Source organism: Cherax quadricarinatus, chromosome 41 (genome assembly GCF_038502225.1).
Source record: "Cherax quadricarinatus isolate ZL_2023a chromosome 41, ASM3850222v1, whole genome shotgun sequence".
NCBI classification, from domain to species: Eukaryota; Metazoa; Arthropoda; class Malacostraca; order Decapoda; family Parastacidae; genus Cherax; species Cherax quadricarinatus.
The window spans coordinates 1,990,906-2,116,644 of NC_091332.1; the positions used below are offsets into that span (position 1 = coordinate 1,990,906).

The following is a 125,739-nucleotide window of genomic DNA, read 5'->3' on the forward strand; positions in this document are numbered from 1 at the left end:
TGACGCAGCGCAATACTGGTGACGCAGCGCAATATTGGTGACGCAGCGCAATAATGGTGACGCAGCGCAATAATGGTGACGCAGCGCAATAATGGTGACGCAGCGCAATACTGGTGACGCAGCGCAATACTGGTGACGCAGCGCAATACTGGTGACGCAGCGCAATACTGGTGACGCAGCGCAATAATGGTGACGCAGCGCAATAATGGTGACGCAGCGCAATACTGGTGACGCAGCGCAATACTGGTGACGCAGCGCAATACTGGTGACACAGCGCAATAATGGTGACGCAGCACAATAATGGTGACGCAGCGCAATAATGGTGACGCAGTGCAATAATGGTGACGCAGCGCAATACTGTTGACGCAGCGCAATAATGGTGACGCAGCGCAATAATGGTGACGCAGCGCAATACTGGTGACGCAGCGCAATAATGGTGACGCAGCGCAATACTGTTGACGCAGCGCAATAATGGTGACGCAGCGCAATAATGGTGACGCAGCGCAATAATGGTGACGCAATACAAGTAATTATGAGGCAGAATTTATGAACAGTCTTCAAGGAAAATTATCAACTATTGCTATTTTTCTCTGTGTGTACATGAAGTAAATATTAAAATAATTAGTTTCTTATATTTATAACTTGTTCGTCTTGAGACACGCTCACCATTAATGAAATATTTAATTTCTAAATATTAATGAATGATATATATATATATATATTATATATATATATGTCGTGCCGAATATGTAAAACTGGTCAATTAGCAAGAACTCATTTAAAATTAAGTCCTTTCTAAAATTTTCTCTTATACGTTTAAAGATATATTTTTTTCATTAATGTTGATGTAAAAAATTTTAATTTTGCACCAAAAGAATCTTAGAAAACTTACCTAACCTTATTATAACAAGAACAATTTATTTTAGCCTAACCCAACTAAATATATTTTAGATTTGTTTACAATAATTTAATACTAAACAAACACAGTGAAATATATTTTTTTCGTTAGGTTCAGAATGATTTTGGCGAAATTATTGCATACACAAATTTTCCCTTGTCCTATATGGCAAGATGAACGTTGCTATTTAAGCTAAGATCGCAAGTTCTGCCTATTCGGCACGACATATATATTAGGGAAGTACCACCTCTATAGCTGGAATGGGGACCTTCATCCTCAGAGAAGACAATTAGCGTACCTCAGGAAGACAAATGAATGATAAATTAGACACATGTGCAACTCTTGGGTATCTTTTTTGAGGAAACGTTTCGCCACACAGTGGCTTCATCAGTCCATACAAAGGAGAATCTTGAAGAATAGGAGGAGAATGAGGTAATCAGTCCCTCAACCTTGAGTCGATGTGGTCAGTCCATCAATCTTGAATAGAATACGGCATACGTGCTGAGAAGGAGCTTATAAACCGTTGGCAGGAGAGGTTCAGAAGTCATAGGTCGTGTAACATTTGGGATCTTAATACTTGGGAATTCTTCGCTTGCCTAATTCTTGGGCACGACCTACTTCAACATTGAACAAATGTTACACGACCTATGACTTCTGAACCTCTCCTGCCAACGGTTTATAAGCTCCTTCTCAGCACGTATGCCGTATTCTATTCAAGATTGATGGACTGACCACATCGACTCAAGGTTGAGGGACTGATTACCTCATTCTCCTCCTATTCTTCAAGATTCTCCTTTGTATGGACTGATGAAGCCACTGTGTGGCGAAACGTTTCCTCAAAAAAGATACCCAAGAGTTGCACATGTGTCTAATTTATCAACATGTCGGTTCTCTGAACCATTCATCTACAAACCTGTCAGACACTGCAACTTCTTGGGATCTTAATACTTGGGAATTCTTCGCTTGCCTAATTCTTGGGCACGACCTACTTCAACATTGAACAAATGTTACACGACCTATGACTTCTGAACCTCTCCTGCCAACGGTTTATAAGCTCCTTCTCAGCACGTATGCCGTATTCTATTCAAGATTGATGGACTGACCACATCGACTCAAGGTTGAGGGACTGATTACCTCATTCTCCTCCTATTCTTCAAGATTCTCCTTTGTATGGACTGATGAAGCCACTGTGTGGCGAAACGTTTCCTCAAAAAAGATACCCAAGAGTTGCACATGTGTCTAATTTATCAACATGTCGGTTCTCTGAACCATTCATCTACAAAGACAAATGAAGACAAAGACAGACTTTGACTGGACTAAGCTTTGTTGTGTAAGGGCTTTATCATGTCTTGACAACACGACACAGAGTATCGGATTCCCAATAAAAACTTTGCTCTGGAACCTGTGTCTTTGTCTTTATGTTGTTACACTTCCGGGCCAAACATCTTCCACAGGTCGCTCACTTGCCCTCTAATCTGCACCTTTCGTTTACCAATGCAGTTATATTGTTTGTGGCCAAGATGTGTGTGTGTGTGTGTGTGTGTGTGTGTGTGTGTGTGTGTGTGTGTGTGTGTGTGTGTGTGTGTGTGTGTGTGTGTGTGAGAGAGAGAGAGAGAGAGAGAGAGAGAGAGAGAGAGAGAGAGAGAGAGAGAGAGAGAGAGAGAGAGAGAAGGGAGGGAGAGGCCCACCTGCGGAAGATGTGTGTCCCGGAAGTGTGCAAGCAAGAACACCTGGGAAGTGGTTTATCAGTCACTGGTGCCGGGGTGGATGAGATGGGTGAGGCAGCGGGTGAAGGCTGCAGGATGATAACGTTTAAGTGATGGAAGTATGAGGGAATATGTAAGAGTTGATGATGGAGGATGAGTGAACAGGAGGGATTAAGAGGAATAAGAGTTAGGAGGGGGATTGGGTAGGGATGTGTTTAGAGGTGTTAAAGAGAGGGAGAGGGAGAGAGAGAGAGAGAGAGAGGTAGGGTGGGTATCCCGGGGTAGGATAAGCAAGGCCAACTGCCGCACCTGGGCAGGCTGACACCTGCATCATACCTCCCTCGTTGCCTCACCCACAACTGTTTACTTAACCTATATACCCCTGCCCCCACCACAACCTCCCCTGCCCCCAACCACTACCTTCTCTGCCCCAACCACTATCCTCCTCCCTCACCTCCTGCAGTCTACCACTCTGCCAACATCACACAGTAAAGATTAACATAAAGACTATTTATTTCCAATGTTTACAATGTGTGATTATAATTTTGATTTGTTGAGTACAAAGAAAGTCACTATCATACCGGGACATTTCAGCAACACGACGAAAGTCACTCTCCAAACTTTCTTTCTCACCACCACCACTATCACCAAAACCATTTTCACCATCTCTCCTCTCCCTCTTCAATCATACCGATAGTTCAGCACAATGTATCCCCTCCTGTGATGAAATATGACAAGGAAATATATACCAATGGAAATAAGTCACTCTTGACTTTTTTGGGTTATCACAGGTTCTCTTTACATATGCTGCCATGTATGATAATATGTGCAACTATCTGTGTATACTTGAATTAACTTACTTGCTATGTATATATATATCTTTCATTCCCACTTATCATATAGAACAAGGTAGCAGCAAATTGCGCATGTATTAAATTTAGCTGAAAAAAAACCGTCCACTATGATAATTTGCACACCTCTAGCCACCTGGAAGTTGAGTACACATACCACCTGTCCTTCAACACTGTGAAGACACTTTAGTGATTCTTTGCCAAACACTCTGACCTTAGTTGTTTACAGAGGCAGATCTCAGCATAAGCCACTTAAGATCGTAATAACACGATTGTAAACAACCCAGGAACCAAACCCAGAGCAAGCCAGTTTTAAAACTAGCGGGTCAGTGCTCTCACTATTGTTTCAGGCTGGCGTAACAAGATGGACCCAACTAGGTGCACAGGGGTGAGATTGGTACATAAAAACTTGTATTTGTGGTCACCGTGGGTCCTCCTGCTGACCTTTCAGACCCACGCTAACTAACCCTTGCGTGGGCAAAATATATCATTAGTAAAAATAATCGCCGTAACTAAGAATCATTTATCTGCGAGAAAGAAGCTGATATTGTCCATGAAGGTTATTAGGAAGCAGACCACAGTTCTCTCAACAGGATATTATTATAATCATGGGGGGGGGCGCTAAACCCGTAGAATTATACAGCGCCTGTGGGGGGATGGAAGGTATTCAGGCTTAATTCAAGGAACCGGAGCACAGATCCAATTCCCTAGATCAAGAGCCCGTCACCAGCATCAAGGAACCTCCCTTGTGGGGTAAAGCAAATATTGCGAATATTGATGGAAAATCCTAACAATGTCAAAATCAAATTTTCTTGATAATGGAGAGGTAAAAATGAGAATTTTGCATTTTAGTCAGTGAATTCTAATTTACAGTATACAATACATAACTTTTTTCCTAAGAATTTATAACTTCTTGAAACATCAGAATTTATGTTCGTTATCATCTATGGGTATAATAACGGCGTAAACTAAAGACATTACTAAATAAACATATGATCTGTTCTCAGAATTATGACTTCTTTTAGTGTGCAGACACTTCAAGAAACTGACCAGGACATTTCTTGGAGAGTAATATTTTGTTCTAAGGGTGAAACATTGTCACCTCCCAAAAGTGCAGAGTTTCACTCTGGAGGGAGGAGAGGAGAGGAGAGGAGAGGAGAGGAGAGGAGAGAGAGAGAGAGAGAGTTCCCTGGTCGATACATTTTGGTTTGCAATCTGACTTTTAATCCGTTGTGTGTGTTCGAACTCCCACAACATTAATAATAAAATTGTTGCAGTGAGAGCACAGGAAAGTTTGTGTACCAACGATGAAAAGTCCTGAAAATAAACAAGAAACAAGAGACAGAAGGATAGATAAAGAGGCCGCTGCCATATCCGTCTTCACTGATTTCTAAGATCATCACGAGAACAATAATGGTATATCCATCCCTTCCTTGGACGCAGAAGTGATAATGATAGTAATAAATGGAACATGGTAATTACTTGATAACTGATCACAAATTGTAGCTGCTGCCTCAACAACGAGCTCAGGATATTGGTTGATTTCAGGAGCTGTCAGTTTGCAGATAGAATTATTTTGGGCTTTTGTTGTGAGGAGATGAAAGGGAAAAAGAAATGAAAACATTAAATATTTCGTAAAATATTTTTATTCTCAAAAGAAAATGCGGGAGGGGAAAAAAAAGTAATCTGGATTTGTTTTTAAAACTCCTATTTTAACTTGTTAAAAAAGAGTCCAAAATTACATCTATCTTGAATTTAACAAATCTTCATCCTTGCAGACGACTAACTAGGCAGGTGTACAATATTCCAGGTTTGTATTATCAAAGATTCCTGGAGACTGATAAAAAGTGATCTAATCGTTATAATCATAACTATTTTTTATAAAGGGGTGGACCGGTAAGCCAGTGGAAGGCCTCGGTCAGAAGACCAGAACCTCCAGCTGCGGGTTGTCATAGACCAGCGTCAGGAAACACTTGTCCTGATTCCTAACAAACCTCGCCCAGTCTAACCAGGAGACAACCGTCACTATCTCTCAGAATATAATTATTCCTTCTTGCTTAAGAGGCTTCAGAGACGAGGTTAGTAACTCTCGCAATACACCGAGTCTCTTACAGTTTGTGGGTCAACGCGTCACCTTTGGAAGGACGGGGACTGAGTGAGGTTAGGCCAAAGGCGCCGTGTAACTTTCAATAGAACACGTATTGTTAATAATCATTTAAACAAACTCGAAATACGTCTCTATTGTTTGCTTTAAAAGAAGACTTCAATATTATGTAAAAGAAAATGGTAAACTGCACATTTTTAATTTATAGGAAGTCCCTGACCGAGTTACTTACTAATTTGTGCGCGGGAATGAGTTGAAGAATAACCCAGATCTATCTTATACTACACGCAACACCAACTACCATCAGCACAAATGTCATCACTTCCTCAGTCAACCGAGAAATCACCGCCACCACAATCACAAATCAAGACCACCAGCTACAATCACCATGGCAACTACCATCGACCACCAATACCATTAACCACAACCATCCACCAACACCATCACTTTCCCTGGCTGCCTACATACACTATCATCTGCATTATCCCGAACACACACACACACTCACACAGTACATGGTGATAAACAAGACACTTGCGTCTTGTTTATCATCATTTATCTCATTTATCAACTCGTCGGTTTTCTAATTATTATTATTATAATCAAAAAGAAGCGCTAAGCCACAAGGGCTATACAGCGTCGGTTTTCTAAACCATTTATTAAAACACAGTGTATGGTAATCGCATATTTCATTACCCTATGTGGTGGAGTATAACTGAGACGCAGTTGACTGTTTCCCCACCGTGTAACTTATACTCGTAGACTATAAAACCTAACTCTTATATGAATTATAGGTACTGGAAAAGTATAGTTAAATATGTAGAGCTGGTTTACCATAGTTGCCTTTAAGTTATTACTTAAAGAATGGAAGTAAATGGTATAAAATGCCGACACAATGGAAAAATGAACATGTAAGCAGTATGATGTGATCCTTTTTTGACAACGTTCCGCCCACAGTGGGCTTTATCAAGTCACAAACATATCAGATCTGTTTGTGACTTGATAATGTCCACTGTGTGGGGTAATGTTGTCAATAAAGGATCACATTATACTGTTTACGTGTTTATTTTTCCATTACTCAAAGTATGGCCCTTTGTAAATGTTATTAAACCTCTACAGGGAGCTTTATCAGGTCGTAATATTTGATTAAGCAATGCAAGGAGAGATACTTCTCCCTGTTCTGTTGTCTCTCTTTTCACTCTGTGTACGAGTATCGAGCTTCAACCAAATGTAAAGAAATAACTGACTTTAATTCTTCTCCTCCAGGCTCCGGCAGGACACGGTGTGTTGGTGGAGATAGTCAGACTAAGTCTGCCCAGGTCCCGTCGCTGCATCGGTAGCAGACTGCAGATTCTGCCAGGGCTGTCAGCAGACCAGGGCTATACCAGGCCGCTTGCCAAGTGGGTCTAAGAGCTTCGTGTGTGTGTGTGTGTGTGTGTGTGTGTGTGTGTGTGTGTGTGTGTATTAAAGCAAGGTAATAAGTCTGAACTGCATGACGATACCCTCATTCCCCAACTGAAGTCACCTAACTCAGGCTGAGAAATTTCATTCTATGTGATGTCGTATGACACGGTAAAACATGGTGCGTGACGGGTGTTCAAGTTGAACAAAACTGAACATGCTTACCTCTTGCTCTAACTTTCTGAAACGTCTTATAAATTAAGAAGTGTCTCAATGGGTTATGAGCCTGGCCCATCGCCGGGTTCGTAACCCATGGAGCTGGAAAAACTCTCGGAACTTATCAAAGACAAGGTGTTGCTCCCAACGTTGCATCAACGATTGCATGTGCTTTGATCCCCTGTGTTGCTTGCTTTGTTGACACTAAATCACACCGAGAAAAATTCTGGCTGTACAAGCTGAATTGTACTTATTCTGGGACATCAAGGCGATTACTGAGAGACGTGAGTCAGGAAAATTGAATCCTCAGCACCGCTGGCCTAAATTCTAATATCCCTGTCCATTGTACAAACACTTGTGTTAAATACCAGACACTTTTGTTAAATTTAACTTCCATGCGCTGAATTCTGGTTACACGTGTTAAGATTACTAACGGTCGACGTGTTTCTTACACTGTGTAACCAATTCGTATATAATTCACTCGTATTTTAGAGAGTTTGCTACTGTCTAAGACTATTATGTTCTCAGAGAAGTCACAGTACTCAACTCTCCCGCAGTGTCCTGAGAGAATCCACACGGAAGTCATATTTTCAGTTTTCGTACACTAGAGGTGTACTGCATGACACAAGGGCAGTGAGAGTGTTCTTTCATGGCTAATATTAATGTTTCATGGCAACACGTATACCAGTGTTGCTCTCAGACGTGGAGGTATTCAGGTCACCAAGCGAAACAAGAAAGACTCTGATAGTGAATATTATTATTATAATCAAGGGGGAAGCGCTAAACCCGGAGGATTATACAGCTGATAGTGAATAATAAAGAGGCAAAACCTTGCAAAAACAAGCATATAATAGGACAATGTTTCGCTCTATGTAGATTCAAACCCCAGCAAAATCTTTTAGTACAACTTAAATTTGTTTACATAGTTATCGATAATACGTTATTTCATCCGGGTAAAAATCTTCGCTGTTCATTAAAAAGAATAAATGATACCAGAAATTATTTTTTTAATCTTCGTGAGAATAAATAATAGAAAACATTGTGGAAGCGGGAAATGAACACGGTTCTGAAGGTGACGCCATTACTGAAGCAGGAAACAAATGAAGGACAGTTGGAAGATGCAACTTGAAATATTTGCTAATAAACAGAAGAGGAATCCACCCAGTCAAAAAAAAAAAAAACTCGAGGGCAGACAAAGATTTTTATATTCATAGGGAATCGCTAAATAGATAGGAGTCGAAGGGGAGGTAATCAGGTTTGAACCTAGGAAAGGATGCAAAACTTTAAGTGACTCTCGAGAACCCTTCACCAGCATCAAGGAACCTCTCTCGTGGAAACCAGCATCAAGGAACCCCTCTCGTGGACACCAGCATCAAGGAACCCCTCTCGTGGAAACCAGCATCAAGGAACCCCTCTCGTGGACACCAGCTTCAAGGAACCACTCTCTTGGACACCAGCTTCAAGGAACCTCTCTCGTGGACACCAGCATCAAGGAACCCCTCTCGTGGACACCAGCATCAAGGAACCCCTCTCGTGGAAACCAGCATCAAGGAAACACAGCATCAAGGAACCCCTCTCGTGGACACCAGCATCAAGGAACCTCTCTCGTGGAAACCAGCATCAAGGAACCTCTCTCGTGGAAACCAGCATCAAGGAACCCCTCTCGTGGACACCAGCATCAAGGAACCTCTCTCGTGGACACCAGCATCAAGGAACCTCTCTCGTGGAAACCAGCATCAAGGAACCTCTCTCGTGGAAACCAGCATCAAGGAACCTCTCGTGGAAACCAGCATCAAGGAACCTCTCTCGTGGAAACCAGCATCAAGGAACCTCTCTCGTGGAAACCAGCATCAAGGAACCTCTCTCGTGGAAACCAGCATCAAGGAACCCCTCTCGTGGAAACCAGCATCAAGGAACCTCTCGTGGAAACCAGCATCAAGGAACCTCTCTCGTGGAAACCAGCATCAAGGAACCTCTCTCGTGGAAACCGGCATCAAGGAACCCCTCTCGTGGACACCAGCATCAAGGAACCTGGTTCGAGAAACGTGCGCAAACACTAGGACGTACTGGCAAGCATTTCGATCCTGGGACCTTCATATCATCTAACATACGAAAGCTGACACTTAAAAAAAATTTAAAACAAAGACGTACGCAAAAATACTGATTAAAAAAAAGTATACAGGACTGTGAATTGAAAATTAATGAGCATTTTAAGTTCGTGCGTTGAAGGTGAACAGCGAAGGTTGGGTACTGCCCAGTTGCTCAAGGCTGGTAGTTTGCTGGTAGGTAGTGGCACGATGGTGGTAGATGGTGGTAGGTTGCTATTAGGAAGTATGAAGGGTGGAGGAAAGTTGTTGATGTGGTACTGGTAGAATGGTGGCTGGGTGTTTGTAGGATGGTGATTGGAGGGCTGATTTAGTAGGATGGTTGTAGTGAGCTTGTGAGGTGGTAGAAGGGAAGAATTGTGGTAGGGGGGGGGTAGTTAGCGCTGGCAGAGGTGTATAAAATGACAAAGAAAATAAGGTGAAGCAACAAATAAAAGATTTGATTGTCACATAAAATAGCCACGAAAAGGGTAATAAACACGTCATAAAGAACGCCAGGAGGGAGGTAACAGTACCTTTGTATAAGAGTAACGGCTGTTTGATAGATACCTTTGTACCACTGTTACAGCATGCACGTAACTGGGAAAATGGTAGGACGGATAACGAGAACCTTCCAAACTAGGGACGCCAAGCCCATGATGGTTCTCTTCAAATCGCTTGTGCTCTCTAGGCTGGAATACTGCTGTACACTAACGGCCCCCTTCAAGGCTGGCGACATTGCAGACCTGGAGAGTGTACAAAGAACTTTCACGGCACACATAAGTGCGATAAGGCACCTAAATTACTGGTAACGGTTGAAGGTCCTTGATCTGTATTCCCTGGAACGCAGGCGAGAGACATGATAATATACACTTAGAAGGTCCTAGAAGGATTGGTACCAAACCTGCACACGAAAATCACTCCCTATGAAAGCAAAAGACTCGGCAGGAGATGCAACATTCCCCCAATGAAAAACAGGGGCGCCACGAGTACATTGAGAGAGAACACTAAGTGTCCGGGGTCCAAGACTGCTCAACTGCCTCTCAGCCTACATAGGGGTCTACTGGTAATCCCCCTTGACTGTCTTTAAGAAAACACTGGACAGGCACCTGAAGTCTGTACCTGACCAAACGGGTTGTGGTTCGTACGTCAGCTTGCGTGCGGCCAGTAGTAACAGCCTGGTTGATCAGACCCTGATCCACCGTGAGGCCTGATCTCAGACCGGGCCGCGGGGGCGTTGACCCCCGAAACCCTCTAATATAACAAATATCCTTTGTCATGTCCATATAATTTATCTCTTATATTACTATAACGTATCTTAAGTTTATACACTTTATGCTTTTTGATACATTGGAAATTTCCTGTCAAGGGTAAAGGAAACACATTTATTATCACTCATTCCATAGCTGTTTTTCCAAAATTTCATGGACATCACAATTCGAATGACCAACCAAACTGTAACAGCCCTACTTATGCTTCAGCGAGCGCGCTGTAATTCCTACCTGCTCGAGCCCGGCTAATGAGATTATCTGAAGCCTTATATAAACGCTACCTTGCTTACACTCCAACAGCATGTTAAATCCCAAAAAGATTTTGTTTCCACCTCCTCAGATCTTAGCTCCTCTGCCAGATGCTCGAGCCACTACCGCATTAAACTCCCTCATATCCATCTTTACATATAACCCATCAGTGACTTGTTATTGTGCTTAAAGTTGGTCACTGAGGCTGCATGTAACCTGTACACCAGTCAATTATACTTTAATTCATAGAACAAGATTTGAGAAATCTCAGAGGATATATACACAAGAGACATTACAGCTATTGGAATATATATAACCTCGTAATGTCAGGAAATGTACATACCAACTTTCAAAAAGAGTTTATATAATAAAGTATAAAGCTTCTGTAAAATGATATGTAACAGTCACTATGTGACAAAAACGACTCTCTTGAAGCTCACCCAAAGTGGTCAGGTCACTTAACCTTTCTTACCTCTCTTCCTGTCTACCAACAACCTTTTGCACTGATCTATCCTACCCCAACCCTGCACCTCAACATTCTAATCACAGCTTAAACCATACCCCCGGCCGGGATTGAACCCGCGGTCGTAGAGTCTCAAAACTCCAGCCCGTCGCGTTAGCCACTAGACCAGCTAGCCACAGTTTTGAGACTCCATGACCGCGGGTTCAATCCCGGCCGGGGGTATGGTTTGTTTGCAATCGTGTCATTACGATTTCTTGAGTCATGTTCACAGCTTAAACACCGAGGCAATACATTGGATGTATATTCTGATTAGAATATTTCTTGATGTGTATGCCTTGAGAGCCTCAATGTATATACACTAGCAAGGGTACATAGCTCAGCATGTATATTATAAACACTGTATTAGTGATGAAATTATCCTTTTCTGGCGTTTACCTGGTGTATACGTGGAGAGGGTTTCGGGGGGTCGACGCCCCCACTTTGAATCATTTCGAAAACCTTGAGTTTTTAGGCATGATTTGAGATGGCCCCCCATGTGATGGTAAGTATATTATTATAATAAAAAGAAGCGCTAAACCAGGTGGTAGGTATATTTGTCAGGAAACAGGACAAGTATTTCCCGACGTGGGTCTTAGTCATATGATGACCCACAGCTGGAGCTTTTAGTCATCTGACCGAGGCCTTCAACTGGCTTACCCCTCCACTCCTTTAAAAACCATGGTTACCATTATAACCATTATTGCAGTAGTTTCCCCATGTGATGCGCTGCTATATATGATAATGTAACTGTATTTGTGTATTCCTGAATGACATATTATGCAGACGGCCTGTACTTTTGAGGTGGAAAAAATGCAGCATCCACACAGTAAGAAACACTCAGAAGAAAATAAATTTGTGTAATGAGTAGCGAAGATTGTGACCTAGTAAAAAAAGCAACTTATTTGATATTGTAACAGGTCAGAGGTCAATATAACAAACTGGTAAAACAGCGTTAATAACTCATTCTATCATTCTACCTTATTCCTAGTATATTTCCTATATAGTATGATAATAAGGTATTAAAATGACCCCAATGGAGATACGTCACTGACTTTTTTTGGGTTATCCCAGGTTTACATATATTCTGTTATATATAATAATCTATGTAACAACTGTGTTTGTGTATACCTGAACGAACTTAATAAGCATTCACTAAATTTAAAATAGATCACCCTAAGTTCGTTTTCTTTGGAAGAAAAAGAAAACTTCTCTCTCTGGGGTAACTTACCCTTGTAACCATTGAGACCCTGGGTCAATCTACACACAATTTATTAAGTACCCATTATCTAGGGAAATATATTGCAAGTGTAGTATTCCATTTATGACCTACTTGACTTTCCTGATGTGATGTATATAGAAATCTAGCAACTGTAGATGACAGTTCAGGAGATACTACAAGGACCACAATGGAAGTCACTTTGGTTGACTTTCTTGGGTTATCCGGGTGGGTAATTTAGTTATGTGTAGCTGTACCTAAACTTATGTAGACTCCAACCCAAGACAGTTTCAACTAATGCCCCTTTCCAGGGAGGAGCAATGATGCCGGGGAGAGGTTCTTGATCCAAAGATCTGGACCTGCTCTCACCTTCCGCGGATCGGACCTAAATGCTTCTTACTCCCTCCCAGGCGCTACACGATTTCTACGGGTTTAACGCTTCCATATGATTAATGATAATATTACTATTATTATTATTATTTTGTTTCCTGTCCATAGGTAGTAAAGATTTGGAACTAAAATATATCGCTAAGAGATTCTCAAACATTTCACCATTGATTTATATTAAAATTTGTGCGCGCGCGCTCACCTATTTGTGGTTGCAGGGGTCGATTCACAGCTCCTGGCCCCGCCTCTGCGCTGGTCGCTACTAGGCTCACTCTCTCCCTGCTCCATGAGCTTTATCGTATCTCTTCTTAAAGCTATGTATGCATTTTGCCTCCATTATATCACTCCAGATTGTTCCACTTCCTGACAACTATGTCTGAAGAAATGCTTCCTAACATCCCTGTGACTCATCTGAGTTTTTAACTTCCAGTTGTGACCCTTTGTTGTTGTGACCCATCTCAAACATCCTGTCCCTATCCCCCCCTTCCCCTGTCAATTCCTCTCAATATTTTATATGTCGTTATCCTATCCCCCCTATCTCTCCTGTCCATCTGTGTATGTGTAACATAGATTTTGACACATGAACGTCATCTATTTCTAGGTTCTGTGGACGGACACCCAGAACAAAGTTATGGAAAACAACGTTCTCTGAGGTGGATATTGAATACAGGAACAGCAAAACCGGCGGTCTAAAAGTGAAGACCGGAGGGAAAGACCCCAGAAGCAATGCATTTCAAAATCTTAACTCTAACAACAGAAACAGAACACATCCATCGTCACGTCCTTACCCCAGAAGACCTTTGGCATCCACTAGAGCCGAGAAACTAGAGCGGATCAAGGCCCTACAACGATTATATCAACTCAAAAGACAGGGAAATAATCAGTCCCAGACAGAGAGGAGCCGCAAGCAGCCCACGCAGAGCAGAAGGCGTTATTATCAATACCAACAGTCCAATAGTCGACGTTTCTACAGACATCTAAATGCGTCTACAGATAGCTTCTCAGATCTCCCTGTCAGCCACAACCTGCTAGTGGATGGTGATCGTTATGTGTACGATCTAGAGAGCAAGACATATGGGGCCGTATCAGACCATCCCAAAGCAAAGACTGTCAGACTTCTCAGTGTTGGTGAACCCTCCTGGATTAACTCCAATTTCATCAGCCACGACGGGATAAACAATACTGATATTATCCACTACATGGAAGAGCCGATAACGGTGCAGGAAACTCTTCAACGTCATAAGAAGAAAAATTCGAAAAAGCCCAAGAAATCAAAGCGAATTAAATTCCTCAGCGAGTTGATTAATGCTTCTCCAGGAGAGTCGACTGAGAGACACCCGAGGTCCCCTCAGGCGGAGTCAGAAACTGACCGCCGGAGCAATGGCCGCCAAAAGAACCATCGCGCGCGATACCATATCACCCGCGGTCGTAATAATTCACGTAGACAGCAATACAGAGTCACTATCACTAACCATAAGCGTCCCAGCTCTGGCAGAAAAGTCCCCGCACTACCACGCAAGGCGCTGGATACCATCCCTTATCACTCTCGAGGACGTAATGAAATTATTCCTCAAAAGCCCACCAAACCCAATATTCATGGCGGCGGGAAGCATCCGTATACCCCCATGAAGAACTTTGGATATAAACATCCCATAGACGAGCAGAGGCCAGCGGTGCCAAGTCAACCTGTGGAAGGAAGCAGTGCAAAGAGACCAAAGGAATATTTTGTAATTAAGGTAAAGAATTAATTTCGAGTTTCAAGTTTTCCTTTGCTAATTATGTGTTATAATTCATACTTGAGTTCACTGAGGCTTATTTTAATGGGATGTGCTAAAGGTTTTGACATCAATGTGTTCAACAATCTTGCCATTTGGATACAGAAGTAGAACTAGGGATAAATTTGGGAAAAAATCCCAGTAACAAAAATAAAATTGATGTGTAACTGCACTGCCCTACCATCTGCAATAGGGTATTATTGGCAGTTAAAATACATTAGACCAAACATGTATCTACCGCTAGACATATTTAGTGGACATCAGGCATAGGACAAATATACTTAGTTAGAAATTGTTGTATGGACATAAAACACACTTTTATAGACTGTATGATGGTGGAGACGTTTCTGTGAAAAGATACCGACCAAGCTCTCCTGACCCTGACGAAAGAATCTCTTGAATTAAGTTAACCACGGTTACAGGTTTCTGCCTTCCGGAGCGGGTGTGGAGGTAAGGTGAGGGAGGAGAAAGGAAGATTCTCCAGCCCTGGATACCCGCGTAAGACAGGTGGCAAGACTTCCTGCTTCTGGAGGTTCAAGGTAGGAACCCATTATTATTCGCAGGACTGAGAATGGATTCCTTCATCTTTGTCTAAGGAGAATCCTCCTCCTCCTTACCCCCCTTCCCCAGAATAAGCGCCTCACCCATTAATACTTGATCCAACTCTTACATACACCCACTGTTTTTTGAAGCCAGTCATCTATGGACTTCATTACCCCAGACTACTTTTGTCGTCTCTAATCACCAATATCTTATGAATCTCTTCTTTCCTCGCAGTCACTTCAGATCACCCATTAGATGCCTTCCCATCCACTGAAAAATTAAAACGCTTACAGCATTGGGGAATGTTGCAAAAGTTGTCCAATTTTTCAGTTTCCCATCAATTACTCCTCTATGAAATGTCATCTCAGCCTAATTCATGTTTGCCTCAGACTCCTGCTGGGAGTCACTGGAAGCTGGAGTGCAAGGATTTCCGTATCCGCAAGTCTGAACAGTGTCTACGCGATCACCTAGCCATCAGAATCAACGATGCTGGCTGGTCAAGGTGGGTTTGAAAACTATTTAAATCAATTACTTTTCTGAGTTTGTTGATATGTTTAGGGTGCAGAGTGTTTACGTCTAATTATTTATGCCTATTTGTGTTTTCCCTGTTTATGTCCGGCCGTGTTTGCATCCACGTACTTGTTCTTATCTGATTATAATAATAATCAAAAAGAAGCGCTAAGCCACAATGGCTATACAGCTGTTCTTATCTGTTACAATTTTATACATAGCCGTCTTCGTCAGCCATGTTTGTCTAGCCATCTTTATACCTCCTCTTCTTTATGTTTGCTCTTGTTAACATCATACCATATTTACACTGAATAACGTTTGTCTCAACGCATTTAATATACTGTGGTTAGGTTCGTTCCATTTTATTGGCTCGTGTTCATATTAAAATCATGTCGTGCTGCAGGTACTGCGGGCGGGAGGGACCCAGTTTAGCCCTCACCTCCTCCCACCAGGCTTCCGTCGACGTTGTTCTCAACACCTTCAGGAACAACTCTGCCAGAATCTACTGCTCCTGGGATACCACGCGAATAGGTAGGTGTAGATTATATTTAACGTTAATTACTAAGCCAATGTGTTTGTCTACTTCCTGGTGGTGACACACGCACCTTCTCCTGTCTGACATCCTGGAGTTAACCCATGGAAGGGGTTCGAATCTCTACACATTAAATCCATGTGGGTTATTTATCCAGCGCAAGGCCTAGTGAAGGCTCGATCCTCTGTCCGTTAATCGCGAGACATACTACCAGACTGAACTTATGTAGATGTGGATAAGAGGTGTTGTAGATGTACAGTGTGGTAATACTATTACCACACTGTACACCTGTCTTCGGTGGTTTGGTTGATAACGTCCTCAGCTCACATACTGAGGAGTCCAGAATCGATCCCCGGCACGGGTACAAACATTGAGCACATTTCCTTCCACTTGTCGTTCCTGTTCACCTAGCAGTAAGTAGGTACTTGGGTGTTAGTCTACTGTAGCTGTGGTCTGTATTAGTTGTTTCATGTACTTATAGAAATAAAAAATAATTATTCTTATTACTAATTCTTAACTGTTCTCAGTGTTGCTACGCAAAAATTTCCCTCATTAAATATTAAGTTGATTCGCAGATGAAGCGGAACAGCAGCAGCATCACAACTACGGTAGATATTGGAGCTACAACCTCACCCGTGCCACCACAACTACCACCACCACCACTACAACCACAACCACAACCACCACTCCGCCACCTGTAGCATCGCCAGCTAGGTCAGAGCACGAATTTTGCATAAGTTAAATCAGGGGGGATGTACTGTGGTCCTGGTGAAAAGCTTTTAATTCATGAAACAGGAACCACTTGTTTCGGATCAAATTTGATTGCTTCTCAATTTCCCCAGGTGTTTAATTCATATGGGCATAGCACTTCGCAGTGTTACTGCTGTTATTCAAAAAAATTATACCACTACTACCTGTCCTTGCTTTCAACTTCATTGTCTTCCATCCACATAGGTGTTGTATAACCCCCTACGGTTTTATCTCAAGTAATGTACCCGCTTTCGGGCCAGCAGGTGGAGCTGCCAAGACTACACCCGCTTGACGGCAGAACACACCATGTGCAAGTCTACACCCTCCACCTGCTCCATCTACCACGAGGGTGTCACTAGACACGACATGGCGGCCATCGTAGAGACGCACAACAAGTACCGGGCCAAGGTGGCCCGCGGGGAAGAGGGCGAGGGACTGCCCGGGCCACAGTACTCGGCTTCAGACATGCAGGAACTGGCTTGGAACGACGAGCTGGCTCAGGTGGCTCAAGCCTGGGCCTCGGCATGTCCAGATTACCACGACTGCCATGACTGCCGCAGAGTTCTCTCCAGTAAGATACTGTTCCTCTCTAGTACCACTCACTGCCATACATTATTTACCAGTGAACTTAAAATCCCGGTTTTAACCCTCTTTGCCCACCTTCATAGAAGGTCATATTAACCTGGGTGGCACATTTTCTTGAAACTGTAGACGTTTCGGTCAATTCTATATTATCAAGCCACGACAAGCGTCCATAACGAACCGAAAATCGCCTAAACTTTCCAAATTATGGTTTAGCTGTGATTTGTGTAACATTATTTCTCTCTCAAAATAACCTATAAAATGTAAATTAATTCCTTGCTCCTAGCAAGGCCTGGTCACAGACCGGGCCGCGGGGGCGTTGACCCCCGGAACTCTCTCCAGGTAAACTCCAGGTAGCACACAATTACCACTGCGTGACCCAGTTGGGATTATCTGTTCCCTGTAAATATGATGCATGTACTCAGTAATAACCCACATGGGGACAGAAACCCAGAAGACGAGCCCAGGAGGGGGTCGAAATATACAGATCAATTAATCTCCCGAGTTTTTGTCTCCATATGGGTTATCATCGAGGACTGACAAGTGTTCATTACATCTTATTCATGATTCCTATCTTTATTCATTACCTCTCATCCACTCATACAGCTTTCGTGTCGTCAGTTCCACGTAAGTATATTCCAAAACATTGCTAAGTATATTCCAAAATATTGCTTAGTATTTCAAAATTTTGCTAAGTATATTTCAGAATTTTGCTAAGTATATTTCAGAATATGGCTAGACAGAAAATATTTCAGGAAATTTTATTTGTTGATTAGCATTCTTCTTACCCATTTGTGGTTGCAGGGGTCGAGTCACAGCTCCTGGCCCCTGCTTCTGTTTAACTAGGTTTGCTGGCTGGTCTTGTACAGTATCAAGCGACATACTTTAGTGATATTTATCAGTTAAATTGTTTGAACGCCAATGTGTGTGTGATATATATATATATATGCCTGATCTAGGATATATTTAATATAATTTGGCTAAAATAATACATTAAGCTAGGTTAAGTTAGCTAGACTTCTAACTTACATCATTGTCAGTTAAAAATATGTCAATCTATTTTTTTTTTTTTAAAGTCCAATTTTTATGGACTTGGGCCTATTCGGCAACTTCTCAATTTTAGTTTTGATCCTGCAATAATTTCACACAGCTGGACAATATCTATCTTTATAAACCATCTGTAAATATCTATTATTTAAACATCTAAAAATATTTGCACATAATCTATAAACATCTATTAACGATCTAAAAACTATACTCAATTATCAGAAATCTATAAATATTTTTACACAGCAGAGTTAGACAGCCGTAATAAATGAAGTTGTTCCATCAGTTAAAAAGCCATAATAAATTAAGTTGTTCCATCAGTTATCCATAATAAATAAAATTGTCCCACCAGGAGACTACTACGTGGGCCAGAATATCTTCTACGAGTGGAGTAGCAGCAACCCCGGCTCTGTCTGGGACACAGCCGTCAGGCTCTGGTACGAGGAGGTCAAGTATGTCCCTAACTACCTTACTACAAACTTCAGGTAAGTCACAGCACCTTTGATCATACTTCTGTCTTCATCTCCCCTCAAGGAAGGTTCCTTGATGTTGGTGAGGGGCTCTTGATTATAATAATAATCTGTCTTCATCTCCCGTATCTTAAATCTATTTTTGTTAAGGTATATTTTATGTTTGGAGAAAGCGTAGTAATAAACAGATAAATTTATAACTAACTTGCCCTGGAGATTAGCTCATTCTGTGAGTATAAAGTCATATGATTGTGTGTTCATTTAACTATTCAAACGTAGATCTACGTTCACGTGCGTAACACTCCGAACGTAGATCTACGTTCACGTGCGTAGCACTCCGAACGTAGATCTACGTTCACGTGCGTAGCACTCCGAACGTAGATCTACGTTCACGTGCGTAGCACTCCGAACGTAGATCTACGTTCACGTGCGTAGCACTCCGAACGTAGATCTACGTTCACGTGCGTAGCACTCCGAACGTAGATCTACGTTCACGTGCGTAGCACTCCGAACGTAGATCTACGTTCACGTGCGTAGCACTCCGAACGTAGATCTACGTTCACGTGCGTAGCACTCCGAACGTAGATCTACGTTCACGTGCGTAGCACTCCGAACGTAGATCTACGTTCACGTGCGTAGCACTCCGAACGTAGATCTACGTTCACGTGCGTAGCACTCCGAACGTAGATCTACGTTCACGTGCGTAGCACTCCGAACGTAGATCTACGTTCACGTGCGTAGCCCTCCGAACGTGGATCTGCGTTCACGTGCGTAGCACTCCGAACGTAGATCTACGTTCACGTGCGTAGCACTCCGAACGTAGATCTACGTTCACGTGCGTAGCACTCCGAACGTAGATCTACGTTCACGTGCGTAGCACTCCGAACGTAGATCTACGTTCACGTGCGTAGCACTCCGAACGTAGATCTACGGTCACGTGCGTAGCACTCCGAACGTAGATCTACCTTCACCTGCGTAGCACTCCGAACGTAGATCTACGTTCACGTGCGTAGCACTCCGAACGTAGATCTACGTTCACGTGCGTAGCACTCCGAACGTAGCACGTTCACGAACGTAGATCTACGTTCACGTGCGTAGCACTCTGAACGTAGATCTACGTTCACGTGCGTAGCACTCCGAACGTAGATCTACGTTCACGTGCGTAGCACTCTGAACGTAGATCTACGTTCACGTGCGTAGCACTCTGAACGTAGATTTACGTTCACGTGCATAGCACTCCGAACGTAGATCTACGTTCACGTGTGTAGCACTCCGAACGTAGATCTACGTTTCTTTTTACATGCTTTCAAATGGAGAAAATTAAGGTTGGAGTACTACACGCGTGAACATAGATATACCTTTACACAGTTTAAGGGTTTTTCAACATATTACGGTTGATAATAAAAAAAATGAGGATATAGTTATTGAGTCTCATTCTCGAGCACCAGAAACAAAAATCTTCCTCAAACAATATAAGAACAATTCGTTCTTTGCTAATATTTTGACTTTTTAGCAAAATTTCAGAATATTAACTACCCCAGCCCTTAAATCTTGCATCAGAGTAATGGTCAGAACACTTGTGAGAATATCAATAATATAATGATAATAATTTAGTCATAAATATATGTTAGAAAACTGTTCAGAGAGGACGACAAAGATGCACCGCTAATATTATGACACTCAGGATAGTTTAGGCAAGTTTGCCTTCAAACAACAGAAGTGTTTCCTAATGCTGGTCTTGTGATGACCCCGCAGCTGGAACTTTGGGTCATCTGACCGAGGCCTTCCACTGGCTTACCGATCCATCTCTTTAAAAATTATGGTTATGCTTATAACCATTAGATTATTTAAAGTATGACGCTAGTGGGCGAAACGTCTTCGAAATAAAGATACCCAGGTATTCATGCAAGTCTAACACAGCAACATCATATTTGTAGCAGGCCAGTGATTACTACGAGGAACTCAGTCAAGAAGTTTGTCTGGCCCAAAGTTAAAAAACAAGATAAAGTTATGAATTAATTGCAGTCTGGGCAGATAACAAGTATATGGGTAGTAACAGTGGGTCAGTATTATTTTTATACACTGGAGAAAAGCTAATCGAGTGAGATATATCCAATTACTTCGATCAAAAGCCTTCGCCGTCATCAGGGTGCCCCTGGAGAGAGCCGGCCAGTAAGACTGCTGTTGTCTGTATCTATTTGTAAGAGTTTGCAGAGGTGTGAGCTGTACCTCTTGGTCCCTGCTCTTAGCTCTCGGCTGACACCAGTCAAAACTATTTTTGAAGTGAATGTTGTGAATGTTCCCCTCATAAAAATTCTTGTGAAATGTGTGTACGCACGCCAGTCAGTATCAATTGTACACCATTCAATATCAGGTGTGAAATACAACAGAGTTAAGTAAACCAGTTTTGAATTATAATTGTTCTTGTCACAGGTCGATGGATCACGCAGTTATCGGACACTACACACAGTTGGTATGGGCTAACACTAGGGAGATAGGCTGTGGTGCAGCCTACCATGACTGCACAAAGGAATTTAAAGGTCGCTTGTGGAAGCTTAAATGCAAGATCTACGTGTGTAACTACGGCCCCACGTTAGTACTATTGTGTTTTAAAGATTCTTTGGTGGTTTCTTCAGCTTACCCTAAGTGCTTCGAAGTTTGTAATTTTGCATATATACACGAGCCATTGACTGTAGTTAACTATATAGTCACTATTTGTTTATTTCAGTGGTAACTACCTCAAAAAGCCTATGTATAGCATTGGACCAGCCGCCTCCGCCTGCCCAAACAACTCTCGCCCATCACTGGAGTTCCCTGGACTCTGTACTTCCCACTGACAAGTTTTTCGGCCTATGTAACTTCCTCGGTTGTCTACGTATTCCACTAGCAAATGTCTCACTCTAGTGTCCACCAGCTTCTGAACCACTGCTGAGTCCACCACTCAAAAGTGTCTATCGCTATAAATGTTAACATCAAAGCTGGGTTTTAAAAGTCGTATTTGTACAGTCATTAATGTGCCTTTGCGATACAGAGACTAAAAAGGCACAATACCGTGAGTGGAACAATACACAAAACGCACATAGGAGAATGAGACTTGTGACGATGTTTCGGTCTCACTTGCACCATTAATTAGTCACGAACTAGTTAATGGTCCAAGTGACTAATTAATGGACCAATTCGGACCGAAACGACGACACAAGTTTCATTCTTCTTTGTGCTGGTTCTATGTATTTCGCGATACAAGTTCGTCAGAGAACAGTGTTGGTGCTGTACCTGTGAGGCGACCACTTCGAGTGGTCACGCTAGTTAACAATTAAGAAAAAAATCAATACTTTTAATTGGAATAGACCGAATACAATCGTGATGTTGGAGACACAATAACATTACTAATGTGGCAAAGAAATTTTTGAAATTGAAGTGTATTGTGTTTAATGTTGGAATGAAGTGCATTTTATTTTACAAGAAGGTTGTAGCTATGGTGCTCACTCCTCCGCGAGGCTCCAGCTCTTGTCCTCCAATGGCAATATTCAGAAATTTCTTAATGGCCATTAAGACTAATTGACGAGACAAAAGGGAACAATTACTGGTGGAATATTAGCTGCGAGTGAAATTCACTACATGTGTAAAGAGTGAAAAATCTAGTGGCAATATTTTAGACTAGTGGAGAGTCAGCCAGACGTATTTCCTGGATGAACTACTTGTTAAAGGAAATATTTTAACCTTGTAGTGATGAACAGTTCCTAGTTTTGGATCGTTAATTCAGCTAGGACACTGTTTTTATTTGTGCTATCTGTACCTGTTCAGTCACAGGAAACTGAGTAATTTCTTTTGACCGTTCAGGATTCCGATTCACTGAATGCATTCAACAATTTCTCTCGGAGTCTATAAGTGTCCCCGTCTTTATCTTCTCTTCTAGAAAAAAATATATGGGAGAAATGCACACACTCCCATGACGACCAAGTGCTTTAGTGAAGCCGATTTTCAGATGTAAACTGAGACTTAGTGAACACAAGGCACCTGATACCATGTTGCGTATTTTTCTTGACAGATGTGATAATTATCTTGTGTAACTCATGGAGCTTTTACACTGGTGTGAATATAGCGTTTCTTGACAAACTGTATCCAAGTTGCATAGACAGCAGTGAACAAAAGAAACACGTTACCAAAAAAAAGAAAATTAAGTGGGACAACGTTTCGCTCTGTATAGAGATTTACAAAGCTCTATACAAAATCATGACTCGACAGCTCTTCACAGAGCGAAATATTGTGCCAGTGAGAGAATTCTGTATAGTCTCTACACTTCTGGCAAAATTTCACTGTTTACACGAGTGGAATGGAACTGGGTAATGGAGTGTTAGAGTGACGATGGTTATGATAATCATGGTGGTGTGTATGGTGTTGCTGCAACCTCATTATGTTCGCTATGGAAATGATTTTATTACTCGCACTTACCCACTAAGTCTTAGCCTGTTTATGTATAGGTAGAACCCAAATTCAACGGTACAGGATTATTTTTAGATCACATTAAAGACCGTCATCTGGTTATGTGGAGAGTAATCAGACGGAAAATATCCATGTAGGTTATTGGTGTATGTTACCCATACAGTGTATGGTTCACTCAGCGTGTATATGTATATATGCGTGTGTTTGTACGTGTTCGTGTACACAGATGTGTGTATATACAGTACATATTTTATAAAGAATTAAACACATCAATGTACTTCTATTTATGCTAGAAATGTGTAACTTCTTCGGCAGAATAAGAATGTCTCTAACTTATATTCTTTAGCATCTAGAGCTTAAGGACGACTGTGCTGGTGCAGTTCATGCTTCTATTATATGTATTAGAACACGTCAGATTTATCATATTAAGATCTTTATATTCCAACACTGCGCAGCTGCTTTTCAAATAAGAGTATTTTCCTTGAAGAGGTGCTAAAACAAATTAAAATTCTTTTAAGTGGTGTTGGAGATATGGATTGATCCCTTAAGGTGGTGTTTTAAGGGACCTGATCCCCTATAGGCAGGGGTGGGTAAATATTTTGACCAGTAAAGCCTGCTTAAACAAGCTTTCGTGGGCCACACACCCTTGTCAGTATAAAACTATAAATGTTTATTAAGGCAGACCACACCGTTTACATAGAGTTTACATGGAGCTCCGGGGGTCAACGCCCCCGCGGCCCAGTCTGTGACCGTAGTCAAAGTTAAAGCATTACAAGCTCACAGAGGTCACCCGAAGCACATAACTCAGCATTTGGAGAATTAAGAAAAATAATCCTCACTTTATGGTCAAAGTGAAGTCACTGCTGGTACACAATATGGAAATATAACCCACATAACTAGGTAACAACGTATGATAAGCTCACAGATGTGATACCTACATTCGCCTGGTGGTAGACGGTAGGTGATGTGGCCCATACCTTACTCCTGAGTCAGAAGGAAACCAAATGAAAGGAGAGAAGAGAAAAATGGAGAATTCTTGGGAAATGAGGTGGGAATCTGTAGGTATGAACACTAGAGTACAGGTGGCGCTGACATGCACTCACCCTGAGGTTACCAGAGATGAAACCAAAGGAAAGTAGCCGTCCTGAAATCAGCCTTAAGTGGTTTATATTGTGTGGCGTGTTGTCAAGCCGCTGCTTTGGCTACCCAACACACATGAATATAACATAAACAAATCGAAATGCATTCTTTCTTATATTGGAGATTAAAAAATTTCATAATTTGCTAGACAGCGGTGGGCCAGATAGATTTCCTTGGCCCTGGGGCCGTATATTGCCCATCCCTGCTTTAAGGGTTGTTGTAACAACGGGACTCATCTCTCAATTGCCAGAAGTTGTCCACCCTCATATTTTTCTTCTGGTTCTGCTGAGTTCTTGAGAAGCTGCACACTCTAAAGAGACAAATTTACTAGAACCCTAATGGAAATAAGTCACTTTGTCCGATTTTTTAGAGGATTATCCTAGGTAATTTACACTATGTATGATAATTGTACTTATGTGTACCTGTGCCTAAATAAACTTACTAAAGTGGCCCTAGAAAACATCCTTCAAACAATATTCTCGTTGTTCAAGTCAGTAGAATATAACCGGAGAAAGATTATGTGTGTAGGGGCGAGGAGAGGTCGAATACTGTGTTGATCGTTCAATTTGATGGTTGATCTCGACGATAGGTTAGATTTCAGCAACTGTATTGCTAGTGAACTGATTATTTGTAGCAGTCTGCTGAGTAAATAATTTGAAGGTGTTCAGTCCCTTAACTTCAGTTATAAATAAATAATTTTGAAGGTGTTCAGTCCCTTAGCTTTAGTTATAAATAAATAATTATTAATAAAACATTGTACAAAAACATTTCATTCCTTTAGCTATGATTAATGAAGTATTGTACAGAAGTTGTTTATAAATATATAGAAAATTAACATGTAATAGGTGTAGCAAGAATCTTCTGCAGTGATTCTTTTAATTCTTTCCCGACGAGGGATTAGGTTAGGTTAGATACGTCAGGAAACAAGACAAGTGTTTTCTGACGAGAGTCTTGTTCACATGACTCGCCACTGGAGCTTTTGGTCATCTGACCGAGGCCTTCCACTGGCTTACCCGTCCACCTCTTTAAAAATTAGTTATAATAGCTTCCCCTGACGGGTGTCTACTATACCAAGAAGGTGAGTTACGGGAAAGTGATGACTGAAAGGATGAACTTTAAGACAGTGTTCTTCCCACTAGACTGAGAAAGTTACTAGAACTCGACTTTTTTTTTTTTTAGTGGGGATATTCAGTGAAATAAAATGATTTATACATGTGTTTCCTTCAGCAAGGTCAGATGAGTGTGAACTCGTGTATACCACAAGGTCAGATTAGTGGCTCAGTTGGCAGCACACTCGACTCTCATGCTGACTGTCCGTGGTTCGATTCCCGGCATGTGTAGACAGTAGGTCTACCCACCTGTTTCACATGCCACTAAAGGGAGTTACTGACCTAGGCCTGGTTTCTAAACTTCCCACTAGATGTCAGGCACCGAGGTGGACCCACACTGCCTGGCATCTACCTCACTCTGCCTGCACCGGACCTACAGACAAGACCTCTTAGACCCTTAGAGTTCGTCTCCTGGCGTCCCCATACACGTCCTGCCTATGTACCCATTAGAAAAATAAATCCACGCTGGTCTGCGACCTTTTAGTAATCTTCTGTATTGCCTATTCTACCAGAAGATATGACATATAGTGGTTTTACACATGGAAACACTGGGCAGGTTTCATTACACCTGGTGCCCCTGTTCACCTAGCAGGATGTAGGTACCTGGGTGTTAGTCGACTGTTGTGGGTGGCATACCAGGGGGTGGCAGTTCTTAGGGCCAGGCTTCGGCGTAACCTGTGGTAGGAGAACAGCTTGTAACCTGTAAAATTTATTTTTGTTAAAAAGTATTTCCTCCAGAGGTGTCAGTCGATAAGGTACCAGTCGAGTGTGTGGTGTATTAATCACTGCCAGAACCACCAGCATCACCACTCAGATCCCTTCACCTACCCGTTGGATAGTTCCAAACAGCTTACTGTTGACAACAGTGAAACAGATGATGAAGTTACTATAACAGAACAAATTTACTATCTCAGTGAAAGCTTGTGCTCGTACTGACGAGGGTGACAACACGTCCCTCTCTACGTCTTAATATTTCCAGTCCCTACGTGCTAATAAACAGCGAATATTTAATGATGATCTTGCTTGGCAACGTATTACGTTGACAAAATGCCTTTCCAAGGAGTATGTTTTGGCTATGCTAAAGGAAACTAGTAACTACAGAGAAAATGGAATTAAATCCATTTACCTCAAAAAAAAAAAAAAGTTCCCTCTTAAATTATAGTAAATAAAAACAACACGTCCTCTTTGGAGGACGGGTTGGTGACTGAGTGAAGATGACCTGCGACTCGTGCTGGAGTTTTTACATGCACGAATGTAGATGAATGGTTCAGAGAACCGACAAGTTGATAAATTAAACGCATATGCAACACTTGGATATCTTTGGATATCTCATTATAGATACCCAAGTGTTGCACATGTTTCTAATTTATCACACGCAGGAATACACGCATATCTGTTCTGAATCCTGGAGTTCCAGAGTCATCTTGCTTAATTCTAAGTATTGTAAATATATTAATAAACTATTTTGTACTGCCCCTCTAGCATGGAGGTTAATGGTTGGTGGCCCTATTCTTAAGACACTCTGGAAAAACATCATTGATGTGAATCCAGCAGCACTTAAAGTTATAGATTAAGTAGTGTCTGAATATGAGAGTTGGTAAGTTGAGGCCACCGGTTACTAGTCAATACATGTCTTAGATTTTAATAATAAAGGTCTGGATAATGATACATCTACTCTTATTATCCTCGTACTCCTGACTTCATCCTCGTATTGTTGATGCATACACACAATATCAGTCTCATGTCCGAGGAATAAGGTTTACTGATTTAACACTGAATCGCCAAGCAATATGGTAATTGTATCTACTCACCGACCCAGTTCTGCGACCGCTTCTTACATCTGGGTAGAAGTAGCCACTGGGTAGACGTTTCGCCCTCCAATGGCTTTATCAGTACAGTACACGGACATAATTTGAAGACTGTATATATATATATATATATATATATATATATATATATATATATATATATATATATATATATATATATATATATATATTTTTTTTTATATATTTTTTTTATTATTATCACACTGGCCGATTCCCACCAAGGCAGGGTGGCCCGAAAAAGAAAAACTTTCACCATCATTCACTCCATCACTGTCTTGCCAGAAGGGTGCTTTACACTACAGTTTTTAAACTGCAACATTAACACCCCTCCTTCAGAGTGCAGGCACTGTACTTCCCATCTCCAGGACTCAAGTCCGGCCTGCCGGTTTCCCTGAATCCCTTCATAAATGTTACTTTGCTCACACTCCAACAGCACGTCAAGTATTAAAAACCATTTGTCTCCATTCACTCCTATCAAACACGCTCACGCATGCCTGCTGGAAGTCCAAGCCCCTCGCACACAAAACCTCCTTTACCCCCTCCCTCCAACCCTTCCTAGGCCGACCCCTACCCCGCCTTCCTTCCACTACAGACTGATACACTCTTGAAGTTATTCTGTTTCGCTCCATTCTCTCTACATGTCCGAACCACCTCAACAACCCTTCCTCAGCCCTCTGGACAACAGTTTTGGTAATCCCGCACCTCCTCCTAACTTCCAAACTACGAATTGTAAAGTAAAAGGACACAAGTGCAACTAATGTGACATTTATTGTGGCAACGTTTCGCTCTCCAGGAGCTTTATCAAGCCATTACAAACAATACATGGACACAGAGGGTATATAAAGGCTCAGAGTGAGGTGAATACTAGTGAGGTACCATTTCGATGTTCACTAGTGGTAGTAGTAGTAGTAGTAGTAATAGTAGTAGTAGTGGTAGTGACAAAAGTAATACAATATGGTAGAGCAATTAATTCGTACATGAGTAAAAGGATATAAAAGCTATTACTTGGGTAACATAAAAATAGGTTGGACAAATATAAACTGGAATGAGGCAGCTTGTTTCAGTGTTCACTCTCTGTGCTTTGTGTAGTATAACAGGAGAGACTATGTGATGGCAGGGTTTACTGTTTTCAGGAGGATTCTTGCTAAGACTTCGGAGATGGTGAAGCTGCCGTTGTTTTGTTTAATTGTATTCGAAACAGCGATCAGTGCTGATTCAAGGCACTTGCGTGTGCGGAAATTATTTTCTTTTATCACTAATTGGGCGTCTCTGAATTTCATAAGATGATTGGTGGAATTTCGGTGTTGTACACAGGCGTTGTTTAAGTTGTCGTTCCTACATGCGTATATGTGTTCATTGAGGCGGGTGTCGAGGTTTCTTGCTGTTTCACCTACGTAGATCTTGTCACAGCCTCCACAGGGTATAGTGTAAACTCCTGCATTGACTGGTTCGTGGTGCTTGGGTTTTGTCCTGGTTAGATCCTTTATTGAAGTGGTAGAAGCGATGGCGACTCTGGTGTTAGCTTGTGAAAGTACTTTTGAGACGTTTAGTGCAACCTGGCTGTTGGGAAGAATTATAACTTTGTTGGGAGCGGTGTTGATGCGTGGAGAATTGATGATCTGAAGAGCTCTTTTCTTGCAGTCTTTGATGAAAAAAGAAGGAAATTGTAACTCAGTGAATGTTTGGTGAATGTAAGTACATTCCTCGTCAAGAAACTCAGGACTACAAATTCGGTATGCTCTTAGGAAAAACCCGATGATGATGCCTCTTTTGGTCTTGGTATCTTGACTGGAATAGAAGTGTGTGAGATCATTTTTATTGGTGGGTTTCCGATAAACTTGAAATCTTAGGTTGTTGTCTACTTTGTGAATGAGGACGTCGAGGAAAGGTAGCTTGTCATTGGACTCTTCTTCTAGTGTAAACTGGATCGCTGGTTCAACTGCGTTGAGCCTTGCCTGAAGATCCCGTACATCAAAACGTTTTGGAGTTATTACGAGGACATCGTCCACGTAACGTAACCAAGTGACGCTTGAAGGGATGATGTTGGCGAAGTGTTCGGACTCTAGGTGTTCCATGTATAAGTTGGCTAGGACGGCACTTATTGGGGACCCCATTCCCATGCCGTAGGTTTGTTTGTAGAGCTTGTTATTGAAGGAAAAACAGTTGAAGTTAACACAGAGTTCAATCAAGTCAACAAAATCTCCGGGAGGTAAAGGAAGATTAAGGTCCTGGTTGACTTTACGTCGTAGAACCTCGATGGCTTTTTTGGTAGGTACTTTTGTGAAGAGGGAAGTCACATCCAAACTGCTTAGTTTCTTGTTACGGATGGAGAGGTTACGGATGCGGTTGAGAAGGTCGCCTAAGTGTTTAAGATGAGCGGGGCTGATGGTCCCCAGAAGGCAGGAAAGATGTTTGGCAAGAACTCCGGCTAGTTTGTGTGGAGCACTGCCTATTCCTGACGTGATTGGTCTGAGAGGAATATTGTGTTTATGGGTCTTGGGTAAACCATACATGTGTGCTGGTTTAGGGTTGCTTGGTAACAAGTACAGAAGTTTCTTCCCTTCTCTAGTGCGTTTGAGTATTTGTCTGGTTTTGTATAGAAAGTCTTTGGTGAGCGTCTCCCACTGTTGAGTGCTGATGGGTTCGTATGTAGATTGATCATTCAAAAGTCAACGTAAAGTCAACCAGGACCTTAATCTTCCTTTACCTCCCGGAGATTTTGTTGACTTGATTGAACTCTGTGTTAACTTCAACTGTTTTTCCTTCAATAACAAGCTCTACAAACAAACCTACGGCATGGGAATGGGGTCCCCAATAAGTGCCGTCCTAGCCAACTTATACATGGAACACCTAGAGTCCGAACACTTCGCCAACATCATCCCTTCAAGCGTCACTTGGTTACGTTACGTGGACGATGTCCTCGTAATAACTCCAAAACGTTTTGATGTACGGGATCTTCAGGCAAGGCTCAACGCAGTTGAACCAGCGATCCAGTTTACACTAGAAGAAGAGTCCAATGACAAGCTACCTTTCCTCGACGTCCTCATTCACAAAGTAGACAACAACCTAAGATTTCAAGTTTATCGGAAACCCACCAATAAAAATGATCTCACACACTTCTATTCCAGTCAAGATACCAAGACCAAAAGAGGCATCATCATCGGGTTTTTCCTAAGAGCATACCGAATTTGTAGTCCTGAGTTTCTTGACGAGGAATGTACTTACATTCACCAAACATTCACTGAGTTACAATTTCCTTCTTTTTTCATCAAAGACTGCAAGAAAAGAGCTCTTCAGATCATCAATTCTCCACGCATCAACACCGCTCCCAACAAAGTTATAATTCTTCCCAACAGCCAGGTTGCACTAAACGTCTCAAAAGTACTTTCACAAGCTAACACCAGAGTCGCCATCGCTTCTACCACTTCAATAAAGGATCTAACCAGGACAAAACCCAAGCACCACGAACCAGTCAATGCAGGAGTTTACACTATACCCTGTGGAGGCTGTGACAAGATCTACGTAGGTGAAACAGCAAGAAACCTCGACACCCGCCTCAATGAACACATATACGCATGTAGGAACGACAACTTAAACAACGCCTGTGTACAACACCGAAATTCCACCAATCATCTTATGAAATTCAGAGACGCCCAATTAGTGATAAAAGAAAATAATTTCCGCACACGCAAGTGCCTTGAATCAGCACTGATCGCTGTTTCGAATACAATTAAACAAAACAACGGCAGCTTCACCATCTCCGAAGTCTTAGCAAGAATCCTCCTGAAAACAGTAAACCCTGCCATCACATAGTCTCTCCTGTTATACTACACAAAGCACAGAGAGTGAACACTGAAACAAGCTGCCTCATTCCAGTTTATATTTGTCCAACCTATTTTTATGTTACCCAAGTAATAGCTTTTATATCCTTTTACTCATGTACGAATTAATTGCTCTACCATATTGTATTACTTTTGTCACTACCACTACTACTACTATTACTACTACTACTACTACTACCACTAGTGAACATCGAAATGGTACCTCACTAGTATTCACCTCACTCTGAGCCTTTATATACCCTCTGTGTCCATGTATTGTTTGTAATGGCTTGATAAAGCTCCTGGAGAGCGAAACGTTGCCACAATAAATGTCACATTAGTTGCACTTGTGTCCTTTTACTTTACATATTGTCGGTAATTCTACCAACTTTATTACAAGGACAAAGTTCTTTGTCTCCACAGACTCCTAAGTGCACCACTCACTCTTTTCCCCTCATCAATTCTATGATTCACCTCATCTTTCATAGACCCATCCGCTGACACGTCCACTCCCAAATATCTGAATACATTCACCTCCTCCATACTCTCTCCCTCCAATCTGATATCCAATCTTTCATCACCTAATCTTTTTGTTATCCTCATAACCTTACTCTTTCCTGTATTCACCTTTAATTTTCTTCTTTTGCACACCCTACCAAATTCATCCACCAATCTCTGCAACTTCTCTTCAGAATCTCCCAAGAGCACAGTGTCATCAGCAAAGAGCAGCTGTGACAACTCCCACTTTGTGTGTGATTCTTTATCTTTTAACTCCACGCCTCTTGCCAAGACCCTCGCATTTACTTCTCTTACAACCCCATCTATAAATATATTAAACAACCACGGTGACATCACACATCCTTGTCTAAGGCCTACTTTTACTGGGAAAAAATTTCCCTCTTTCCTACATACTCTAACTTGAGCCTCACTATCCGCGTAAAAACTCTTCACTGCTTTCAGTAACCTACCTCCTACACCATACACTTGCAACATCTGCCACATTGCCCCCCTATCCACCCTGTCATACGCCTTTTCCAAATCCATAAATGTCACAAAGACCTCTTTAGCCTTATCTAAATACTGTTCACTTATATGTTTCACTGTAAACACCTGGTCCACACACCCCCTACCTTTCCTAAAACCTCCTTGTTCATCTGCTATCCTATTCTCCGTCTTACTCTTAATTCTTTCAATAATAACTCTACCATACACTTTACCAGGTATACTCAGCAGACTTATCCCCCTATAATTTTTGCACTCTCTTTTATCCCCTTTGCCTTTATACAAAGGAACTATGCATGCTCTCTGCCAATCCCTAGGTACCTTACCCTCTTCCATACATTTATTAAATAATTGCACCAACCACTCCAAAACTATATCCCCACCTGCTTTTAACATTTCTATCTTTATCCCATCAATCCCGGCTGCCTTACCCCCTTTCATTTTATCTACTGCCTCACGAACTTCCCCCACACTCACAACTGGCTCTTCCTCACTCTTACAAGATGTTATTCCTCCTTGTCCTATACACGAAATCACAGCTTCCCTATCTTCATCAACATTTAACAATTCCTCAAAATATTCCCTCCATCTTCCCAATACCTCTAATTCTCCATTTAATAACTCTCCTCTCCTATTTTTAACTGACAAATCCATTTGTTCTCTAGGCTTTCATAACTTGTTAATCTCACTCCTAAACTTTTTCTTATTTTCAACAAAATTTGTTAATAACATCTCACCCACTCTCTCATTTGCTCTCTTTTTACATTGCTTCACCACTCTCTTAACCTCTCTCTTTTTCTCCATATACTCTTCCCTCCTTGCATCACTTCTACTTTGTAAAAACTTCTCATATGCTAACTTTTTCTCCCTTACTACTCTCTTTACATTATCATTCCACCAATCGCTCCTCTTCCCTCCCGCACCCACTTTCCTATATCCACAAACTTCTGCTGAACACTCTAACACTACATTTTTAAACCTACCCCATACCTCTTCGACCCCGTTGCCTGTGCTCTCATTTGCCCATCTATCCTCCAATAGCTGTTTATATCTTACCCTATATATATATATATATATATATATATATATATATATATATATATATATATATATATATATATATATATATATAGAGAGAGAGAGAGAGAGAGAGAGAGAGATAGGACAGTGGAAGCAATAAGCACTTACCGATATTGTATACCACTGATATGCAAAAGCTGATATGATTGAATCTACTGAGAACCTAGAACAAAGTGTTCCCAAGCGAACCTCTTCTCATTCCCTGGGTTGCCCTGCCGAACACACACACACACCGGAGATAATCGTACTGGTGCTTAGCATGAGTTAGAAATCTGTAAACCCACTGTGTGACACCTTGCTAATTTAGTGCTTAATTTGATTAATAATAATAATAATAATAATAATAATAATAATAATAATAATAATAATAATAATAATAATAATAATAATAATAATAATAATAATAATGTGCGACCGGTCTTCCATTAGTGAAAGAGGAAAGGATATCATGAACCATCCTGCGTAGCTTTGACAGCGAGGAAAATTCAGACAAGAACGAGGAACGAATGCCGATGTGGAACGCATACAAATGTGAATACTGCTACGAATGTAGTGAGAATAGCTACAACTCGCCGAAAGATTCCTCAGCAGCACTCGTGCGTTCCCTGCTACGGGGTAAAGGTCAGGACAGGACCTCTACCATGTCCTCTGGCGAGTACAAGGACTACGACTTTGAATACGATGGTACCACCGAAGTATCAACAAAAATTTTCGTAACCTCGGTCGAAATTTATCACGATTTCGCAGTGACACGAAAGTTGCTTTCCTAAGGTGGTGTAGGATAGACCATGTAAACCTCGACTTCATCAGGTTGGTTACAGTGGTCTTGATAAAGGAGTTTGTTTGATAAAAGGAATTTGCTGACAGCACAGCATAACCGACGATAAGATAAGAATCTAACTCACTCGAGATGAGTAAATTGGCTGATAACTGAGATTCATAGCAATATTCAGAGTCGATCAATTGTTCAGCAATTGCAGGAACATCTCAGCTGGGCTACTACTGCATGGAGGCCTGAGCCGGCACTAGTAGCTAAAGTGCCAAGTTATCAGAAACTCGTTCAGTCTGACAGGCCCGGTACGGTACAAGCAGATCTCTCACTTTTAAGGTAATTAATTTAATTAAGACATTTAAGTTTAAGATTTTATGTTTCTAGAAAAATGCAATGTTCACAGAAATTATAGCCACAGTTCAAAACCCTCAAAGAAGTCCCTTTGATGTCCCCTGTGTTCGTATCGACGTCCTTAAAAAACAATGCGTATTAAAGGCCATAAAATCCGAAACTCTCTGCCTGAAATTTTCCAAGGTTCTTTATATGCCAACAAACAAATAAATCCTAAAACATACTATTAGTTAGTTGTGTCGCCCGAGCGACTAGTTTGTTGTGCACCGCAGCTCATACTGTGAGCGCAAAAAAAAAAAAAAAAAAAAGGATTACATATGTATAAATGGGTCTTTTGTCAGACCCACTGAGCATAGTAGCATCACTAGAAAGAATTATTAGTCATTTCACATTATATTATTACTTGATATAGTTGATGTACACGTCACAAAGATGCGTTATATCACCATGGTTGTTTAATATATTTGTAAGTGAGGTTGTAAGAGAAGTGAATGATGGGGTGTTGGGGAGAAGTTTGGGTCTGGAAGACAGAAACTTTAACACGAAGTAGAAGTTATCACAGTTGCTTTTTGCTGATGACACTGTGCTTTTGGGAGATTCTGAAGAGAAGTTGCGAAGGTTGGTGGACGAATTTGGGAAGGTATTTAAACAAAAAAAAAAAAAAGAAAGAAAATTAAAAGTGAGCATAAGAAAGAGCACCTTGTTGGTGAAAACAAAATTTTTAGATAATGAAAGACTGAATATCAGATTGGTGGGAAGGAATATGGAGGAAGCGAATGTGTTCAGATATTGACCCCCGGAACTCTCTCCAGGTAATCTCCAGGTAGTGAACTTGTCAGAGGATGGGTCTATGAAACACGAGGTGAACCACAGAAGTGACGAGGGGAAAAAGATGAGTGGTATACTGAGGTATCAGTGGAAATAAAGAACGTTATCAACGGAGGAAAAAACTGGAATGTATGGGAGCGAGAAATGGGTTGTGAGTGTTGCAGCAAGGAGGAGGTTGGAGGCGGTGATGTCGTGTCTGAGGGCAATCCGTGGAGTGCATATTATGCAGAGAATTCGTAGCTTGGAGATTAGGAGATATGGAGTTACTAAAAGTGTTATCCAGAAATGGATCGGACTAGAGATGTATCGGATATCCACATCCACATCCGCGGAATATCCGCACAATTTCTTACATCTGCATCCACATCTGCATCCACAAAATAAGTAAGACATCCTCATACACATCCGCATCCATGGATATCTAATTTTTTACATCCGATACATCTCTAGCTCGGACATTTGAAGAGGATGCAACAAAATAGGTTGACTTAAAGAGCGTATGAATCTGTAGTGGAGGGATTTGGGATATTTGCTGCTTAGATTGACATCTAAACTATCGTATCTGCCTGCCTCTGGCAAAGCAGTAATAGTGTGAATGATGGTGAAAGTGTTTCTTTTTTGCATCACCCTGTATATATATAGTACCACCTCTACGGCTGGACTGGGGACCCTCATCCGCAGAGAAGACAATAAACGTACCTCAGGGAAAACTCAAGGTTCTCCCTGGAGCTGTTTGAATATTTTCTTCTACCACCCTCTATATTTTATATTCTATGGGGACATTTATTAATAGACAGAATACATTCACAGAAAACACAAACATGAATACAAGTATGCAGCAAGTATTTCTCCTCTGGATGGCCATGCTGAGTCCCTGGTGGTGTCGATGAGTCTGGAACCCAATTCTTTAAGGGAACATATGGAATTTTTTCCCCATGATCCCAAGGTCTCTGATCCCACTGGGACAAATTGATACTGTTGGCTTATGTCCCTGTACTTGCTGATCTTGTACTCCTCCCTGTGGTTAGCAGCTCCTCCCTGTCGCCCCACACTGTAATGGATATAGGTGTCAGCCAGTGTGGACACACAGGTATAGTCCCATGCTAAGAGCTTGCCATTCTTCCAGGGATAGATGGTGATCCCGTCGGGGCAGTTTGCGGGGTTGCAGGTATTGTTGGCTGCTAGTGATCGGGGCTCACTCTCGGCTGGGCATCCAGCTGTAGCAAGGGTTCTCTTTATGATGTTGTTGACCTCATTGTGTCTTGCATGCCACCCCTTGGTTTTGGAACAGTTAAGACCATGTAGTCCGTATTGGTCTGCTTGCGCTTCGCCGCAAATACACATATATTCTGTGTGAATTGGAGCAGCAAGGCGCAGAGCCACTGCAATACGGAGGGTTAAAGGGTCGAGTCGCGTTCCCATTTCCGATATGGGAACTGTTTGGAGGAAGTCCCTGAAGAGATGTGCGCTCACAGCCTGGAGACGGGCAGTCTCCCTATCTGATGTTGCAGCCCTGAGCATGTTGGCAAGCACCTTTTCAGCGATCGGGCCATCCCAGCTTGACTGTTTGTGAGCCAGTGCTGCACTAGGGTTCGGTGCTGGAGCGGCAAGAGTCTCCCATTCAGTGATAGCACTGGCATAGCTAGGGTCCTGTATTCCTGGTGAGTCACTGAGGTTATCAGGAAGAATTTGTCTTATCAACTCGTTTGATGCTATGGAAGAGGATAGGAAAGCTGGTAGAGCAATCTGCGAGGATCTGCGTACTCCCAGCCCCCCCTCCCAAGCCTGACCGGAAGTGAGGCTTGCAACCACTGTCCATCTTCAAGAGAAAGATTCAATACACTCTCTAGCATGGTCTTAAGGAGAGTCATATTCCTTAAGTTTTGGACTGCTGAAGGCTGGGAAGCATCTCAGAAAGTAGGTAAGTTTTGGGACTGACAAGCACCTGGTGAGTAGGTAGAAGGCATCGTGTGTATCAATGTCTTTCATCCTGCTTTCCATCGTCCGGAGGTCTGAGACTATTTTTTCTAGGATCAGATCGATGGCATTGTACCCAAGAGGGCACCAAGGAGAGTGCTATTGGCTGGATCAATGGCTCGTGCTCCTGGTAAAACAGCACTAATATTCTGGATCATCTGTTGATTGGTAGAAACTATTTCACATTTGGTGGGGTTTAAAGAAAGGTCCAAACTTTCTCCCATGTCTTTAATTTTACTGATGTCCTCTAGGAGAGATTCTGTTGTGCCAGCTAGGGTACCATATATATATATATATATATATATATATATATATATATATATATATATATATATATATATATATATATATATATATATATATATATATATATATATATATATATTATTTATATATATATATATGTATATATATATATATGTATATATATATATATGTATTTTTTTTTCAACAAGTCGGCCGTCTCCCACCGAGGCAGGGTGACCCAAAAAAAGAAAGAAAATCCCCAAAAAGAAAATACTTTCATCATTCAACACTTTCACCACACTGCTTTTGCAGATGTGCTCAGAATACAACAGTTTAGAAGCATATACATATAAAGATACACAACATATCCCTCCAAACTGCCAATATCCCAAACCCCTCCTTTAAAGTGCATATATATATATATATATATATATATATATATATATATATATATATATATATATATATATATATATATATATATATATATATATATATATATATATATGTATATATATATGTATATATATATATATATATATATATATATATATATATATATATATATATATATATATATATATATATATATATATATATATAGTCGTATGAGGCGACTAAAATGCCGGGAGCAATGGGCTAGTAACCCCTTCTCCTGTATACAATTACTAAAAAAGAGAAGAAGAAAAACTTTATAAAACTGGGTTGCTTAAATGTGCGTGGATGTAGTGCGGATGACAAGAAACAGATGATTGCTGATGTTATGAATGAAAAGAAGTTGGATGTCCTGGCCCTAAGCGAAACAAAGCTGAAGGGGGTAGGAGAGTTTCAGTGGGGGGAAATAAATGGGATTAAATCTGGAGTATCTGAGAGAGTTAGAGCAAAGGAAGGGGTAGCAGTAATGTTAAATGATCAGTTATGGAAGGAGAAAAGAGAATATGAATGTGTAAATTCAAGAATTATGTGGATTAAAGTAAAGGTTGGATGCGAGAAGTGGGTCATAATAAGCGTGTATGCACCTGGAGAAGAGAGGAATGCAGAGGAGAGAGAGAGATTTTGGGAGATGTTAAGTGAATGTATAGGAGCATTTGAACCAAGTGAGAGAGTAATTGTGGTAGGGGACTTGAATGCTAAAGTAGGAGAAACTTTTAGAGAGGGTGTGGTAGGTAAGTTTGGGGTGCCAGGTGTAAATGATAATGGGAGCCCTTTGATTGAACTTTGTATAGAAAGGGGTTTAGTTATAGGTAATACATATTTTAAGAAAAAGAGGATAAATAAGTATACACGATATGATGTAGGGCGAAATGACAGTAGTTTGTTGGATTATGTATTGGTAGATAAAAGACTGTTGAGTAGACTTCAGGATGTACATGTTTATAGAGGGGCCACAGATATATCAGATCACTTTCTAGTTGTAGCTACACTGAGAGTAAAAGGTAGATGGGATACAAGGAGAATAGAAGCATCAGGGAAGAGAGAGGTGAAGGTTTATAAACTAAAAGAGGAGGCAGTTAGGGTAAGATATAAACAGCTATTGGAGGATAGATGGGCTAATGAGAGCATAGGCAATGGGGTCGAAGAGGTATGGGGTAGGTTTAAAAATGTAGTGTTAGAGTGCTCAGCAGAAGTTTGTGGTTACAGGAAAGTGGGTGCAGGAGGGAAGAGGAGCGATTGGTGGAATGATGATGTAAAGAGAGTAGTAAGGGAGAAAAAGTTAGCATATGAGAAGTTTTTACAAAGTAGAAGTGATGCAAGGAGGGAAGAGTATATGGAGAAAAAGAGAGAAGTTAAGAGAGTGGTGAAGCAATGTAAAAAGAGAGCAAATGAGAGAGTGGGTGAGATGTTATCAACAAATTTTGTTGAAAATAAGAAAAAGTTTTGGAGTGAGATTAACAAGTTAAGAAAGCCTAGAGAACAAATGGATTTGTCAGTTAAAAATAGGAGAGGAGAGTTATTAAATGGAGAGTTAGAGGTATTGGGAAGATGGAAGGAATATTTTGAGGAATTGTTAAATGTTGATGAAGATAGGGAAGCTGTGATTTCGTGTATAGGGCAAGGAGGAATAACATCTTGTAGGAGTGAGGAAGAGCCAGTTGTGAGTGTGGGGGAAGTTCGTGAGGCAGTAGGTAAAATGAAAGGGGGTAAGGCAGCCGGGATTGATGGGATAAAGATAGAAATGTTAAAAGCAGGTGGGGATATAGTTTTGGAGTGGTTGGTGCAATTATTTAATAAATGTATGGAAGAGGGTAAGGTACCTAGGGATTGGCAGAGAGCATGCATAGTTCCTTTGTATAAAGGCAAAGGGGATAAAAGAGAGTGCAAAAATTATAGGGGGATAAGTCTGTTGAGTGTACCTGGTAAAGTGTATGGTAGAGTTATAATTGAAAGAATTAAGAGTAAGACGGAGAATAGGATAGCAGATGAACAAGGAGGCTTTAGGAAAGGTAGGGGGTGTGTGGACCAGGTGTTTACAGTGAAACATATAAGTGAACAGTATTTGGATAAGGCTAAAGAGGTGTTTGTGGCATTTATGGATTTGGAAAAGGCGTATGACAGGGTGGATAGGGGGGCAATGTGGCAGATGTTGCAAGTGTATGGTGTAGGAGGTAGGTTACTGAAAGCAGTGAAGAGTTTTTACGAGGATAGTGAGGCTCAAGTTAGAGTATGTAGGAAAGAGGGAAATTTTTTCCCAGTAAAAGTAGGCCTTAGACAAGGATGTGTGATGTCACCGTGGTTGTTTAATATATTTATAGATGGGGTTGTAAGAGAAGTAAATGCGAGGGTCTTGGCAAGAGGCGTGGAGTTAAAAGATAAAGAATCACACACAAAGTGGGAGTTGTCACAGCTGCTCTTTGCTGATGACACTGTGCTCTTGGGAGATTCTGAAGAGAAGTTGCAGAGATTGGTGGATGAATTTGGTAGGGTGTGCAAAAGAAGGAAATTAAAGGTGAATACAGGAAAGAGTAAGGTTATGAGGATAACAAAAAGATTAGGTGATGAAAGATTGAATATCAGATTGGAGGGAGAGAGTATGGAGGAGGTGAACGTATTCAGATATTTGGGAGTGGACGTGTCAGCGGATGGGTCTATGAAAGATGAGGTGAATCATAGAATTGATGAGGGAAAAAGAGTGAGTGGTGCACTTAGGAGTCTGTGGAGACAAAGAACTTTGTCCTTGGAGGCAAAGAGGGGAATGTATGAGAGTATAGTTTTACCAACGCTCTTATATGGGTGTGAAGCGTGGGTGATGAATGTTGCAGCGAGGAGAAGGCTGGAGGCAGTGGAGATGTCATGTCTGAGGGCAATGTGTGGTGTGAATATAATGCAGAGAATTCGTAGTTTGGAAGTTAGGAGGAGGTGCGGGATTACCAAAACTGTTGTCCAGAGGGCTGAGGAAGGGTTGTTGAGGTGGTTCGGACATGTAGAGAGAATGGAGCGAAACAGAATGACTTCAAGAGTGTATCAGTCTGTAGTGGAAGGAAGGCGGGGTAGGGGTCGGCCTAGGAAGGGTTGGAGGGAGGGGGTAAAGGAGGTTTTGTGTGCGAGGGGCTTGGACTTCCAGCAGGCATGCGTGAGCGTGTTTGATAGGAGTGAATGGAGACAAATGGTTTTTAATACTTGACGTGCTGTTGGAGTGTGAGCAAAGTAACATTTATGAAGGGATTCAGGGAAACCGGCAGGCCGGACTTGAGTCCTGGAGATGGGAAGTACAGTGCCTGCACTCTGAAGGAGGGGTGTTAATGTTGCAGTTTAAAAACTGTAGTGTAAAGCACCCTTCTGGCAAGACAGTGATGGAGTGAATGATGGTGAAAGTTTTTCTTTTTCGGGCCACCCTGCCTTGGTGGGAATCGGCCGGTGTGATAATATAAAATAATATTATATATATATATTATATTATATATATATATATATATATATATATATATATATATATATATATATATATATATATATATATATGGAGTGGAAGAGATACAATAAAGCTCATGGAAAAGGTAGAGAGTGGACCTAGTAGCGACCAGTGAAGAGTTGGGGCCAGGAGCTATAACTCGACCCCTCCAATCACATACAGGCGAGTACAAATGTAAACAGAACCATCCCATAGTTCATAGGTGCAGATATGTTGTGTCAATACTATATAATGGCTTAACAGTATTAATGTGGCTTATAACTAGGAATTTGTAATAAAATTCTCTTCGTAAGTTCAACATATTTTTCTGTGTTAGTAGATTATTCAGTAATAACACTGAAATGCAAAAGTGTGCATTATAAAACGCTTGTTTTGTATGAAGATGAAGACAATGGAGGATGATTCAGACACAGCTTCGCTGACGAATCACAGATGGCCATCTACTGAGAGTTTCAAGACGCCGATATTATCACAAAATTCTGTTTTTGTTGACTTAGCTGTTGTGGGGGGGATGTATCAGGCTATGCCGTGGTTTAAGGGGGGGGCTAATATAACCTAATTAGGAACCCATTTTTCCCGTTTCTCTTTCCCTATGAAACCATGTTTCTTTAACATTTCCCATCCATATTTTGGCAACATTTATCCCGGGCAGTAAGGCTCAATAAGCCTCGAGCTTTAGCGCACCTTAACAACCTCCTTTCCCCCACACAACAACACAGACGTCAACATCGAGCAGCTGAAAACATCACAGCAGATGCGATGTTTCTCCCTAGATTGTGCATAATGGTGTGTCTGGTGTACATGTGTGGCGGAGTGATGGGCGGTGCAGCAGAAGAACAGTGCCACACCTTCGCTGGAGGAGCTGTCTACCCTAATACAGAGGGACGGGCATCTGGACACAACCTCCAGTGGACTAAGGCCATGAGTGCGTTTTTTTTTTTTTTAAAGCTACCTTTCGTCGATTTCTTTGTGTCTTGATGCTGGTGGAGGCTCTGGATCCACGGAAGTGGAGCTGCTTCTGCTCGCTTCCTGGGGGGTCGTAACCTCGTTACCTTTCCCATGGGGCTGTATGGTTCCTTGCTCGTACGAGTTTAGCGCTTCTCTGTGGATAAACTAAACTTTGTGGATAGACTAAACGCTAAACCCACAAAGGTCATACATCGCTATTATTTACTATTATTTTTACTATAGTAAATAATAGCGATGTATGACCTTTGTGGGTTTAGCGTTTAGTTTTGATTGTAATAATAGCAATATGATCTTACAGACAGTACTACTCTTGCAATAACTGTAAATTAAGAAACTGTTATAGGCATATGCTGGTGGAAAATTATGCAGATTTAATCTGAAAGTGGAAAATAGTGACACGGCTGAAATTAAATTGCCGGTTGAGAATATCGTTCCTCAACACCTTGAGGGAGATTCCTTGACGCAGGTGAGGGACTCTTGATCCAAGGAATTGGACTTATCCTTTCCTTAGATTAAGCCTCCCATTCCCCAAATGCTGTAAAACCCCTGTAGGTTTAGCATTTTAGCCCTGTGATAATAAAAACACTAATAATGTTGGTAGAGTTACTGACTATGTTAGGTAAAAATGACTCGCGTGCAACTAATGTGACATTTTTATTGTTACAGTTGTTGCACTTGTGTCCTTTTACCTAACAATAAAATTGCTGTATAACCCTTGTGGGTTTGGCACTTAGTTCTGATTGTAATAATAATACAATAAAAATATCATTCCTCAAATTATTGTACTGGGTAGGAAAAGTGTAAGTGGTCAGGTATCAAAGACTTCTTATGTAATGATAAAAAAAAAAGGGTTGCCTGAGCGGTGATAGTATAAATCAGTTTGGTAAGGCTAAAGCCTAAGAGAACCTCATGATTCAGGTGCAGAACATGACAAAAAGTTTTTTGTGTTGGTTTCATGTGGCAATAGTAGCATTGTATTATGTCTGGTAAATGAAAAAAACAACACTGTGAATCTCTGAATTATCTTTGAGAAATTTGAAATGATTATATAATTTTGTTTTAAATTTTCCCTTTGGAGTCACAGTGCCTTGGGGGTTAAATGGCTAATTTGATAAAATAATAAAATTAATGCTTTTAATAATTCCACAACTCACGGCTGATAAGGATCTAATCCTGAATTATGTACTGATTGTTAAAAAGTTTTTGCTATTTGCAGCTGCAAGCTTACTATTTCTATGATTTTTCTGCATACTGTATTAGTAATCATTATCCTCATATTTCAGTAAGCAGACCTGCTCCAGAATGGGAAGGTACAGCTGTAATTGACGGCCAGTTTCAAGAGTTGAAACTCTTGGATTACCGTGGCAGATATCTCGTCTTCTTCTTCTACCCATTAGATTTGTGAGTTCTTGACATCATTAGCTTTTGCATACCAGGTTTTTGCTTGTGAATTACTTACCTAGTTTTTTATTATGTCTGTCATTTACACAAGGTTTCTGTTGATAGTTTTTTTTTTTTTTTGGTGCATGTTAAAAGCCAGCAAGTAGTTCCATGCATTAATAAGATTTATTTGAGAAATAATTCATAATCGCAGTTAACAAGGAAACAGCTTTTATTTGAGTCTGCTTTCAAAATTGTATAATGATACAGTATTAAAACTGAATGCTTGTCTACTCTGGTGTTTAATTAAGATATACAGCTGTGTTGTGTTTCATCCACCTCATTTTTACATGAAATTTAAATACATTAAGTACAATAGTATAGTATATATTTTGAGTGTTGAGTGAATGTGAAACTAAAGGATGAAATAGAAAGAATTTATTTTCAACTTTTTAATAGATGTATACTGAGTAAGATTACTTGATGTTATTTAGTTGAAAGGAGCTTTTCATTGATTTATTAAAGATAAATGAATGCACATGTTACTGGCATTATTGTAAACATTAGTTTTAATTAGGGAAATTCTGAGACTGAATTAGACTGCAGTATGTAAGTTATCAGTTTCTCAATAAGTTTTTTTTGTAACTGTCCATTTGGCTTTTCAGTACCTTTGTGTGTCCGACAGAGATTTTAGCGTTTAATGACAGAGTGGAAGAGTTTCGGAAGTTAAACACTGAAGTAGTAGCTTGTTCGATTGACTCTCACTTTACCCATCTTGCGTGGACTAACACGGCACGTAAGGTATGTTTAACTATGTACGAAGTTGTCTGCACTGAGAATATATATTAATGCTGTAGTATTTTAAATTTGCCAGTATTATAAATTAATTTTAAGAAAATTTTAAGGTAAAAAGATGAGAACTGTATGGAAATAGAGTACTGTAATAAAAAAAAAATATATATATGTATATATATTTTTTAGCAAATTGCCTGTCATCCATTCAGACAGGGTGACCTGAAAAAGAAACACTTTCAGAAAGTTTTCTTTTAACATTGAGTAATTTATTCTTGACGTGCTGTTGGAGTGTGAGCAAAGTAACATTTATGAAGGGGTTCAGGGAAACCGGCAGGCCGGACTTGAGTCCTAGAGATGGGAAGTACAGCGCCTGCACTCTGAAGGAGGGGTGTTAATGTTGCAGTTTAAAAACTGTAGTGTAAAGCACCCTTCTGGCAAGACAGTGATGGAGTGAATGATGGTGAAAGTTTTTCTTTTTCGGGCCACCCTGCCTTGGTGGGAATCGGCCAGTTTGTTAATAATAAAAAATAATAATAATTTATACAAGAGATGGGGTTACTAGACCCTTGCTCCTGGCATTTTAGTTGTCTCTTTCTACATGCTTGATTTAATTAAGGATTATTCTCCACTTCCCGACTGAGGTGTTAATAAGTTTAGAATTTTGAATTTATATTTTGTGTTTGATTAGTTCTGTCAGACACTTCAACTGATATGGGCAATATAGTCCTTAATTAAGTTTTTGCCTATATTTGCTACCTTTTTCTCTGTACAGAGGACCCACATGTGTCAATCCTTGAGCATCTTCTCTTCTTTCAAAAGCATTAAATAAATGCAGCAGCCATGCCAACACTTTATCCATGTCTGCTTTCAACATTGCCTTAATATGTACTTAATTCTTTTGCGAACTGACTTTCTTGGTGCTTCACTAACTTTATTCCAACTCCTGGCTTTTTTTCATGGAAAGTTGCTGAAAATGTCACATAATATTTGTAAATATTCCACATAGTGATAGTTTAGGCAGCTTCTAAAGCATGTTAAGGCATGACTGTTTTTTCCAAGTACATATACTGGATGTCCATGGGATAGTGGAGAAGAAGCCTTCCTCTGTAAGCCATTCATGTCATAGGAGGCAACTGAAATGCCAGAAGCAAGGGGGTTAGTAACCCCTTTCTGTATAAATTACTAAATGAAACATACAGGAGAAACTTTACGTTTTTTTTGGGGGGTCACCCTTCCTCGGTGGGAGACGGCCTTAACTTATAGCTGTTTTCAAGAACAGAAGGCAAATGTTCCTTAATACCTTTCGGGAGCTATACAGGTTACACTTAAATTTTGTACCCCAAAAAAAGAAAAAAAATTGACTTTTTCCCTATGATATCCTAAACATGATTCACTATGACTTTTGATAAGCAGTTAAAGGCACCTGAAATCTTTGGAAAGATATACAGTGGACCCTCGACCAACGATGGCATCGATTAACAATAAATCCGACTAGCGATACATTTTAACGCAAAATTTTTCCCTCGACTAGCGCTAAAATACTCGACCAACACTATTAGTTCCGTCTGAGACGCGTCCACTTCTGGCCAGTGTTTACAAGCCAGCCAGCCACCGCAGTCACTTCCAAGCATACAATCGGAACATTTCATATTATCACAGCCTTTTTAGCGATTGCACCTGCAAAATAAGTCACCATGGGCCCCAAGAAAACTTCTAGTGCCAACCCTACAGCAAAAAGGGTGAGAATTACTATGGATATGAAGAAAGAGATCATTGCTAAGTATGAAAGTGGAGTGCGTGTCTCCGAGCTGGCCAGGTTGTACACAAAACCCCAATCAACCATCGCTACTATTGTGGAAGCTGTTCTTGCCAAAGGTGCAACTATGTTTTCGAAACTGAGATCGCAAGTACTCGAAGATGTTGAGAGACTGTTATTGGTGTGGGTAAACGAAAAACAGATAGCAGGAGATAGCATCTCTCAAGCGATCATATGTGAAAAGGCTAGGAAGTTGCATGACGATTTAATTAAAAAAATGCCAGCAACTAGTGGTGATGTGAGTGAATTTAAGGCCAGCAAAGGTTGGTTTGAGAGATTTAAAGGGAAGAGAAGTAACCCCGGAAAAGGACTTGCCACCTCAAGTCCTAATGGAAGGGGATTCCCCTTCTAAACACTAAGACCATCAACACTCTCCCCTCCTCCCACCCCATCAATCATCACCAGATCTTCAACAAAGGTAAGTGTCATGTAACTGTGCATGTCTTCTTCAGTTTGTGTGTATTAAAATTAATATTTCATGTGGTAAAAACAATTTTTTTTCATACTTTGGGGTGTCCTACACGGATTAATTTGACTTCCATTATTTCTTATGGGGAAAATTAACTTGACTAACGATAATTTTGACTAACGATGAGCTCTCAGGAACGGATTAATAGCGTTAGTCGAGGGTCCACTGTACTGTATAAGGGCCATTCCTGTCAAAGGAAGTGAGATTCTTTAGAGAAGAGTGAAGCTTGTTATTTAAGATAATATTTTGTATTTGCTAATTGCATTTATATTTTTTCTAATTTAGTTAAACATAAAATTAATTTTGAATCATTACAGGATGGTGGATTGGGCAAGTTGAAGATACCTTTGCTTTCTGATATCACACACAAGATTTCAAAAGATTACGGTGTTTACCTAGAAGATCAAGGAATAGCTCTCAGGTATGTCTGTATAACATACATTTTAAATTACAATTTCTGTTGGCTGAATATCTTTTGTAAATTTATATTTATGACAATGGTACACAATACTGATAAGTTTTAAAGTTATTTCCCGTTAGTTATTTTTGGTTTTCCTTATTCTGTCACTGAGGCTAATATGGATGAATTCTTCATAGTGTGGTATTACAATTTAGAGGAAAGTAAAAACCAAGAAAATTTTATGTTAGTTTTGGGATACATTATCTGTATTTATAGAGATATTTTATGGTTTTCATTAAGTGTTTACTAATTTTTTTATATGGTCTGTACTTAATTTATTTTTTTTTATTATCACACCGGCCGATTCCCACCAAGGCAGGGTGGCCCGAAAAAGAAAAACTTTCACCATCATTCACTCCATCACTGTCTTGCCAGAAGGGTGCTTTACACTACAGTTTTTAAACTGCAACATTAACACCCCTCCTTCAGAGTGCAGGCACTGTACTTCCCATCTCCAGGACTCAAGTCCGGCCTGCCGGTTTCCCTGAATCCCTTCATAAATGTTACTTTGCTCACACTCCAACAGCACGTCAAGTATTAAAAACCATTTGTCTCCATTCACTCCTATCAAACACGCTCAAGCATGCCTGCTGGAAGTCCAAGCCCCTCGCACACAAAACCTCCTTTACCCCCTCCCTCCAACCCTTCCTAGGCCGACCCCTACCCCGCCTTCCTTCCACTACAGACTGATACACTCTTGAAGTCATTCTGTTTCGCTCCATTCTCTCTACATGTCCGAACCACCTCAACAACCCTTCCTCAGCCCTCTGGACAACAGTTTTGGTAATCCCGCACCTCCTCCTAACTTCCAAACTACGAATTCTCTGCATTATATTCACACCACACATTGCCCTCAGACATGACATCTCCACTGCCTCCAGCCTTCTCCTCGCTGCAACATTCATCACCCACGCTTCACACCCATATAAGAGCGTTGGTAAAACTATACTCTCATACATTCCCCTCTTTGCCTCCAAGGACAAAGTTCTTTGTCTCCACAGACTCCTAAGTGCACCACTCACTCTTTTTCCCTCATCAATTCTATGATTCACCTCATCTTTCATAGACCCATCCGCTGACACGTCCACTCCCAAATATCTGAATACGTTCACCTCCTCCATACTCTCTCCCTCCAATCTGATATTCAATCTTTCATCACCTAATCTTTTTGTTATCCTCATAACCTTACTCTTTCCTGTATTCACCTTTAATTTTCTTCTTTTGCACACCCTACCAAATTCATCCACCAATCTCTGCAACTTCTCTTCAGAATCTCCCAAGAGCACAGTGTCATCAGCAAAGAGCAGCTGTGACAACTCCCACTTTGTGTGTGATTCTTTATCTTTTAACTCCACGCCTCTTGCCAAGACCCTCGCATTTACTTCTCTTACAACCCCATCTATAAATATATTAAACAACCACGGTGACATCACACATCCTTGTCTAAGGCCTACTTTTACTGGGAAAAAATTTCCCTCTTTCCTACATACTCTAACTTGAGCCTCACTATCCTCGTAAAAACTCTTCACTGCTTTCAGTAACCTACCTCCTACACCATACACTTGCAACATCTGCCACATTGCCCCCCTATCCACCCTGTCATACGCCTTTTCCAAATCCATAAATGCCACAAAGACCTCTTTAGCCTTATCTAAATACTGTTCACTTATATGTTTCACTGTAAACACCTGGTCCACACACCCCCTACCTTTCCTAAAGCCTCCTTGTTCATCTGCTATCCTATTCTCCGTCTTACTCTTAATTCTTTCAATTATAACTCTACCATACACTTTACCAGGTACACTCAACAGACTTATCCCCCTATAATTTTTGCACTCTCTTTTATCCCCTTTGCCTTTATACAAAGGAACTATGCATGCTCTCTGCCAATCCCTAGGTACCTTACCCTCTTCCATACATTTATTAAACAATTGCACCAACCACTCCAAAACTATATCCCCACCTGCTTTTAACATTTCTATCTTTATCCCATCAATCCCGGCTGCCTTACCCCCTTTCATTTTACCTACTGCCTCACGAACTTCCCCCACACTCACAACTGGCTCTTCCTCACTCCTACAAGATGTTATTCCTCCTTGCCCTATACACGAAATCACAGCTTCCCTATCTTCATCAACATTTAACAATTCCTCAAAATATTCCTTCCATCTTCCCAATACCTCTAACTCTCCATTTAATAACTCTCCTCTCCTATTTTTAACTGACAAATCCATTTGTTCTCTAGGCTTTCTTAACTTGTTAATCTCACTCCAAAACTTTTTCTTATTTTCAACAAAATTTGTTGATAACATCTCACCCACTCTCTCATTTGCTCTCTTTTTACATTGCTTCACCACTCTCTTAACCTCTCTCTTTTTCTCCATATACTCTTCCCTCCTTGCATCACTTCTACTTTGTAAAAACTTCTCATATGCTAACTTTTTCTCCCTTACTACTCTCTTTACATCATCATTCCACCAATCGCTCCTCTTCCCTCCTGCACCCACTTTCCTGTAACCACAAACTTCTGCTGAACACTCTAACACTACATTTTTAAACCTACCCCATACCTCTTCGACCCCATTGCCTATGCTCTCATTAGCCCATCTATCCTCCAATAGCTGTTTATATCTTACCCTAACTGCCTCCTCTTTTAGTTTATAAACCTTCACCTCTCTCTTCCCTGATGCTTCTATTCTCCTTGTATCCCATCTACCTTTTACTCTCAGTGTAGCTACAACTAGAAAGTGATCTGATATATCTGTGGCCCCTCTATAAACATGTACATCCTGAAGTCTACTCAACAGTCTTTTATCTACCAATACATAATCCAACAAACTACTGTCATTTCGCCCTACATCATATCGTGTATACTTATTTATCCTCTTTTTCTTAAAATATGTATTACCTATAACTAAACCCCTTTCTATACAAAGTTCAATCAAAGGGCTCCCATTATCATTTACACCTGGCACCCCAAACTTACCTACCACACCCTCTCTAAAAGTTTCTCCTACTTTAGCATTCAAGTCCCCTACCACAATTACTCTCTCACTTGGTTCAAAGGCTCCTATACATTCACTTAACATCTCCCAAAATCTCTCTCTCTCCTCTGCATTCCTCTCTTCTCCAGGTGCATACACGCTTATTATGACCCACTTCTCGCATCCAACCTTTACTTTAATCCACATAATTCTTGACTTTACACATTCATATTCTCTTTTCTCCTTCCATAACTGATCATTTAACATTACTGCTACCCCTTCCTTTGCTCTAACTCTCTCAGATACTCCAGATTTAATCCCATTTATTTCCCCCCACTGAAACTCTCCTACCCCCTTCAGCTTTGTTTCGCTTAGGGCCAGGACATCCAACTTCTTTTCATTCATAACATCAGCAATCATCTGTTTCTTGTCATCCACACTACATCCACGCACATTTAAGCAACCCAGTTTTATAAAGTTTTTCTTCTTCTCTTTTTTAGTAATTGTATACAGGAGAAGGGGTTACTAGCCCATTGCTCCCGGCATTTTAGTCGCCTCATACGACACGCATGGCTTACGGAGGAAAGATTCTTTTCCACTTCCCCATGGACAATAGAAGAAATAAAAAAGAACAAGAGCTATTTAGAAAAAGGAGAAAAACCTAGATGTATGTATATATATATATGCATGTGCGTGTCTGTGAAGTGTGACCAAAGTGTTAGTAGGAGTAGCAAGATATCCCTGTTATCTTAGCGTGTTTATGAGACAGAAAAAGAAACCAGCAATCCTACCATCATGCAAAACAATTACAGGTTTTTGTTTCACAGTCATCTGGCAGGACGGTAGTACTTCCCTGGGTGGTTGCTGTCTACCAACCTACTACCATTAATAAATATAGAATAATAAATATAGAATATTAAAGGAGCATCTGAACCTTTCCTTTCAGGGACTAGGGTTAAAAATGTTTTGTCTGTCAACTTTATACTCAAAACTGCCAGTAGCCATAGCTCGATTGCTGATGCACTCATCTCGCACACTGAGGTGCATGGTTCGATCCCCAGTACTGGTGGAAACACTAGGATGTGTTTCCTTAAGGCACCTGCTGTCCCTGTTCACCTAGCAGTAAAATAGGCACTTGAGTGTTAGCCAATTGATGTGGGTCACATCCTGGGGACAAAATTGACCTAATTTGCTCGAAATGTTCTGTATAACAATTGGCTTTCTATATACTGTAGTAGAATGTCATTGATGTCTGCTAGACCTGTATATGTTGTACATGTATTTGTTGAAATATAAATTATTATTATTTTATTTTTCAACGAACTGGAGGTATCCCACCAAGGCAGGGTGACCTGAATTAAAAATGAAAGTTTTTCTTTTTAAATTTAGTAACGTATACAGGAGAATGGGTTACTAGCCCCCCTTGGTCCTGGCATTTTAGTCGCCTCTTACAACACGCATGGCTTATGGAGGAAGAATTCTTTTCCACTTCCCCATGGAGGTAGGAGGAAATAAAGAACAAAAACTATTAAGAAAATAATAGAAAACCTAGATGGGTGTGTACTATATATATATGTATGTACATGCATGTGTAGTGTGAGATAAGTGTAAGTACATTAATTATATGACTCATGACCTCTTACAATCAATACTAAATACTAGACTATAAAATGTCAGTTGTTTATTTTTGTAATCTCAGTTTTTATTTTTCACAGCCAGCACTGTATGACCTTTATGGGTTTAGCACTGAGAATAATTATATTAAAATTATTATTTTCTAATGTTGTGCCTAAAACATGAGTTTTAATGTTAATCTTTGCTTTTTTAGCATTATTTATTAAGTCACTTTTTATTTGCAGGGGTCTGTTCATTATTGATGACAAAGGTGTATTACGTCAGATAACCATGAATGATCTGCCTGTTGGACGATCTGTGGATGAAACTCTCCGTCTAGTGCAGGCTTTCCAGTTTACCGATGAACATGGGGAAGTTTGTCCTGCTGGCTGGAAACCTGGTGATGATACAGTAAGTTTTCATGAATTTGCTTTCACTGTATGTATGTATTATATATTTTATATATGTTGTATCTGAGCACCTCTGCAAAGACAATGATTATGTATAAGTGATGAATGATGATGAAATTTTTTTTCTTTCTTTTTGGATTTTTCTTTCTTTTTGGGCTTTTCTTTATTTTTGGGTCACCCTGCCTCGGTGGGAAATGGGCAACATGTTTAAAAAAAAAAGGTGTGCCAAATGTTTTCATCCTGAGGGTAAAGGGACACAGATATTTGTTTTGGGTTAGGTTGAGTGTGTGTGTGTGACCTGGCAGGTTTACATTTCATTCAATATAAACTGTCATATCTGTCATATCTGAGCTCCTCTGCAAAGACATTGATTATGTGAGAATGATGATGATGAAAGTGTTTCTTTTTTGGGTCATCCTGCATTGGTGGGAGACAGCTGATGTGTTGAAAAAGAAAAAAAAAGAACAAAAGTTTGGTGATGTCCATATCAAGTCATAACGTAATTGATATCTCAGCTTTTCACAAAACTAAACTGTGGCTAGTAAGGTATTTGAGGGGTGACTTACAAAACAGATGGATTTAAATCCATAGTAAGCTAGTTTTACAACTGGTAGGTCAGTACACTAACCTAATAAGCTACGTGGTATAGTGAGTAGTGTATTTTATTTATTTTATTTTTATTATCACACTGGCCAATTCCCACCAAGGCAGGGTGGCCCGAAAAAGAAAAACTTTCACCATCATTCACTCCATCACTGTCTTGCCAGAAGGGTGCTTTACACTACAGTTTTTAAACTGCAACATTAACACCCTTCCTTCAGAGTGCAGGCACTGTACTTCCCATCTCCAGGACTCAAGTCCGGCCTGCCGGTTTCCCTGAACCCCTTCATAAATGTTACTTTGCTCACACTCCAACAGCACGTCAAGTATTAAAAACCATTCGTCTCCATTCACTCCTATCAAACACGCTCACGCACGCCTGCTGGAAGTCCAAGCCCCTCGCACACAAAACCTCCTTTACCCCCTCCCTCCAACCTTTCCTAGGCCGACCCCTACCCCGCCTTCCTTCCACTACAGACTGATACACTCTTGAAGTCATTCTGTTTCGCTCCATTCTCTCTACATGTCCGAACCACCTCAACAACCCTTCCTCAGCCCTCTGGACAACAGTTTTGGTAATCCCGCACCTCCTCCTAACTTCCAAACTACGAATTCTCTGCATTATATTCACACCACACATTGCCCTCAGACGTGACATCTCCACTGCCTCCAGCCTTCTCCTCGCTGCAACATTCATCACCCATGCTTCACACCCATATAAGAGTGTTGGTAAAACTATACTCTCATACATTCCCCTCTTTGCCTCCAAGGACCAAGTTCTTTGTCTCCACAGACTCCTAAGTGCACCACTCACCCTTTTCCCCTCATCAATTCTATGATTCACCTCATCCTTCATAGACCCATCCGCTGATACGTCCACTCCCAAATATCTGAATATATTCACCTCCTCCTGGAGATGGGAAGTACAGTGCCTGCACTCTGAAGGAGGGGTGTTAATGTTGCAGTTTAAAAACTGTAGTGTAAAGCACCCTTCTGGCAAGACAGTGATGGAGTGAATGATGGTGAAAGTTTTTCTTTTTCGGGCCACCCTGCCTTGGTGGGAATCGGCCGGTGTGATAATAAAAATAAAAAATTCACCTCCTCCATACTCTCTCCCTCCAATCTGATATCCAATCTTTCATCACCTAATATTTTTGTTATCCTCATAGCCTTACTCTTTCCTGTATTCACTTTTAATTTTCTTCTTTTGCACACCCTTCCAAATTCATCCACCAATCTCTGCAACTTCTCTAGTGTAATGGCCTGCAAATTTTAATACTTGCTTACCATTAGTTCAAATCCCATTTGTCTGGTCTTGCTGCCTTTAATTTATTAAGCTCCTTTGTGAATTTTGTTTCATTGTTCATATTAATATTGGTTCGTTTCATTACGTTTGTCCTCCTTCATACTCTGATTTAACTGTTTAAATGTTTTGAATCATATTAATTTGATAACCTGTATATTAATGCCCTTTTTTTTTTCAGATCATTCCTAATCCTCATGAGAAATTGAAGTATTTTAAGAAGGCAAACCAGTAGTGATGAATCTTCAAGGCTGCAGTAGCATGCGATGATTGTTTCCTGAGAAGAAAAAAGATGTTTTGTCTTTTCCTTCCTAATAGGACAAAGTTGACTACAGAGAGATGTTACAAATAAGATAATTATGAATGGAGGCACACATTAGTTGAGCTCTAATTAAGCCAACATGACAAACTAGATACCTTACTGTATTATTGTAGTACATAGTAGTGAAATACCTCGGAGTATTGAAGTATGGGGTAGTGATTTGTACTTTCCAGTACAGTGTCAGGTCAGGATAAATTGTGTTACTGGAAAAATATGGACTGTGAAGGTTTATGGTGCTTTATTAGGATTTAATGAAGGTGACAGTAATAGCCATGAATGATCCCATACTAGTTAAGTGTTAAATTTATGAATATTATAATATTGATATTAATATTTTGCATTTTAATGGGATGTATGGATGGACAACAAATTACCAGTCACAGGTTGGAACGATGAAGATACAAACCTTAGCTTCTCAAGGACTATCTTAACCCTTAAACTGTCCAAACGTAGATCTATGTTTATGCACATAGCGCTCTGACCTTGATTTTTCCCATTTGTAAGCATGTAAAAAATGTAGGTCTACGTTAGGAGCGCTACGCGAGCGAACGTAGATCTACATCTGGACAGTTTAGGGGTTAATAAGTTAAAGTCCTAGGTAAAAAATTAATTGAATGGTAAGAAATCTTATGCTATTAATATATTATATCCCAGAATAATGTTGTAAGAAAAATTCCACTTTTGCTGTTTTATTATGCAGAACCCAATTTTTTTATTAGTGGGATATCATTATTAATAACAATTGCTAATAGCAAAAAATCTGAAATTTTCCCCACTGCTTGTTAGCAGTACTGTAACAGTATAGTACAAAATGTATAGGAAATGTACTTTTTGGATGTTACAAATTCAAGATTGTCTAATTCATCTCACATTACTGTTCTCAAAAGTTATACTGTATGTCTAATGCCTTTATGGAAGACTTGGTTTACCATTTTATATTTTTGTTCTAATGATATTTGTCTTCCATTATGTTTAGCAATTTTATATTGCCAAATGTAAATGAAAATATTGAATGGTTTGTGTGTATAGCTTGCTGTTAAAAGGTGAAGGTCAACTACAAGTTTGGTGTGTTATTGAAATGAGAATAAAATTCTCCTATATCCATATTTACAATATTTTAACGTATGATGCTTGATGTGGTAATAATTTGAATTTTCAGTCAGACTTATTACAATAATACAATAAACATGCACTGTTCAGGATGGTAACAATGCTGGGTAACACTTTTACTCTGTATAGTGTATTGCTTATTGATAATTTCTCATGGATCAAGCAGAAGTTTGTATGAAGTTTAATACTCAAATCGGAAATTTACTTTTTGTTGTAAAATGAAGTTTGAGTATGTGCTGATTATACAAAAAAGTGGATGAAATCAGATAGTATTATGAATATTAGGAGTGCAGTAATAAATTTTAATTATTTTATAATATGGTTTAGGTCTGAATTTTGCATTATTATACTTGATTCTAGCACTGAAATAAAAGTTTAGTTTAAGTTTATTTTTTTTCTTTCCCATGCATGAAATGGATTACTAGTTTTAACATGATCACCTTATTTAGTTTCATTAGAAGAATAAACTAAAAAAAAATAAATGATTAGAACCTTGTGGTATTTTTTTTTTTTTTTTTTTTTTTTTCCAACAAACCGGCCCCTCAAGGAAGGTTCCTTGATGTTGGTGAGGGGCTCTTGATTTAGGGAATTGGATCTGTGCTCCAGTTCCCCAAATTAAGCCTGAATGCCTTCCATATCCCCCCAGGCGCTGTATAATCCTCCGGGTTTAGCGCTTCCCCTTTGATTATAATAATAATAATAATCAACAAACCGGCCATATCCCACCAAGGCAGGGTGGCCCAAAAAGAAAAATGAAAGTTTCTCTTCTTAAATTTAGTAATACATGTATATACAGGAGAAGGGGTTACTAGCCCCTTGCTCCCGGCATTTTAGTCGCCTCTTACAACACGCATGGCTTACAGAGGAAGAATTCTGTTCCACTTTCCCATGGAGGTAAGAGGAAATAAACAAGAACAAGAACTAGAAAGAAAATAGAAGAAAACCCAGAGGGGTGTGTATATATATGTTTGCACATGTCATGTCTGAGGGCAATGTGTGGTGTGAATATAATGCAGAGAATTCGTAGTTTGGAAGTTAGGAGGAGGTGCGGGATTACCAAAACTGTTGTCCAGAGGGCTGAGGAAGGGTTGTTGAGGTGGTTCGGACATGTAGAGAGAATGGAGCGAAACAGAATGACTTCAAGAGTGTATCAGTCTGTAGTGGAAGGAAGGCGGGGTAGGGGTCGGCCTAGGAAGGGTTGGAGGGAGGGGGTAAAGGAGGTTTTGTGTGCGAGGGGCTTGGACTTCCAGCAGGCATGCGTGAGCGTGTTTGATAGGAGTGAATGGAGACAAATGGTTTTTAATACTTGACGTGCTGTTGGAGTGTGAGCAAAGTAACATTTATGAAGGGATTCAGGGAAACCGGCAGGCCGGACTTGAGTCCTGGAGATGGGAAGTACAGTGCCTGCACTCTGAAGGAGGGGTGTTAATGTTGCAGTTTAAAAACTGTAGTGTAAAGCACCCTTCTGGCAAGACAGTGATGGAGTGAATGATGGTGAAAGTTTTTCTTTTTCGGGCCACCCTGCCTTGGTGGGAATCGGCCGGTGTGATAATAAAAAATAAAAAAAAAAAACATGTATGTGTAGTGTGACCCAAGTGTAAGTAGAAGTAGCAAGCCGTACCTGAAATCTTGCATGTGTATGAGACAGAAAAAAGACACCAGCAATCCTACCATCGTGTAAAACAATTACAGGCTTCCGTTTTGCACTCACTTGGCAGAACGGTAGTACCTCCCTGGGCGGTTGCTGTCTACCAACCTACTACCTAGGACTTGTAGTATTATTATTGTTATTTCTGTTGGGTCACACAGTGTGTGAGCACTATATATGTATGTATAGAGTTTTACACACAAATTATTTTTTTTTTATTAACACATCGGCCGTTTCCCACCAAGGCAGGATGGCCTGAAAAAGAAAAACTCATCATTCACTCCATTACTGTGTTGCCAGAGGCATACTTACACTACAGTTATAAAACTGCAACAGTAACACCCCTCCTTCAGAGTTCCGGCACTGTACTTCCCATCTTCAGGAATCAAGTCCGGCCTGCCGGCTTTCTTGAAACCCTTCATAAATGTTACCTTGCTTATACTCCAACAGCACATCAAGTGCTAAAAACTATTTGTCTCTATTTGCTCCTATCTAACATACACTTGCTGGGAGTCCAAGCCCCTTGCACACAAAACGTCCTTTACCCCCTCCCTCCAACCTTTCCTATTCCGACCCCTACCCCGCCTTCTCTCCGCTGCAGATTTATACATTCTTGAAGTCATTCTATTTCGTTTCAACCTCTCTACATGTCCAAACCATCTCAATAACCCTTCCTTAGCCCTCTGGATAATAATTTTGGTAATCTCCCACCTCCTCCTAATCTCCTAACTACGGATTCTCTGCATTATATTCACACCATACATTGCCCCAAGACATGACATCTCCACTGCCTTCAGCCTTCTCCTTGTTGCAACATTCACCATCCATGCCTCACACCCATACAAGAGTGCTGGTATAACTATACTCTCATACATTCCCCTCTTTGCTTTCATGGATAAAGTTCTTTGTCTCCACTGACTCCTCAGTGCACCACTCACCTTTTTTCCCCTCTTCAGCTCTATGATTCACCTCATCTTTCACAGACCCATCTGCTGACACATCCACTCTCAAATATCTGAATACATTCACCTCCATACTCTCTCCCTCCAATCTAATATCCAATCTTCCCTTACCTAATTTTTTTGTTATCCTCATCACCTTACTCTTTCCTATATTCACTTTTAATTTCCTTCTTTTACATACCCTACCAAACTCATCAGCCAACCTCTGCAACTTCTCTTCAGAATGTCCCAAAAGCACAGTGTCATCAGCAAAGAGCAACTGTGACAACTCCCATTTAGTGTTAGAGTCTTTATCTATTAGCCTCACACCTCTTGCCAACACTCGATTAAATTATGCCATTTAATTGACATGCCTTCAGAGATATTCTTTCAAATTTTTCTCCTTTCTGTGAGACTTGTGGTGTGCCAGCGATGGCAAAATCTTTAAGATTTTAACCAGGATGTGAGATGGAATGATTGCAAGTGAAGATATGATCTTTATTTCAAGGGCTTGATCTCTTCATGGTGGAGGGGGAACTGGATGCTGGTAAAGGGCTATTGATCCAAGGAATTGAAGCTGCTCTCCAATTGGATTAAACCTAATTGCCTCAATTCACCAGACGTTGTTTAACCTCTATAGGTTTAGTGCTTCCCCATATATATAATAATGTATAATCCCTACAACTAAGGGCTTTCCCATGAATATAATGTAATCGTTGAGGGCTTGATTGATCAGTCATTGTTTTCAGCACATATTAACTCGCCTTTGCTATGGCTAGTGAAACACACAGGATAGTTTTCTAATTAATCTTGCAGAAACTAGCCTTCAAGGGAGCTCCTTGTTGTGATGGGCGTTTCATACAAGGATTCTAGAGGGTGTTTATCTTTCCTCATATTGATCCTGAATACCACATCTCTTTTGGCATGAAAAGTAGCATTGTTTCTTTTCCTGAAAAATCTGATATGACTTGCAGCTTTTGACCTTTCAGGGAAATTGTCTTGTTGCTAGTGAGAGGATGCTGATGCAAAGCCTTTGAACTACCCTTCATTTCTATGGACTGATTCTGAATGTCTCTCATTTCCTTACTTCATGATTCCTATGGATTTAATGCCTGTTTTGAATACAGTAATAAGAATTATCCTGGGTTATGTTGTTTTTCCCCAGATTTCAGTGATAATATAAGACCCCTATGGGTTTAATACTTTCCCCAGATTAAAATAAAGTTATAGCCTCTGACTTGGCTCGGGCTATGGCAAGTGGATTTCTACTTGGGCTAATGGTGCCATTGTAGCTAATAGTACATTTACTGATGTTGCTACTGATATTGCAGTTACTGCTGATGTTGCTACTGATGGTGCAGTTACTTCAGGACATTTATTATAGGAACCGTTTCGTCACGAGTGGTTTCTTCAGTCCTAATACAGAGATAACTAAGAAATGTTTCCTATAATAAATGTCCTGAACTGTACATGAGTGTCTTTTTTCCACATCTTGTAGGTTTCACCATACCATTTCTCAGTCACTGTTGATGTTGCTACTAATAATGCTGTTACTGCTGATGTTTCTACCACTGCAGTTACTGTTGACATCGCTGCTGATACTGCAGTTATTGCGGCTCTTGTAATGCTATACCACGCAGAGTTCTTTCTAATGGGCCCGTCCTTAAAAGCAGACTCTGCTTCTGATTTACAATATCTCCTGTAACCATATCCCTTCCCTCGTTTTCTCTCTGCTGATGTCCGTTCAACACCCAGCCCGTCAAGGGACCAAACTTTGTGCCCTAACTCGTGCAATAACTTAAGTGACTTTTACCAAGGCCAGGGTTTCCCAACACCAGATAAAAAACACTTAAAATAGTAGTGGGGCAAATGCTATCTGTGACTCACTTTTTATCCACTGTTGTCTGAAACATCAAATTTGGATACAGTAAATAATTTTTTACGCTATTATGTAATTCTTGTTGCACCTTTATAATTGTTGCTCTCTTGCTTTATGCATCATTTATTATTATTATTATTATTATTATTATTATTATTATTATTATTATTATTATTATTATTATTATTATTATTATTATTATTATTGTTTTTAAACACACTGACTGTTTTCCACCAAGGCAGCGTGGCCCAATAAAGAAGAAACACTTTTACCATCACTCACTCCAAGCCTGTCTTGTCCAATAAAGAGACAAGCTTCACTGATCTAGAGAGTGATTTGAGTAAGGATACCAAGTGTGGTAGAGGTCAGGAGAGATTCATCTTGGGATTTTATACTGAGAAACCAAATGATTGTCCAGATCTGCCAGCTGTTGTGGGTGGCATCAAGGTAGAAATTGCTGATGTCAGAATCTCTATTCCGGCTGGAAGTCACAGTTCAGACAAAATAACATTGTGGAAAATGACTTCACATCTGGGGAAATAATGAAGTGAGGGGTTTAAAAGTCTTTGCAAACTATGGTATATGTAAAGATATTTATTAAAATATAGGAGATAATAAAAAAGCACAAATTTGAAACTTATGACTGAAATTTATGACGATGTTTCTGTCCAACTTAGACATTAACTAGTATTTTAATTAAAATTTATACTGATTTGCCAAGACATCGATAGGGACCAGAGGAGTGTACAGTTCTAGTGTACTGGTCGCAAGATCTGTGGCGTACTGGCAAGTGTAACAACTCAGTCCATGATGTACTGGTGTACTCTTACGAAGAACGATTCTGTAGTAATTTATATCTGTAAAAAATGTCATACTTGAACACAATATAATATGACTGCAGTTCGAAGTAGTGAGACAACTGCAATATGAGGTGGCAGGGAGTACAATTTTGGTTCGCAGTTCCTAGGGAAAGTTACTGAAAGTTATTGTGAGGCCAGACTAAGCTGAGAGTAAAGTCCGTGAGTCAGCTTGAGTAGCAACCTTGAGAAGGGCACACCTGGAGTGGAGAAGAACTATCAGCCTCATTGCGATAGCTTGTCCAGTATCTCTAGTCTTATCTCCACTTCTGAAGACATGCTTAAAGAAAACCATCGACCATTGCCAGAGTGCAGTGCAGTTAGTCTATGCTGAGACTGAAAGGGAAGGATATGGGATAAAGGAGGAATTAGGATTATTGCTTTAGCAGAGAAAAGAACAAAAAGAGGATGAATGAAGAATGAAGAAAGGAGTAGGTGAAATCAAGAATGAGTAAAAGAAGAGAGATGGCAAGTTGTGTAGAAAAAAGATCTATAAGATAACAAGTAAAGAAGAAAGAGAAGAAGCAGTGGGAGGAAACACTGATGAACGAATGTGAGAGACAGAGCACAGAATACATCAGTAAGAAGGGAAGTAAGAAGGAAGAAAAATGGAAAGAGGCAGATTCCCGTCATTATTATCCAAGCGCAGTCTTCTAGTTTGATGTTTTCATATATTCTGAGTCAAATAACACACATTTCTCTGACCCCTGACCTTCCTAGCTCAATTATTTTCTGGTCTTGGTTTCCTTCAAACTCATTATGTCCTTTCTTTAATTAGACGAATATTAATTGAAGATTAAACTCACTTCGAAATTAGGAACCGGATAATAAAAACTAGGGGCTGTATAATCCCTACGGGTTTAGCGCTCCCCATGATGATAATAATAATAATAATAATAATAATAATAATAATAATAATAATAATAATAATAATAATAATAATAATAATAATAATAATTCAATCTGCCGTAAACTGCTATAGCAAGTTGTCAATGAGCAGGGGCAAGGTGTAAGTTAATATGAGAACAGCACACACACACACACACACAAGTGCAAAGGTTTGCAACAAGACTAGTCCCAGAGCTACGGGGATTGTCCTACGAAGAAAGGTTGAGGGAAATCGGCCTGACGACACTGGAGGACAGGAGGGTCAGGGGAGACATGATAACGACATATAAAATACTGCGCAGAATAGACAAGGTGGACAAAGACAGGATGTTCCAGAGATGGGACACAGACACAAGAGGTCACAATTGGAAGTTGAAGACTCAGATGAATCAAAGGGATGTTAGGAAGTATTTCTTCAGTCATAGAGTAGTCAGGCCGTGGAATAGCCTGGAGGGTGACGTAGTGGAGGCGGGAACTATACATAGTTTTAAGGCGAGGTATGATAAAGCTCATGGGGCAGGGAGAGAGAGGATCTAGTAGCAATCAGTGAAGAGGCGGGGCCAGGAGCTATGAATCGACCCCTGCAACCACAAATAGGTGAGTACAAACAGATGAGTACACAGGAGCTGTGAATCGACCCCTGCAACCACAACTAGGTGAGTGCACATATGTGTTTGTGTGTGTGTGGATAATACAACCAATTTATTTGAAATAAATTTCTGCAATACTCTTATAATAACACTGTATCTGAGGGCTGAAGACGAGTTAGTGAACAACAGTACCTGATGTAAACTGACGTATCAGCTGAATTTTTTACATTTGTGACCTCAGCTGTGTAAGCTGGAGATAAGATACTGTAATGTATGTCTCTGGAGAAGTTTACGTAAGTTTGACTCTAGGTGTAGAGGAAGCTATACACACCCTTATCTCTCCTCACCTCTGCTGCGTCTTGTGAGATGCTGATGTATCTTGTAAGATGTTGACGCATCTCGTAAGATGTTGCTGCTTCTTGGGAGATGTTGATTATTAATATTATTATAATTATGGAGGAGCGCTAAACCCGTAGGGTTATACAGCGCATGTGGGGGGGGGGGATGGAAGGTATTCGGGCTCAATTCAGGGAACTGGAGCACAGATCCAATTCCTTAAATTAAGAGCCCCTCACCAGCGTCAAAGAACCTCCCTTGAGGGGGTGAGATGTTGATGCATCTTGTAAGATGTTTCTGCACCTTGTGAGATGTTTAACTCTACTGTGCTGTTTCTACTGCTTTCAAGTGGAAACAGAGACACAAATGCCATCTAATGACTCGGAAAAAAGCCCACTGTTTGGGGGTAACGTTGTCAATAATGGATCTCATTCCAGAGCACATGTCTGTTTTCATCGTCACGAGATTTTGCAATGTTTCTCACCACTAATTAAACACCTGAGTGCTTGGATGTACAGGTGTTCATAGTGATGTTTTGATGAAACGATGAGCAATGCTGTTGACTAATTAATTTAAAAACTCCTCTACATCAAATTAATGTGCTCTTCACTGCACTTCAGGAGAAGAGTTTGGAGAAGAATTCTCTCTGCTGCCGAGTAATAATAATAATAATAATAATAATAATAATAATAATAATAATAATAATAATAATAATAATAATAATAATAATAATAATAATAATAATAATAATAATAATAATATGTAGAGAGAATGGAGCGAAACAGAATGGCTTCAAGAGTGTATAATCTGTAGTGGAAGGAAGGCGGGGTAGGGGTCGGCCTAGGAAAGGTTGGAGAGAGGGGGTAAAGGAGGTTTTGTGTGCGAGGGGCTTGGACTTCCAGCGGGCATGCGTGAGCGTGTTTGATAGGAGCGAATGGAGACAAATGGTTTTTAATACTTGACGTGCTGTTGGAGTGTGAGCAAAGTAACATTTATGAAGGGGTTCAGGGAAACCGGCAGGCCGGACTTGAGTCCTGGAGATGGGAAGTACAGTGCCTGCACTCTGAAGGAGGGGTGTTAATGTTGCAGTTTAAAAACTGTAGTGTAAAGCACCCTTCTGGCAAGACAGTGATGGAGTGAATGATGGTGAGTGTTTTTCTTTTTCGGGCCACCCTGCCTTGGTGGGAATCGGCCAGTGTGATAATAAAAAAATAATATAAAAATATCAAAGTATACAGACCTAGCAAGCTAACATCAGTGACATACTATATAAAATGTCCCTGGTTAAGCAGAGCATTTCGGGTAATTTAGGTTAATTTTGTCCCCAAGATGCAGCCCACACCAGTCGACTAACACCCAGGTAACACCGGGGACAGCAGGTGTCTTAAGGAAACACCCGTATGAGTTCTTTCCGTTGACCTTCACTTGAAAAGTTCTCCAGCTCTATTTATTGGGGTAAGGTTTTCATCACCCATTAAGTGGGGGTGTGGGGAAGGGGGACGTTATCAGGGGGCTTCAAGTGGTTGTTGAAACAAGAGGAGTAACACGGGGGGACTCTACAGTGGTGTGTGGAACATGAACAAGATGGGTGGTAGAGCGAGGGTGGCTCTCTGGATCCTGTTGGGGGTTGTTCTTGTGGCCCCACCAGGCCTCAGAGCTCTCATTGATGACGAAACTCAAGCTGAGGAATTTATGAAGGAACTCGACTATAGGTAAGTGAGAGCTGTAAATGGTATAGATGACATTGCTAAACTTTTGCAGTGTTTGTGTGTAGTGATGGAGGACTGGCACAGGCATCCAGTTGTGCTCATAATGTGGCTGAATATAAAGTAACGTCTTTTACGACCTTAAACTTGAAACTTGCACAGATAACATCTCTTAGGACTGTACTCACCTAGTTATACTCACTTAGTTGTGGTTGCAGGGGTCGATTCATAGCTCCTGGCCCCGCCTCTTCACTGGCCGCTACTAAATAATGATAACAAGAAAGGCACTCCAATAGGTCAAGGAATACCTAATGGGAAGGAAACAGAGTGAGGATCCGTTAATAAGTACTGGGATAGACTAGTGTAAACAAATGGAGTTCCACATTTATGAGAGCTACAAGGGTTTGGATACACTACAAGAGAATTTTTTTTTCGATCTGCACGTTTCATCCTCTGAATATCTACTGTTTTGTAACGATGTCTTCTTTGATATTTTTAATCTTCTTTACGGAAGGTTGTTAGGTTATGCACAATGTTTTCAGCTCTTGTAGTAGACTCCTTTTAAAACCACTGGATCTCTTAGTTTCTAAACGTGCTTGCCAAGGAAGTGGCTCTATGTAAGCTCTGCATACTCTACAATAGGCCTGATATATTAAATTTCGCCAGCTTCGCAGAAGCTGCAACTTGTACGTGCTTTGAATGCATCTCTGGTGATATATTCGGCGTGATGTTCACTTTCAGATCTTTCATATTGTGCCACATTTCTTCTTCCTAACTTTCCAGGCAGCAATCGTTCGTTTCTCTCTCCCCTTTCTGGAATTTTAGGATCGTACACATTGTTTCGGCTGAACTCTCGTGGCTACCTGTGTGGTCATCCACATAGTCTGTTAATGTCTTACAGCATCCACTCCTCTGAGGTGGGTTATTGACAGGAATAAGAGGAACTGTCCTAATACTTACTCTTGGGAGCCATATTTGTTGAGCTTTCCTATCCTGGTATAACTTTCCTATTCTGGTATATTTTTTCTATCCTGGTATATCTTTCTTTAACACTGTCTTGGGCTCAGATATTCGCTGATCAACTTGTACTTCTGCCTCGGCTAAACAACAAGAAGAAAAGATGACATAAGTGATGAAATCCCTCTAAAAAACTGTAAACAAAATTCAATACTAGATTGGCTTATTATAACTGTTTGCGTCAGTTATTATCTTGTGTCTGCTGTTTCATATAATTGTTATCAGACAATCATCCTGCTAACTACTGGGAGCGACTCTTAACAATTTATAACAAAATACTAATTTTCTCGATGGTAACTGTGTGCTTCCACTAAATCTTCGCAGGTTAATTTTAAGTGGCAATGGCGAAGAATCTAATTTTTTCGACCTTTCAATGGGTGTGATTTGGTGCTGGTGAAGGGTTTTTGATCCAAGGAATATTGGCTACCCGTACCTTCCTTAGATCAGGCCTGATTGCCACCCATATCAGAGGTTCTGTCTGACCACTACGGTCAAACAGTATTTAGGATTTTTAGAAATACATGAGATCAGTGGTAATGACAAGAAAGGTCGTGATAAAGCTATACCAGCCAGTTGAACATTATGAAATTGTTTAGTGTATGTGTGTGTACTCACCTGTTTGTGGTTGGAGGGGTCGATTCACAGCTCCTGGCCCAGCCTCTTCCCTGGTCGCTACTAGGTCCATTCACTCCCTGCCCCACGAGGTTTATTATGTGTGTGTGTGTGTGTGTGTGTGTTGTTGTGTGTGTGTGTGTGTGTGTGTGTGTGTGTGTGTGTGTGTGTGTGTGTGTGTGTGTGTGTGTGTGTGTGTGTGTGTGTGTGTGTGTGTGTGTGTGTGTGTGTGTGTGTGTGTGTGTGTGTGTGTGTGTGTGTGTGTGTCTGTGTCTGTGTGTGTTTAAAATTCCTGTGTTCAAAATAACTTAATTATATATAAAATTATTCACTGCTTAAAATCAGGGCACAGAAACAAGCGCAGTTAGGTTAGGGTTCAGTGCGATGTGTTTGTCACTGATAAGCGTAGTATTAATAACAGTAACTCAACCTCTGTCCCAATCACATTTCCAAACGTCAAAAAAAAAAAATGCCCTTGAAAGAAAAATTCCATCGAAGATTCCTTATCAAGAGAGATAAGGCGAGAGATGTGCTAAGAGAGAGACTTGGAGATAGCAGCAACCACCCCTCCCCCCATCATTTCCAGGGTCGTCCTGAGGAGGTCCTTGGTGAGTCAAGGAATATATAATATATATATATATATATATATATATATATATATATATATATATATATATATAAATATATATATGCATATATCTATATATATATATATATATATATATAAATATAAATGCATATATCTATATATATCTATATATATATATATATATATATATATATATATATATATATATATATATATATATATATATATATATTATATATATATTTGAAAAGTTCGGAGACGGATTCTCAACTTTTCTCCAGCATGATATCCGGCAGTCACCCACAGCCTGACTGATCCAAGACTTGAATCTTCTTACCTCGTGTGACTGAATGACACTCACATGTTTGTGTCATTATATGCAAATACAATCCTGTATTAGTTATTATTATTTTATCATTATTATTACGATATAAACAGAACATCGGACATTCACCCCACGGAATTTTGTAAGCCTAATCCTATGCCGGTTAATCGATTTCTTGTCTCTTCTAAGTGAGGTTCTTGGATGTTAATAAGTAAGTTTATTCCGGTATACATAAATACAGTTACACAGATTATCATACATAGCAGCATATGTGTAGAGAACCTAGGATAACCCAAAAATGTCCATTATTTGCATTATTCAGTGAGGTAACACTGACGACTCATAGTGGAGTAAGGAACCATAATGGTGTCAACATTGTGCCCAGTTACTTGACATATATGTGTGAGTGTAGAGGCAACATAGTGATGTACGAGTGTGTGGTAACAACATTGTATCCACAGATACAGCCAAGAGTGTAACCTGGAGATGCTGGCTCGATGGGACTATATCACTGACGTTACTAACAAACTCAAGGAGGAAGCAGCGGTGAGTATCCACTCTTTATATTATTACGTTTTTGTGGGTAATAAAGGTTTGATCCCAATATCCCTGTTAAGCTCAGGTGGTTGAAGTTGATATTGCAGCGCCGAGCGTGTGACCCTGATGTAGCCAGCTGACATTAATAATGTACATTGCCTCACCATTCTGAACACATATTTGTTGTTAAATATTTATATTGGTAACTGTAATGGTAGGTTTCTGTGAACTTTCAGCCAGAATGAGTCACATGACTTTTTTTTTATCATAGATGAACTCGTGAGTGATTTTTAATGATAAGTAATCTGATTACATATTTCGGTGTTTATGCTCCAGTACCATTAGCACAGTATCTTGTCGTGAAATAGATTCGCTGTGGCTAATAACAACAAGTTTTTTTTATCAGGGGAGACGCCAGAAACCTTATAAATGCGGGGTTTAGGGGTCGTCATCTGGTTGTGGTAAGAGGAGGGGGCTGGGTGGGGACTTGGCTTATAACATTGTTCTTATTATTTTTGAGTTTTTTTTTTTTTGAGAGGCTGGTGGAATTATTAGGGGGCTTCAGCCCCCCTTGCCTTTTCCTTGATGCCGCCATTGCCTTTCGGAACACAAACAGAGGTTCCAAGCTTGTAAAACTCTGAAATCCTTCATTACTTTTACCATCATTACATTCCTACGCAGTTCTTCCCTTCTACTTCGATCTATCACATTCACATATAGCTGCTTCATGTCCAATTTCTACCTATTTCACGCCCCCCTATGCACCCTACACCCGGGATTTATACACCATCTTTATACACTATATTTTGCTCTATCTACATTATCAAAGCCTCTCAACATTTGTATTGTTCTGTTCTACGGTACCAAACTGGTTAGTTACTTTTTAGGCCTTAGGCCTATCGTCTACACGATTTCCATTAAAGATGCATGTCACCTGTACATCACTATTAAAGGATACTTCAATCCCTAAAATAAGGATAGTATAACCTCTCATCATATAAACATTTGAGAAATATAAACCTTTTGTTATATATAAACTTTTACCGTTGTTATTATATATTAATTTTCCCTAATTAGCATTTGTTCGAAGGTATTGTAAACTAGGCTCGTTTAGGCTTATCCTTCATAATCTCTTTCGAATTTGGCGCTAGATTATTATTTTTTCCTCACATTTCTCCGAGCCTCGTTTGGTTTCAAAGGTACTTGTGATAACACACCTCGAAGAAGCTCAGTCATTATTTATCTGTCCCGTAAGACTAGAGAACTGCTATGTCACTCGACACTTCATTCGACGGGACCCCAGCAGCGACCCTCTGGAATACCAGTCCTGGTGACCCTGAGATGAACGATACACCCCTGACTTACGTTGTGTAGCGTAACTTGTAATGCTGGCCGTGACGTGTGATGGGTGTGTGTATAAATGTCTTTAAACAAAATAGTTACACTCATAGTTTGAATGCAGACCTAGCTGGTTTATGACATAGATAACCATGTAAAACAAAAATATGAAAAGGTCTTGTAGTATCAAGAGCACTGTACAGTTGTGGTTACAAATGCTTGGGTTTGAGAAAGATCTGCCTAGTATTGGTCAATAGGCCTACTGCAGTATTCCTCATTTCTTATGTTTACAGAACGAGGCAGCAGTGATCTACATGACTTTCCAAGGTGAGGCGGCCGACGGCTGCGCAGAGTACGACTATAGCGGCTTTGTCAGCATGGAACTGTACCGTCGCTTCAGGTTCCTCTCCAAGAAGGGACCAGGAGCGCTACAACCAGACGAACTGTCAGAGGTAAGAAGTTGTAATATGCAAGAAATTCATTTTTTAATTCCTCTACTGCTTTATATTTTATCAAAGGGCGTATATGGAGATATTACGGCTATTAATGGCGTATTGGTCAGTAAAGACAAAAATGAGTTTAATATCTTTGTTTAGGTTTAAACTTCTGTTAACTGAAGCATAATTATTATATAATCTATAAGCGAATATTTATTAAGAAAAAGTAATAAAAATAAATCTTGCCACAAATTCTCTTAAATTATACAGTTAAAGTCAATTATAATTCATAGATTTATCTTCAACTCAATGAAACTAAATAAATTTCCCTTCACTTGGAGTTTTTTTTTTTGGGGGGGGAGAGAGTAACAGAACGTTGTTCTTCCCACAGTACAAAACCTTACAAGCGAATATGGAGACGATCTACAGTACAGCAACCATCTGTGACTACCATAACCAGACCAAGTGTGACCTGATCCTCGAGCCAGGTAAGTGTATTGATCAGGCAGGTATGGAGGTTAGCCGGGGATGAGCAGCAAGAAGGAGTTATCATATCCTCGTCAAATAGTTGCCTCATCCTACATAAGACATGCGTCGAGGAGTAGTTGATCCGTCCTAGTTCAGGCCTGTGTCAAGTAGTTGATCCATCCTAGTTCAAGCCTGTGTCAAGTAGTTGATCCATCCTAGTTCAAGCCTGTGTCAAGTAGTTGATCCATCCTAGTTCAGGCCTGTGTCAAGTAGTTGATCCATCCTAGTTCAAGCCTGTGTCAAGTAGTTGATCCATCCTAGTTCAAGCCTGTGTCAAGTAGTTGATCCATCCTAGTTCAAGCCTGTGTCAAGTAGTTGATCCATCCTAGTTCAAGCCTGTGTCAAGTAGTTGATCCATCCTAGTTCAGGCCTGTGTCAAGTAGTTGATCCATCCTAGTTCAAGCCTGTGTCAAGTAGTTGATCCATCCTAGTTCAAGCCTGTGTCAAGTAGTTGATCCATCCTAGTTCAAGCCTGTGTCAAGTAGTTGATCCATCCTAGTTCAAGCCTGTGTCAAGTAGTTGATCCATCCTAGTTCAGGCCTGTGTCAAGTAGTTGATCCGTCCTAGTTCAAGCCTGTGTCAAGTAGTTGATCCATCCTAGTTCAAGCCTGTGTCAAGTAGTTGATCCATCCTAGTTCAAGCCTGTGTCAAGTAGTTGATCCATCCTAGTTCAAGCCTGTGTCAAGTAGTTGATCCATCCTAGTTCAAGCCTGTGTCAAGTAGTTGATCCATCCTAGTTCAGGCCTGTGTCAAGTAGTTGATCCATCCTAGTTCAAGCCTGTGTCAAGTAGTTGATCCATCCTAGTTCAAGCCTGCGTCAAGTAGTTGATCCATCCTAGTTCAGGCCTGTGTCAAGTAGTTGATCCATCCTAGTTCAGGCCTGTGTCAAGTAGTTGATCCATCCTAGTTCAAGCCTGCGTCAAGTAGTTGATCCATCCTAGTTCAGGCCTGTGTCAAGTAGTTGATCCGTCCTAGTTCAAGCCTGTGTCAAGTAGTTGATCCATCCTAGTTCAAGCCTGCGTCAAGTAGTTGATCCATCCTAGTTCAGGCCTGTGTCAAGTAGTTGATCCATCCTAGTTCAGGCCTGTGTCAAGTAGTTGATCCATCCTAGTTCAAGCCTGTGTCAAGTAGTTGATCCATCCTAGTTCAGGCCTGTGTCAAGTAGTTGATCCGTCCTAGTTCAAGCCTGTGTCAAGTAGTTGATCCATCCTAGTTCAAGCCTGCGTCAAGTAGTTGATCCATCCTAGTTCAGGCCTGTGTCAAGTAGTTGATCCATCCTAGTTCAGGCCTGTGTCAAGTAGTTGATCCATCCTAGTTCAAGCCTGCGTCAAGTAGTTGATCCATCCTAGTTCAGGCCTGTGTCAAGTAGTTGATCCATCCTAGTTCAGGCCTGTGTCAAGTAGTTGATCCATCCTAGTTCAAGCCTGCGTCAAGTAGTTGATCCATCCTAGTTCAAGCCTGTGTCAAGGAATAGTTGACCCATCATAGTTAAGGCCCTTTGACAAGGGCCTTAATTATAGGACCTTTAGAAGAGATATTGTATACTCGTGAAAACTAATCATTATCTTTCTGTATGCTGGTAATGTGATTAATGACTCGTGTAATTTGTTAATTAATATTTTTATAGACTAAGAAAATATGACATGTTAAATAATTAGTGAATAACTAACGGTATTTCGCATAGGTTTCTGACAGTGGATAATTAGAAGTACACATCTGCATATATCGATCCAAGTCTTGTAATCCATTTCTCTATAACGTATGTTTTACCGAAAGATACTGCTTGCTTATAAGGAACATATTGTACAGACATCAAAGGGGAATTACATAATTTTTGTGGCGTGCATTGGTACACACTCGATACACATGTCCCTGATTATGTCTCTCTCGTCTCCCACAGACATCGTCACGGTGATGGCATCATCAGAGGACTGGGATGAACTTCTCTACACCTGGGAGCAGTGGAGAGAGAATACAGGCAAGAAGATGAGGGAAGACTTCGTTAGGTTCGTCGAGCTTTCCAACGAGGCTGCTACTCTCGATGGTCAGTCCATGAATCAACAACCTTATTTTTTAAAAAAGGCACATTAACAATGTGCTGGTATTCTACATAAAAATGACATAATGGGAATAAAAACGAGCCGGGGTATTCTACATAAAAATGACATAATGGGAATAAAAACGAGCCGTATTTTTCTTTCGTATTCCATCACATAGGGTTACGCAAAAGTGTCCAGTGCGTTAACCTGAGCTGGAACACCTCGGTACAGCAATGAGGATATCATCTAGCATTCCACTATGAGTTTATTAGGTATAGGAGCTTCAAGAGCTTCTTTCTAGTAGACCTGGAGTTACTGTTACTTAGGCATTACCATCTCAGAATAGCCTATCCAACACACATGAAAAAATGCAGTTAAGACATGGTCACAGAGCTCTCTGTCCGGAAGGAAATGGGATAAGGAAAACTATTAGCTTTTAGCGACCAAATCAGGTTTAGACACGTGAGAAAATACTAGACTATATTTATTTAGAAAACGTTTCGGCCCTGAGAACTTGAACACCTCTAACACGTTACAGATGATCAGGGTACCAGGAGAAACGTTTTCTTAATATGTCTTCATCAATCCGTACTTGTCTTCTGTCTGTAGGTTTGATTTTATTACTTGGGCCAAGAGCCATTCCCAAAAATCATTTCCCCTTGAAGCGCCAATTGGTTTATCACTGCCAGGGTTCAGCGACACTGGGTCGTACTGGCTAAACGCCTACACCGTGGACGAGAGGGAGGCTGAAGAATGGACCGATGGGGCGACGCTAGACCAACAGCACTTCAGGATGATGGTCGATGCTGTATGGCAGGATGTAAGTTATTGAGGCCACTTACCTTTATAATCCCACCTAACCTCCTCTTTTCCTATACTTCCATCCTTCTTCCTTCCCCATCTTAACAAAGGTCTGGTCGTACAATGCCAAAATGTAAGTTATTGCGAGTACTTGACTACATGTGTTGTGGGTGTGTGTGTGGTTTGAAGGGTGAGGGACAATAAGCTGTGATGGTGAAGATGTGGTGGTAAGAAGTGAGGGACAGTAAGCTTTGATGGTGAGGGTGCAGGTGAGTGTGATTGTGGGTGGCGTTGGTGATTACGGTGGTGAGAAATAGAAGATCCTCTATTCCACTCACGTATATTGCGGAGAACTCGACTTAACGTGCCTTTCCCAACAGGTATCCGAACGACTCTACAAGAAACTCCACGCCTACGTCAGAATGCGCCTGCAAGAGGTTTACCCGGGTAAAATCGACCCCACCGGACCCATCCCGTCCCACATTCTAGGTTGGTGTGATGTGTCTTGGTGATCTGCAAGTTTTGGCAGCACATCTGACGAAAAACACTTCCCCTCGGAGACACATGTGCAGAACCACATAAAATCAACAAAACTAACACACCTCGCTCGTAAATTTATGATTACGTTTTGCAAATGACTCTCACTTAATTTCCTAAGTTACTTGCTACTTGTTCCAGCCGCAGCAGTGTGACTTTTTATAGTTTATATAACCAGTACCTATGTAGGTGACACTTGCACCTACACATCATAGCGATAAGTAAGTCCTAGAGAGTTTCTTCTTCTTTTTTTTGAGGAGTTGAGTGCAGTTACAAACAAGCAATACAGCCTAGTGGACAGATGGACGAACCTGAAATTTTATGGTGCATTAATTGTTCTTAGCTGAGGTTAAACCTCCAAAATTAACAATTATCCAGCGGATGGTGTTTTGTCACTGTAGAAAACTGAGTTTATTTAGTTTTAAGCTGAGCTGAAATGATTGTATTTCAGTCCTCAGCAAAATCGAACCGGCTGTATTTTAGAGCTCGGTGAAATAAATTCAAATATCTCTTAGTCATCTCTTTACTTCTTCAGGTGGCAAAATATATATGTAATGAAGTCTTTATTGGCACAATGTTTCACCCATGAGTGAGCTTTATTATCACTATTTATTGAGTTATTTCCTCAGATGAGGTAACCGCTGACTCCTGTTTTTTTTTCTATTACTGCAGGAGACATGTGGGCGCAGGACTGGTCGAACATCGCACGTCACGTTATGCCCTTCCCAGAGATGCCAACTTTCGACGTCACAGACAGCATGGTGGAGAATGTAAGGAGGTTTCAGACGTCTGATTATAAACGTTGAAGCATTTGAACTTCTTAAGCAATTTATTTTGTCTTGAGAGACTGTTTGCTTTCGAATTTCATAAATAATTCCAATAATTTTTATTTCTCTTGGTAGTTATTTCGTTGTATATAATTAAAATAATCAGTATCAGTTAAAGATTTCATACGCCATCTTGGTACACGATGATTATATTTGCATTCTTCGTTTTATTTTGTGTTACTTTAATAGGTCTAATCTAGAATGGCAGGATTAGATCTTCCACTGTTTGAAGTCTTCTCCCAACAATTATAATCCTTCAACTTGAAATCATACTGAGATAATTCCCACGAAGCACAGGAATGGAACAGAAATGTGTTACACAGTGTTAAGGGAACCCAGACACAAATGCAAGAAGGTATATCTCTTCTTTTGGCCAGGGTTGGGACATAGATCGGATGTTTCATGCAGCAGAGGACTTCTTCAGGAGCATCGGCCTCTTCGACATGACGCAGACTTTCTGGGACAAGAGTGTAGTGAATCAGACCGCCTGGGGCAAGACTATGGTATGCCATGCCTCAGCGGAGGACTTCTGCCTGGGTCCAGAGGGCGAGGATTACAGGTACAGCAGAAAGGGTTATAATTTCAGGTACAGCAGGAGATGTTGTTATCTCAGGTGTAGTAGGAAGAGAAATGATTATAGGAAAGTGTGATTATTACAGGAATAAATGTAATAAATGATTACACGAACAACAAAAGAGGGAGAGAGAGTAACGATTGAATATAGCCCAAGAAGGGTGGTGAATAAGGAGGGAAGGCAGGGCATGGAAGAGAGAAAATAGTTTTTGCTGGAAATATGCTGACGAATGCACTGCATCCATGGACACTATCTTTCATCATTGATGATTTGCTATGTATAATTATTTCAATCTGAAGGCTGATATCTCAGAGCTTTAAAGATTAATCTGAAATATATCCTTCTCTGTAATTTTCTTTGTGATTATTTTACTACAGTAACTGAGGTTAAAATTTATTCTCTTCCGACTAAAAGGTTGTGTACACTAAATAGAACAAAAGATTCGGTAATTCTCTAGAGAACGTTATATCGTCTCCTGTAGGATTAAGATGTGTACAGAGGTAAACATGGTCGACCTGATCACCGTGCATCATGAGATGGGTCACATCGAGTACTTTATGGCTTACAAGAACCAGCCACTCGTCTTCAGGGACTCGGCCAATCCCGGTAGGTGAAATATATTTTTTTCGTTAGGTTCTGAATGATTTTGGCGAAATTATTGCATACACAAATTTTCACTTGTCCTATATGGCAAGATGAGCGTTGCTATTTAAGCCAAGATTGCAAGTTCTGCCTATTCGGCACGACAGTGTTGCAGTGTCAGCTCTCATCCCTGGAGCAACTTGCTTCAGTAAAATACTTTCTGCTTCAAGGTTGTCGTTGTTTATACACGTTATGCTCTATTATTATGCTTTTTTTTATTACCATATCTGCATGTTCCACCAAATTAGGGTGACTCAAAAATTAAAACACATTCGTAATCACTTGCTCTGATAGCATCTTTGTCAACAGTGCACGAACGCTGCAATTCAAATAATCCTCCGAACAGCAGTATCTAACTCCATCTTTCAGAGTGCTTCAACAATATATAATTTTTCTTAATGTTTCAGGTTTCCACGAAGCCATAGGTGACCTGATTGCTCTATCTATGTCAACGCCAAAGCATCTGGAGGACGTGCTTGGTCTCACTCCTACTCCTGCCAAGGTCTCCGACCCCAGATATACTGACGATGAGAAGCGGGACCTTAACTTCCTAATGAAGATGGCGCTGGAGAAGGTCAGAAAAGCTTTGGTTTAAAAATAAATCTTCGTTATACTCAGATTAATTCAAGCATAAACCTGTTTATTCGACTATCTACAATATTCTTGAAGATTGAGACACTTATGCAATAAAGATTCTCATCTGTTGCAAAAGTGTCTCAATCTTGAACTTGTCGGTTTTAAACCAGTTATCAAATACAATATTCTTGTGGTGACACCTCCCGTCAGTACTAAAGCTTTCTAGTCATACTTTCTCTGCTTCACTGTCCGCAGATCGCCTTTCTGCCTTTTGGTTACCTGATCGACATGTACCGGTGGGGAGTGTTTGACGGGTCTATCCCCATCGATGAATTGAACGCTGGTTGGTGGAACCTCAGGGAGTCATTGCAGGGTGTCACTCCTCCAGCAGGACAACGAGGGGAAGAGTTCTTCGATCCAGGAGCCAAGTACCATGTTCCAGCCAACGTTCCCTACATCAGGTAGAGAGGTGCTCCAGCAGTTAAATATAAACAAACTGCATGTATTACAGTTATTCATAAATATGTTGTTGTCATCAAGTATTTTGCTTAACCGATACATAACCCGCACATATGAGACTGAACCTCATGACGACGCTTCGATCCGATTTGTGTATTGTTCCAGTCACGATGTTGTTCCTTTTTTAATTTTTTTTTATGGAATGCTTAACTGATACTAACTCTAATACAAATGAAATGTTTATTTCATGTCTTCCGACGAGCTGTAGCAGAATATGAGCAGGTTGTCTATTTTCATGAGTTTCCTACAGAGCTGAAACATTTGTCTCTAAACACTTCACTCTCCGGTAACCTCCTCAAACACTGCCGTCTGTCGCTTTGTTTACTTCTATGGTCGCCTCTCACCGCTATCCCATGTTTTTCTTAACGTTATTATGTATTTTACCACTAATGGGTAAGAGGCAGGGAGGGGGAGGGGATGGTCTCTTTCCTTTTCACCCATTACCGCCCATCTCTCGCATTATCCCCATCTGTCACTTGTGTCTGCCATTTTCAACTTACCTTTCCCAACTACCATTTTTCCCCCTCAAACTCACCCTGTTATCTGCTTCTCCTACCAGCATCTTGTAGTCTTTCTCTCTCTCTCTCTCTGACTCTCACTCCTTTTTTTTTAATCTCTACTTCTCTGCCCACCTGTTAACATTGTTTCTCTCCTTTCACAACTTCTCTTCAGATACTTCGTGAGCTTCATCGTACAGTTCCAGTTCCACGCTCGCCTGTGTGAGGCCGCCGGCCACACTGGTCCCCTCCACACCTGCGATATTTATAACAACACTGACGCGGGAGGCATCCTCAGGTTAGTTTATTTCATGCTGCCTTTGTAGTCAGAGTTTCGTGTTTGTGTTCAGTACATGTATCTGGACAGTTAGTGCAAACATTCATACCACTAAATTATACATAAACTTCATTTATTTTGATGCAATTTTTACAAATTTTGGTGATTGTAAATTGAAGTAATATTTCAGTCGTGAATGTGATGATGCTTAATAGGATTTTTTTTATCTGAGAGTAGTAGATTAATCTCATAAAATGAGCAACATTACGAATGAAGGTTCGTTAGAACCTTCGCTCATTGTAATACTCATTAGAACACCCACTAATTACAACCCTTAAATTTATATCTAGCAATTATTAGAACTCTCGGTGCTATATCAGTCAAGTAGTGATTTGGGTGGTAACAGAAACATCTTCCTCGTCCCACAGGTCCGCCCTGGAGAAGGGGTTCTCGGAGCCTTGGCCGAAAGTTCTCAGCGAGCTAGGGGGCTCGCAAAACATGGAATCTCAGCATATTATTAACTACTTCGAGCCCCTCCTGACGTACCTGGACCAGGAGCTGCTGGACGCCGACCAATGCATCGGTTGGGGAGGTGAGTGCCTTATCGTTGTGTAGGTCATTGGAACTTATCCCAACTCACCTCTTTGGAAGTTATCCCGACTTACATCGCTAAAATTATGCTCTAACATGCTTGTAAATATACTAGAATTAAGGTGGCATAAACACTAATTAATGAAAAGCGAGAGACGCTTGAACAGAAAAAAATGCAACACATGTTAAACAGGATCCGTATATTTATATATATATATATATATATATATATATATATATATATATATATATATATATATATATATATATATATATATATATATATATATATATATATATATATATATGCAATAAGGTCACAGTAAACAGGTGATTTCAGAATATGCAAAACAACCACTCTGAAAGAATAGAAAAATTCCAAGCGCTTTCGTGACTACTCACATTATCAAGGAACTAATGTGAGTAGTCACGAAAGCGCTTGGAATTTCTCTATTCTTTCAGAGTGGTTGTTTTGCTTATATATATATATATATATATATATATATATATATATATATATATATATATATATATATATATATATATATATATATATAAATATATATATATATAAATATATATATATATATATATATATATATATATATATATATATATATATATATATATATATATATATATATATATATATATATATATATATATATTCTTGAAGAATATTTGAAATTATAGGTGGAAACTGCACATGAACAAATTAGGTTATTCAAACATTTTAATTTTTTTTTATATATGCAGACGAGTGCTTCGCTCCAGTATCATTGGCGGATCGTTCAGTAATACCGAAGCAGGATCCCAGAGACAACGAGACGGCAGCAGGTCTGGCCATGAGTGAGATGAACACAGACATGACGAATCTAGTACAGAATGCAACACTGGTAGACTGGACCTACTACAATGACGTCACCACAGCTAACGCTGACGCCTCGGTCAGTATACTGCCTCCTGCTGCTACTCTTCACCCTTGCAACAAACAATAATCAACTTTATTTCTGTGTTGCATACAAAGCGTAGTTAGCATGCAATGTTGTTAAGCTCAAAGATCGCCATTAGCATGTCCGTGTATTTCGGACAGACTTCATGGCAACTCTTCAGGAAAACATCTGCGTGGAGCTGAGCTTGCTACCATCTGCAGCTCATAAGACTGCCATCCCCACGAGCCCCTTTGAGGCGGGGTAGATGGCAGACCAGAGGCCTAGCTTCTCCCTACGAGCCCCGTGAGGGCGGGGAATGTGGCTAGGCCTGGGGACACTTGGTCCCAAAGATGAGGAGGTACTGTACCTCCTCCCATGGGAGACTTAAGTCTCGAGACACTCCCCAGATAGGGAGCCAAGGCCGGGTCACCACTACTTGGAAAAGACCCGGGCCGGGAGAATACCGGCGAATAAAAAAAAAAAAAAAATCTGCCTGGAGTAATAAGACCGAGGAATTCCTTATTTTTTTATATGTATATTTATGTGTATGTGTGTGGTTATCCGGCTGTAATTAGCTATTTAATTTTGGAGTTCAGTATTACAGCTCTTGGGCCCACCTTATAACTTTTTTCTCTACCTCTCATAACTTTGTTGCTGAATATATGGTTTCTTTCACTTGTGCACTCTCTGTCTGGCTCACTCTTGCTAAAGAGCACATTGCTGCTGAAGGGCTCTTGATACCGGGAAGTATAGCTACCCCTGTTCTTCCTTGATCACACCTGATTGCCTAGTATTCCTCAAGCGCTATATAACCCCAGCAGGCTTAACACTCCCCCGTCAATGTAATATTAACAAACAGTACACAAGTAACCGGTTTGTGACTTGACAAAGTCCACTGTGTGGGCGAAACATAGTCAATAGAGGATCGCATTATACCACCTTTGTGTCTATTTTTCCATCGTGTCGGTATTTTATAACCATTTATCTCGGTACTGCAGTCGATTCTTACGAAATTGGTATAAATATTTACTAACAAGTTAAGATAAGAGGATCTTTTAAAAAAATATCTTTTCCTGGCTTCCAAAATTACTTTTAAATAACTTGAATTACAAGTTTAAGTCGGGTGGGGCGAAGGTCTTCCTGTTACCGAGTTTCCTGTCGTGGTTCCAGAACGAGGCTTGGCTGCTGGTGAAAAACGCCTCCGGGAAGTGGCACAAAGATGTCATCGAAAGCTACAACTACCAGGAGTTCAAGGACTCCTACCTCCGCCGTCAGTTCGAACTGCAGAAGAACCTCGGTACGGCTGCCCTCACCGACGAGGATTTTATAGAGGTGAGTCCTCTTCCAGAGTCTCCGGTGTGACAAGTGAACACCTGCCGTGAACATCAGTCGTGAAAACCTGTTGTGTAACATCTGTTGTGTAACATCTGTTGTGTAACATCTGTCGTGACTCCCGGTACTATTTCCACACAACAAGAAAACAGTTAAATATATAAATTCATGTTTATTGTAAGAGATTACCATTAATGATCATGATGAAGTTGTAGCGACACTAATAATGGGTTTGTTATGCTATGATTATTGTCATGATGAAGACTACGATGATGATAATAGTGATGATAGTAATGATCATGGTGATAGTAATGATAATTATGCTAGTAATGATAATGATAATTATGATAGTAATGATAATGATAATTATGATAACAATGATAATGATAATTATGATAGTAATGATAATGATAATTATGATAGTAATGATGATGATAATTATGATAGTAATGATAATTATAATTATGATAGTAATGATAATGATAATTATGATAGTAATGATAATGATAATTATGAGAGTAATGATAATGATAATTATGAGAGTAATGATAATTATGATAGTAATGATAATGATAATTATGATAACAATGATAATGATAATTATGATAATGATAATTATGATAATAATGATAATGATAATTATGATAGCAATGATAATGATAATTATGAGAGTAATGATAATTATAATAGTAATGATAATTATGATAGTAATGATAATGATAATTATGATAATAATGATAATTATGATAATAATGATAATTATGATAATAATGATAATAATGATAATTATGATAATAATGATAATTATGATAATAATGATAATTCTGCTATCACTAACAGTTCTAGAAGTAATACTAGAAGTAGTGTTGCAGTAATACTAACAATAGTAACACTTAATTAATAAAACTGGAACACAAAATATCAACACTAGTAATAACAATAATACTGCTATTATTATTATTATTATTATTATTATTATTATTAATATTATTATTATTATTGTTATTATTATTATTATTGTTATTATTATTATTATTATTATTATTATTATTGTTATTATTATTATTATTATTATTATTATTATTATTATTATTATTATTATTATTATTATTATTATTATTATTATTATTATTATTATTATTATTATTGTTATTATTATTATTATCATATTTCAACTTTTTTGTGAGTTAATTGTCAATTGTTCCAGCCATAGTATTGTGACAATTAGTATTTAAATGAACAATCAACTCATCTACTCAGAATGTACATCTTGTATTTCCTCGACAGTTGAACAAGATCATAAAAGACATGACCGCTATATATACCAATCGTGTGTGTCGCAAGGATGACGATTGTGATGAAGAGAAAAATGGCCTCTCCATTGATCAGTGTGAGTTCCTCCTCCTGTCATCTCTCTCTCTCTCTCTCTCTCTCTCTCTCTCTCTCTCTCTCTTATAATTAAGGAAGACTGGATACATCAGCAGTAGGCTGTTAGACTTTTTTTTATATGACAGTGGCTTAGTGGGAGTGAAAGCTAGCTATGTTTAATGTGTCGTATTTCATCTGGCTTGCTGTCTTTCAGCGTCTGTCTGTCTCTGTTTCTATCTGTCTTTCTCTGTTTCTGTCTGTCTTTCTCTGTTTCTGTCTGTCTTTCTCTGTTTCTGTCTGTCTTTGTCTATCTGTCTGTCTCTCTCTCTCCCTTCTAGCTATCCACATCAATGATACATAAAAAAATAGGGAATGAAATTTATGACCTGTTTTATCTTTAACTCTGTGGATATGAATGATATATCTTGTTGTAGAGTAGAAGGGCAGCTCAAATTTCTTGGATCAAGAGTCTTTCATCAGCAGCAAGTGTTTCATCTTACAGTGGAGGAGGTGATGGCAGTGGAGAGTGACTATGAGATACTCAAATATTACTGGGAGACGTGGAGGGACGCCTCAGGCAAGCTGATGAAAGACGACTACGTCGACTATATTAGACTACTCAACACAGCCGCTGATTTGAATAGTACGTATTTCATTTCTTTAACATATACTGACGTATTTTAAGAGCCCGCTGGAGGGGTCGTCACAGCCAGCTGTCCACTTGATACACATCTCTTATTCCCTGTTCTCCATAGAGTTCTCAGACGCTGGTGAGATGTGGCTTCAACCGTACAGAGACGGTGACTACAATACTACTGACTTCGTTGACGATATCGAGAAACTGTGGAACGCAACTAAGCCACTTTACGAGAAGCTGCATGCTTATGTACTTGACAAACTGAAACGTATTTACAAGGAAAATATCAAAGAAGACGAACAGTTTATTCCGGCGCATGTTCTAGGTGTGTATATATTGAAAATGCTGAAAGAATTTATATAATGGGACGGGTGTAATGTCGTACGTAAGGTGATATTTCAGCTTCATAATTCTTCTGCAAAAGTTAGTTAATAAGTTAGCTACCATTGTTGCCGTCTCTGTTATGGCGTAACAACAACAGTAAGAACCAAAACACTGTCTTCCTCAGGTAATATGTGGGCTCAGTCGTGGGAGAATATTTATGAACGCGTGAAGCCTTTCGACGTTAATATCACTGATATTACCGAGGATCTTAATTCACAGGTAAGTGGAGTGAGGTTTGTACACAGGTGTGCTGTAGTGGTGGTCGTGTAGATGAAGTTAGATTATTAAATGCAAAATGTAGCGTTGGATAAGTTCGAGTCGTAGAGATAAGTTTATTTAGGTACATGTTTATATACAGTTACATATTTGATCATACATAGTAGCATAGTGTAGATTTTCTTGGATAACCCAAAGAAGTCAGACAGTGACTCACAAATTAAGCGCTGAAAGACGTGGTTTGAAGCTTAATTTCGTGACAGACAGACATAGGTTATGTGATACTAACTAGTGTAGTGGGTAAGCTTAAGGTTAAGCCAAGTAGGATTACGCACCAGGTATTATGTAACGATAGCTGAGATGTGCTTAATTTGATGGCATAGTTTGCTATATTGTCAATTTATGTCCACGGGAGGATCAGAGTTGTGCCCCAGGTAAATATTTACTCAAATATTTTGTTTAGATTTCTAATGATTATAGCACTTTTAACCTCCTCTTTCAATTAATTCCATTATTCCACTAGTCAGTTTGTAAAAATAAAATCTAGAATTCCCTCGGTATTATGTTTTTTCTTGCAACTGTGTCCTCATTTTTTTTATCTTGTTGGAGGTACAAAGTATCGTCATCAATTCTGTCACAACATTTTATGGAAAAGATTGAAAATGTCTGACAGTCATTTTTTTTTTTGTGTGTGTGTGTGTGGGTGGGGGGAAATGAGTTAGATATTCGGTGCTGAATAAGTTTACTAAATAATCAACATTACATTTGGTTGTAGATTCAAGATGAGAAAGAAATGTTCTGCCTGTCGGAGAATTTCTTCACCAGCCTGGGTATGTACAGCATGACGAAGGACTTCCGGGATAACTTAGTGCTTAAACGCCCGGGTGGTGACAAAAAGTTTATCTGTCAGGCCTCCGCTTGGGACTTCTACGACACAGAGAATATGCCAGAGGATGGCCGCTTCAGGTAGCTACAATTACTAATGTTGTCAGCAGTGTTGTGCTCTGTAAATATGTATCAGTGCTTCTCTCCACCGTGTTATTTATCTTTTATGTCTGTTGCTCCGTCTTGTTACTCTGTTGTGTTGCTCCGTCTTGTTACTCTGTTGTGTTGCTCCGTCTTGTTACTCTGTTGTGTTGCTCCGTCTTGTTACTCTGTTGTGTTGCTCCGTCTTGTTACTCTGTTGTGTTGCTCCGTCTTGTTACTCTGTTGTGTTGCTCCGTCTTGTTACTCTGTTGTGTTGCTCCGTCTTGTTACTCTGTTGTGTTGCTCCGTCTTGTTACTCTGTTGTGTTGCTCCGTCTTGTTACTCTGTTGTGTTGCTCCGTCTTGTTACTCTGTTGTGTTGATCTGTCTTGAATATGTTAAATTTAATGAAGTGAAATTGAGTTTTCATTACATCATATATTTTATGTTTTAATATTCTTAAACAAGGCACTCTTCAAAACACTGGTTTTCTGGAACTGTAAACACACGTTTATAAACTTACAAGCTTATAGATTTACAAGCTTAGAGGCTAACAAGCTTAGAGGCTAACACGCTTACATACATACAAGCTTGGCAACTTACCACGACAGTACAGGTATATATGAATAGAATGTCCTTTCAAATGCGTTTCATTTTGTCTGACAAATTAACATTAAATTCATTGCATCGGAGTCTACTGTACTGTTGATAAACATTAAGATGAGCAAAAACTAAACTAAATTTACTTATTGTAAAGGAGTCAATAATGTTTACATAGTTGTCGTTTATGATTTCACAACTATCCTTTAGTAGAGAACACTAGCACAAGAGCACGGCTTTGCTCGATGGTTTTAGTTGCTAGTGTCTGATTTATTCCTTAGCTTCTGCTTGCCAGATCCTGGCTTCTGCTTGAAAGATCCTGGCTTCTGCTTGAAAGATCCTGGCCTCTGCTTGAAAGATCCTGGCTTCTGCTTGTCAGATTCTGGCTTCTGCTTGCCAGATCCTGGCTTCTGCTTGAAAGATCCTGGCTTCTGCTTGAAAGATCCTGGCTTCTGCTTGAAAGATCCTGGCTTCTGCTTGAAAGATCCTGGCTTCTGCTTGAAAGATCCTGGCTTCTGCTTGAAAGATCCTGGCTTCTGCTTGAAAGATCCTGGCTTCTGCTTGAAAGATCCTGGCTTCTGCTTGCCAGATCCTGGCTTCTGCTTGCCAGATCCTGGCTTCTGCTTGAAAGATCCTGGCTTCTGCTTGAAAGATCCTGGCTTCTGCTTGAAAGATCCTGGCTTCTGCTTGAAAGATCCTGGCTTCTGCTTGAAAGATCCTGGCTTCTGCTTGAAAGATCCTGCCTTCTGCTTGTCAGATTCTGGCTTCTGCTTGCCAGATCCTGGCTTCTGCTTGCCAGATCTGACTTCTGCTTGCCAGATCCTGACTTCTGCTTGTCAGATCCTGACTTCTGCATGCCAGATCCTGGCTTCTGCTTGCCAGATCTGACTTCTGCATGCCAGATCCCGGCTTCTGCTTGCCAGATCCTGGCTTCTGCTTGCCAGATCTGACTTCTGCTTGCCAGATCCTGATCCTGGCTTCTGCATGCCAGATCCTGGCTTCTACTTGCCAAATCTGACTTCTGCTTGCCAGATCCTGGCTTCTGCATGCCAGATCCTGACTTCTGCATGCCAGATCCTGACTTCTGCATGCCAGATCTTGGCTTCTGCTTGCCAGATCTGACTTCTGCATGCCAGATCCTGGCTTCTGCTTGCCAGATCCTGACTTCTGCATGCCAGATCCTGACTTCTGCATGCCAGATCCTGACTTCTGCTTGTCAGATCCTGACTTCTGCTTGTCAGATCCTGACTTCTGCATGCCAGATCCCGACTTCTGCATGCCAGATCCTGGCTTCTGCTTGCCAGATCATGACTTCTGCATGCCAGATCCTGGCTTCTGCTTGCCAGATCTGACTTCTGCATGTCAGATCCTGGCTTCTGCATGACAGATCCTGACTTCTGCATGCCAGATCCTGACTTCTGCTTGCCAGATCCTGACTTCTGCATGCCTGATCCTGACTTCTGCATGCCAGATCCTGACTTCTGCATGCCTGATCCTGACTTCTGCATGCCAGATCCCGGCTTCTGCTTGCCATATCTGACTTCTGCTTGCCAGATCCTGGCGTCTGCTTGCCAGATCCTGGCTTCTGCTTGCCAGATCTGACTTTGCTTGCCAGATCCTGGCGTCTGCTTGCCAGATCCTGGCTTCTGCTTGCCAGATCTGATTTCTGCTTGCCAGATCCTGACTTCTGCTTGTCAGATCCTGACTTTTGCATGCCAGATCCTGACTTCTGCTTGTCAGATCCTGACTTCTACATGCCAGATCCTGACTTCTGCATGCGAGATCCTGACTTCTGCATGCCAGAACCTGACTTCTGCATGCCAGATCCTGACTTCTGCATGCCAGATCCTGGCTTCTGCTTGCGCCAGATCCTGACTTCTACTTGCCAGATCCTGACTTTTGCATGCCAGATCCTGACTTTTGCATGCCAGATCCTGACTTCTGCATGCCAGATCCTGACTTCTGCATGCCAGATCCTGGCTTCTGCTTGCCAGATCCTGACTTGTACTTGCCAGATCCTGATTTTTGCATGCCAGATCCTGACTTCTGCATGCCAGATCCTGGCTTCTGCTTGCCAGATCCTGACTTCTACTTGCCAGATCCTGACTTTTGCATGCCAGATCCTGACTTCTGCATGCCAGATCCTGGCTTCTGCTTGCCAGATCCTGACTTCTACTTGCCAGATCCTGGCTTCTGCATGCCAGATCCTGGCTTCTGCTTGCCAGATCCTGGCTTCTGCATGCCAGATCCTGACTTCTGCATGCCAGATCCTGGCTTCTGCTTGCCAGATCCTGAATTCTACTTGCCAGATCCTGGCTTCTGCATGCCAGATCCTGGCTTCTGCTTGCCAGATCCTGGCTTCTGCATGCCAGATCCTGACTTCTGCATGCCAGATTCTGGCTTCTGCTTGCCAGATCCTGACTTCTGCATGCCAGATCCTGACTTCTGCATGCCAGATCCTGGCTTCTGCTTGCCAGATCCTGGCTTCTGCATGCCAGATCCTAGGCTCCGCCTTCCTGACTCTGACAAGCCCTGGTTTGTTAGCTCCGGGAGAGCTAAAAATATTTTCCTTAACATTTTCTTTTTAACGTAACCTTAATTATCGCCGGGTAATTTATGACTTTTTTCATTTCAGAATTAAAATGTGCGCGAATAAAACCCAGAAAGACTTCATCGTGATCCACCAGCAGATGGGTCATACAGAGTATCAAATGTCTTACAGCACCTCTCCTCTTGTATTTCGTGATGGCGCAAACCCAGGTAATAATATCTACTGCATCCTCCCTTCACATATGCTAATTTTAGATTGCATTAATGGCTTCATTGAATCACTACCAAGAGTGATCCAACGGAACGAAACGACAAAAGCTGGAATTAGTAAGTGGCTGCTGGTCAGGCTATAACGAACCTTTCCAAGATTGTACTTTGTGATGCAGTGGTCGAGAGCTCCGGAAGTTTAGCTGGCTTCCTGGGAGATTTCTTAAAGTGTTGGGTTCGAAACTTTAAGGCAGTGTTGTTCTTTGCTTTTAAAACCTCTCAAGAGTGCTATGTGACTTGATATGCTGGTGAGAGGTTTCTGGTCCAAGGAACTGGACCCATACTCCCATTCCTTGGCTTGAAGATGAGTGCCTTCCAGTTCTCAAACGCTTTTTGACCCCTACGGGAGTAGTGCTTATGGTCAAAATTCTCACTCTAATACTCAACGCAATAACAGTAATCATATTAATCTGAAATACCGATTAATTAAACGCCGATTATTCATATAACGATTATTCATATAGGAATTATATGGAATTAGATAAAGCTTATTGAGGGACCGGAGGAGAGGGCACACAGTGCTATCACTCCAGGTCATGCACCACAAGGGTCATCTATGCTTTAATTCTTCATTCGTAGTTCGATTGCTGGCTCACTCAGCTCACACTGAGGTCCGTGGTTCGATCCCTGGTACGGGTGGACACATTAGGACGTGTTTCCTAAAGGCACCTGTTGTCCATGTTCACCTGGGGACAAAAGTGACCTAATTTGCCCTAAATGTTCTGGATAACAAGGGATTTTCTATATAGTATGTCATTGATGTCAGTTGGGCTTGTATACCTTATACATGTACTTGTTGAAATAAAGATTATTATTATTATTATTATTATTATTATTATTATTATTATTATTATTATTATTATATCGTCTGTGTACTAAACGTATCATGTTTTTCTCTCAATGCAGGGTTCCTTGAAGCCATCGGAGGCACAGTTGGTCTTTCAGTGAGCACTCTCGGTCATCTAGACAAAGTATCGAGCGCTCTAAACAGTAACACCAAGTTATGTAATACTGCATTCACGCTGGAAGACTTCGCAACACAACAAGAGCAACATGTCGCAGTTCAATCCGAAAAACAGATCAATTTCCTCATGAAGGAAGCTCTCTCAAAGGTGTGTTACAGAAAGTATATTTTATACTAATACATATATATATATATATATATATATATATATATATATATATATATATATATATATATATATATATATATATATATATATATATATATATATATATATATGTATATATATATAGTTTATATAAGTATCTGCCGTGTTGTGATCATTAGGCCGGCTGCAGTGTTCTCTGTTTTTATGTTCTTATATATATATTTATAAGCATATAAATTAATACATATTGTATTTTATTACATTCAGATCGCCTTCCTTCCTTACGCCTATATACTCGACAAATGGCGCTGGGATCTTTTCAACAATAACAACGAAGATACGAACTTTAACGAAAAATGGTGGAGATACAGGTGAGTGTATATATATATATATATATATATATATATATATATATATATATATATATATAATGTATATATATAACAACACCGCGACTAGCCAAGAACTCGAACCCATGCTGCTTTGGCCTGCCTCATAGAATTCGTGGGCATATATATGTGTGTGTGTGTTTAAAGAAATGATAAACCTTCACTTACTAAATACGATGTTTTTCTTATATTTTTACCTAATTATTGTTCTCTCTCGGTCTGTTCCACAAGGTTGAACGTTCAAGGAATTTCTCCTCCGGTTCAGCGTTATCCGTCCTCTGATTTCGACCCTGGAAGCAAGTACCACGTCGCTACCAACGTTCCGTACATCAGGTTCAATTCAATTCAATTCAAAGTTTATTCTCTATAAGGATTACAATGCTGAGTTTACAGAAATTTAGTTATTGTGTGGTTTACATGTAGTAAAATAGTGATTACAGAGTGTACCACTAGAACGCTTAGCATGGCTAGGCATTTCGGTTAGAGGGAGAGAGACAAAGAGGAGAGAAATAGAGATAGATAGACACATTCACTTACACATACTCATACACACTCACACACACATACACACACACACACACACACACACACACACACACACACACACACACACACACAACCATGCTATCAAGAGCCACTGGAAAAATCAAGGGAGAAACTGACCACATACATGCAGGATCCAGAGTCACAGAGGGTGAGGCAATGGGAGGAGGAAAGGGCAAAATCAGTGTTTATCCATGGGCTTCAGGAGAGAGAGGAAAGGACACACACTGAAAGGCAGCAGGAAGAAAGAAAGGAGATTGAGAAAATCATCACGGAAATAGGTGAAGAGATGGACGAGATTGTAAATTTTCAGAGAATAGGGGGGTACTCGAAGGGGAGAAACCGACCAATCAAGCTGATTCTCAGGACGGAAACAGTGCGGAACAGGATCCTCCAAGAGAAACCACGGTTGAAATACTCGGAAGAGTACAAGAAGGTGTTCCTAGACAGAGACAGGACACAATCAGAACGACAGCAGCTGAGGGAGAGGACAAAAAAGCGAAAGGAGCTAAGAAAAGAGACAAGGATGGAACCAGCAGAGGTCAGTCAGAGCAGAACAGAACAGCAAGGGCAAGCACACACAACTATTCTCAGAACCATACAACCAATCACACCATCCCAACACACACTACAATCCATACCCACAGCCTCCACCCAACACCGAGCTATAGAATCCCACAGTATGCTACCAGGTCTCCCTCCCTCACAGACCCCCAAACCACAGTGTTGGAAAGGAAACTGAAGGTATGGTACACAAACGCTGATGGAATAACAAATAAGTGGGAGGAGTGGCATGAAAGAGTCAAAGAGACATCACCGGACATCATAGCTCTCACAGAAACCAAGCTTACAGGTATGATAACAGATGCCATCTTTCCAACGGGATACCAAATCCTGAGGAAAGACAGAGGAACAGGGGGGGTGGAGGAGTGGCATTGCTGATCAAAAATTGCTGGAATTTTGATGAACTGGAGAGAGGAGACAGCGGAGAAGAAAGTGATTACATAGCGGGAACGCTTCACTCTGGAGGTCCCAAGGTGGTAATAGCAGTGATGTATGACCCACCACAGAACAGCAGGAGGCCAAGGCAAGAGTACGACGAGAGGAATAGAGCGATGGTTGACACACTGGCTACAGTGGCCAGAAGAGCTCATGCATGCAGGGCAAAGCTCCTGATCATGGGTGACTTTAACCACAAGGAGATCGATTGGGAGAACTTGGACCCGCATGGGGGCAAAGATACATGGAGGGCTAAGATGATGGAGGTGGTACTGGAAAACTTCATGTACCAACACGTAAGGGACACTACAAGAGAGAGAGGAGAGGATGAACCAGCAAGGCTGGACCTAGAATTCACCTTGAGTAGTGCAGATATCGAGGACATCACATATGAAAGACCCCTTGGGGCCAGTGACCATGTGGTTTTAAGCTTCGAATACACAGTAGAGCTACAAGTGGAGGGAGAAGCAGGAAGGCCAGGACGAATGAAGCCAAACTACAAGAAAGGGGACTACACAGGAATGAGGAACTTCCTGAACGGGGTTCAGTGGGACAGAGAACTGGCAGGGAAGCCAGTTAATGAGATGATGGAATATGTAGCAACAAAATGCAAGGAGGCTGAGGAGAGGTTTGTACCCAAGGATAACAGGAATAATGAAAAAGCCAGGATGAGCCCATGGTTTACCCAAAGGTGCAGGGAGGCAAAAACGAAGTGTGCTAGGGAATGGAAGAAATATAGAAGGCAAAGGACCCAGGAGAATAAGGAGAGCAGTCGTAGAGCCAGAAACGAATATGCACAGATAAGAAGGGAGGCCCAAAGACAATATGAAAATGACATAGCAGCGAAAGCCAAATCTGACCCGAAACTGTTGTACAGCCACATCAGGAGGAAAACAACAGTCAAGGACCAGGTAATCAGGCTAAGGAAGGAAGGAGGAGAGACAACAAGAAATGACCGTGATGTGAGGAACTCAACAAGAGATTCAAAGAAATGTTCACAGAGTAGACAGAAGGGGCTCCAGAAAGACGGAGTGGTGGGGCACACCACCATGTGCTGGACACAGTGCACACAACCGAGAAAGAAGTGAAGAGGCTTCTGAGTGAGCTAGATACCTCAAAGGCAATGGGACCAGATAACATCTCCCCATGGGTATTGAGAGAGGGAGCAGAGGCGCTATGTGTACCCCTAACAACAATATTCAATACATCTATCGAAACAGGGAGATTCCCTGAGGCATGGAAGATAGCAAATGTAGTCCCAATCTTTAAAAAAGGAGACAGACATGAAGCATTAAACTACAGACCAGTGTCACTGACATGTATAGTATGCAAAATCATGGAGAAGATTATCAGGAGAAGAGTGGTGGAACACCTAGAAAGGAATGATCTCATCAACAGCAGCCAACATGGTTTCAGGGACGGGAAATCCTGTGTCACAAACCTACTGGAGTTCTATGACATGGTGACAGCAGTAAGACAAGAGAGAGAGGGGTGGGTGGATTGCATATTCTTGGACTGCAAGAAGGCGTTTGACACAGTTCCACACAAGAGATTGGTGCAAAAACTGGAGGACCAAGCAGGGATAACAGGGAAGGCACTACAATGGATCAGGGAATACTTGTCAGGAAGACAGCAGTGAGTCATGGTACGTGGCGAGGTGTCAGAGTGGGCACCTGTGACCAGCGGGGTCCCACAGGGGTCAGTCCTAGGACCAGTGCTGTTTCTGGTATCTGTGAACGACATGACGGAAGGAATAGACTCTGAGGTGTCCCTGTTTGCAGATGACGTGAAGTTGATGAGAAGAATTCACTCGATCGAAGACCAGGCAGAACTACAAAGGGATCTGGACAGGCTGCAGACCTGGTCCAGCAATTGGCTCCTGGAGTTCAATCCCACCAAATGCAAAGTCATGAAGATTGGGGAAGGGCAAAGAAGACCGCAGACGGAGTACAGTCTAGGGGGCCAGAGACTACAAACCTCACTCAAGGAAAAAGATCTTGGGGTGAGTATAACACCAGGCACATCTCCTGAAGCGCACATCAACCAAATAACTGCTGCAGCATATGGGCGCCTAGCAAACCTCAGAACAGCATTCCGACATCTTAATAAGGAATCGTTCAGGACCCTGTACACCGTGTACGTTAGGCCCATATTGGAGTATGCGGCACCAGTTTGGAACCCACACCTAGCCAAGCACGTAAAGAAACTAGAGAAAGTGCAAAGGTTTGCAACAAGACTAGTCCCAGAGCTAAGAGGTATGTCCTACGAGGAGAGGTTAAGGGAAATCAACCTGACGACACTGGAGGACAGGAGAGATAGGGGGGACATGATAACGACATACAAAATACTGAGAGGAATTGACAAGGTGGACAAAGACAGGATGTTCCAGAGATTGGACACAGTAACAAGGGGACACAGTTGGAAGTTGAAGACACAGATGAATCACAGGGATGTTAGGAAGTATTTCTTCAGCCACAGAGTAGTCAGTAAGTGGAATAGTTTGGGAAGCGATGTAGTGGAGGCAGGATCCATACATAGCTTTAAGCAGAGGTATGGTAAAGCTCACGGTTCAGGGAGAGTGACCTAGTAGCGATCAGTGAAGAGGCGGGGCCAGGAGCTCGGACTCGACCCCCGCAACCTCAACTAGGTGAGTACAACTAGGTGAGTACACACACACACACACACACACACTTATCACTAAATGGATCTCATGGAACTTTAAGGTTATCACTAAGTTTTTCTACTGGGCCACTACACTCCTCCAGCAATGAGCTACCACTTTCTTTTCAGCACAGCTTCCACTTTCCAGCACAGCTACCACTTTCCAGCACAGCTTCCACTTTCCAGAACAGCTACCACTTTCTAGCCCAGCTACCACTTTCCAGCACAGCTTCCACTTTCCAGAACAGCTACCACTTTCCAGCACAGCTACCACTTTCCAGAACAGCTACCACTTTCCAGCACAGCTGCTACTTTCCAGCACAGCTTCCACTTTCCAGCACAGCTACCACTTTCCAGCACAGCTTCCACTTTCCAGAACAGCTACCACTTTCTAGCACAGCTATCACTTTCCAGCACAGCTTCCACTTTCCAGAACAGCTACCACTTTCCAGCACAGCTACCACTTTCCAGAACAGCTACCACTTACCAGCACAGCTTCCACTTTCCAGCACAGCTACCACTTTCTGGCACAGCTGCCACTTTCCAGCACAGCTACCACTTTCCAGCACAGCTACCACTTTCCAGAACAGCTACCACTTTCCAGCACAGCTTCCACTTTCCAGCACAGCTACCACTTTCTGGCACAGCTGCCACTTTCCAGCACAGCTACCACTTTCTAGCACAGCTACCACTTTCTAGCACAGCTGCCACTTTCCAGCACAGCTACCACTTTCTAGCACATCTACCACTTTCCAGCACAGCTACCACTTTCCAGCACAGCTACCACTTTCTAGCACAGCTGCCACTTTCCAGCACAGCTACCAATTTCTAGCACAGCTACCACTTTCCAGCACAGCTACCACTTTCCAGCACAGCTACCACTTTCCAGCACAGCTACCACTTTCCAGCACAGCTACCACTTTCCAGCACAGCTACCACTTTCCAGCACAGCTACCACTTTCCAGCACAGCTACCACTTTCTAGCACAGTTACCACTTTTTCTCCAGCAGTAAGCTACCACGTCCGTCCCTCAATGATTTCCCTCCTTCAGGTATTTCGTGGCTGGAATCCTCCAGTTCCAGTTCCATCAGCATCTTTGCAACGTGGCGCACCCAGAAGAAAACATTTTCGATTGCGACATCTACGGCAGCAAAGATGCTGGTGCTGCTCTTCGGTACGTAGCTCGGTTTCTGCAAAACTTTTTAGATTAGTTCCTTCGGTACACTATTGATGAATTAGGTACTCGATTTTCTTCTTTGCTCTATGGTCTTTCACTGGTATCTTTCCCTGTTGATCCCTTACTGACATCTCTTTATAATCAGTCAATGACATCTCCCCCAATAATCAGTGACATCTTTCCCTATGATCCGTCAATCCTCATAATTTTTGGATATTATTAATTATTTTCCTGTTCACCAAGGAGACTCTTGGTCAAGAAACAAAATCTGTTCCATCAAGTAGCATGAAAAAAGAATTGTGAATTTACAAAGGCTGGCTGTAAACAAATAACAAGTACATAGAGCAAAAGAAGACCCTTTTATAAGCGAAAAAGGAGAGAATTTCCATTATAAGAGCAACTGTGTGTCTTTTCCATCGTGTGGACATCTCATAACATTTACCCATCTAGGGATATGTTGGAGACGGGCGCCTCTGTTGGTTGGCGACAGCAGCTGAAAGACTTCCTAGGAAGTGACACCGGCATGAGCGCTAAGGACATCCTCGACTACTTCCAGCCCCTCGAAGACTATCTGGACGACTACATCAGTAATTCCTCACTCGTAGTAAGTACTAGACACGGGTATAACAAATCGGGTTTATGTTGTGAAGTTTTACGTTATGCAGTGTAGGTTATAATTATTATTATTATTATTATTATTATTATTATTATTATTATTATTATTATAATTATTATTACGAATACTACTACTACCACCACTACTAATAATGTGTTTACCTCTGTATTAATGCTTCTGCTAATACCACTGCTATTACTACTGCTACTACAACTACTACTACTACTACTATCGTCAGTGCTCTTACTACTACTAGTTTCATTAGTTAATATTAATCTTCTTTTTCTTTTCTTCTTCATCGTAACCTGATGCAATAAATTCATATAAGGTCGTTCAGCACCGGTAGCGGTGGAGGCTCGATCCTCCCTATAAAGATGCTCTTCCAGATTACACCGACTACAGCTAGTCTTTTAGGATGACTGTCCATCGCCCTTTTAGATTTTCAGCCAGAGTAAAATAATATTTTGTTTTCGTAGGTGGCATGGAAACAAGATTCGGTGGATGACTACATGAAGGATGAGCTGGTGGATATTCCCGCTACGGTGCCCATAGTTGTGGGTGTGGTGCTGGCGCTGATGGTGGTAATAGTGATTGTGGCTTACTTCGTGGGTCGCGCCAGAGAGAAGAAAAAGGAGGAGGTGGAAGAGAGAGGTGGTCACTCTGGAGAGCAGGTGGAAATGGCTGTTAACGGAGAAGGTAGCGTACATATCAACTCATCGCCGATTGATAAGCACAACCCATGAAGAGACGACCATTTGTAAAGTGGATAGAGGTGTCGCTTGAAGAAGGAGGAGGATAGGAGAAGTGGTAGTGGTGGCGGCAGAGGATGAGCGAAGTGGATGAAGTAGAGGATTGTGGCTAAAAGAGAAGGAATTGAACTGAACCCCTGAATGAACAGTACAGAGGACAAAAAAAAAAGCAGTGAAAGACAAACTAATGATTGAACCATGAATGTAATTGACAGAAGAACCCTGACGCCGTCCAGGAAAGTGAAACAAATTGTAACATAAGAAATTCTGTTATAATCAGGTGGAAGAACTAAACCCTGTGGGGGTTTATATAGCTTCTGGGGCATCTGAGGCATTCAGGTTAGATCCAAGGAAGGGAAGGACAGGTCCAGTCCCTTGGATCAAGAGTTCCCCACGGGCAACTGGATTACCTACCTGTCATGACTGTCCTAGTGAGATATGTGTTTCACGTCCAATTTATATACCTCCAATTTACACACGTCCATTTACACACATCCAACTTACACACGTCCAATTTACATACCTCCAATTTATGTACGTCCAATTTACAAACGTCCAGTTTACATACGTCCAATTCACACACGTCCACTTTACACACGTCCATTTTAAACACTGAATATAGAAACGCTTCTCTTGGTGTCCTGGTGTCCACAATTCATCTAATCCTCTCGTAATAAACGTAAAATCTGTGAGGTAATGAGAAACTTGCTAGTCTATTTTGTGCACAATGTTTGTCTGAGTTAGTAAGGTTGATCCTCTTAACATTCTCATTGTCTAGCTGTGTTCTACACACACACACACACGCACACACACACACACACAAACACACACACACACACACACACACACACACACACACAAACACACACACACACACACACGTGCGTTTTTTTTAGCTAAAGTGGTCAAAGAACCCGAATTAAATGCTTTTTGTCAAAGATTCTTAACTCATGGATTGATGTATTTACGAGCATAAATATTGTAATCAATGTTGTATAAGTGCTAAAAGTGACTATAAAGTTATCTGTTATTGAGTATTTTGTTGTATAGTCTTGTATTAAGTATATTTTCATCATACACTCTGGCGTGTATAAGCTGCCTAGTTGTCTGCACCAAAATATAGTTCACAGCCTAGAAAAAAATTAGAATTTGAGTAGAGACAGTTTTCTTTCTTAAAAATATCAACTAATTGGATTTGTTTTCATAATTTTCTCTAAAGTGTTTCTGTTCTATCTACATACATAAAAATTATATACAAAAAAGAGTTATGCAGTAGGCCTACTAGACTAGGCTGGCCATTCCTTCTAATAGGTCTACCGGATTACCCTTGTTTTTTCAAAGCTAATTTTGAACAACTCTCATTTTGTTCACAATGAGCATTGAAAAGATAAATTCTGTGCAATATTTAATCTTTGTAATTCATGTTCATTGGTAATATAGTCCAATTATGCCACGAGACTTCTGGTAATCCTGGTACACGAGGGAATTTTCCAGTTCCGGAGATATACTGATATTTCATGGAGCAGTTATAAATACTCTGTACACTAGTTGTGGTGCTGGAAAGCAGTTATGGAAGGTATCACCATTTGGAAGGCAGCAGTGGAAGGCACCGCCCTCTGGAAGGCAGCAGTGGAAGGCACCGCCCTCTGGAAGGCAGAAGTGGATGGCACCACCCTCTGGAAGGCAGCAGTAGAAGATACCACCCTCTGGAAGGTACGAGTCGAAGACACCACCCTCTGGAAGGCAGCAGTGGTGGGCACCACCCTCTGGAAGGCAGCAGTGGAAGACACCATCTTCTGGAAGGCAGCAGTGGAAGGCACTAGCCTCTGCAAGGCAGCAGTGGAGGACACCACCCTCTGGAAGGTAGGAGTGGAAGGCACCACCCTCTGGAAGGCAGCAGTGAAGGGCACCACCCTCTGGAAAGCAGCAGTGGAAGGCACTACCCTCTGGAAGTCAGCAGTGGAAGGTACCACCCTCTGGAAGGCAGCAGTGGCAGGCACCACCCTCTGGAAGGCAGCAGTGGTGGGCACCACCTTCTGGAAGGCAGTAGTGGAAGACATCACCCTCTGGAAGGTAGCAGTGGAAGGCACCAACCTCTGGAAGGCAGCAGTGGCAGGTACCACCCTTTGGAAGGCAGCAATGGAGGGCATTACCGCTTTGGAAGGCAGCAGTGGAGGGCATCACCTCTCTGGAAGGCAGCAGTGGAAGGCACCACCCTCTGGAAGGCAGCAGTGGAGGGCACCACCATCTGGAAGGCAGCTGTGGAAGAAAACACCCTCTGGAAGGCAGCAGTGGAGGGCACCACATTCTTGAAGGCAGCAGTGGTAGGCACCACCCTCTGGAAGGCAGCAGTGGAGGGCACCACCTTCTGGAAGGCAGCTGTGGAAGACAACACCCTCTGGAAGGCATCAGTGGAAGGCACCAGCCTCTGGAAGGCAGCAGTGGAAGGCACCACCACAGTACCCTCTGACTGCCTGCTGCACTCAGATCAACAACAGTGTTACCCAGTGAATCAGGATATTTTCGTACCTCTTTCTGAATAATATTTCACGCAACAAAATCTTGGAGTTACTCCTCACTGTATTATTTCCACGTCTATGGAAATAATACTAAGCTGTTAATTTACATCTTCGGATATGTACTCAAATAATACATTCGTATTTAATCTTAGGTATTTTCTGTAGGAACCAATTGTGTGGAGTTGCAAGTAAAATATGTAATATCTTAAAATACTCTTTGTATATATGTATATATATATATATATATATATATATATATATATATATATATATATATATATACTGATAACAATATCTCTTTTCTGACCTTTGACCTGACATTACCTCAGATTCATATAAATCCTGGTTGGATAGTAAATAAAATGTATATCTTACATTAAATTTGATTTATACTTTAAAAAGTTTAAATAGATTTTTTTTTAGTATTTATCTACAGTAAATGCTGAATGACCCTTGTTGGTTTAGCTCTTAGTTATAATTTTTAATAATAATAATAATATACAGTGAATGACCTCATGCAGTCATGGACCGGGTCACGGGGGCGCTGACCCCCGAATATATATATATATATATATATATATATATATATATATATATATATATATATATATATATATATATATATATATATATATACATACATTTTTTAATTATTGACACTGTGCAGTATGGAACATACTTAAAATTTAATTCATAATTCCTTGTAAGGGTTACATCCATTTCCTGGAAGGGCTACATGTGTCCCTTGGGTCGCAGGTTGGGGACCCCTGGTCTAAACGATTCAAAGATTCCTATCATTAAATTAATAAAAACGGTATGAATCTCTTTCTCACAAATGAGATATTAATCACAAAATCTAAGTTGAAGAATGACATTCAGTGTAACAGTCAGTATTTGAGTATACGAAGAGTGAGTACCGTGAGACACCGCCCCCCCCGGCCCGGTCAGTGTCCCGGCCTTGCTGTGTTCCTCTTTCTCCTGTAATAGTCGACTGACATCCAGGTACCTACACCCAGGTACCTACACCCAGGTACCTTCATCCAGGTACCTACACCCAGGTACCTACATGCATTCACCTACACCCAAATACCTACGTCCAGGTACCTACACCCAGGTACCTACATCCAGGTACCTACACCCAGGTAACTACATCCAGGTAACTACACTCAGGTAACTACATAAAGGTAACCACATCCAGGTACCTACACCCTGGTAACTACATAAAGGTAACTACATCCAGGTAACTACATCCAGGTAACTACACCCAGGTACCTACATCCAGGTGTCTACACCCAGGTACCTACATCCAGGTACCTACACCCAGGTACCTATATCCACGTACTTACATCCAATTATCTGCACCCAGGTACCTACATCCAGATACCTACACCCAGGCACTTACATCCAGGTACCTACACCCAGGTACCAACATCCAGGTACCTACATGGAGACACCTACACCCAGATACCTACATCCAGGTACCTATATCCAGGTACTTACATCCAGGTGTCTACATCCAGGTACCTACATCCAGGTAACTACACCCATGCACCTACATCCGGGTACCTACACCCAGGTACCTTCATCCAGGTACCTACACCCGGGTACCTACATGCATTCACCTACACCCAAATACCTACGTCCAGGCACCTACACCCAGGTACCTACATCCAGGTACCTACACCCAGGTAACTACATCCAGGTAACTACACTCAGGTAACCTGGACCTGGACATAAAGGTAACTACATCCAGGTACCTACACCCTGGTAACTACATAAAGGTAACTACATCCAGGTAACTACATCCAGGTAACTACACTCAGGTACCTACATCCACGTGTCTACACCCAGGTACCTTCATCCAGGTACCTACACCCAGGTATCTATATCCATGTACTTACATCCAATTACCTACACCCAGGTACCTACATCCAGATACCTACACCCAGGCACTTACTTCCAGGTACCTACACCCAGGTACCTACATCCAGGTACCTACACCCAGGTACCTACATCCAGGTACCTACACCCAGGTAACTACATCCAGGTAACTACACTCAGGTAACCTGGACCTGGACATAAAGGTAACTACATCCAGGTACCTACACCCTGGTAACTACATAAAGGTAACTACATCCAGGTAACTACACCCAGGTACCTACATCCACGTGTCTACACCCAGGTACCTACATCCAGGTACCTACACCCAGGTATCTATATCCATGTACTTACATCCAATTACATACACCCAGGTACCTACATCCAGATACCTACACCCAGGCACTTACATCCAGGTACCTACACCCAGGTACCTACATCCAGGTACCTACACCCAGGTACCTACATGCAGACACCTACACCCAGATACCTACATCCAGGTACCTATACCCAGGTACTTACATCCAGGTGTCTACATCCAGGTACCTACATCCAGGTACCTACACCCAGGTAACTACATCCAGGTAACTACACTCAGGTAACTACATAAAGGTAACTACATCCAGGTACCTACACCCTGGTAACTACATAAAGGTAACTACATCCAGGTAACTACATCCAGGTAACTACACCCAGGTACCTACATCCACGTGTCTACACTCAGGTACCTTCATCCAGGTACCTACACCCAGGTACCTATACCCATGTACTTACATCCAATTACCTACACCCAGGTACCTACATCCAGATACCTACGCCCAGGCACTTACATCCAGGTACCTACACCCAGGTAACTACATCCAGGTTTACACTCAGGTAACTACATAAAGGTAACTACATCCAGGTACCTACACCCTGGTAACTACATAAAGGTAACTACATCCAGGTAACTACATCCAGGTAACTACACCCAGGTACCTACATCCACGTGTCTACACCCAGGTACCTTCATCCAGGTACCTACACCCAGGTACCTACATGCATTCACCTACACCCAAATACCTACGTCCAGGTATCTACACAGATACCTACATCCAGGTACCTACACCCAAGTACCTACTTACTACTTAGTAACCAGGGGCAACAAGTCTAATAAAACACGTCCAATGATTACATTCGTTTTTTTTGTTAAATTACTGTTTAAAAGAGCCACATTTTTCTGCTGCAACATCGAAATAATACCATTTTTGGTTTACTGATTCAAATATCTATTCGCTGAGAATAAAAAATATGAATATAATACACATACTACACAATATTTGGCAATAATGAACTCTACAGATGCCTCATCTTCCTATCATATATCCTTATAATTTGTACCCTCTGTATCTTGCGTTCATATATATCAGGCTACAAATGCTAATCTAAGAATATTTTCATCCAAATCATTTTATTTAATAATTATATAGAAACTGACGGATGGAAATATAGCAAAGTGTTTTAGATGGCAGCACCGCTGTGAGCACCAGTATACGTAAACAGATGGAATCGTCAAGGTCGTGGTGATACACTTGTAGTGGTGTGTTGGACGGTGTGTTGAGTGTCTCGGCAGAATGTGTGTGTGTGTTAAGTAACTTCATTCAGGTATACACAAATACAGTTATATAGATTATCATACATAGCAGCATAGGTGGAGAGAACCTGGGATAACCCAGAAAAGTCAGAGTGACTTATTTCCATTTAATGTCAGACTTGGCTTAGCGTTTCTTTTTGATTATAATAATAATGTCAAAACTTCATATTCCATGGTAGAGAAATAGCAAAGATTTATTTCATGTGTTTTGCGTTAACCAAATAAACGTCATGGGCCATGCAGTACACACTGGCATACGTGGGATGAACTGCCCATAAGACAATATGTGTAGCTTGGAGTTGGTATCTAGAGTGCATTGAGTGGCTTAAGCAGTGTGAATCCTCTCATAGTATGTTGTGTATTCTCTATGGCTTAGAGGACCCCAATGGAAATGGTTACTTTGATTTTTTTGGGGTTATGCTAGGTAATTTACACTATGTATAAATATACTTATGTGTATCTGTGCCTAAATAAACTTACTTTGCATGACGTTATCATATCTCCTTTGTTCTAATTTCTTCGTCAGGTAAAGTTTAGCTATTCGATGGTATCAACAGGTACATTACATGAAATACAGAAAAAGGAGAACATGAGAGATTGAACTGAGGCTGGACATAAGTGTTCTTGTATCAGTAGATAGCGTAATCATCTGGAGAGGAGGTGGGCTGGTGCTGGTACCGATTCGTTTGTCTCATTCAAGTCGCCTTCAACAAAAGTGACTATATCAGGTTAGTCTTCGCCATTTTGAGCCCATTAAAAAAAACTACATATACACATAAAAAGGGATCTTGGAGTAAAAATTTCACTAAAAATATCTCCTGGGGTTACATATCAGATGAATTTGTGTTCCGGCATCAGTGATTCTGGTTAAGTTTTCGACTACATTTAAGCACATCAGATCTATCGGTACCTTGCATATGGTCGACAAGATGTGTGAGGTTCCACTAGGAGCCTCATCGACCATCTTACATATACATGTTTTGAATCGAATCGTGTATTAATAATTAAGTGAATTAACCCGATGTTTCTCTCCTCCCTGCACGATCCTTCGTTCTCCCTATCCTCGCCAGGTCACCATTGGAAAAGACACGGCCCGGGACATGTACCGGTGACTCATTCAAGTTCCCTATCCTCCAGCAGTCTCTCCCACCGGAGACAGAAGAATCACTACACATTACTATAACAAAAATTAAAACACCCTCCATAAATGGAAAAATGATTGGCAGAGTTTTTTTTTTTTATTTTTCGTCTTGTCCTCCTTAATACTTACAATCCGTGAAGACGAGTACAATTATATAGCAGCATTTATTTCAAACCAACTCAACAGATCTCACCATCCACCCTGGCAGGGAGTCGAGATCTGGCGCTTTTAACCACTCGGCCACAGATTCAACATAAATTTGGACGACCTGCTGACTTTAGTTGCAGATTCCTAAAGCCGGAGTCACCAGCAGATAAATGTTTATAGCGAGTAATATTACGGTGGACAAAATGCCTAAATCCACACTTAAAGCTCTGGGTGGAGACATGTTTACCGATCATTCTCTTCGTATTTACCATTAAAGCAATAGTTGATTATTAATTAACAGAGCTATAAAGATTTCAACGTGTTGTCTTGGCCACAGGTGTGAGGCACGATGCCTGCCTTCCAGTTGCTTGCCTCTAGTGAGAAGTGTGTGGACGAGGGACTACTGGCAGTGGCTGCCACTAATCCAGGCCTTTACCTCATTCCACAACATGTGAGTCTCTATCGGTTTATCACTTCCCAGTGAATATAAACCAATAATAACACGTGAATCCTAGAAATTTTCACTCCTAGTCGACGCTAGGCTACCCCCAACATTGTCTTACTCATGCTTACACCATAATTTTTCTTAGCGTGATTGTTAAAGTTTCATAGTCTTCCGATGTATGTAGGAGGAACTGGAAGCTTACCTAGAGGCATGTTGATCATTGTGAACTTTCTCATGGTGGCAGCGTTTGATGGTTGAGCGAGGACGGTTGGTCAAGGGACGCAGCGGAGACAGGAGGAAAGTTGCGTTAGTATCAGGTGGAGGTTCTGGCCATGAACCCTTCTCCGTAGGTGAGTCAAGTGTGACAAACTTTTTCAAGGTGTTGTTACTCCTTCATTTATCACCTTTGACTCTCTCCTGTCATTCTGACTAAAGTAAATCTTGATTAATTGGCACTTGCATAAGATTCACAGTATTCAGTGAGTTTGTATAGTCTAAAACTGACATTTTTCCGACACCTTCGTTATATTTAATAATATTTAGAACTTGGTGATCCTCCACTTAAACAAATTATAGTATTAATCACTATATTTTTAATAATAATAATAATAATAATAATAATAATAATCCTCTAAAATTAAATACAAGCGACTGCAAAAAAAACAAAATACATTTTGTTGCATATATATAACAACATATTTTGAATAACTTGGAAAGTGAAAATAAGACGTAGTTTTGTATCACGTTTTTATTAGAATGTTTCACTCTATGTAAAACTTTTTCAAGTCGCAACTTGATAATCTTACTCAGAGAGAAACAATAACCCAACAAAAGCGTGTTCTGCATCGTGTCTTCATTATTCTCAGCAGTAAAGTTATTTGCATCCAACTAAAAGAAGTGAATATAACTACAGTTCTGATTTCTCTTTTAATCATGCCTCCGCCCTGGTGGCTTCTCCAGGCTATGTTGGGGTGGGTATGCTGGCAGCCTCCACCGCGGGACACATCTTCACTTCTCCGCCTCCAACTGATATTGCTGCTGCTATAACAGCTGTTGGTAGAGACAACCCAGGTATTCCACTCCCATGCTTGATAGTGTGGTAGGTCTCATGCTTTTACATATATGATAAACGTGGCGGTACTGTGTATAAGTTGTAGATTTTGCTGCCGAAGCGCCTAGTTTATTGTGCACCGTATATCCATCCTTTGGACGGTAGCGCAAGAGCATATGGATACGCAAAAGGTCTTGGATCTAGGCCCCAAAAGGGCTTACAGGAGTACATCTGGATGTCTAAGGTTTTGTAAAGTCAATTGTGCATTACTGCTGTTGTGTGGAACAGTGTCTCATAAGGATGAGTTGCTGCTGCAATGCAGAGATGCTCATAAAAACATCTGGAGGGATACTAACCTTGAAGTTTCTGAACACAGGCGGTGTCTTTGACGAAAAGATCAAGTACATCGCTAGTCATGATTTTGTTGAGAGTAGGAAGTGCTTCCCCGTTTAAAACTTGGGTGACAGAATGAATTAATTGCTTTGTTAGTCTTTGTTATATCGTTTTAACGTAGGATAACCTAGAGAAGTCAAACACTCTCCCTTGTTTCCAGAGGGAGTGCTAGTGATTGTTTTTAACTACACTGGAGACCGCATCAACTTTGGTCTGGCCGTCGAGCGCTGTCGAGCAGCAGGAATGAAGGTTAGTGGGAGTGCATGATGGTGGTAGTTTGTGTGTCAGGAAACAGTCGTCTCTTCAAGCGGGTCATTGTCAAGATGTTGATATGTAATGTGGAGGTTGAGTATGGATTGTTTGACTGCCAGGATATATGTGTTTACTGAGATTATTATCGGGTAAACTGGGCGTATTAATGAGTGTATTGCGAGTATTTAAGAGTTTCATGTGAGTATTAACGGGTGTGCTGTGGTTTTATTAACATAGGGTTTTACAAGGTTAGGTTAAGGTTCCTAACTTTTACCTACATCAGCTCATTTGGAAGTCTTTTGATTATGAGACACAAATAGGGAACAGGATGAAGTTGGAGCCATCGGTGGGCCAGCGATTTCACTTGGTTAACTAACGTTATTTCGTTGATATATGAACATGTTGTCGGAAATACTGCGAATATTGCTAATTACAATATCCTAGATTTTTTTTTTCTTTTCTTGACCTCGCCATCGTTTTTCAAATCTTGTTTTCATCTCCTGGACTCTGTCTCTCTCTCTCATAGACGTTGTCTATCAACAAAACACTAACGTGTTAGTCTGCATTTAGGTTGAGATGTACATATCCGGGGAGGACTGTGCTCTGACGCAGCTGGAGGGGACGGCAGGACGCCGAGGACTCTGTGGTACATTGTTCATCTTCAAGGTAACTCACTCGTCCAAGGAACTCATTCTTTAAGGCAACTCCTTTTTCAAAGTAACTCACTCTTCAAGGTAACTTACTCTTCAAAGTATTTCACTCTTCAGGGTAACTCGTTCTCAGCAGAAGAAAGAAATTTATCATAAAGAGTGATTGAACTCACTGAAGTGTGTACACGTGTGTGGTGTATCGAGACTTCAGGCTGTGAAACGTATTTCTACACTGTGTATGCTATTTAGTAAAAAAAAATATATAACTCTATACAGTATATTGTTACCATAACCAGCGCACTTATCTCTGACTGATGAACTTGGAATTTTAGTCTCAATTTACATATTAATGCTAGAATTGATGCCATGTGTAGAAACACAAATTATCATAGTTTTTAATCAAACTTGCTGTCTAAACTTGCTGTCTAAACTTGCTCTCTAAACTTTCTCTCTAGACTGCATTTCAAGGGAAAACTGAGCAAAATCTTAAATCATCAACTAAGTCAAAGGAGTTGTGAGTGTTAAGTACCCGGTTATATTGCTGGGTCATAATCTCAGAGCTTCCTTTGCTCCGTCAGATTGTGGGAGCTCTGGTGGAGGGTGGGGCGAGTCTTGAGGAAGCTGTGGATACCTGCAGGAAGCTAGGGAACGCCCTGGGTACCATCGGTGTGGCTGCTAGCGGGTGCACGCTGCCTGGGGGCACGTCTCCGCTCTTCGAAGTCCCTGAAGGTCGCCTCGAACTCGGCCTGGGCGTCCACGGCGAGACTGGAGCAGCGACTATCAAGGTAAATGTTATTTGTAATTTTGTTCCTTCACCTTTATTCGTTAGTCTGCGGGCGACTAGAACCAACAGGCTGGTCTGCGACTGACCTGAGGGGATGGTGATCCCCGAAACCATCTTTGGGTAAATTTTAGTGTGGAGCCAATAGTTACATCAAGCGCTAAATCTGTGTAGGTCATTTAGCGGAAAGTGTGGTGTAGGCTCGATCCTCCGTACATGGACTCAGTATACTTTATTTCAAGCTTGGAGCTTGAAGCTTTATAAAATAAAACTTATCCAGTAAATTTTCCTATAAATTGGATAAAAAAATATATATATTATAACCTTACGGCTTTCTATATAAACTAGTGAAGGGTCTTGATCAAAGGCATCGGAGCTTTCATTTCCTTGAGTGAAGCCTTATTACCTTAAACTCTTTAAGCGCTGACTGACTCTCACGGGTTTGGTACAACTACTCGAATATAATAATAATAATAATAATAATAATAATAATAATAATAATAATAAACTATCTTTACTAATAATCTCGTCGAGAAAGTCCGTAGGGTCAGTGACGCCATTATTATCTAGTAAGTAGCATTAGTGACGACTTTACTACACCCTGCAGGCTGGGTCGCCGAAGGAGGTGGTGGAGACGATGCTGACCCAACTGACGAGGAAGGACTCAACTACCAGACTTCCCCTGCAGGAGGGTGACAAGGTGGCAGTGATGGTCAACAACATGGGTTGTCTCTCGCAGCTGGAGATGAATAACCTCACCAAGGAGATCGTCTCACAGCTTCGTCAGTAGTATTTTAATTTGATGAACTCTCCTTATAATATTAATCGCGTTTTCACCCCAATGGTTATCAATTTTCTTTGATATAAGCAGAGAAGTTCCAAAGTCCAGTTGTAGAAGTAACATTTCTCAGTTGACACATTTCTGTATATATATTTTAATGATTACAATGTGTCATTAAAATTACAGAACTTATTGGTCCCATTAATACAAGGAGAGAAAATATGCTTTGAGCAATAATGATAACTATTATTCCTAACATATATATATATATATATATATATATATATATATATATATATATATATATATATATATATATATGTGTGTGTGTGTGTAATATTTATGAAGGATTAAGAGAAACCGGCAGGTCGGACTTGAGTCCTGGAGATGGGAAGTACAGTGTCTGCATTCTGGAGGAGGGGTGTTAATGTTGCAGTTTTATAACTGGAGTGTAAGCGCCCCTCTGCCAAGACAGTGATGGAGTGAATGACGGTGAAAGTTTTTCTTTCTCAGGCCACTCTGCGCTGGTGGGAAACGGCCGATGTGTTAATAAAAAAAAAATTTGTATATGTATGTAAAACTTCATAAATATATATATATATATATATATATATATATATATATATATATATATATATATATATATATATATATATATATATATATATATATATATATATATATATATATATATATATATATATATATATATATATATATATATATATATATATATATACAGTGCTCACACACACTGTGTGACCCAACAGAAAGCCTGGGAGTGAGTGTAGAGCGAGTGTATGCTGGTATGATGATGACCAGCCTGGATATGCGAGGACTACACATGTCAGTGTTACGTCTCCTGGACCCTGCATGGTTACCATTGCTTGATGCCCCGACTACCGCCCCTGCCTGGACTGCCCCATGTCTGCTCAACCATTTCACCGCCGGGGAGGTGCTGATACCCAACCTCACTCTTACCCTCACACAGGAAAAGATGGTAAGATATAATTAAATGAAAGGTAACGTTTTAGCAGGAATGGAGAAAAGAAAACTGGACCGAGAAATGTCGGTTTCCCAGTGTGAGTCGGTTTAGAATAATACAAATATATGCTTAATCGAGACAACGATATGACTGTCTTAGAATGAGTTAGATACAGAAGTTAGATTGCTTGGGTGTTGGTGGGACCTTCCTAGAGCATGAACTAGAAGGCCTGTTCTAGTGCTTATGATTCTGTATATTTTTTAATGTTTCTAAGACTCCTAGAAAAGTTGAAATACAGTTTTAATCATTTGACGTTTTCCTAATTGTCTGAAACCGCAAACTACTGAAGAAGCAAATCTTTCTACAGAAAAGGAGTTTATCATCCGGTCAGGATCACACATACAATACTTTCTCAGTCAATAACGTATTAAATCTTTGCTAAAACATTCTAAAGTATGATTTTTCTCGTTAATAATATTCTCGACAAATCGACAACTTTGAGAAAGTAAAGGACGATAGAGACCTGGAAGGCAGGTATCATCAGACTGAACTTAGGAATGGTCAACTGGACTGTATAATAGACAAAATTTAAACTATACAGCAGTGTAGAGTTTAAATATTGTTTACTGTACATTTAATAACGAAAATTTAAATAATTTCTTATGAGGCTCTTAGTTCTATGTGCATATTCTTTATTGATTATTAGTTGATTTATAGAGAAGCATTGTAGTCCCCTTAGGAAGGTGTTATACTTGAACTAAAGGATCCAAATAGAAATAAGTCACTCTGACTCTTTTGGGTTATCCCAGGTTCTCTACACAATGCTGCTGTGTATGATAATCTATGTAACTATAATTGTGTATACCTGAATAAACTTACTGTTTCTCCCTTCACTACTTAACAGGATCACGACTACATTTTCTCAGAGGAAGCTCAAGCCCAGACACTGAAGGCTTGTTTGGAGTCTGTGGTGAGCCAGCTGCCAAGGCACGAGCAGGACCTCAACATCTTGGACACAGTGTGTGGAGATGGTGACTGTGGCTCTACCCTCATGAAAGGAATTACAGGTCAGTGGCAGCAGTGAGCAGACTGGGTGGGGACGAGCACGCTGAGTAGTGTTGTCATCCTTAATAAACAAACATGTATACAAAAGCAAGACTTCACTGGGTGAAGATGGTTGGTGTAAATTGTGAAGAGGTACTGATACACTGTCAGATATTCAAGTATACACGAGAGATAAATTCCAATAATAATAATAATAATAATAATAATAAATAATAATAATAATAATAATAATAATAATAATAATAATACATTACAAATTTCTATAGTCAACTATTTTTGACCTCGTTCAATTTAGTTTTTACATCGATTCTCTTCAGTGCTGTCGAAGTGGATGTCAACATTACCCGTGACGCAGCCCCGTCAAGTTCTCAATGTTCTTGGGGAAGTGTCGGCTGATGCCATGGGCGGCACCTCAGGGGGACTGTATTCCATCATGTTTACTGCAATAGCTGCTAGTCTTTCGTCTACTGCATCCTCAAGCAGGAAAATGTGGGCTGCGGCACTGAGAGCTGGCTGCCAGGCAATCAGCAAGTACGGAGGAGCTACGCAGGGAGACAGAACCATGGTAAATATGGAGTGAAAAGCATTTCTTTGAGACGCCTGAAAGCCTGATACTCGTCTCTGAGTAGGCCAAAGACTCCTCTCTGAGTAGGCCAAAGACTTATCTCTGAGTAGGTCAAAGACTTATCTCTGAGTAGGTCAAAGACTCATCTTTCAGTAGGCCAAATACACATCTCTCAGTAGGCCAAAGACACATCTCTCAGTAGGCTAAAGACTCATCTCTCAGTAGGCTAAAGACTCATCTCTCAGTAGGCCAAATACACATCTCTCAGTAGGCCAAAGACTCATTTCTCAGTAGGCCAAATACACATCTCTCAGTAGGCCAAAGACACATCTCTCAGTAGGCTAAAGACTCATCTCTCAGTAGGCTAAAGACTCATCTCTCAGTAGGTCAAAGACTCATCTCTCAGTTGGCCAAAGACTCATCTCTCAGTAGGCTAAAGATTCATCTCTCAGTAGGTCAAAGACTCGTCTCTCAGTAGACCAAAGACACATCTCTCAGTAGACCAAAGACACATCTCTCAGTAGACCAAAGACTCATCTCTCAATAGGCCAAAGACTCGTCTCTTAGTCGGCCAAAGACTCATCTCTCATCTACGTACATTTCAGTCAGTCTTTTTTTACATACACACACATGCTTTCTCCTCAACTAGTTGGTTCCTCTTAGTCTTACTTACGCAAATTCATTTTTCTTCGTGTTTATATGTGTTATATGTTATGAAATCGGTAAATAATACCTTTATGCATGAGCACACACATGCATACACATACAAACACGTATTTTTAAGGCTATAAGTTCGGAGCCATGAACTTCGGCTAGGTAGAAGTGAGTGTATGGTCCTGCCTGTGGTCCCGGGCTGAACACTAATATACCTTTTTTATCCACATAGAAGTACGTTGCAAATCATTCCAATATGTCCGATCCATTTATACATTCACTGGATTTCAGTTCTTGCATTTTTTTAACGGTGGAGTAACTAAAACGTTATGGGAAGACGTAAACATGTAATCTGTTTTAGTTGGATGCCTTAGTGCCAGCAGTGGAGGCACTGGAGGCTGGCAGTGACGACGATGACCTGAGAAGTCTCCTGAAGGCTATGGCAGCAGCTGCTGACGATGGTGCCAAAATGACAGCAAACATGAAAGCACGGTAGGGGCACGAAAAATTTATGTACATATTACATAGAGGAAATTGCTTTGCAATATTAATTTATGTACATATTACATAGAGGAAATTGCTTTTCAGTATTAATTACATATTGTATATTTCAAAGTAAATGCCACATTAATTATATATTTCCAGTTACCAAATATTACTAAGTTACCATAAGTAGAACTAGATTTAGTATTTCTCTTTTTTTATACTAATATAATAATTCACTACCAGCAGTCAAAACAGGACAAGAGTAATTTTCCCAACTGGAACCAAATTTACCATTAAAAATAAATAAATAAAAAAAAGATGAACTGTCTCTTAAAGCAATCTAACCTAAAAGTTGGACCATCGAAATTTTAGGGAACTTAGATATCTACTATAGAAGTCTAATTATATATATATATATATATATATATATATATATATATATATATATATATATATATATATATATATATATATATATATATATATATAGCTTTAAGCAGAGGTATGATAAAGCTCGCGGTTCAAGGAGAGTGACCTAGTAGCGACCAGTGAAGAGGCGGGGCCAGGAGCTCGGACTCGACCCCCGCAACCTCAACTAGGTGAGTACACACACAAACATACATATATATATATATATATATATATATATATATATATATATATATATATATATATATATATATATATATATATATATATATATATATATATATTTATATCTGTACTCACCTAGTTGTACTCACCTAGTTGAGGTTGCGGGGGTCGACTCCGAGCAACTGGCCCCGCGTCTTCACTGTGTGTGTGTGTGTGTGTGTGTGTGTGTGTGTGTGTGTGTGTGTGTGTGTGTGTGTGTGTGTGTGTGTGTGTGTGTGTGTGCAAAAACAACCACAGAGGTAGTTGAATGATAGCTCTAGGCCTTTCGTGTTGCAATCAACGCTACATCAGGAGCTTGCAATGTTGCAGAAAAGGGAAGAAAATCCAAGCAAATACGTTCACATGAAGCGTCTTTGTGTGTGAGTGTGTATATATATATATATATATATATATATATATATATATATGTGTATATTATATATGTATGTATATATATATATATATATATATATATATATATATATATATATATATATATATATATATATATATATATATATATAATTTCTCTATCAGTGCTGGACGAGCTACTTACGTACGAGTAGAGAACGTGAAGAGAGAGGATGCTGGGGCCAGGTCTGTGGTTCACATCCTACAGGCCATGGCACAGTACTGACCTACCTTACATCTGCTGCTTCCTGCCTAACATCTTAAACAACTCAGCTGACTTTACCTTGAGTCACATCTGGACAGTCTGCGGCAGGAATCAAGCAGACCGTCAACTACATATACAAATAAGAAGAGTTGTTTTTTTTTTGTCATCATGCGAGGTTTGAATTAGGGAAAGGGAGTTTCTATATATGTTTTGACAGTCTACCGTCAAGATATTAATATTGCAGTCATAGGGAGTGACACAGCGTCTGAGAAATGGTAGGCAAAGAGGTTTCTTAGTGCTGGTGAGGGGATGCACTTGATCTAAGAAATTTGGACCCCTGCTTCGATCCCTTGAATCGAGTCTGAATGCATTCCATTCCCCCAGGAGCTGTATATCCCCTACGGGTTTAGCGCACGTAAGGGCTACAGGTCATTGTGCAGATTGGACAAATATCAAATAATTACTTCCCTGTAATTCTACATCTCTTATCAAGCATGATGCACAATATATTTCAAATTTGTGTCCTGGAATGTACAAACTTGACAATTTTATACTCCAGAATATTGTTGACAAGCTTAAAGGTAACAATACTTTTCACAAAAATACAGTGTGTGTTCTCTGTCAGTCTAACAGTTTCACTTTATGTTGGACACATGTTTATGTGGGTTAGATTTGTACGGGACCTCTTTGTGTGAGGTGTTGTCACCTCTGGATGAGGTGTTGTCACCTCTGGGTGAGGTGCTGTCACCTCTGGTTGAGGTGCTGTCACCTCTGGATGAGGTGCTGTCACCTCTGGATGAAGTGCTGTCACCTCTGGATGAGGTGCTGTCACCTCTGGATGAGGTGCTGTCACCTCTGGATGAGGTGCTGTCACCTCTGGATGAGGTGCTGTCACCTCTGGGTGAAGTGCTGTCACCTCTGGATGAGGTGCTGTCACCTCTGGGTGAGGTGCTGTCACCTCTGGTTGAGGTGCTGTCACCTCTGGATGAGGTGCTGTCACCTCTGGATGAAGTGCTGTCACCTCTGGATGAGGTGCTGTCACCTCTGGATGAGGTGCTGTCACCTCTGGATGAGGTGCTGTCACCTCTGGATGAGGTGCTGTCACCTCTGGGTGAAGTGCTGTCACCTCTGGATGAGGTGCTGTCACCTCTGGATGAGGTGCTGTCACCTCTGGATGAGGTGCTGTCACCTCTGGATGAGATGCTGTCACCTCTGGATGAGTTGCTGTCACCTCTGGATGAGGTGCTGTCACCTCTGGATGAGGTGCTGTCACCTCTGGGTGAAGTGCTGTCACCTCTGGGTGAAGTGCTGTCACCTCTGGGTGAGGTGCTGTCACCTCTGGGTAAGGTGCTGTCACCTCTGGATGAGGTGCTGTCACCTCTGGGTGAGGTGCTGTCACCTCTGGATGAGGTGCTGTCACCCCTGGGTGAGGTGCTGTCACCTCTGGGTGAAGTGCTGTCACCTCTGGGTGAAGTGCTGTCACCTCTGGGTGAAGTGCTGTCACCTCTGGGTGAAGTGCTGTCACCTCTGGGTGAGGTGCTGTCACCTCTGGGTGAGGTGCTGTCACCTCTGGGTGAAGTGCTGTCACCTCTGGATGAGGTGCTGTCACCTCTGGGTGAGGTGTCACATCAGATTTAACATATAAAATATGCTTCTCTTGCCTTTTCTTCCAATTCCTCTGAAGATGTATGCGTAAGGACATGAAAGTGTTCAGGTTTTATTTTCTATTTTCACTCTGGTACTTTTACACACACACACACTGACGGAGGACAGAAGGGTCAGGGGAGACATGATAACGACATACAAGATACTGCGGGGAATAGACAAGGTGGACAGAGATAGGATGTTCCAGAGAGGGGACACAGGGACAAGGGGTCACAACTGGAAGCTGAAGACTCAGACGAGTCACAAGGACGTTAGGAAGTATTTCTTCAGTCATAGAGTTGTCAGCAAGTGGAATAGCCTAGCAAGTGAAGTAGTGGAGGCAGGAACCATACACAGTTTTAAGAAGAGGTATGACAAAGCTCAGGAAGCAGAGAGAGGACCCAGTAGCGATCAGTGATGAGGCGGGGCCAGGAGCTGAGTCTCGACCCCTGCAACCACAATTAGGTGAATACACACACACACACACACACACACATTATATATATATATATATATATATATATATATATATATATATATATATATATATATATATATATATATATATATATATATATATATATTATATGTAAATATATATAAAACCACGAACGAGTGGCATTTAATTAATAAAAACACTGCGAATAGCGAGGGCTCGAACCCATGTTGTTTTGGCCCGCCTCATGGTGACCAAAAATCACACAAATTTTTTTTTGAATACTTCTTGTAATATTAAAATATAAGCCAGAAGAAGTAGTTATATATTTATCCTGAAAATATATATTCTCTAATAAATAATAGCAATGATAATAATGTAATCAAGTTAAGCACTAAACCTGGAAGGTTCTCTCTACTCAGTAGGGCTCCCCACCCCTTCAATGAGTTGTTTGGTGCTATGAAAGGCTTCTTATCCAAGGAAATGGAACTACCCTTCCCCTTCGATTAAACTTGTTTACCTCCACATTCCCAAGCTTTGCATGACCCCTACAAATTTAGTGCTCTATGAATTTCTTTTCCCTTCCTCCTATAATAAAAATAAATAATGTCTTTATTTACTCCAAGTACATGTACAAGGTATGCCGACCATTGCTGATATCAAGGACATACTACTATATAGAAAGCCGCTTGTTATGCTGAGCATTCCAGACAAATTAGGTCAGTTTTGTCCCAGGATGCGACCCACACCAGTCCACTAACACCCAGGTACCCATTTCACACTGATGGGCGAATATGGACAGTAGGTGTCTTATGGAAACACGTCCCTAATGTTTTCCAGCCGTACCGGAGGAGATTCGAATTCTGGGCCTGAGTGTGAACTGAGTGCGCTACCGACCGAGCTACGGGACACTAGGGTGATTTTGCTATCAGTTTTGTTCCTTTTCTGCGGGTACCTAGCAGCAAGCAGAACGCTGCGTTAACATAAGATTTGTTAGGATTTTTAACCCGGGGAGGGTTACATACCCAGAATAACCCAAGAAGTCAGTGCATCATACAGATCCTTCAATCTTATCCCACAGGATGCGACTCATATCGGTCTACTAACACCCAAGTACCTATTTACTACTAGGTGAACGGGGACAGGAGGTGAAAGGAAACATACCCAGTATTTCCACCCATAAAGAACAAAAAAAGGCACAATACCCTGACTGGAACAACCATGCCGGGGATTGAACCACGGACACTCAGTGTGTGAAGGGAGTGTGTTACCAACGCCCTATGCAGCAGAAAATAGACATCTGAGAGTAGGAATGGTGTTGTGGGTCACATCCTGATGAAAACAAACAAACGACATTGATGGAAATAAGCCACATTGCTTAATTTTCTTGGCTTATCTGTGGTTAATAATTCAAATGAGAATTTTCAGATGTCTTTTGTTATCCCTCTGTCTCACGCGACGGCTGTTTTCTGTGAATGTTTACATTGAAGAAAACGGGAATTCTCGTATTATGTTAAGATAATTATGTTAAGATAATTATGTTAAGATAATAATCATGTTTATGGAGCAACTTGCAATGTGAACAGACTGACTGATGTTGTAGTGGCCAGGCTTAGGCTTGGTTACAAGTACTTCTGGCAGTTTGGGAGACACACAGATGATGATCAAACTAAATGTAAATTATGTGATCAGGCATATGGTCACACTCTTGAACACTATGTGCTTAATTGTCCACTTATTGAGGAATACAGAGACAGACAGTATAATAACCTATGTGACATGTCAAGATATCTTATTAATGAAAATAAGATACCAGATATACTAAGCAAATTTCCTAAATTTGCTTGTAACAGATAAGTGAACTATAGATATGTAGATATAAATCCATATGTATTCCTGTTAACCCTTTGGGGCCTAGTTCCTAGGCCTTTTGTGTATCCATATGCTCTCGCGCTACCGTCCACAGGATGGATATGGGGTGCACAATAAACTAGCCACTTCGGTGGCAAAATCTAAAAAATCTAAGGAAATCATTGTATGACTGGGAAAAATAGCATGAAGCTATGCAGGAATTTTTTGTAATATTTCCAGCATGTGATGGACCTTTCTGGCACATTTTAGTTTTTGGTCAGGGCATGACTGTCAGCAGGAATGGGGATCCTAACGTATTTGCGTAAAAAAAATCCTGAGTGCCACCCACGACAGTCAGCTAGACGAGACGTTGGATAATAAGCGACAGGATTTAATTAAAGTAACTTAATCATAACCATAATTTTTTAAGGAGTTGAAGGGTAAGCCAGTGGAAGGCCTCGGCCAGATGACCAAAAGCTCCAGCTACGGGTAATCATTTGACTAAAACTAACCAATTAAGGCAACTTACTTACGTGTTTCACCGGCCGAAGGCTCGATCCTGAATCTGTTTTGACCTGTTTGTTCTCACTACAAAGGTAATCGGTACAAAGTCGTCTTATTAACAACAGTAAAGAAAAAAATATGTCCTGAGCAAATCTCTACTGTGTCAGTGTGATAAAGTTACACAAAGAGCGAAATATCACACTAAAATCTTGCTTCTCATCTGTCTTTTCTACTACAGATAAAAAAAGTACAATTATAATACACTGTACCCTATATAAAAATACGAGAGTGATATGTGTATAAGCACATGATAGCGCTCAGGTTCTGGTTTTTCACTATGGTTTATTTACATATCTGCAATCAGGCGTTTTATTGTGACTTATATGCATTTGGGTCCGTGATTTCCATAGTAGCTATGAATTCCTCAACCAATGGGGCGAGAACACACGCAGCGCGTCAGAAACACAAAAACTGGGTTGAAAGTTGACGTGCGCAGCAGTTAGAGATACAGTTAGAGGACACCTAAAAACTGGAAGCTAAGTTATGTGTAGCGAAGAACGTTGAGATCACAGGTAGTTACACAGGTTGAGATCACAGGTAGTTACACAGGTTGAGAGCACAGGTAGTTACACAGGTTGAGATCACAGGTAGTTACACAGGTTGAGATCACAGGTAGTTACACAGGTTGAGATCACAGGTAGTTACACAGGTTGAGATCACAGGTAGTTACACAGGTTGAGATCACAGGTAGTTACACAGGTTGAGATCACAGGTAGTTACACAGGGTGAGATCACAGGTAGTTACACAGGTTGAAATCACAGGTAGTTACACAGGGTGAGACCACAGGTAGTTACACAGGTTGAGATCACAGGTAGTTACACAGGGTGAGATCACAGGTAGTTACACAGGTTGCCACCGTGTTCGGGTAACGGTATCATGGAGAAGCAACAGACTTGTACTTGCGGTTTCTGAGGTTTCGAGCAGTGTGAGAGGACGAACACTTTATGAGGCTTTCAGAATGTTAAATATGTTCAGCGTGGAATATTTACGCACACGACACACGCATTTATGGCACGAATGACTGTCTTAAAATCAACACTGAATGCGAGAGGTAGGCGGTGACATGTAGTGAAGGAAAGTAGGCGCTATGGAGATTGACTTTATGCTAATATGGTCATATATACAGACAATAGCAGGTGTTATAACTCCACAGGGGGTAAATGGTGTGCGAGAGAGTGAAGGAGGGTAAGATCAAAGGATTTATTCTTACACATATGTTTACGTATTTATATGTGATTTGGTACAGAACATTTCCCAAAGAACTGGTGTGTTACTGGGCTGGAGGAAGGGAAGCAAATGTAGGCAGCTGAATGGTAACAGAGAGCATGCAAAGTTGATTAAGGGAGACCAGGAAGTGGTGGCGGAGTAGACCTGGAGGGGGTTCCGGGAGTCAACGCCCCCGGGGCCCGGTCCATGACCAGGCCTTGCAGTGGATCACGGCCTGATTAACCAGGCTGTTACTGTTGACCGCACGGAAACTGACGTGCGAACCATAGCCCCACTGGTAAGGTACTGACTTTAGGTACCTGTCCAGCTCTCTCTTGAAGACAGCCAGGGGCCTATTGGTAATCCCCCTTATGTATACTGGGAGGCAGTTGAACAGCCTTGGGCCCCTGACATTTATTGTGTTGTGTATTAGAGTACTTATGGAGCCACTGCTTTTCATTGGGGGGATGTTGCACCACCTGCCGAGTCTTTTGCTTTCGTAGGGAGTGATTACCGTGTATAGATCTGGGACAAGTCCCTCTGAGATTTTCTAACTATATATTACCATGTATCTTTCTCGCCTGCATTCCAAGGAGAACAGGTCAAGAGACTTCAATCGTTCCCATGAATTTAAGTGTTTTATTGCACTTATACATGCAGTGAAAATTCTCTGTATTTTCTTCAGGTCTGCAGTTTCGCTTGCCTTGAAAGGGGCCGTTAGTGTACAGCAATATTCCAGCCTAGAAAGAACAGGCGATTTGAAGAGAGTTATCACTGGCTTGGCATCCCTAGTTTTGAAGGTTCTCATTATTCTTGTTGCTCTGTTTGTTAGAAATTTATAAATATATTTACCCCCTTTTCCTGTTATTCTTTTATAACGCATTTTGTGCGCTGGTACGCCATGATCGCACTTATCGAAGGCTTTCGGAAAGTCTATTCTACATCTGCATTTTGCTTGTCCTCTAGTGCCTCCAATACCATGTCATTGTGGCCCAGTAGTTGTGAGATACAGGAGCGACCTGCTCTAAACCCATGCTGGCCTGGGTTGTGCAATTGTTGGGTATGTAGGTGGGTGGCGATCTTGCTTCTTAGAACCCTTTCAAAGATTTTTATGATGTGGGACGTATTATCGGTCTGTGATTATTTGTTATTGCTGTACTGTCCGCCACCTTGGTGGCGTGGGTCTATATCTGTTGCTTTTAGTGACTTTGGGATGACCTCTGTGTTCGAAAGTGACTGAAAAGTAGGAAGCTTGGTAGTATTAGTCAGGAAACAGGTCAAGTGTTTCCTGACGCGGGTCTTAGTCATATAAAAACCCGCCACTGGACCTTTTGGTCATCAGACCGAAGCCTTCCACGGGCTTACCGGTCCACCGCTTTAAAAACTAAGATTAAAACTGTAACCAGCCTGATGGAGGTAAAGACTGACAAAGATGTGTTCTGCATCTCCTGGTGTCAGAACGCCTCTACCATATTATTCGGTATTACACTGCCACAGCCCCACAAGATCCCTCAAACACAGGTGGAAAACGACCACACAGTCTCGTTTCCCAGTCTCTTCCCCAGCAAACACATTCTAGTCATCTCATCCTCAACACACGCACATCCTCCCCTCCTCCCCATCGTACGTACACGCACCTACTTAACTGGGTGTTGCTACATGGGTGAGTCCTGTTGACGACGGTGTAGTGAGGAGCACTGAACGAGCTGCTGCCTCTCACTCTTACCTCTGCAATACAGAATTTAAACAGTATGTCTTCAGGTAAGACCCACTAAAGACGAAAGTATAAAATAGTGAAGCACACACACATGAATACTCAGATATATATATATATATATATATATATATATATATATATATATATATATATATATATATATATATATATATATATATATATATATATATATATATATATATATATATATATATATATATATATATATATACAAACAAAATATATACACACACATACACAAACACGCTAACAAACACAATTCACTATAACGCTCGTGACTACAATAATAAAATATACACGCAAAAATAATAACAGAAAAGAAATAGCTGTAAGAACGAAATCTATCAGGCTTTTGTGTTTGTTGTTTACTATTGTATTTTGGCTATTTGTAAAGTAGAAGGACACAAGTGCAACTAATGTGACTTTTTATTGTGGCAATGTTTCGCTCTCCAGGAGCTTCGTCAAGCCGTTAGCGGCTTAACAAAGCTCCTGGAGAGCGAAACGTTGCCACAATAAAATGTCACATTAGTTGCACTTGTGTCCTTTTGCTTTACCAACTTTATTACAAACCATTTCGACCATTAGTTCAATTAAAAACTTTGAAATGATAGTATAACGTAACCCAAACTTCAGAAAATGTATTAATCTTGATATCAGTGTTTATTTATAATACTGCGTTAATGACCCTTGTGCAGTGGAGAGGCCGTAGACCTAACACAGATGTGTTGTTTACCTTCAGTAACGAAGACAGCCATGGTGGCGGTGCTGGCGGTGCTGGCGGTGGTGTTCCTGGTGGTGGTGGTCACCTGTTTACGAGGACCAGCTCAAGAACGCATATGTGAGACCTCTTTTCTTCATTTAATTTGAAGACAATTTGCATTTTATGTGTATTTTGTGCCTATATATATATATATATATATATATATATATATATATATATATATATATATATATATATATATATATATATATATATATATATATATATATATATATATATATATATATATATCACCTGTTTACTGTGATATCACCTGTTTACTGTGATATCACCTGTTTACTGTGATATCACCTGTTTACTGTGATATCACTTGTTTAGTGTGATATCACCTGTTTACTGTGATATCGCCTGTTTACTGTAATATTAGTGCATATGCTACTACGAATGGTAATTTGTGTATGTGTATTTATGTGTACCTGTACTTAAACTTACTGATTCAGGTTCTTGTGGATGAGTGTTCTCATCAACCATCTTTGTTTTCCTGCAGTTCCCTTCAAGGCTTGGCTGTCTGCGCTGTCTTCCAGACCTCGTGAAAAGACGTACACGTCGTCCTCCTGGGCGTCTTGGTCGTCCACGTTGATACCAACGACACTGTCTAGCTCGGGGATGACCTCGACCACCTCTTCGACGACCTCGAGCACCACTTCAACTTCGACCTCCACTTCAACTTCGACCTCCACTTCAACTTCAACTGTGGTATCGAGAGTGACTTCGTCGTCTTCATCAACTTCCTCAACATCGTCGACTTCCTCAACTTCATCGACTTCCTCAACTTCATCGACTTCATCTTCATCGACTTCTGGCCGCTCTTTGAGTTACAGAACGAGGTTGCCCACGCTCTGAACGACGTGTGGCCCACACTATGAATAGTGTGCGGGCCATACACAGAACAGTGTGTGGCCCACGCTCTGAACGACGGGTTAGTTAACGAGAAAGGGGTAGAAGAGGATATTTGTTTCTCTCACAAATGAGAGAGAGAGAGAGAGAGAGAGAGAGAGAGAGAGAGAGAGAGAGAGAGAGAGAGAGAGAGAGAGAGAGAGAGAGAGATCCTAGGCTGTTCCAATACACAGGTTTCAGCCAGGATTTTGCTTTAGCACAAACTCTCCTTTTCTACTCACTTCCCCTTTCTCTCTCTGTTTATCTCCTCTCCCTTCCCTCCTCTTTGTCTGACTGCTGAGGATAACTATCTCACTTCACACCTGCGATTCACTAGATAGACAACTCTCAATAAATGAAAATATGTAAGAAGGGGTAACTTTAATAGATTATTTTTTAAAGAATTAACATTAAGTCCACATTACGACAGGTAAATAGCAAATACTACTCTTGTTTAAAATAAAAAACTCCTAAGAAATGATAAATATTCGTAACTTATACCTGGACAGGGTTTCGGGGGGTCAATGCCCCCGTGGCCCGGTCTGTGAATGCAAAAAAAGTCAGCTTAGAACTTCCTGGACGAGAATTATCAAACGCGAAGCGATTTTTCCAAAGATTTTTGTCCTTAGTAACGACACGTACAACTGTGCCACAGTACACGTCACAGCTTATCACTTGCTATGACTAACTCCTTAGGTTAGGTAAGGTTTGTTAGGAAACAGGACAAGTGTTTCCTGACTCGGGTCTTAGTCATATGATTACCCGCAGTTGGAGCTTTTGGTCATCTGACCAAAGCCTTCCACTGGCTTACCGGTCCACCCCTTTAATAATTAAGGTTATAATTATAACCTGGTATTAGGACTAACTCGCTCATTCATCACTTTTAAATATACCTCGAACCATGAAGGGATACCTGTGAAGACTCAAAATATCGTCAACAAACAGTGAATAAACTTTCAACAGTTTCTGGCCAATTTATTCTAACTCAACTACGCCTTCCTTAAGTTAAAATTTAGAAGGAAATTTCTATAAAATAAAGTGATAACCTAAATTTGTAAACGATCCTTTTTAACGTAAGCAAATAAGCTGTTAGAAACACGCCTGACGTGCTGCATGCTGCAGGCATCTTGATAGCTAAGGCATGCATGATAGCATGCTCTGGGGCATGTGTGTTAGTTACCATTTTGTCCTAGGCACATGTCGATTAGACACTAGGCCTGTTGTATATGCGTTCCTGTGTGTGTACTCACCTAGTTGTACTCACCTAGTTGAGGTTGCAGGGGTCGAGTCCAAGCTCCTGGCCCCGCCTCTTCACTGGTCGCTACTAGGTCACTCTCCCTGAACCATGAGCTTTATCGTACCTCTGCTTAAAGCTATGTATGGATCCTGCCTCCACTACATCGCTTCCCAAACTATTCCACTTCCTGACTACTCTGTGGCTGAAGAAATACTTCCTAACATCCCTTTGATTCATCTGTGTCTTCAGCTTCCAACTGTGTCCCCTTGTTACTGTGTCCAATCTCTGGAACATCCTGTCTTTGTCCACTTTGTCAATTCCTCTCAGTATTTTGTAAGTCGTTATCATGTCCCCCCTATCTCTCTTGTCCTCCAGTGTCGTCAGGTTGATTTCCCTTAACCTCTACTCATAGGACATACCTCTTAACTCTGGGACCAGTCTTGTTGCAAACCTTTGCACTTTCTCTAGTTTCTTTACATGCTTGGCTAGGTGTGGGTTCCAAACTGGTGCCGCATACTCCAATATGGGCCTAACGTACACGGTGTACAGGGTCCTGAACGATTCCTTATTAAGATGTCGGAATGCTGTTCTGAGGTTTGCCAGGCGCCCATATGCTGCAGCAGTTATTTGGTTGATGTGCGCTTCAGGAGATGTGCCTGGTGTTATACTCACCCCAAGATCTTTTTTCTTGAGTGATGTTTGTAGTCTCTGGCCCCCTAGACTGTACTCCGTCTGCGGTCTTCTTTGCCCTTCCCCAATCCTCATGACTTTGCACTTGGTGGGATTGAACTCCAGGAGCCAGTTGCTGGACCAGGTCTGCAGCCTATCCAGATCCCTTTGTAGTTCTGCCTGGTCTTCGATCGACTGAACTCTTCTCATCAACTTCACGTCATCTGCAAACAGGGACACCGGAGTTTATTCCTTTCGTCATGTCGTTCACAAATACCAGAAACAGCACTGGTCCTAGGACTGACCCGTGTGGGACCCCGCTGGTCACAGGTGCCCACTCTGACACCTCGCCACGTACCATTACTCGCTGCTATCTTCCTGACAAGTATTCCCTGATCCATTGCAGTGCCTTCCCTGTTATCCCTGCTTGGTCCTCCAGTTTTTGCATTAATCTCTTGTGTGGTACTGTGTCAAACGCCTTCTTGCAGTCCAAGAAAATGCAATCCACCCACCCCTCTCTCTCTTGTCTTACTGCTGTCACCATGTCATAGAACTCCAGTAGGTTTGTGACACAGGATTTCCCGTCTCTGAAACCATGTTGTCTGCTGGTGATGAGATCATTCCTTTCTAGATGTTCCACCATTCTTCTCCTGACAATCTTTTCCATGATTTTGCATGCTATACATGTCAGTGACACTGGTCTGTAGTTTAGTGCTTCGTGTCTGTCTCCTCTTTTAAAGATTGGGACCACATTTGCTGTTTTCCATGCCTCAGGCAATCTCCCTGTTTCGATAGATGTATTGAATATTGTTGTTAGGGGTACACATAGCGCCTCTGCTCCCTCTCTCAGGACCCATGGAGAGATGTTATCTGGCCCCATTGCCTTTGAGGTATCTAGCTCACTCAGAAGCCTCTTCACTTCTTCCTCGGTTGTGTGTACTGTGTCCAGCACATGGTGGTGTACCCCACCTCTCCGTCTTTCTGGAGCCCCTTCTCTCTCCTCTGTGAACACTTCTTTGAATCTCTTGTTGAGTTCCTCACATACTTCACGGTCATTTCTTGTTGTCTCTCCTCCTTCCTTCCTTAGCCTGATTACCTGGTCCCTGACGGTTGTTTTCTTCCTGATGTGGCTGTATAACAGCTTTGGGTCAGATTTGGCTTTTGCTGCTATGTCGTTTTCATATTGACGCTGGGCCTCCCTTCTTATCTGTGCATATTCGTTTCTGGCTCTACGACTGCTCTCCTTATTCTCCTGGGTCCTTTGCCTTCTATATTTCTTCCATTCCCTAGCACACTTGGTTTTTGCCTCCTTACATCTTTGGGTGAACCATGGGCTCATCCTGGCTTTTTCATTATTCCTGTTACCCTTGGGTATAAACCTCTCCTCAGCCTCCTTGCACATTGTTGCTACATATTCCATCATCTCATTAACTGGCTTCCCTGCCAGTTCTCTGTCCCACTGAACCTCATTCAGGAAGTTCCTCATTCCTGTGTAGTCCCCTTTCCTGTAGTTTGGTTTCATTTGTCCTGGCCTTCCTGCTTCCCCCGCCACTTGTAGCTCTACTGTGTATTCGAAGCTCAAAACCACATGATCGCTGGCCCCAAGGGGTCTTTCATATGTGATGTCCTCAATATCTGCACTACTCAAGGTGAATACTAAGTCCAGTCTTGCTGGTTCATCCTCTCCTCTCTCTCTTGTGTGTGTGTGTGTGTGTGTGTGTGTGTGTGTGTGTGTGTGTGTGTGTGTGTGTGTGTGTGTGTGTGTGTGTGTGTGTGTGTGTGTGTGTGTGTGTGTGAGGTTAGCAATGAGAATAAGAGGAACTGATGAAGCGAGATATTAGAAGAGATCAAATATGTTAATTAAACCTGATGAAATCAGAGGACAGGAGGATCAGGGGAGACATCACCACGATGTATTCAAAGTACTTGATAAGGTAGAAAGAGAAAGACTGTCCGAGAGGTGAGAAGCAGGAACATGGTTGGAAATGGAAGACGGATGAAATTCTGGAATGTCACGAAAAACTTTTTCAGCTTCAGTACGGTCACGAAGGGAAATAACCTGAATGAACAGGTAATAAAAGAAAATTCCCTACGAACTTTAAAAAAAAAAAAGTATGATTGAGCCTATGGGGCCACATGCAGGCGAACCTAATCAAGCCTAGCTAAGACGCTCCACCATGAACCATGATTTGACCCCTGAAACAACATATAGGTAACCACATTTAGATATGTAAAGTTTTCTCCGACCTGACAACTGCGACCTTAGTAAAAAAAAGAAAGTTACAATAACCTCCAGCAGTCCAGCCAAGTACTGGGGCGGAGCTGAGACTCCTGGTGCTCACCTGCACGTAACTGTAATGTGAACAAAGTTATTCTCAAATTATCAGCCAATAATCTGACACACACACACAAAAAAAAAAAAAAAAAAACACACACACACACACATACACACATATGAGCAAACGTATGTGGATAAACTATACCGGAAACCAGAAACAAACACATTCCTCTTTTTCCAGCACACGCAAACCTCCTCCTCGTTTATTAAGTCCATCAACCTGAACACACACACATACCTCCCAGCGTCCCTCACTACCCCACAAGGCATGGAAGCAGCTACTT

The 125,739-nt window shown here is 40.9% G+C and overlaps 5 protein-coding genes across 11 annotated transcripts in view; all 5 read left to right on the top strand.

Annotated features, from left to right (window-relative positions):
• The window catches only part of LOC128695849 (uncharacterized), a 166,935-nt gene extending 139,481 nt beyond the window's left edge, over nt 1-27,454 (top strand). For all 3 annotated transcript variants that reach the window (XM_053786740.2, XM_053786738.2, XM_053786739.2), the window contains exons 5-14: nt 6,826-6,959; nt 13,487-14,621; nt 15,083-15,199; nt 15,593-15,705; nt 16,117-16,244; nt 16,821-16,959; nt 17,259-17,566; nt 18,977-19,109; nt 21,528-21,686; nt 21,823-27,454. In XM_053786740.2, coding sequence (XP_053642715.2) covers nt 6,826-6,959; nt 13,487-14,621; nt 15,083-15,199; nt 15,593-15,705; nt 16,117-16,244; nt 16,821-16,959; nt 17,259-17,566; nt 18,977-19,109; nt 21,528-21,686; nt 21,823-21,931 — 2,475 coding nt within the window. In that variant the 3' untranslated portion in view covers nt 21,932-27,454. The remainder of the gene's footprint in view (nt 1-6,825; nt 6,960-13,486; nt 14,622-15,082; nt 15,200-15,592; nt 15,706-16,116; nt 16,245-16,820; nt 16,960-17,258; nt 17,567-18,976; nt 19,110-21,527; nt 21,687-21,822) is intronic.
• A 14,817-nt stretch (nt 27,455-42,271) lies between these two features.
• Prx4 (Peroxiredoxin 4) lies at nt 42,272-56,218 on the top strand. Its single transcript, XM_053786753.2, has 6 exons — nt 42,272-42,527; nt 43,855-43,972; nt 44,617-44,752; nt 47,349-47,452; nt 52,335-52,500; nt 54,584-56,218. Exons 1-6 carry the CDS (start codon nt 42,362-42,364, stop codon nt 54,635-54,637), a joined length of 744 nt encoding a protein of 247 aa, XP_053642728.1. The 5' UTR covers nt 42,272-42,361; the 3' UTR covers nt 54,638-56,218.
• Nucleotides 56,219-64,519: 8,301 nt separating this feature from the next.
• LOC128695775 (angiotensin-converting enzyme-like) lies at nt 64,520-98,339 on the top strand. The gene is made up of 28 exons (XM_070092887.1): nt 64,520-64,685; nt 67,684-67,768; nt 69,391-69,549; nt 69,926-70,022; nt 71,963-72,106; nt 72,791-72,921; nt 73,283-73,391; nt 74,112-74,209; nt 74,644-74,825; nt 75,322-75,446; nt 75,890-76,056; nt 76,314-76,519; nt 77,250-77,372; nt 77,780-77,943; nt 78,699-78,889; nt 80,045-80,206; nt 81,494-81,596; nt 82,077-82,217; nt 82,330-82,536; nt 82,720-82,814; nt 83,587-83,777; nt 87,012-87,136; nt 88,100-88,305; nt 88,573-88,676; nt 88,926-89,027; nt 93,949-94,071; nt 94,525-94,678; nt 95,167-98,339. Exons 1-28 carry the CDS (start codon nt 64,549-64,551, stop codon nt 95,431-95,433), a joined length of 4,098 nt encoding a protein of 1,365 aa, XP_069948988.1. The 5' UTR covers nt 64,520-64,548; the 3' UTR covers nt 95,434-98,339.
• Nucleotides 98,340-98,650: 311 nt separating this feature from the next.
• On the top strand, nt 98,651-121,380 carry LOC128695851 (triokinase/FMN cyclase). Of its 4 annotated transcripts, XM_070092890.1 has the most exons (15): nt 98,652-101,480; nt 101,996-102,197; nt 103,095-103,208; nt 103,447-103,552; nt 104,163-104,273; nt 104,807-104,895; nt 105,469-105,564; nt 106,127-106,333; nt 106,937-107,111; nt 107,881-108,110; nt 109,000-109,162; nt 109,478-109,725; nt 110,741-110,871; nt 120,294-120,392; nt 120,823-121,380. In XM_070092890.1, exons 3-15 carry the CDS (start codon nt 103,107-103,109, stop codon nt 120,866-120,868), a joined length of 1,803 nt encoding a protein of 600 aa, XP_069948991.1. In that variant the 5' UTR covers nt 98,652-101,480; nt 101,996-102,197; nt 103,095-103,106; the 3' UTR covers nt 120,869-121,380. The 4 variants fall into 4 exon arrangements, with proteins under 4 accessions (XP_069948992.1, XP_069948991.1, XP_069948993.1 ...); XM_070092891.1 differs by lacking the exon at nt 101,996-102,197 and having other exon boundaries at nt 98,651-101,480; XM_070092892.1 differs by lacking the exons at nt 120,294-120,392; nt 120,823-121,380 and adding an exon at nt 115,276-116,201 and having other exon boundaries at nt 98,655-101,480.
• A 4,323-nt stretch (nt 121,381-125,703) lies between these two features.
• The window catches only part of LOC138853810 (putative uncharacterized protein DDB_G0277255), an 18,339-nt gene continuing 18,303 nt past the window's right edge, over nt 125,704-125,739 (top strand). For both annotated transcript variants that reach the window (XM_070092817.1, XM_070092818.1), the window contains exon 1: nt 125,704-125,739. This exon is cut by the window's right edge and continues 112 nt beyond it. The gene's annotated coding sequence lies outside the window, so the exon portion shown is untranslated.

Coding starts and splice junctions, on each gene's coding strand:
- LOC128695775 (XM_070092887.1), top strand. CDS start 64,549: ATGAACAAGATGGGTGGTAGAGCGAGGGTGGCTCTCTGGATCCTGTTG. Junction 78,890..80,044: donor CAGCTAACGCTGACGCCTCG/GTCAGTATACTG, acceptor TCGTGGTTCCAG/AACGAGGCTTGGCTGCTGGT. Junction 82,218..82,329: donor CACAGCCGCTGATTTGAATA/GTACGTATTTCA, acceptor TGTTCTCCATAG/AGTTCTCAGACGCTGGTGAG.
- LOC128695851 (XM_070092891.1), top strand. CDS start 103,107: ATGCCTGCCTTCCAGTTGCTTGCCTCTAGTGAGAAGTGTGTGGACGAG. Junction 104,896..105,468: donor GTCGAGCAGCAGGAATGAAG/GTTAGTGGGAGT, acceptor GTCTGCATTTAG/GTTGAGATGTACATATCCGG. Junction 107,112..107,880: donor GGAGATCGTCTCACAGCTTC/GTCAGTAGTATT, acceptor GTGACCCAACAG/AAAGCCTGGGAGTGAGTGTA.
- Prx4 (XM_053786753.2), top strand. CDS start 42,362: ATGTTTCTCCCTAGATTGTGCATAATGGTGTGTCTGGTGTACATGTGT. Junction 42,528..43,854: donor CCAGTGGACTAAGGCCATGA/GTGCGTTTTTTT, acceptor CTCATATTTCAG/TAAGCAGACCTGCTCCAGAA. Junction 47,453..52,334: donor GATCAAGGAATAGCTCTCAG/GTATGTCTGTAT, acceptor TTTTATTTGCAG/GGGTCTGTTCATTATTGATG.